The 144,179-nt window shown below is 39.3% G+C and overlaps 1 protein-coding gene across 2 annotated transcripts; it reads left to right on the forward strand.

The window, feature by feature from the left end:
- The first annotated feature begins 2,485 nt into the window (after window positions 1-2,485).
- On the forward strand, window positions 2,486-118,422 carry Ndp (norrin cystine knot growth factor NDP). 2 transcript variants are annotated; one of them, XM_042269279.2, is made up of 3 exons: window positions 2,486-2,717; window positions 108,618-108,992; window positions 117,175-118,422. In XM_042269279.2, exons 2-3 carry the CDS (start codon window positions 108,825-108,827, stop codon window positions 117,400-117,402), a joined length of 396 nt encoding a protein of 131 aa, XP_042125213.1. In that variant the 5' UTR covers window positions 2,486-2,717; window positions 108,618-108,824; the 3' UTR covers window positions 117,403-118,422. The 2 variants fall into 2 exon arrangements, with proteins under 2 accessions (XP_042125213.1, XP_015851260.1); XM_015995774.3 differs by lacking the exon at window positions 2,486-2,717 and adding an exon at window positions 93,233-93,363.
- Window positions 118,423-144,179: the final 25,757 nt, after the last annotated feature.

A 144,179-nucleotide genomic window follows, 5' to 3' on the forward strand; every position in this document is an offset into this window, starting at 1 on the left:
GTGTGACCCAAACAGCAAATAAAACATTTCCCATGGTTCTTTTAAACACAATCAAGGCAGGCAGACTAGAACTTTTTGGAATGCTTTGTATAATTCTAAGGAAAAACAAAAGGAAATAAACACAGATAGTGGCACAAGGTTCACAGACTTGTCCTTTGCCCTAGGGCTTGGCACCATGTTTCCTTAACGTTTAGCTTATATGCCTCGTCATGAAGTGTGCTGAGATCTGTGTCCTCAAGCTCCAGTAGGCATGATCCTGCCTGACTCTTTTATTTCTGTGCTCCTCACACCATCACAAAGCCTGCCACTAGAGTCTTGAGTAACTTGAGAGAGTTTGGAATTATATAAAGGTGTCTTCTCTGAGGCATATAGCCCTATGGGGTCTTCTGTTAGAGAGCAGACAGTAGCCTGATTGGAGCTTCTACTTCCTCCATTGACCTTGCACTCTGATATAGTGCATGGTTTGCTCAGTTGTATTTAAGAGTTCTGCCCTAGTGCTTTTAAAGATAGCTTAAACATTGTATAATAATGACCTTGCATACAAAAATCCCCTTGCAAGCCTAGGACTTTTGGTTTCAAGTCTGGTCTAAATAAAAGTTTATTCCCTAAGCAACAGCCATTAAAAATGACACCCAAGATTCCATATCTTTTAAAGACATTCTTACCAGTCAGTAATATGTCTTTATTCAACGTAGTATGCCTTTATACAATAGCTATGTATTTGAAATTATAAAGGGGTTATTCCTGGATGAGGAGGAATTGTAAAATCAAATTTAAAAGTTACCAGCTAAGAAAGAGTTGAACTGAGTTTGGACTTTGAAAGGGCGGGTCCCCTTTCAGCAATCTGGCTCTTTACATGAATAGCACTCATGGTGGCTTTGTCTGGAGGCCTTGTGTAGATTGCCACCCAAGTCTGGAAAAGTTCAGAACTACATTTTCTTCAGCAATGCAGATAAGCTTTGTGTCTTGGATTAACACACTCATTTTCAACAATTATACATCCTGCTATGCTCCCACTGTATTTGCCCTCCACACATGTCGAAGAGAACGCATTAGAAAAGCAAGGGGGTGGTCTGGAGAGATGGCTCAGTAGGCAAAGCACTTGCTGTACAAGCCTGATGAGCTGAGTTTAGAGCTCCAGAGCCCACGTAAAAGTCATAATTCCATTGCACCCCTTCTGGGAGATGAGGCTGTAAACACAGAGTTGCCAGAAGCCAGTCAGTTAGCCTGTGGTATGCAGCAGTAAACACACACACACAAAGTAAAAGGTTCATTCTTTGTAGAAAAACTCAGAAAAGCTGGCCCTTACATATGCATTTGTTGGTATATAGGTGGCTTTGAGGTGTTCCCTTACAGTTGAAAGAGACAAAAAGTGGCAAAGAAAGTTCCTGATATAAGCTATTAATCACATAAAGAATTCTCCATTTATAAAAAAGCTGTGCCCTATGGTCTTTTTACAACATGGTTGAGCTATAGTGTCAGCTTTTTGTCACTATGACAAATACTTAAAATCTGAAAGATTTATTTTGATTCTTGGATTCAGAGAGTTTGGCATGTGCTTGGTTGGTTCCATTACTTTGGGTGGGAGACAGGGTTGAACTTCATGGAGAATCCCATGTGGCAGGGGCTACCTACTTCATAGTGGCCAGAAAGTAAAAAGAGAAAAGAAAGGGAAAGGGATAGGATGTACCTTTCTAGGGCACACTCAAATGATTTACTTCCTCCCACAAGGCAATACTCACTATTTTTAGCACTTTGCGGCAATGACAGCATGTTAGGAACTCATCAAGGGTTCACTCTGTTGATTAGGTAAGAGCCTCAAAAGCCCACTGTCTAAAAGCCAGCAAAAGCTGGCAAACAAGCCCCCATTACATGAGTCTATGAAGTAATTTCATATTCAAATCATAACAGGTAGTCAGATTTCTAGGTTAGTCCACATCTATCTCCCATAACATGTTTTAGTTGGAGTTACGTTGGCATAGTTTTAGTGGACCTCTAATAGAGTATTTATTTTAACTCGTGGAGATGGGAGTGGGGTATGCATATAAGTGCAGCTGCCCTAGGAGGCCAGAAGCATCAGCTGGTTGTGAGTCACCTGGGTACTAGGAGTAGAACTTGGGTCTTCTGCAAGAGCAGTGTGCACTCTTAATTGCTGAGCCACCTCTCCATCTCCTTCAGTGGAATGTTATTGTGGGACTAGTATGAGAAGAAATAATACACTTAGTTGGAAACAAAGCCTTTGCAGAAGGAGCAATTAAAGAAACACTTTAGTTACATGTTTTGTTCTCTAATGATTTAGAATACCAGGGCTGGGGAAGCAGCACACTTGGAAGCATCCTGTAAAGGTAACTGGTGACTGGAGGCCTTCCAGGTTTGTTTAGAGGACTCTAGAGGTTAATTAGAGTGGTTTTCTAGTTTGCTTTAGTTCACCTTCTGTCTCCCTGGGGTCAGTGTGTGACTGTTGTGAAGAAGGTATTTGGAGCTCACAAAGGGAGGGAGAGAAAAGAAGAAGGATGGGGAATAAACCAAGATGAGGTGATGTCCCAGAAAGAGACAAGCAAAGAGGAACAAAGAGGAGGTGCAAGATGGCTGGAGGTGAAGTTAACCAAAATGTACATAATAATCTCTGAAAAGAGTACCATTGGGCAACGTCTTCACCTCCAGCAGCTGTGGTTACTCACCGGCGCAGCTGCCAGGGCAGTCAGGCAAAGGGCCAGGTAAGACATAACTCATTATTCATACACACATGACATTCTTGAATGGTGTGTTTATGGGTTGGAAGTTGTTTTTCTGAGTAAATAAATAACTTGCTAAAAAGAGAAAAGCAAATTATCAGTATTGGTGAACATTTATTAAATAGTAAGAGCCAAATGCCCAGGAAAATGCTGAACACATTGTTCCCCTTCTTGTATCAAATCCATTGGCTCCCTACTAATGATTCTCCTCATTGTGCAAGAGAAGAAATTAAATGACTTGTAATCAAAGTGGTAAGAGAAATTGAACACATTTCAAACTGCAACAGTGATTTTGTGACACCATCAACTGCTTCGCTGTGTTTCTCAGTAGAGGCAACTTGTGGGTGGTGATTTCAAGGTGTGTCTGGGGTTTCCCTTCCTCATTGCTTCAGTCAGCAAATGCATTAGGCTTATTAATTCCTGTTTTGTACTAGACATAATGTGACTCGCTCCTTGCTCTCATGAAGTTCCTAGAAAATTAAACAAACTTTGAAAATAGGATGTTAATTAGGCTGTATGTTAATCCATTTGATGTTGCCAATAAGTCATTACCACAGACTGGATGAATTAGAAAGAAAGGAGGTTTATTTTGGTGCATAAGTGTGGCGGTCTGAGGTCAATTTCCCATAGCATTCTTACTGTCAGAGTCCCAATGTGATGCAGGGTTTGACATGGTAAGAGACAGGTAATATTACTGCGTGTATGCATGCACATACACTTGTTCTCTAGTCTCTCTCTTATAATACCATTAGGATTAAATCATGAGGCTCCACCCTAATGACCTCATCTAATCCTAATCAGTCTCCAAGGCTCCACCTCTGGACACCACAGTTGGATTAAGTTTCTACCCTCTTAATACCTCACACTAGTGATTAAATTTCAATACGTGATCCCCAGAAGATATACTCAGGCCATACAAAAGCCTTAGGAAGTGGGATACCCAGAGCTGTAAGAGGGAAACCTTCCTAGTTTTGATTTGGTAGCTAAGGAACATTTGTATACTGATCTAAAGGATGAGCAAGGTATAGCTAGATGAGGGAAGTGTTTGACATAGTGTAAGCAAAACACAGACGAGTAACCTGGTCTAGGGAAAGAGAAATTAGTTTTCTCTCATTCAGAGGTATGTCCCATTGAAGTAGAACCACTAGAAAAAGGCCACACTCAGTTGGGTACTCCACTTTTCCATTTCTCTCAAAATCTGTGTTCAGTGAGGTCAGGTTGGTTGCTAGCGATTGACCATGGTGGGAGGGACATTCACACTACAGAAATTGGCAGCTGCCTGAGATCAGGCTTCTTCTTCCCTGGGGAGCTAGTTAAACATTTACCAACACACCAATGGACACTGATCCAAGAGACCATAGCAACACAACTATAGACCTGTGATGTAGCTTTAATTCTTTTTACCTACTTCTCCTGATGTTCTGTATCACCCACTGGCAGCTGCTCTTAAGCTGAAAGTGGGATGGAGATAAGCAGCAGGGTACCACTGCCAGCATTTCATCTCCCTGGTCTCCTTCGACTGTGAATCCTGCTATCTTCACACATGCCAACATCCTGTGAGTTTTCCCACATTGGCTGTTTTTCAAGTCGAAGTATGTTAAAAAATAAACTGGCACTGTTTTCCTCAGACATTAATGCTCATTAACACACACCTAGACTCTCACAGCTTCAGTTTCACACCTATAATTTGATTTACATGAATAACTAAATCTTTGCTTATGTCTACTTGAGGTTATTCAAAAGAAACTAGCATCTCTCTTCTAGAAGCATATTCACCCCATGCAAATATCAGAAACCTGCTTATAATACTACCAGAGATGGCCTGGGAGAGTCACTCAATGGTGGAGCATTTGCTGAGCATGTTGGAAGGTTCCAAGTTTCATTCCCGGCATAACAAACAGATTTATCAGAGATAAATCACAGTCTATCTTGCCATGGTAACCCAGTTTCCATGGCAAAGGTCATAAGCTATGGTCATATAGGAAATAAGAAATAGACCAGAGGTGAACTAGGTTTAACATATGATACTTCGTTGTTTTCAGTCATTTGAACTCCCTTTTATTCATCATTCCTTATTGATCCCACACAGATTTATGCTCAGAGCAGGCTGGGTCAGTTCTCTTCTGGCCTGTGGTTGATGTCTGTCTGTGTCCCTTTAAGGAAATTCAGACAAGAAAGAAAGCTATCTCCACATGGTGGGTGGAGGAAGTTGGGAGCATTCTGGCTCTATCTGAGAGGTAGATGAAAGAACTCAACCTAATGGCAGCATGCTGGGAGTTTATTTAGTTTTCACATTCAATACAAATTAGCATTTGCAATTTTGTCCATATGCTTTTTTTTAGCAAGAAGGGGGTTTTATTCTGGATTTTGTAGCCAATGTTTTGGAAGAATCGCATGAATCCATAAACCATTTTTCCCCTGTAGATTTTGATATGAAACCCTTGGTGCACAGATACTGAAATCACTTCGCAAAAGTAACTGACATGTGTAAAGTTCTTCTAAAAGCCACCAGGAATGACAAAAGGAAATAGAGAGAAGTGGAAGGAGACCCCTTTCTCTAAATCAACTCTCTTTACTCCTAATTAAATGTGTTTGGGCTGAGGGTGTAGCCGAGCGGTAGCTCGTGTTTAGCATGTGTGAATACCTGGGTTCCATTCCCAGTACTGGAGAGGAATAAAAGTTCTGGAACCAACAAGCCACTATCAAAACTAACAGAGTTGGTGTTAATATTCGTAAACAGGGTAATAGGATTTTTTCAAAATAAGATGTTTAAACCTTTACACAAATCAATTCTAAAAATGTCAATTACACCATTTCCCTGCCACTGCAGACATTTCTGTTTTCATTTCCATTTTGAAGTCATTGACAAAAGCATGAACTCAAGCTAAATGCCATACCTCATGGCTTTCTGAGCATGATGCCATGAGCATCCCATTGACCCTCACTGTGCCTCATGGGTCTTATTTGTAGACTCAAAGGAATTATGACTGTCACCCAGAATAACTGGAAACATTTAGGAAGAGAAAATATGTACAGATCTACGGTCCTACCTGTGACGATAGAGTTCAACTGTTTCCCGTGTACAGGCTTGAAGCTCTAATTTGTAGTGTGAAAAACTAAGAATCTTAACACAAGGCTGTGTATACATAGTTGGGAGACTAAAAGGGCAGTGGATGGTGAGTCGTCATGATAGATAGTTATGCTCCTGTTTCTGCTGTGATACACATTGGGGAGATGTGGCCATTTCTCTAGGGTTATATTTTGAAACATCTCTTGAAAATATTTTGTGTTTTAAACAACTCCTTCCTTTCTTTGTAAAGAACAAAAAATAATACAGCAAAAGTATTATTCTCTCAGTTACTTCCAGTTCTCTGTCTTACGACTTTTTCTGTTACAAATGAGAAGCACAGAAAGAAAAAAAACAATTTACAGAAATTTAAACCTGTCTTTTTTTATATTATCTACCCATTGCTGGACTTGATTGTATCATTGATCTCAATAGACACTAGACTAGATTGGCTTATGACTTGCAGGTTAGAGTCTACATTACATTATTCCTTACATGTTGGCAGAATCTTGTTTTGTGTGCAAGAGATTTTAAAGTAAAATCATCAATGTTTCCAAGTGGGAAACATTATCTGTACAAAGAAGTTCTCTAATCATCAGGCAACTGAATCTCACCACACATTCTTTGTCAAATAATATATATTATTAATTAAATTTTAAATGTATTTTACATAGTGACCACAGTATCCCCTTCCTCCTCTCCTCCATCCCCTCCTCCCATCTCCCCTCTACCCATCCCCCATCAAATAAAATTTAAAGTGACTTGAGATTTGAGAGCCAGATTGGCAAAGGGCCCAGTATCTTTTATTGTGTCAGCTGTCTCCCATGCTCTATCAATTGATGATGTCTGTCCACTTAGACACTTGAAAAATCTCTCATAATCAGACTGCTGCTGCATGGGTATCATGCCCCTCTGGACTCCTCATGGCTCCTAAGACCTCTAGACCCTTCCATCTTCCTGCCGTTGTTGGCCCAGCAATGCTATTCCAAGGCCACAGTGGCTTGCTGGAAAAGCACAATCCTCCAACCAGATAGAGTTCAGTCATCCATATCCTGTATCTCTATAAATGTCGCATCATTTTACACTTCCAGGCATTCTATCTCAGAGACAGGCACATCTTCTTTATCCCCTGAAACACAAAGATGTGGTTATTTTGCTTCTTCTACCTCCATACATTCTTTTGCTTTTACATGGAATGAGCCCAAGTCAGCAAGGGGCTCTTGGCTTTGAGTATGTGAGAAGACAATATTAACAGTTATATGTGTCTTTATTAATTAACTGGAAGAGAAAAGACCCTTCCTAGAATTGTGGACAGAACTAATGGAACCAGCAAGGTTGGTGATACGTCCCAGGGGACTAAGGTGAGCAGGTAGCCATCACTTCCCTCCCCAACTGTTTTAAAGGGGTTGAGGTAGGATTTTGTTGGTGCTAGGACCCAGAGAGAGACATTCATAACCGAGATAGAAGGGTTACTTTTGGCTTATAGATATGTGGGTGTGGGATATACTTCCTGGCTTCTATCCTACAATCCTTTGACCTCCTGCCAGGGCTTCACATTGCCCAACCCAACCAAAATCTAGACATGAAGTGAGCCCAAGTGCTAAGTACAATGGAGTTCAGCTTTGGGGCACAAAGAGGCAAGGAGAAAGGAGAAACAGGTATCCAGAAGAGCTAGTTGAGAAAATACCTTCTTACACAGGAGTTCTCAACCTTCCTAATACTGCAACCATTTAATACAATTCCTCATGTTATTGTGACCCTCAACCATAAAATTATTCTCATTGCTACTTCATAATTGGAATTTTCTATTATTGTGAATTGTAATGTAAATAGTTTTGGAGGTTTGTCAATGAAGTTGTGATCCACAGGTTGAGAACTGCTGTAACACAAAAGTGAATAGTAAATAGAGCTAGGAGCATAGCTTAGCATTAGAAGATTCTGATTCAATCCAGCACTATAAAAATACCAAATAGATGCAAAGACTGAGCATAAATACTTAGGGAAGTAAAGGCTGGGTCAAGTTAGGAATGAACTGAAGGATGAAGGATCTTCTTTTTTGGGCTGCTTCCTAGAGAGCAATCCTAGGAATTGAATCTAAATGATCCCCTCTTTTCATTATACTTCTATAAGAATAAACTTTTTTTCCAAATGAACTCACCTTTTATTCATAATTTAAAACAAGGCATCCAGTACTGGTCAAAACAATACACTGTAAGACTACCCATCCATTCATCCAACACCTGCAACCGGACAGTGAGTACTCTCAATGTAGACTACCAACTCCTCAGTTCTGTTTTGTTGTGCAGAGGGAAGGCTGTTCTCCTCAATCACATAGTAAGTCATCTCAGGACCTAGGACATGTAACTTGGCGGTAGAGCAGTTGGTCTTGCCCAACAAGTATAAGGTCATGATTTCCATCCTCAGTACTCCCATCAAAAATAAACAAGTCATTCCAAATTTAGTGTGAAAACAAAAATTAGTTAATTTCTTAGACTTTACTGAGTTGACAGGCTCCACTGGGCCACTTTCCCTGTATTGTCATGCATATGGATACATTCATTCAACTGAAGCTTGGTTGGGCCAGGAACAACATGTAGCTTTGTCTCTCTTTCTCTATAGTATAGCCTCTTTATTTAAAAAAAGTCATTACAACTACTGCTATTAGTGTGTGTGTGTGTGTGTGTGTGTGTGTGTGTGTGTGTGTTGCTAGTGCACGCACATATGCACACACATGTCCATGTGGATATGCAGGTGCCATAGAAGACATCTGGAAGTCCGAAGACAACTTGTAGGAATCAATTACTTCCTTTCTCCATTTGGATTCTGGACATCAAGCTCAGATTTAAAGGCTAAGATTTAAAACCTTTACTGGCTAAGCCATCTCACTATCCAAGGTATAGCTTCTTAAACTGTGAGTTGTAAGCCTATTAGGGTGGTATAACTGGATGTGGGGATCATGAAAAAATTGGCATCAGTAAAAGGTTTCTGAACATACAAGGACCAAAATAACCAACTGTCTAATGAGTCTCTGTGTTTCTGGAAGCACTCGCCCATGTCGCATCATGTCACTACATTATAGCCTTGCTTCTGAACACACAACCTACTACATACTTTGCACTGCTCATGCCCTCATGGCCCGCAATGCCAGTGAATGCTTCCTGAAACAACTCAACTCAGATTTGAGACTATTGCATACTATTGGCTAAATGGTTTTAACTGTACATGGAAAGCTTTCTGCTCTTCTAAAAATGTAATGGTTGAATTACAGAAAAAATATTTTTTAATATTTTCTTATCATCATTTGTAAGCACGTAGGTACCAAATTAGTGTGTTTTTTTTATTGTGTTAGAATGTTTGATTTTAACATTTGCTGTTTGAAATGCTGACTTGAGTTTCATTAAAACAGTTTAGCATTGGATTAGGACTGAATTTCCAAAGACTTCTTAAGTAGTCTGAAACAGACTTCTGTTGTTTCATACTATGTATTGAATTTGAAGCAGTGTTATCAACACTGACAAAAAAATCAAATTCTCAATCAACTCTAAAAAACTTTGAAGGTGCTCTATGTGAATACTCAGACAAGATTTAATGTGTGTGTGTGTGTGTGTGTGTGTGTGTGTGTGTGTGTGTGTGTGTGTGTATGCATGCACCATGAGTATGTGAAGGCTTCTGAATTTTGAGACAGGGTCTCTCATTGGGACCTGAGACTTACTGATTCAGCTAGGTCGGTTAGCATCTCTCTCTTTTCCTTTCCAATGTTAGGATTACAAGCCTGTACCACCATGCTTGGCTTTTTATATGAGTGCTGGGGATCAGGTCGTCAATAATCACTTTACCCACTGAACTATATCTCTAGCCCCAATATTTAATTCTTTATGTACAAATAAACAAACACATTCTTTCATTAGTATGTAGACTTGGTTTTATTGTTAGTAACTTGTAAAACTATATGTGTACATAATATATAAATATTATGTTTATTTATATATACTTTATAGACTTCTTTATGAATTATTTTCAGTAAACATTTTATTTGTATGCCTATTCTATTTACCTGCTGTGCCGGCTAGTTTTTTGTTTTGTTTTGTTTTGTTTTTCGTTTTTGACACAAGTTGGGTTCATCTGGGAAGAGGGAACCTCAATTGAGAAAATACCTCCATCAGATTGGCTTATCTGCCAGTCATTGGGGTATTTTCTTAAATAATGATTGATATGGGAGGGCCAGTCTGACTGTGGGTGGTGATACTCCTAGGCAGGTGTTCCTTGGGTATATATGAAAGCACTCTGAGCAAGCCATGAAGAGCAAACCAGTAAGCAGTGCTCCTCTACACTCTCTACTTCTGTTCCTTCCTCCAATTTCTGCTTGACTTTCTACCCTGATTTCTCTCCAAGACGGACTAAAACTGTAAGCTGAAATAAGCCTGTTCCTCTTTAAGTTGCTTTTGGTCATCATGTTTGTCAGCAATAAAAAGCAAACTAAGTCACCTCTATATCCAGGGCTGAATAACAATGTCGAGAGCAGAAAGGTGGTCCTGGATGGAAAAAAAAAGTTAACAGTATTCTAGTTTCATTTCTGTTACTGTGTGAAATATTCCAACAAAAAGAAACATATAAGAGAAACATACACATTTTGCTTAAAATTCAAGGCCACTATCCATTATTTTAGAAAGTCAAGACAAGAACTCAAGCAGGTAGTCATATCACATCTACAGTCAAGGGCAGAGAGAAAAGAATATGGTTTTTCAGTCTTCACTATTGAATGTCAGCCTCCTTACAACATGGCCATGAGCTTCCCATCAATTCTAGAAGAATATTCTCAATGGGAAGCATTTAAGTCTCTGCTTGCAATATGTTCTGGTTGAATCCTACTGGCCAAAGCAGGTCACATGATACAAGACTAACCTCTTAGTCTTTGTGGGATGGTGCTACATAAGGGCATAAGCATAGAGAGATATAGTTCATTAGAGGTCACCAATATGATGGTTTGGCACTAAGAAATGAAACTTTGGTTCATGAAGTGCAGAAGGGTTCACCCCCAAAGTGAAATGGTACAGAAAGTAATCTAGAAAGGACTTGCTAAGGAAAATGATCTTGTTGTTTTAGTTTCACAAAGGCAAATAAATACTCTTCTCAAAAGATTCTTGCCATGAGCATGGACAGTCCTGCTTTAATACTTCAAGACATTTTCTTCAATATGGAGCAATAGTACCACTCTCCATCCAGGGGAGTCATGATTAGAGGTATCAGGGTTAGCAGTTATACTCTTTAAGTTTGATGTATGGGGCTGGTGAGAAATGGCCAAAGGAATGGGAACATAGAGTTAAGGTCATTTAGCACCTATTGAGAGGTCAGTGAAGACCTAACACCCAAACTCTTCCCTAGAAGCCCTGGAGCCAGGGATATGGAACTTAATAGGAATTAAAGTTCTAGGAAAGGTTCTGTACCACTGAGCTATATCCTTACTGGTTGAGTATGTACGTACCATGCACAAAGCCCTAGTTTGATCCCCATGATTGCAAAAACAAACAAACAAGCAAATAAACTCCCCAAATAGAGTTACAGTTTTGTCCAGATATGATGACAAAGATATGGCTCAGACAGAAGGATCACCACAAGTTTGAGGCCAGTTTGGCATACATAGCAAAACTCTGTCTCAACATTATCAAGGAAAAAAGAAAGAAATCAGAGTTCTGCGGTTCAACTAGATCATGAATCGGAACCACTTATTTAACAACCAGGGAGCATTATGCTTACAAGTACTTCACGATCCTGAAGCCTGGGGAGGATGTGACTTTCAGAAGTACCCCTTCCTCCTCTAAGATGGAATTCTTTCTGCCCCTTTCCTCCCTATCAGATTAAGGTTAGTAGTTGGGAGTATTCTCAGATTTCTCTCAGCACTGAAGAGGTCTTAGGAGGCAGGTATGGCCTGCCTGCCTCATACAGATTCAACAGCAGATACAAAACAGGTCTTAGATGTACATAGAGATGATAATCCCAGTGCATGGTGCTGTCAAAGACCCTGTCTGTTCATGAGAGGTGTTTACACTATGTAGTCCACATTTGGAGGCGCTCTCCAGTATTCCCTTCTGCCTCAGTGTGGCGTATATTTTATATTTGCCCTGCAAATCATTTATAGAAGAAAGAGAGTAAACACATAAGTCATGGTGATGAAGGATGCAGGCTGAAACTTTCAGATGAATATCAGATTCTAAGTATCCAAATTAAAGTTAAATCAAAATAATCCTTTTCAGGCACTGCCTTCTAGGCCAATTTATGAACTATATAAAGAAATCAGTGTTTCTATTTCATGTTTACAAACGCTAAGATTAAAAGAAGCTTACCAACTGTGATTACTAATCTTACCTATCTGAATGGCTTGTAACTGTTTTTGTTATTCAAATTTACTTCCAATGAAATAAAAATAAGCCATAATTTTGAGTGCAGAGGAAGTTGAGGAGTACAAAGGATGTGTCACAGGCACTGAAAGTAACACAGAAAGAGAAAGTTTGTAATCTATTCTTTGAGAATTTAATACATGTATGTAATACATTTTGATCCCTCTTCTAATTCCTCCTGACACTCCCCAACTGCCACATTCCCCCTTCCAATTACATGCCCTCTCTCCTAGCCCACTGAATCCAATTGCTGTTGTCCTTATGTGCATTGGTGTAAGGCCAGAAGAATGTTTCAAAATGATTTGAGAACTAGTTTGAGTGAGGGCGAAATTGTTGGAATAGTTAGAAATTTAAAGTTGTCTAGTTCAATCGGAATATCATCTGTTTATGTTCCAAGTTCTAGTAGGTTTGTCTAAAGTATTATTTTCGCTACCTCAACATAAAATAAAATAAAACTATATTTTATTAAATGGCTAAGACATCTGTGTTGGCCAGCCTCTGAGATGCCCCACAGTGGTCCCTGCTTTGTAATATTCACTTCCTTGAGTAGGAAAGGATTTAGTGATGTTCCTCTAATGATCAGATTACAGCAAAGGTTGAGGAGACTTTATTTCTGAGGTTAGGTCACAAAAGACTGGCTTCCTGTTTATGTATGTTCTCCTATATACTCTCTCTCACTCTCTTGGAGTCTTTGTCATGGAAAAGCAAACTGCAGTGTTAGAAACTGCCCTCTGGAGCAGTCTATTTGGCAAAACACTAAAAGAGGATTGCAGCAAACAGCCAAAACTTACCAGAAACACTGGATCCAAGAACCTACGAGGATCCCAATTCTTCCAGTATCCATGTGAGAATGTACAATAAAGCCTCCACATGAAAGCACAGCTCAGACATCACTTTGATGGCAGCTTTGTGAAACACTCAAGTCAGAGGAGTCAACAAAACTTGCAAAGAGTTCTGATCCTCAGAAACTGGAAGCTAATGCATTCTGTTGTTTTAAGCCAGTTTTGCAGTTATTTGTTACACAGTAGTGGATAATTAATGTAGAATCACTGGTATGATATGATCAAAGAAGAAAACATTTTTTTGTATTGTTTTCTGCTTCAAATAACATTATTCTAATAAATCTTTACGAAGCTTAAGGTTTTTATGCAGTCAAGGATCCTAAGATGAGAACAAATAAATTCAAAGGGACTAACAAATCAGTAAGAATAATCCTTCCAGGACAATTTGGGTAGAATACAGTATGATGGTTACCCACAGAGCTCACTGTAGAATTACAGAATGTGAGAATTCATTCTTGAAATAATGGCTAAGTTTGTTTGTACACTTCTTGATTTTAATCTGCATTTCCTATTGAAAGAGAAAGGTATTTTTCACTTCTTTCACCCGCTAACATTAAAAAAAGGGTCTTCAACAGAATATATCAGAATGGCTTCCAGAAAAGATACTAATTAATGTAACTTCGTAAACAGAATCCTGTCTCTCTACAAGCCCTATTTCATGCTTGAGTGCCTTTCATATCCTTTGAAGATAGCCTCCTTTCCGGGCGGAGCTCTAAGCCTGATTCACTCTTGAGAGATGACCAGGTTGGCTGCTGGCCAGCGGTTTGTTTGTGGTAGCCCTTCCTCCCTATCTCTGGCTGCTCAGTTCATCTGACTGAAGCTGTCTGCTCTGACAGTGAGGCAGGCAGCTGAATGAAGTCGTAGATGCCGTTCAGCCTGGAAAAAGCCAATGATGGTTTCTCACAGTCTTGGTGAGTGACTGTACATGGGAGGGAAGTCTAGCCCTCTGAAGGAGGTATCTTTCTTGGGCTGAAGATTATAAGAAAAATACAAGTTGAGCTGCTTCTTCCCCTCCACCCCCTCTTTCACTAATGGCTCATAAAATAAACTGAGTTGTTAATGACAGAGTGATTTCCCTGCAGGTCTCAAGGTTGCCAAGAACACCCAATTTATAAACCCAAACCCAGTAAGTTTACATTATGTGTATATGTGTTGGCAGATTACATGTAAAAAAGTAAAAATCACAGACATGAGCCCCCCTGGTTCATGTCCCACAGCTTGGGTTCAGATGGTGCCAACATTTCCATTACAACCCACAATTCTAGAGGTCAAAATGAGAGCAGGGAAGAGATCCCAATAGGGGGCTAGGCAACTCTGAGGAAGGTAGCTTGGTGCTTTTCCTGACTCCAACTTGGATACACATCTTCACGGAAGTGAGAATTAATGTCATGTTTCAAGAGAATCTGAAAGATTTTGAGTGATAGAAGAAACTCACATTTTCTGTTAGTGTAAAGTCTGGTCACTTACATTTCTGGCAGTGAAAATCCCTGCCATGGCCCTTCTGGACATGTAACTGCAGCAAACTTCCACAGTTTTCTGTTGGATCCCTTATATGAGAACTTTGGAGAAGAGGTGAGAAATCTCTTCTACTGTAGAATCATTTGGGGCTACATCAGGTTGAATAAAGTGCCCCTGAAACCTGAAAACACCTCTTTTACTGTCCTGAATGTTGAGGGTATCTCCAAAAGTATGCATCTGACTTAAACTACTGATGCTAACTCAGGTTTGTCCTGGGTGGTTGGCCAATGGCAAGGAGTCCTTCTAGAGAACCAGTAGCTTCATCTCAAAGAGACAGAACTCTGCTTGGTTGGTAGACTTCATGGATAACATGTTGGTTAATGCTATATATGAGGGCAAGAAAGGCTACAAGGTTTAGACATCACAAGCTGAACCTCATAGTCGATGGGAGAATAGTTTGAACTACTTTTTGATTCCTTTCTTGTAATGGACTTAGGCATCCTCATTTTTTTCTCATGTATCTTTGCAGTGCATCTCAGGAGAGTCAGCAGATTATGAACTACTGACACGTTGACTTGCTTTTTTGGTCATAATGTTTGCTTTCACCAAGAGGATGTAGATATAAATAAAAAGGTGTCAGTATTGAGACCCTAAGGGGTCCTTCATTTTTCTACTCCCTTGTTTTTTTAATTTCTGTCAGCTGGGACAATAACAACATGTCAGAGTAACTGTTGGGCCAAGAATGAAAGAAAACAGAGTAAACCTGAACCCAATTTGAAGCTTGAAACTGAGACCCATTCTCAGATCACTGAGTTAGAAAGCAATACTAGTAGTCTGTATTGGTTGTTTTTTTTTTTCATTGCTGCTACAAAGTACTAGACAGAAGCAAGTTAGGGGAAAGAGTATTTTCACTCTCAGTTCCATGGTAGAAGAGGCTCTGGCTTTGGTGTCCAGACAGCTTGCAGCTGGTCACATTGGTAAATAAAGAACAGGGATAGTGTCTGCAGTGACCTGCTTCCTTCTGGTAGGCTTCTGAAAGGTTCTGCAGCCTCTCAAATGCTGGTTTGGGTCCAAGTGTTCAAATACATGAACCGAACCTATGAGGGACATTTCACATTCAAGCTATAACATTGTTGTAAGCCATCAAGCTCTGGAGTCATTACATAAGATTTTCCCTGCCCACCTTTCTGCAGTGTTATGGTTTAAACCCAGGGCTCCACATAGAAATCCCAGTCCCTGTTTTGGGACTAACTGCACAGTTATAAATAAATACATAGACTTACATTTTAGCAGAATCTTGACTAGTATAACTGGGATCTTCCATCCTCTCATGTTCAAACATTAGAGTTTTCATTCTAATTGAAGAGAACAGTAGCTATTTGTAGCGGGAAGTTTCTCCAGTCCCACCTAGCCCCGTGGTCCCAAAGCCGCTTATAATCACTTAGAGGCTTAATATTATTTACAAACTGTATGGCCTATGGCAGGCCTCTTGCTAGCTAGCTCATATCTTAAATTAACCCATTTCTATTAATCTATGTTTTGACATGTGTTCCATGGCTGCTTCCCCGGTCTGCTGGCATGTTGCTCCTTGGACAGCAGGCTGGCGTCTCTCCCTCCTCTCCTTTCCTCTCTCCGTATATTTGCTTAGATTTCCCACCTGCCTCTAAGCTGCCTTGCCATAGGCCAATGCAGCTTTATTTATCAACTAATCAGAGCAACACATATTCACAGCATACAGAAAGACATCCCACAGTAGCTATTATCTACCTCCACCCCCTCATAAGGGCAACAGAGCTCAAGTAGTAAGATGAGACATCCCTACAGACAGGTGACAAATCCCTGAAGTACAGGTAGGTGTCTCATGGCATAAATCAGGACAGGACTCCAGATCTCTAGATTCACACGTGGAATTAAAAAAAATCATTGCTTCTTCAAAATCATTACTTCTTCTAGAAAACCCATTTTTTCTAGTCAAGAGATCAGATGTGTGTTTGTATAAACATTGGATATACAGTTTAATAAAACCTATCCAACATAATCTACATACGGGAGCAAAGTAGCAACATAATAACTGTATACTAGTTTTAGAAATTCCTCCCAGGATATTTTCTCATCAGCCTAGACACAATATACATATTTTTAAATAGGAGGCAGGTGTCTAGTTCCTGAATTCCAATGCTGGATAGGCGAGACAGGAAGAAAAACATTCTCTTAGAGATTAAATGTTGATCTGGCCTATCCCAGAGTTACCACTTATACAGCCTCAGTTACAAAAATAGCAATTAACTCTTCATCTCTCTCTTTATGCAGACCTCTATAATAAGTCTTACAGACTACTATTTTACCATTTCCCTAAGGATCTTCTAGAGTGGGTAGAGTTTGATGTAATACACATAGTTCTATCTGAAGGTGATATGATTGCAAGATGATCTTTTTCAGTTCTTTATTGTGTTGTCAACCACCCATAACTCGAGTTCCAGGGAATCTAAGGCTCTTTTTCCTCTGAGGGCACCTGCACACACGTGGTGTACATAAACTTAAGAAAGCACAGGCGCATGTATACACTCACACACACATGGACAAATAATAAATAGATAGATAGATAGATAGATAGATAGATAGATAGATAGATAGATAGATAGATAGATAGATAGATACTTGAAAAGAAATTTAGGGGAAATGCTTCCAAAGAACACTTACTTTCCTAAAAGTAAAACTGGCTAAAGTGAATGTTTACAAGGACCTTAATGAACCAGGGACTTCACAAGCTCAGGCCATAGTTTCCTAAAAGGGGCATGCAGTATGAAATTTAATTCCATTTGCTTGGCTTAATATCTTATAGTTTCTCTTTGCATTCGGTAATCAATAAGGGCACCATGATGGATGCAGATTATAAATGATAAAAAAGTGACTAGTCCTCCCTGCTGCTCCCCACCAATACTCTCAAACTGTAACTGAGATCCCAGACTCCATGTTCATCTTGCAACTTAATTTGCCTCAATATTTACAGTCTTCTAGGTGTCCCTGAAAAATCCAGACAAGCTATTATGTGGATGTCTCAGGCAGGGTTCTAACAGGGAACAGCTGACACACTCAGAAGAGGATAACTGAGGAGGGATTTATTTGCAGAGTTGGCACAGGGGAATCACAAAAGAGTGTACAATAACGTGTAACTCCTAGCAGCTAAATTGTTCTTGCCTTAGCCTGAAGCACTGAGGAGAGAGAATGGGTCTCAGAATTGGAAAGGAGCTAGCGAGTTGCCACAGAGAGTTAGATACCTGGAAAGGGTGATCAGGAGATTTCCCCAGGCTGCAAAGAGGGAGCCAGTAGCATGATGACCTGCCTTTGCTCCCTCTGCTACAGAGCTTCTCTGGCTGTTTTCCATGGGTCAAACACAATTGGCAGTGAGAGACCATGGAGCCCTGTTGATGAAGTCCAAACCTACAGAGTCCTGGCAGAGAGCAGGGATGAGATAGGCAGAGTAGAGTGGAGAGGACAAAGCAAAGATACCTGCACTCACTTTTGACAGCCCATCCACAGATCTGTGAACACACTGAGCACAAAAAAATGCTTCTCAACTACACAAGCATAATTTGTATCTAGCAGTAAGGCTTTTTATCCTTTCACATGAAATATGCTACAGTAAGTCATGTGGATAATTCCAGCAGTCTTTGAAATATATTTGTATACAAATTTTCTCACTTCACTGCAGATATTTTATAGTAGAGGGAGGGTGAATATTGTGTGTTACGGGGTGAAACATGGCCATCCCTACTAGGACTGCCCTGGCGTTCTATAACTGATGGGCATGGCAGAGAGCTGTGCCATCTCTTGCCTGTATTGAAATGTTTGCTGACACTGCACGATATGTGTGTTTGTGCTGCTGAGCCCCAAGTAGCCATGCAAAATTCTCGGCAAGACTCTTTAATTTTATAGATTTGCTTCTGTATCTAGAAGCCAATATTCTGCACAGATAACAGCACAAAAACACATGTAGACATGACTGCTGCCTTCAATAATGGGTCTAATAAATGAGAAAGAAAAGAACCTGTGAATGTCTTTCAAAAATATCAAAGAAACAACAACTCCTGTTCTCTTCTGAGGCAAAAAGGAATAAAGCAGATGCCTAATTCTGCCCCCTTTAACTCCTGAATTATAATCATATGAAAATATCTGTGAATTATTCTTCAGAAAACCCAACAGGTGATAAGCAAACATTGCTGAGTTCATTATCTACAACGATAAATATGCTACTCCCTGGGGCTGTCTCTCCTCTCCATGATGTAAAGGTTCAATATTGCTAGGTGTTGACATCAGCAGAGGGAAATAACTATTTTGTTGGAAATTAGAGTTGGGGTGAGATTAAGTTAGATGAAGATAAACATGTGGTAATGTCATGTGGCATAGTCCTAAGGCTCTCTCTACCAGTGTAACATTCACAGAGCATGTCAGGTGTCACCTAGTAAGCGAAGGCTCCTGCTGATTGTGTATTTTGGTGATAAGGGAGTAATGTTACTTATTACTTGTTCTTTAGGCATGTATCAAATACCTTTGTCTCCAGCATCATGTTCTCTAACAATAGGAAATGTCAAAGAATGAGACTCCATGTTTGCTCTCTGGGGACAAGGCAGAGGTTGGTGGTCAGGAAATGTGCTCTCGAAATAGACAGAGCAAGGACAACACTACATGTGGGGAATGTACTAATTCCTACTTCAGAACCATAGTCAGCATGAGTGAACTAGGCCAAACACAGTGTTGGGAACAATGGATGTTTGTGAAAATGATGCACATGGATGGCAATCATTGGTGAGAAAATGTGTCTTTGGATGAATTAAATAAAGAATAGTAACTAATAGATGATGCTGAGAGCTACCATTCTTCTTCAGTATTTCCTTATAGTTCTTTCAAATAGGCAGAATTATACCCACACTCCTCATACAAAAGGAAATAATATAACAAAAGGATTAAGGGTTGAAAAAAATGTTTCCAGATAGCCATATTCTTTCCTTCATGAAAAACAAGGGAATATTTCTCAACAGTCTATGCCAACCACAAAATCCTAAATCTTCTTTCCTTCGAATGCAACTTTTAGAGAAAAGTCTGTGAGATATTACTAAGAATATCCTAACGGTGCCAGGCTGATGCTAACTGGTAGGACACATAGCTTTGGCTTCTGTGTATTTTAATGCCATGTGATAAGGCCTTCGGAGTAAGTGTGAAAACAGTTTACTAGCTGGACAAATAGGTGAAATGACAATACTGTTGAATAGTTTGGCAGCTGAAAATGGATGACTAATATGCACAAGTGTTGCTATATTAGTTATAAAACGTTGAATAAAAATAACTTTTGAAGAAATGTTACCCTTTTTTATATATAATATTGATGAATTCTGGCTCTGCCTTTAACCCACGTAGTCAGTCCAAGAGACTATAACTTTGGGATATAAGATTATCTTTGCTGAGTAAACAATCCAGGGAGGTATAACTGGATTCATGTGCAGTGTGTTTTGCTACTCCTGGGCATCACCCCACTGTTTAGGAGCATTTTCCTCTTAAAAGCACAGAACATCTTATCAGAGACCAGCAAGGAAAAACACTGTTTCCCTGAGGACTGCTACACAGAAACTACACAGAAACAAACTGGTAATTAAATACTTGTGCATTATTTGTACTTGTGTTGCTATAGTTCTCAGATGTGATGGAAATTTTGAGATGGTGCCTTAGTCCATCTGGTCTGTTCCAGCAAAGTATTACAGGCTTAGACAACAGGCATTTATTTATTTCTTACAGTTTTAGAGGTTTGGAAGTCTGACCTGGTGAGATCCCTCTTCTGGCTGTAGACAGCCATTTTTGGACCCTTTTGTGGCAGAATAGGAATTGAGAGCCTCTCCGGCCTCTCGCTGTAAAGGTAGTAATCTCAGTCATGAGAATTCCCCATTGTGACCTCACCCACTCTTAAATGTTCACTCCTACTACCATAGCATTGGAAATTGGGCCTTCAACATGTGAATCTGGGAAGAGGACACAGCATTCAATCCCTAGCAGATGGGAAAGAAAGTAGAAGAAACACAAATTAAATAATTCTGTTTAAGTGTACCTTGTGTATTATAAGCATAATCACTAAGAACTTGATGGCTTTTGTTGATTAGGATTTCTTAAATTATTAGGACAGAGTTTCTAAAGTTAACACAACAAATGAGTCCCTTGAGTGATCTTGAATGGGCATATGGACAGAGTTAGAGGTAGGTATGCATTCCCAAACAAACTTTGATAGGAAGCAGATAACACATTTTCTTCAACCAGAGGAGCACATTCCTAGGAGGAACTGGAGCAACACATCCCATCCACACCTCAGACAAACAGCTGGGATAATTGTGACTGAGCCTGGCTGAAATGCTCTCTTCATTGCACCAGAGCCTAGCAATTTACCTCTCTTAGGTGAAGGCTAGAAGCCATTATTATTTCAACACATGTGTCAGCTGGTTTCTTGTCCATAAGAACTATGGGTATCCCAGTGTGGTGGCTCTAGCCTATAATTCTAGCACTTAGAAGACTGAGGCCAGAGAATTGCACTGACTTTGGGGACAAGCTGGACTACATAGTGAGTTCTATGCCAGTCTGGGGTATAGAGTGAGACCTTCTCTCAAAAATAAATGAAAGAAAGAAAAAAATCATATGTATTTTAATTAGGTTTATATTGCTGTGAAAGAATGCCATTACCAAGAAATACTTGGAGAGGAAAAAAATTATTTCACCTTATAGCTTACAGTTCTTCAGGAAGAGAAGGCAGAGCAGTAACCTGGAGGCAAGAACTGAGCACAGACCCTGGAAAGAGTGCTACTTACTGAAGCTAGCAAGTTCCCCTGGCTTGCTCAGTTTGTTTTCTTATGTACAACAAGATCAACTGCCTGGGGGGTGGGGGTGGGCTGGGCCCTTCCACATCAATCATTAATCACGAAAAAGCCCCACAGGCTTGCCTGCAGGCCAATCTGATGGAAGCATTATCTCAAGTGAGGTTCCTTTCCCAAGATAACTAGCTTGTGTCAAGTTGACAAACCCCCCCCTCAATAAACCCACCCAGGACACTATGTATGACTTCAGATATTGATATTCGTTTCAATTTTAGCTTTAGATAGTTTGGTCCTACCCCACTCTAGAAAAATGAATCCCTAATAATGATTTGATGGGATTCAAAAACACAGCCAGACATTTTGTTAGGGAGAATGAAGATGAGTTCATTTGTACTAAAAGCCATGGAATGATAATATTTAGATCATTTATATACTACTTTGTGTTTCCATTTCTTATTATTTTAAAAAATGATTTATATTTTTAAGAATTATGAGTATGTTAGGACAAGCATGGTGGTGTAAGCCTTTAATTCCAGCATGTGGGAAGCAGAGGCATTTGGATCTTTGTGAGTTAGAGGCCTGTCTGGTCTACATAGTGAGTTTCAGGCCAATCCAGACTGCATACATGACCCCATCTCTCTCTCTCTCTCTCTCTCTCTCTCTCTCTCTCTCTCTCTCTCTCTCTCTCTCTCTCTGTATGTTTGTGTTTGTGGGTCTGTATGTATGTGCATATGTGAGTACATGTACCCCTGAAGACCAGAAGAGGGTATCAGATTCTGATTCTATGGAGCTGGTGTTACAATGGTTGTGAACTACCCATCATTGTGCTGAGACCTGAACTCCAGTCCTCTACAGGAGCAGTGTACACCTTTAAACATCGAGACATCCCTCTAGCACCCATGTTACTGCTTTAACGTGAATATTGAACTCAGAATTTTCAAATGATTATATGGGCTTCTTTGGGGTTTGTCCTATTGTAAACTTGAAGTTCTTGGTAGAAGTCCTTTTGAAAACTTGATTTTTCAAAAGATGTGCTTCAGATATTATACATGAGGAGTTTCTAAAAATTATCTGAGGCATACTAATCCTAAGACTTCTGTATTTTCCAAATTCATATTATTAGAGAAGGTGACCCTTTTATACCCAGGTCCCTTGACACATCTCCTGGAGTTGGTCATGGGATGTACATAGCCAGCCTCTGCCTATTCATTCTTTCCAGAATTGTGGAATTATTTGTAGCAAGGTAACATTTTTTTTAATGGATGAAGAACCACAAATTGTTTGTTTTCCTTAGTACTTTGCAAATCTGACTAATGTTAACTCAGGTAGAATATTATGAAGTTATTTATGCTGTGGATGATAATTACTTGCAAATGCATTTATGGTTAGAGTAAAGTGTCAACAAGTTCATACAATTTAATTATCCAGCCTTTGGGTAATGATTTCTTTCCCTTCCTTTAAGAAATGCTATTAATTATCCTTAGTTTACTGTTAGTGAAGACTTTTTCCCGAGTCTTACCTCTTCAGCTCATTACACAAATCATCAATGTGGAAAACAGAGACAAGAGTAGTTTATATTTCTTTTTAAAATGAAAATATGTTGAACACCAGTCTGTGTGTAGAATATATTGAACAGTACCATGTTTTGTAGGAAGGGAACAGGATGAGAATCATCTCCCCACCAAGCTCACACACCTGGACTTGCTGCTCACTTCGTATACTTCTAGGGAAAATTTTAAATCTGGTAATTCCTTATTTTAAAAACCCTGAAATTTCTAGAGGGATCAAAGGGCCTATATTTGATTCATGAAAATTTTAGTAGGTTCTTTGCCAGTGCATGGTAGATACATTTGAATGTTACACACTACTTTCAGCAAAGGTACATACATTTTAATCCCATATTTTTAAATGAGAGTACAATGTAATTGACTTTACTCTCAATAAACAGTAAATTGTGTTTCCCCACCCAAGGTTTTGGATTGTAGGACAAAATATTTTAATCCAATTGGTATCTCTAGTCACAGTTTCCACAGGAAACTATACCTGTGGTAAAATAGTTCACAGCACACATTTTTTTGTAAAGCACTACTCATCAATATTGATTTTCCTTTGACTCTACTCCTTACCCCAACAAAGAACTTGGATGTATGTCCTTAAGAAAATTACTTGGCAATGAGTGTGAGCAATCAAATCTGTAATATTTTTAATTTTTATGGACTCTGAATTCATAATGCAATACACAGAAGTTTTAGGGTATTCCCTCAGTATAAAACAAAAAGAAGTATAGTGTGTGTGGAGGGGTGGAGTGAATTCTTTGCTTTGCTTTGCTCAACCATATATTTTCTAAAGATAACCAAGAGGTTGTCTTACATATTGTTCTCTCTATATATGTATGTATATATATAATGTATATATATATGCAAATTCTCTACCATTAACCTTCATTCCCAACCTTGTAACAACATTTTGATATCCCTCCTATCATGATGTAGAGAACAATAGAGGTCAGAAAATTATAATACAAATTATGGCATGTTGGCGTGCTGAAGGGCTTTGAACATACTAACATTATCCTGCTCTCTTGTCCATTGCTCCTTTTCTCTATGGAGTGATAGGAAGGGCCTTTCTCTGAAGTCATCCATCCAAAGGCAGGATCCTCCAGAAGATTCACTTCCAGACATGAAGAATAGACTTGACCCTACACTCAGGGCTCAGGAGAACTTTGTCTCTGGTTACTGTTTATTCTGTGGGCCAACTTATCTTCCCTCCAATTATTTAATCTTCTTCTAAATCATCTATCTTCCCATTCCCTCTCAGCAGTGAAGAGGGTTTTTAAGCTTCTGAGTCTCAATGGATTATAGGAAACTAACTTCTTTTTGATGCTTCCAGCAGTCCACATTATGTCAGCCAAAGAAGTGACGCAAGAGGATATAGAAGGGGACCAGGACAGGGCTACCTCCATAGCACATGCTGGAGATAGGAGCTGTCCTAGCCCTCAGGAGGCTGAGACCTAGCTGTGTAAGTAAACGATTACATTAAGGAGAAATTTGCACTGGGGTATGTGCAACACATTTCATTAGCAACATCCCTAGACAGGTTGGATACAAGATGGTGGACCTGTATTCCATCCTGGCCCAACCAGGTGGCATGTATCCCTCCCTCCATTTCCCCTTTCTTTCTTCTGCTCTAGTCACTATTTAACAAAAACTATCAACCCTTCCTCTCTCTTGCTCTTTCTCCTTTTTCTTTTTTTCCTCCTTTAGCCACTAATTAGATTGCTTGTTCCAAACTATGGAGATCCCCTTTAGAATTGCCAGTAAATTTCTGAAATCTAATATAGTGTCTATGTCTAATGTTCAGACAATGGAGACAAATGAGGACCAAAATATATTTAGTGCAACAAACAGTCATTTCTCAGCTTGAAATAAACTCATGTCTGAAATATTTTTCTACCTCCTCCTTCCCCAGAGGCAGTTCCATTTCCTTGCACAGACAACAATAAATGGTTGTTGAGCTGAATTAAACCGAGGTGTAACTAGTGCATTCAGAGAATTCCGTGAATATGATTATGGAAATAAGATTAGAGCTCTCACAACTTGGCTTATACCAAAAGGAAAGGCAGCATATGTGATGAATGATACTGGGGAGTGTGGAAGAAAATAGGTTTTGAAAATTAAAACATACTCTGGATTTGGGGGTAAGAAAGTTAAATACAAATCAGGCCTTTCTGCATTAAACTTTGTTTACGCTGGGTAAAGTGCAACTTCCTGTTTTGAAGAAAAAGGTTTCAGTGGCTCAGAAGGTCTCCTGGGGACTCACTCATCTCCTACCAACATAACATTTGAACCATCTTAAATGTAAATGAGGGGAAATATGGATTGGATTTCATTTGCAACACAACTTAAATAAGAGAAAGAACAAAATAGGTTTGGAAATTATTGCAACCATTTGAGAGCTCCAGACTCTCGTCGATTTCCACATCCATTATCAGCAAGCTGGTCTGCCAGGCCCAACAGTTACACATCAATCCTCTATCAGGACAATAGGCATTAGTTTGGTCTCTTAGCATCACTGTAAGCAAACACCCAGTTATGGCTCTTCTCCCTTAATTCAGAGAGAATCTCTATGAATAGTAAGAGAACTCAAGAACAGAATGCTCAGCCAGACAATTCAATTGCCTTTGCATGTTGTTAAGAACAATCACACGTCTAAAAAAACAACTGTTTTCTTGCACAGCTTTCTCACACTTGAGCACTCATCAGAACCCCCTGGAGGGCTTATTAAAACACAGACAGCTGAGTCCCACCCCTGGAGGATTTAATTCAGTAGAGCCCAAGAATTAGCATCTTTAACACACTCCCAGGTGATGTGGACACAGTTGGTCCGAGGCCCATGCTGAGAAGCAACATCCTGGTGGGCAGACCCACTCCAGGGCCTTCTTTGAGGAGCAGACTTTATATTCATATATTCACTGATTTAACAAACTGAGCACACGGCTTTTTTGTACCTGCATAATGGGTTAGGTATGTCTAGTTTATAACAAATGAGCCAAGGTTTCTTAAAACAATTGTTTTTGCATATGCAAGATGAAAGTGCTTTCACTCATTCTCATTTACACAATAAAATCCTCAACACATTCTCTTTTCACAGAAAGGGTAAAAGTAACCACCAGCTGGACCTAGATTAAATCATGATGGATGAATGGACTTCATGTCAATCAGACATTGCTTTATTTCATGCATTAGTTTCATCCATTTAAATTTAATTATCTATCATGAGAACATGTTCCTAGTGTTGAATTCTACTTGCTAAATAATTTCTCTATCAATTCTTATTTACTTAGTTTCTATTAAAATGAAACTGAGGGTCTTTCTATGATTTGAATGAATATGTACTGTCTTCCACAGTATTAAATGTTGGAGTCTTGTCAGCTGATGGGCTTTGGGGAAATGATTGCATCCTTGGGGCTCTGATATAATCGATTATTTAAGCCCTTGATGGATTCAGAATATGACAGTATTATGGGAAGGTTGTAGAAAGTAGGAGGAAGTAGGGCCCCCAGGGCATGCCCTGGAATGACTTATCTGTCTCCTGTCCCTTCTCCTCCTGCTTCATGACTGACATGAGGTGAGGAATATCTGTGACATGCTGCCGCTGCCAGGATATTCTATCTCCTCTCAAGCTCAAAGTGATGTATCCAATTGACCTTGGGCTGAAACCACAAGCCAAAACACACCTTTTCTCCTTTGGGTTGTTTTTCTTAGGTATTTGTCAATGTTGAAAAAGTAACACAAGTCTGTTTTTCAAGAGATGAACAACAAACTAAGAACAAGTTATGTTGGGATCCCTCCTAAAAAATATACTTCTCTGAACATGGAGAAACACACTAGTTTTTATTAAATGCATGATTCTTCACTATCCACAGGAGATTAGATCCAAGACCTTGCTGCAAAATTCAGATCATCAAATTTTTATATAAAGGGGCACAGTTTTTACATGGTGCCTACATACATTCTCCTGCAGACTTTCAGTTGTCTCTTAGTGACTTCTAACACCTGATACAATGTTAACTCAATGGAAATAGTTATTGCACTGTACTGTTTAGGGAATAATGACAAAAAAAGAAGTCTGGCAAGGCAGTACAGATGAAGCCATTACCAGCCTAACTCCAGTTTCAAAACTGCAGTTTCTCAAAACCTTGGATATGAGACTTGCCTTTGGGGGGACAATTAGGCTGACTGCAAAACAACCACAGGGAATTTTAAGGATGAGAAGATTCCTCACTTATTCTCATCTTCTTAACTGGTGTAGAAACCTTCTCAGATCTGTATGTCTCCAAGTTGGTGTTTTGGAAAGGAGATCTCATATGACTTTCACGTCTCCTTTCATGGATTAAGAGCTGTGCTTGTTTTGTTCCATCTGTAAACACGAGTTGGTGAACAACTGGCTGCCATTCCCCTGATTAAGAGATTTGATATAGGTGCTTTTGAGGTCGTTGCAATCAGGGTTTATGTAAAGCAATAACACAGGAGCAAGTGGGTGAGAGGAGCCAAGAAGCCTAGGTTTGAATTGAACTGTTTCTCTGCATCAACTTCTTACTTTGTCACCTTTACAAACTAAAACAAAAATAGCAATGATAAGAGGGCTCATATTAAGCTTTAGGAAGAAATGTGAGCAAGTTATCAAATTATGAAAATATTATTTGATATTAGAATTATTTATAGGATTAATGAAGATGATACTTCTATTATTTTTATGTATATTGTTGAAGTAACCTGGCTATTTGCTTTACTCAAATAGCTCTCTTGATACCATTTTCAGTAGTTAATATTTGAGCCTGAAATAAGGTAAATATCATGAGGTTTGCATCTAGAAAGAAATTATTTATTCTGAACTCATTAACATCATGCTTACACTGTACAGCATTTCGGGTTATATTCAATAGACCTCAGAGAATATGCTGAAGCAATTTACTTTAAAACTGATGTAATCTATTGACCAGGATCTCTGTCTGTATGTGGTAGGTACCACACAACATGTAGATTAAGCAACAGAAACTTATTTTGACATAGTTCTAGAGAGGGGAAGTCTGAAATAAAGATATTTTATATCCACTTTCACATTTTAATAGCAGAACAAATTATAGGGGTGGTTGAATCCTTCTGAGGCCTCACTCATTAATTTGTAAGATGGCCACCTTTTCACTGTATGTTCTGTCTGTGCATATCTTATCCTAACCTCCTCTTCCTATAGGGACACCTATCATACTGGATTTGGACCTGGTATGGAATATTAGTTGAAGATGTTTTACATTCATTTGTGCTGAGGAATATTTGTTTAATGATGCAAAGATCTGTTGTATTCTTTTATATTACATATGTTTAACTCTGTGAAGCTATGTTACTTTGCCTGTCTAAACATCTGATTGGTCTAATAAATGGCTAGGCAGGAGAAGGATAGGTGGGGCTGCCAGGCAGAGAGAATAAATAGGAGAAAAAGAGAGAAAAGCAAGAAAAGGAGAGGAGGATGCCAGGGGCCAGTCACTCAGCGAAACAGCCATCTGCAGAGTAAGAAAAAAAGAAAGACATACAGAATAAAGAACGGTAAAAAGTGCAGAGGCAAAATATAGAAGAGACATTGGTTAATTTAAGTTAGAAAAACTGACTAGAAACAAGCCAAGCTAAGGCCGGGCATTTATAAGTAACAGTAAATCTCCATGTATTTATTTGAGAGCTGGGTGGCAGGCCCCCAAAGAGCAAAGCATAAAAAAAAAACTCCAAGGACCTCACCTCACTACTTTATTTTAAGTCAATTATCTCTTTAAAGGACCTATCTCCAAATAGTCAAACTCTGGTATACAAAGGATTAGGACTTTAACATATGAAAGTTAGAGGACACAATTTATCTCATAATGCTGTATGTAAGCTTATTACTTCTTGTTTATTTTGATGAAATGGAGATCATAATGTTCTCATATGAATTCTTATAACACTTAAATAAAGGTAATGTTTTGCATGTGTTCTAGAAGTTACTTTGACCACCAGAGGGCTCCTGTATTAATGCAATGAAGTATCATCAGAAGGACATGTTCAAAATTAAATATTAAAACTAGGACTACCTGGTGGTATACACCTCTAATTCCAGCACTTGGAAGACTAAGATAAGCAGATTTCCATGAGTTTGAGGCCAGCTTGGGCTACAGAACAAATATTGTCCATTTAAGGTTATATAGTGAGGACCTATTTAATATATATTTTTATATCTATATATTATACAATATATATTTGATCTGTATATTGATTGTGAGACTTAAATGTATGACATTTGTGCATCAGTGAATCAACCAATAAGCATCTTAGTTAATTTAATGATGTTGATGAAAATTGAATAGCAATCAGAGCCATCATTGTACCAGGAGCATTGTACATAGGATTCATCTGAATATTCTTGATTCCCCTCTTATTTCAGCATTTTTATGATATAAGTATTATAAATAAGGTATCTATGACTTGCAGAGATCAAATAAAATGCACAGCTAGCAAGTGGCTCAGGGGAAATAGTCCCTAGCACTGTCATCACCATTAGTAGCATCATACAGCCTTTAGATAACAGTTTCTACTGAGTTTCTAGAGGTTTGTAAATCTTCTAAAATACCATGGGAAAAAAGTATATGGCCGGGCGGTGGTGGCTCACGCCTTTAATCCCAGCACTCGGGGAGGCAGAGGCAGGCGGATCTCTGTGAGTTCGAGGCCAGCCTGGGCTACCAAGTGAGTTCCAGGAAAGGTGCAAAGCTACACAGAGAAACCCTGTCTTGAAAAAACAACAAAACAACAACAACAAAAAAAAAGTATATGAACAAATGTAAAGATGATAGATGCAAATTTGTTTTATTGAGAAGCTCAGCTCACAAAGAATTCTAATCTAGTTTTTTTTGTTTGTTTCAATTGCTTGGCTCATATTTCTCTGAAAATTTCTCTGGTGGATGTGTAATATGTTATGTCTGTTTTCCTTATGTTCTTATCAATTGCTTTGTCTGAGTGTTCTTACTTGAAATTTCCCTCCTTATCAGTCAGGTTACAAGTGACAGGAACACAACTCGTATTAGCTTCAGATACAAGGACATTGATGAAGCTGGCCACAGGGACACCTAAGAACAGAGAAGCCAATTCCAGTTGGACCACATTTCACCTTCTTTCTATGTTTCTGCCATTGTCATCTAGTAATGATGCTGGTTTTCATCGGAAGCCTGGCCATTTTAGGTTTATATTCGCAAGATCTTAGGACCAGGGAGGGGGAGGAAACTTCTCCATCTCAGATCTATTCACAAAAAAACAAGGAATGACCTGAGTCATCTCCGTGTACACAGGAAAGTATGTGTCCAGGCCCTGGCTTCTTACTTTTCTCTGAACAAATGGCTAGGATATGAAGGGAAGCCTCTCAAAACTCACATGGATAAAGTCATGAAGGAGCATCCCCCAAGAAGAAATAGCTACACTATTACCAGAAAGAGGAAGATGTAAGGTACTCACAAACACACCAAAAATCCATAATAGCAATGACAATAACCACTAGAGTGAGTCTGTTCCCCTCTCCGACCTGTCTCAGAAAAGACAGTACAACAGAACTGGGTGCCCTGCAAGAACTTGGATTTAGAATTACTTTCCAAGTTGACCCTGGCTCTTAAAGTCTCCGAACTATTGTCATGCCCAGTCAAAATTGAGCACTATTCATGAATTTTAGCTTTTTGTTTTAGCACTCCAGCGTTTATTTATTAATTACAGATATCCCTCAACTTATGACAAGGTTATGTCCCAATAAACCCACTCTAACTTGAAATATATTAAAAATGTATTGAATAAACCAGGCATGGTGACACATGCCTTTAATCCCAGCACTCAAGAGTCAAGAGTCAGGAGGATCTCTGTGTATTTGAGGCCAGCCTGCTCTACAAAGAGTTCTAGGCTAAACAGAACTAAAGTGATATTTTGTCTCAAAGAAAGAGAGGAGGGAGGGAAGGAGGGAGAAATGAGGAAGGAAGGAAGGAAGGAAGGAAGGAAGGAAGGAAGGAAGGAAGGAAGGAAGGAAGGAAGGAAGGAAGGAAGGAAGGACCCAATACACTTAATCTGCAACACACCACACTGTAGTTTCCCTTGTTATGTGCCCTGTCCCCCATAGTTATGGGACTGACTGAAAACTGCAGTCACTACCACTGCCTGACACCATGAGAGAGGATCAGGCTATATAGTGTCATTCCAAAAGATGATCTAAATTGAAAGCATAAAATGCAATTTATACAGAATACATATGACATTTACACCATTCCAAAGTTGAAGAATCGTAAGAGAAGCCATCATAAATCAGGGATCACTTGCATATAGAACAATTGTGCTCTATGATCACTATAAACATACTAACACCCAATGCTGACTGACACAAGTAATAGGTATGGATGGACTTAATTTGTCCTTGGGCATCTTTCTTTCGTTGCTGAGTGCTGTGTGCTACACATGTCTACCTAACTCCACCTGTCCAATTAGAACAGTTGTGGAGACCTTGCAATGAGACCCTAGACATTGACACTCTTTGGGAAAGAAGGCAGATGGTGAAGAGAAGACCTCAGTGTGGGAAGTTTTGTTCGTTGCTGTCTTCCTTCTCCCCTTCCTACACACACTGATATGTTTCTGATTTTTCATGTTACTTCTGGAAAGGCCTCCTGATCCACCAGGCCCTGTGTTAGGCTCTCTCCACTATATCTATGGGGACATGATGAATCTAGGAGAGGAAACTGCAAAGAAACTGCTAGATCTTTCAGCTTTAGTTCTGATTCTCATCCTATTGTTTGCCAAATGCCTTTTGGGGGACGACAAATTTCACTTAGTTTCTATAAGTATAAAATTAGGCAAATGATAAGACAAATTTTCTTCAAGGCTTATTCTAAGTATGTGTGAAACGATATTTGTGATTCTTTAGGCTATATGCATAAAAGGCTAGACAAATGCTAACTGGCAATTCATGTGGTGGTATAATAGCCACTTATTAAAAAGATATCATATCTCAGTGTTGCACTAAGCACTCTATATACATGATCTCACTTGAACCCCACTGTGACCCAACATCATCGTATGAGTCAGACTTTTCGTCATTGTGACTAAATAGCTTACAGAAACAACTGAAGGGCAGAAATGCTTTATTATGCTCATTGTTTCAGGAACTGCAGCTTTCAGTCCTTTAGCTCTACCTCTTTGGGCCTAAAGTGAGACAGAACATGATGGTGGCAGGAATACATGTCGGGAGATGTTCTCTTTGTGGTGGACAGGTCCATGAGGAAGGGGCCAGGTATAACCTTCAAATGCATGTCTCCAGTCACTTCCTTCTTTCTAAGCCCCCTCTTGTCTAACATTGGCCAGACCTCCCAAAAGAGTGCTCCCAGCCGAGAAGCAAACTGTAACAATCACTCAGCTAGTAAGTTGGCACAGCTAGGATCTAAACTTAAACCTCTTCCCTTCTAACACCTTAGCACATAGAAAACTATTAAAACTTCTAAATAAATTCAAGAACATCACAGCTCTGTTTTGAAGCACCCCGCTGTCTTCTTTATTTAGTAATTATTGCAATTTATTTGAGTGGGGCTTCTCTTCTGTAAATTTTGTGATATTTGGAGATATTTTCCACTGTAAGCCAGGAAGCCTGTTATGTGAGTTTTATTTTTCTCCCTTACAAGCATTAAAACCAGAATCTATTGTATTATTTAGTAACCCATCTTTTCTTCTGAAACTCTCCATAATACTTTCTTGGATGTGTGAGAAAACTAATTAAGTCCAGAAAGACTTCAAACTAGCTGTGTGTGTGTGTGTGTGTGTGTGTGTGTGTGTGTGTGTGTGTGTGTGTGTGTGTGTGCTTAATTTTTAGATGATTATTTTGAACTAGAGGTTGGATACATGGGTATAATATATCCAATGTGGTACACAGATGATTTTCTATGGGAAATAACTGAGTGTACCTAGTGCTTTCTCTACTCCACCCTAGCTGGTCCACACTCCCCTGACTGAGAGTTGTATCTCTTGTCCCTAAGATGGTGATCACACAGCCTTCTCTGCCTTATCCTTAGATCTCCAAAGCAAAAGGGCCAGAGATATTTGCTTTCTTTCTTTCCTTTTTCAATTTTCTTGTTATTTTTTTTAAACAAAAGTCTCACTCTGTTGCCTATCTGGTCCTAAGTGCATAGCAATTCTGCTTCAGCTGTGATGCTTAGATTATAGGCACGAAACACCATGCCCAAATTCTTACTACTTTTTAGATGTATCATTGAAACAGTTTTCATCACAATTCCAATCCTGTCTTTGCATTTCATTCACAATTTCTCTTTGTCTTAGTGGAAAGGCTTAAGTTAATTTCCCCCACCCCCATCCCCTTGTCATGGCGTTTAAGTTTGGGCTTCTAAAAACTTCAGACAAAACACACAGACAGGGTGGCATATTGTATGGCAAAATGAGCCACAGGTCATGCAGGCCAGGAGTCTGAGAAGGGGAAAAAAAACCAACGAAAACAAATGTGTTGGGCCAAATAATAAGAAATAAACAGAAATGAAGTAAAGTCTCAAACCAAGCCAGAAAAGAAACAGAAACCCCATAAGAAAACACACTTAAGGAAATCAACAAAATGTGTAGCCAAAGGAACATCAGGAAGGTCGTTCCCAGATGGCCATCTCTCCTGGGCAGTCATCCCTTGGGAATGGAAACTCTGGAGCAGACATTCAGACTCCAGGCCTTGGGCCCAAGGCAGAGAGAGCACTGCGTGCAAAAGGACTCAGCCTTGACCTTCGGTGGCTGTCAGTGAACAAAGTCTAAGGGGTTATTTCCTCAAAGTCCAGTCCTTCCTGAGGGGAGCTCAGTCCTGAGGCCTCAAAGTGTGGAGTTGAGGAAATAGGATATGAAAAGGAGGAAGGAGGTGTCTCCTCAATTCCCAGAATTAAAAAAATAATAATAATTGCTGATGCCACAAAGCAATTTGTGGCAACAACCTGAAACTTTGCAGTTTTACAAAACAAAATCTGATTCCTACCTCTTCACTCAGTCTGTAGTCTAGGAGAATTCATTTCCCCTCTCTATATTTCACTTTCTTCATTTAGTAAATGGGGAATGATAATGGAAATGATTTAACCATGTTATAGTATAAAGAAAGGAGTCCCTGTGTGGAAACCGTTCATGGTGCCATCTGATGTGATGTTAGTGAGTAGGTAGGGAGCAAGAAAGGAACAGAGATCAACCAGGGAATAGTAGAAGTTGTATAAGGCAGTGAGGATATAGTGTCTATGATAGCTAATCTTGATTTTCTACTTAATTGGGTTTTAACTAATCAACACATAGGAAATTAATGAAGCCTACTTTGCAGTCTGTCTGTGAGGACCTCTGTAAAGATGGTTAGAATGGTTTATAATGAATGGATTAATTCTTTGCTGGATCATAATGTGACATTATTACAATGTGATGAAAGGTAGGAGATAGGTCCTAATTGGAGATAGATGAGTGGAGACATGTCCTTGGGGCTATAGCTTGCTATGGCTCTTCTTATACTACCTTTTTCTGTTTCCTTGTTACCATGATGTGACCTGATCAATTCCTTCATGACCTCTTTGTAAAGATGGACTGGATCTCCTGGAATTGTGAGCTAAAGCTGGGTGTTGTGGTCGTATTTGGCATTTGGGAAGCTGAGATAGAAAGAGTATCATGAATTTAAGGCCATCTTGGGTTACAGGGTAAAAGATCATTTTAGGAGGAAGGAAGAAAAGAAGGAAGGAAGGAAGGAAGGAAGGAAGGAAGGAAGGAAGGAAGGAAGGAAGGAAGGAAGGAAGGAAGGAAGGAAGGAAGAACAGGTGGATAGGCTGGTGAGATAGTTCAGTGGTTAAGGTGCTTCCTGCTATTGTAGAAGAGCTGAGTCTGTTTCCTAGCACCCATATAATTCAAACTCCAAGGGAATCTGATGCCCTCTTTGTTATACATACATATACATAATTAGAAATACATTTTTAAAAAGACAAACTGTTATCCAAAATAAATCCCCTCTTTCTTGTTTCTGTCAGGTAATACGGTGCTGTTGTAAATATTTTGATCACAGTATTTAAAAAACAAACAAAACAGGATCTCACTATACAGCTCAGGATGACTTCACTTCTATATCTCCTCCTTCAGCCTCCAGAGTGCCAGGATCACCAGCATATGCCATCACATCTAGCCAAGTCACTCTGTTCTCATTTGGAATTTCTTTGAGTTCTAAGACTTCCTGGATAGTAAACCCTCTCTCCATCTACCCTCACCACATAAATACACCCAAGAGCCAATTTGTCATTCACAGATGCCTTCAGAATTGTTTGAAACAAATTCTCTATACAGACATCAGATGTGGTATGAGTTTTGCTGTGACTGAACCCAAAGATCCTGGCGTCTCTAAAAATTCCTGGGTGTTGGGAGTTGGGACCAGTGAATCAGCTACACTACATGGTGTACTGCAAAACACACATGCATTACGCAGAGAATGGAAAATAGCTACCACTTCTGTGGGCTTTCCCTGAGCTTATCTGAACCCTCATGGCCTCTAATGGCTGAATCAATACACAGCACATGGGTATAAGAAAAATAAAGATAAGGTAACAAAAATAAATACTAATTCTGCCCGTATTCAGCCAAACCATCCATTTCAATATGCATCTGCTTTAACTGTCTATTCATTGGGTGACTCCACTGTTGGTAGAATATCAGAAATTTTTTTCTTTTATTTTTCTTTCCCATTGCTTTATATGAACATGGCTGCTATCTTAGCCACGTTTAGTTTTTCATTATCAAGTAGGAGCATTACAATGGTGTTGGAGCTCAGAAATTGATATCTAAGGTGTGGGACTTTGATATGCTAAGATGAAAAAAAAACCAAAACCTCAGAATCAAAGTTTCTGGAACATTCCTTTGTTTCTCTCTGAAGTACTGGGAGAGGTCTTCTCTGAAGTTCCTTTATCTGACTGAGAAAGCTTCTTCCAAAAGAGATGCAATTGTCTTAAACTCCTACTCCAGGAAATCTTGTCAAATAACTAGGAAAGATTAACTGCAAGAGAAGACAGGAGACTAAAAGTGTCACCCCACCCTGACAGAATTTTATCTAGGCTCCCAAGGACAGCTCCAGAGATTACCTGGAGACTGCCTGAGTATTAAGACATCCTTTGTTTGCAGTGAAGTTCCTGAAGTTTTTACTATCCTCCAATTTCCATGTCCCCCATGAAAAGACGTCTAAGCTTTAGCCATCTGGCCCTTTCTATTTTACTTTTCATATTTTGTGCATCTCCTGTGCACATGTGCACACTAACATATTTGCTATACTTGCCTCTTGTTAACCTATACTTCTTTACTAGGGTGTCTACCATATCCTTTTGTGATGAGCAACACAGGGAACGCCTATTTTTCCATTTCCACACTTGGCTGTAGAGACAGTTTAAAGATTGCTTTTAAAGCTTTACATTGCAAATCCACCTCTTTTGTCTTAGAGATTATTAGGTGATGAAAAATTATTTCATACTCCACACAGTGAATATTTATCTTTTAACCATTGCATCCTTAGTAGCTCTTCATGAGAAAACTGTTAAGCAAATGAATTTTTCCTTGACATCCTTCCTATAACTTCTCTTTAGACATTCTTTACTCCTTGTTCAATGTTTTCTCTCTCCTACAGGCCCCCAAACAGAACTCTTTGTGTGTCTAGCTCAATCAATTTTTCCCTTATCTACTTCTCCATATATTCTATAATATGTCAATAAAAAATCCAGATCCTGAAACACTGTTCCTCAATATCAAGAGATCCATGTTTGACAAGGTTGCAAGTGACTAATCTGATAAGTTAATTCTTACCAATCCACATATAATCCTACTTGGAGTATATAGTTTAGTTTTTTTCAGGAGTTTCCTTAGGTATTAATGACTTGAATTATCCTAATGTAGAGGAAGGATATTAACACAGAATGTTCGAGAAGTGCGTGTCTTTTCAGGTTGGAGCTACTTTATTTGTACTGTCAGTTAATTGTGGGGTTGATTCTATGAGTGGGGCTTTGAGGTTCTTAACACATTTACTATTAGAACAGGAAAATATAATCCTATTACTAACACAAGCCAGTGTTTTGGTAGTGGGGGAGTCCTTTAACATATCTAGGCCTAGATTTCTTCATTTTTTATTTATAAAGCTGGATTAAATGATCCATAACATACAATAGGTCTAAGATGCATTGGTAAGGCTTCTAGGGTTGACTGTTCAAGCACTGAACATAGACATATTCTCCAGGGGTTACTTTAGGGTGATGTAGTGCTATCTCAGCAGGAACATTGTTCCTCTCTTAAGGTTGCTATTTTTCCACAGAGGATTCTTTTGCATTTCTCCAAATGCTGAGTTACAAACCAATAAACAGTCTCTTGAATGTTATACTTTCCAAAACTAACTTCTAGTTCACTATTTCTTCTTCATGTCTTCGGTGTACTTATTTTAGTTTCATTTGGCTCCATTCCAGTGTTCTTTGTTGTTGAGTCTGTCTTTTTTAAAATATAATTTATTTATTTTTATTTTATTGTATGTGCATTGTTGTTTTGCCTGTGTGTATGTCAGTGTGAGGGTGTCAGATCTTGGAGTTACAGACAGGTGTGAGCCACCATGAGGATGCTGGGAATTGAACCTGGGTCCGCTGGAAGAACAGTCAGTACTCTCAACCTCTGAGCCATTTCTCCAGCTTGTCTTTATGTTTATTTTAATTAATAACTGTGTCTTTCCAATTTAGAAGGCCACTTGTACAACAACTGCAAGGATACACATATACTTTTTTTCCAGGGTTGAGGACCAAACCCAGGGCCTTGTGCTTGCTAGGCAAGCACTCTACCACTGAGCTAAATCCCCAACCCTCACATATACTTCTTTAAAGCAAGTACTTCTACAGTCTTTCTCTTAGTTCTTTAGCTCTTAATAGGCTCCTGTCTTAGTTTCTTTTCCTATTACTGTGATAAAATACTCTAATAAAAGCAACTTAATGGAAAAAAAAGATTTGGATTGTCTCACAGTTCAAGGTACAGTCAATCAGAGTGGGAAAATCAAGGTGGTACCTGCTGGTCACATTGTATCCATCATTGAGAGGTAGAGAGTAATGTCTCTTTGCTTCTCAGGCCACCTTCCCTACTTATATAGTCTAGCATCCCCTACCCCAGGGAAAGGTCCTGCCCACAAGTAAGATGGGTCTTCTCATATCAATTAACATAATCAAGAAAATTTCTCATAGACAAGTGGTTATAGTCTTCCAGGTTATTCCAGATAGCATCAAGTTCATGATTAACAGTAACCATAACAACTCTACCAATCACATTACTTATAAGCATAATATTCTATCCCTGTCCCCACAGGCTCATGACCATATTATAACACAAAATGATCCAGTCCAAACTGAAAAGTCCTCATAGTCTTTAACAATTCTGATGTTTTAAATTCCAGAGTCTCTTGACTGTGTGTTCCTATTTTAAAAAGTTATATGTAAAGTAAACATTCCTGTTTTAAAAGGAAAAAACCAGGACATAGGGAGAAATGAGCAGACCAGAGCAAAACCAGAATCCATCAGAGAATACATTAAATCCTGCAGTTCCTTGTCCAATATCTGGGGCTCATAATATAATCAAATCAATTGAGGTAAAAAACAAACAAACCAACAAACAAAAAACACAACATAACAAAACAAAACAAATACAGCTTGAACAGGGCTGGAGAGATGGCTCAGCTGTTAAAGCCTAGGCTTACAAAGAAAATGACCAAAAAAAAAAAAAAAAAGCTTGAATGGCCCCACTCCTCCATCCCTGCCACCTAAAATATACACAGCTTCTAGCTTAGGCTGGGCACTCTGTGCCTATGGCTCTTTTTGGTGGAAATCCCATCTTCAATATCCCAGTGTTTCCACTGAAACGTAGGTTTCACCTTCACAGCGTCATGAAATTGCCTCTGATGGTCTCTTTGCCAAGATTCTAACCCTGCCACACATTGCCTGTCCTCAGATGTTTGTCATGGACTCCCTGTATCTTGCATCCTTGATGCCTACAAAACCAGTACCACATGGATAATGTTGCCAAGTTCTGCAGCTAACCACCTTGGAGCACTGCTGTATCAGCTTCTATGTGTTGACCCTGGGGGAAGACTTTCCTAGGCAGTTGCTTTCAAGAAGCAGGGAATCTCTTTGCTTTAGGCTTTCTTCTGTAAAACTAATCCAAGTCTTCCAAAGGTGGACCCTCTGAAGGGTAGAGTTTTCTGCTGCTGATTATGCTCATTGTTAATAACAAAGCCAATAGCTGGGCAGGAAGAAATTGAGTATTAGAGACAAACTAGGAGAATTCTGGGAAGAGGAATGGTAGAGTCAGGAGTCACCAGTCAGACACGGAGGAAGCAAGATGAAAATGTTATACTGAGAAAAGCTACCAAGTTACATGGCTAAACAAAGATAAGAATTATGGGTTAATTTAAGTGTAAGAGCTAGTTAGTAATAAGTCTGAGTTACTGGCCTATCATTTATAATTAACATAAGCTTCTGTGTGATAATTTGGGTAGCAGCTGCTGGATATTTGGGAGTTGCTGGCAGGACAGAAACTCCATTTACAGTTTTCTCTGAGAACACCGTCCCTATTGTCCCAGTACAGCACAGGAGGCTTCTCGTCAGTGCTGCTGCTCTCTTTAGCAGTCATAACTGCTTTCTCAGCACTAACAGGAATATTCTCCTGCTTTGAAATTTCCCCTGTCTGACAAATTAGTCCAGTATCTTTACATTTAATTTCATCCAGTACACAATATGAAAAAAGCCAGATTCTCGACTAAAACACCATGTGAATGGACCCTAGCCCAGTTTCTGAAAGAGACCTTATTCTACTCTGAAACTTAATGAGCTGGGCCTCCACTCTCTGCATTTCTCTCAGCTCCCAGAATGTCCAATTAAGCTCTGCTTCCACTATTCAATGGCTTTTGTAGCCCATCATAACAAACTCTGCCATATTCTAGCCACAAAACAGTTCCAAAGGCCTATAAACCACACGGTCAGGTTGATCACCACAAGAGCCTAACATCTTATACCATTTTATGTCATAGTTTCCTATCATACTGCTACAATAAAATACTCTGACCAAAACAACTTAAGAGGAAAAGAGCTCACAATTCAAGGGGAAAGCCATCACAGGAGGGAAGTCAAGATGGCAGGAATTTGAAGCCACTGGTCACACTCTCCATAGTCAGGAAGCAGAGAAGGATGAATGCACATTTGCTCCTCATCTCCTCTCCACTTACACAGTCCACTGATACTCCCCAGGAAATAGTTCCACCCACAAATGAGATTGGCCTTTCCACATCAGTTAACCTACTCAAGATAACCCTTCCTGGGCATTCCCAGAGGCTTGTTTCCAGGTGATTTTAGATTCTGTCAGGTTGGTAAAACTAGCCATGACAACTCCTGACACATCCAAATATCATGTTATCTATCAATGGATATGGATTAGTATGATTTAAAAGAATTATTTTCCCCAGCAATATCACTTCTGAGTATGTGTCCAAAAGAAACGAAAGCAAGATCTCAAAGACGTTCATAACAACAGAGTTTAGAATAGGCAAGATGTGAAGCACACACATCTATTGACAGATGACCATACAAAGTGCCTTATGCGCATGAGAAGGAAGGAAATTCTGACATTTGCTACAACAGGAATGAGCCTTGAAGACATTGTGCTATATGAAAAAGCCTATATCAAAAGGATAAATAATGCGCAGTTCTAAAGTAGACTCAGAAAACAGACAGTAGAATGGCCCTGGCCAGGAGCTGGAGGGGAAGAGAAAGTGGACAGAAAATGGAGGAAAAATGATCACAGAGCTTTGGTTTTGTAAGATGAAAAAGTTTTGGAGATCAGTTGCTCATCATTGTGAACTTACTTAACATTACTGAAGTGTACATTTACAAATAGTTAAATGGAAGTTTTTATTTTGGGGGGATTTACCACAATTAAAACCAAAATAAAACAAGCTAAAATCATTGTTTTCTGCCACTACAAATTGAATAATCCTTCTATTGGAAGGATTCACTAGTTTTCTGTTTAGAAACATTGCTAGAACTCACTTTGTATTCTCTGTAGTGTGTTTACAACAAACCTTCTGGGTATTATTTTCTGAATGTCAAATTGAGTCATAAGTTTGGCATTAAGTCTCAGCTACATAAATCCTGAATTTCCCCCCATATGTCAAGGGACTGTAATTTAGTGCCCCACATTGTATATATCCAAAAAGTGCTATATATCCTCTTACAACTGTTTCCATTGTGTTAGGAGATAAGCAACTCATACTTCCATTGGAAAAAAAATATAACAGATACCCCAACAGCAACTCTAAGACTTGATGCACGCCGGGCGGTGGTGGCGCACGCCTTTAATCCCAGCACTTGGGAGGCAGAGGCAGGCGGATCTCTGTGAGTTCGAGGCCAGCCTGGTCTACAAAGTGGGTTCCAGGAAAGGCGCAAAGCTACACAGAGAAACCCTGTCTCAAAAAAAAAGACTTGATGCACGGCACAACTCTTATTCTCTGATTCACCTTTTTGTCATAAATATCTGATGCTCAATGAATGCTGATGCACAAAAAGAAATGAATGATCCAAGCTGATTTAAGGGGTATACAATCTGTATAGACATCGAGTGGCTTATCCCATAGAAGGGTGCTGTACTTGAATCCATGCAAGATACCACTCTCTTGAAATTCTTAATAATTTTATCTTTGCACATGTTATGGTTTGGATATGAAGTTTCTGCCAAACAGACACATATTAAAGGTTAACCCCATTATCTGCTGGTGGCACTGAGTAGAGAGGTTCTGGAAACTTTAGGCAGTGAGGTTTAGCTGGGGAATGGATGTCTCTGGGGACAACCCTCCAGGATATGTCTTGTCCTAGGTGGTCTCTCTTTCACCCTCTGCCTCTCATTCACTATATTTAAACTGTTCTGCTCTGCTCCACTCCATCTAACACAATGGTCTGAAACTGTGAGCCAAAATATGCCCTTTCCTCCTGTTAGTAGTTTCCCAAGGCCAGTGAAATGGTTTGGTGAGTAAAATAATTGCTATGAAAGCCTGGCAACCAATTCCACAAAATTGTCTTCTGATCTCCACATGTACATGGTGCCACATGGGCACGACTCACACACATCATATATGCAAAAGAATAATGCTTTTTAAATTGGCAAAGTGGATTTCCATTTTCCAGGTATTTCGTCTACGGTGATGAGAAAACTGACTGCTTACTTGTGTTCCATTAGTGAAAGTTGGTAGGATAATGTGAGACAAGCAGGTGTGTCTGCTATGTATGTCTTTTGGTTCTTGCTGCCTCAACATTTGGCATTCATAATGCACACTGAACATAAAATCCCAGAGTACATACAGTGTATGAGAATTCATGGAACTCCCTCAAAAGCTGTTCCATTTTCTTTCTTTCTTTCTTTCTTTCTTTCTTTCTTTCTTTCTTTCTTTCTTTCTTTCTTTCTTTCTTTCTTTCTTTCTTTCTTTTTCCTTCTTTCTTTCTTTCTTTCTTTCTTTCTCTCTCTCTCTCTCTCTCTCTCTTTCTTTTTCTCTTTCTCTTTCTCTCTCTCTCTTTCTTTTTTTTTTTGATTTTTTTGAGACAGGGCTTCATGGCCCAGGCTGGCCTTGAACTCACAAGGATCCGCCTGGCTCTGCCTGCCAAGTGCTGGGATTAAAGGTGTGCGCCACCACCACCTGGCTAAAAGCTGTCCCATTTTGTCTGAGCCAGTACCTGCACCAACTTCAAGAAGAGCAATGATCTTTTAAGAAATGTGGAGGACTATGTGATTACTACTTCTGTATAGGAGCTACCTATGTTAAAAAACAATGACTAGCAGGAAAAAATACAATTGGGAAACCCATGGTTTCCTTTCCTTTCACTCCTTTCTTCGTCAGAAAGCCACAGATGCAGAGTGATGATAGAATGTGTGTCTATTAAGAAGTGAGATAAAAACAGTTGAATTAGCTTAGTGTAGCATTTCCACACTTCTGGGAAGGGCAAAATTCACATAAATGTATGAGATGTAAATTACATAATTTTGGTGTTTCCACAAATATTCTTATATTTGCATTCATAACTCACACCATGCTATGTAAGATGAGTGGAACATTCAATACTAATAATCTAAATTTTTAATTTTTCCCTACTGAGAATATAATTCAATATAATAGCACATGAGAACTACTACGAAGAGTCAAGAACGAAACTGCAGAAAAAAAGAAAAAGTCTTATCACCCCGGCCCCTATGGTACTTCATGACACACTTTCTGAACGAGGTGTCCTGTACTTTTCTTTCACACTGAGACCCACAAATGATCTAGCTGACTCTGCCATCTACCCTAGCTCTTACTCAGCATGATGTTCCAGGAGGTGGAGAGAATCATACAAGGATCTCCCTGTTTGGGAGGCCTTGAAATTAAATTCATGTCTCTGCTTGCAGGGCTAAGAAACCACGAGACAGCCCTTCAAATCTGTTTTTTTGTTTTTGCTCTTCACCCATGCTGGACATGTGATTATGCCAAAAGGATTTGAATGAGGTTCCATGACAATCAATTTGCTTCTGTGATACTAACCAACAGCACCTCTACTAATGCTTACATGTGAAAGGAAGTCAGGAACAGATGGGGTGCTAAGAGTAACTGTCACCAGTGATGGAAACCTGCCCTCTTTATATAGCCTCTGGTATAATTGTCTGCCCACACCCTGCCCACTTTTCAGGTTTAAATACAAGGCAACATTTGGTATGCATTTCCTGTAATAAAGAAGCATGTGATGATTATTCCCAAGATGTTATTTTTAAGACTATTGTGAACTGTGGTCTGTCTTTGGTTTCTCATTTAAGTAAAAAACAACTTGACTCAAAGCATCACTTGATTCAAGTTGGGTAACCACAGCTATTGTGACCAATTCCCTGAAGGAAAATGAATGGGGACAAATTTACCCCACACTTTGCAGACACCAATGTAGTATTCTGTGACTTGGTGACTTCTGGGACAGATCAAATCTTATAATAGTTGAGAGAGAGAGAGAGAGAGAGAGAGAGAGAGAGAGAGAGAGAGAGAGAGAGAGAGAGAGAGAGAGAGAGATACACACAAACACCATAAGAACACAACTAAGAATGCAAAGCTCTCTGTTTTTAAAACAGGCATGATTGTCTATTTATTTGAATATATAACCTTGTGAAGGTTGTGGATGGACAGGCTTTTTTTGTATGTGCATGTGTCTATATTTGCGATTATACACAACTTGAAAATCAGTCACATGGACAGATAATTACTTTTCTCTTAGCATGACCAAAGGAAATACAACTTAGGTTGAAGCCACTGATTAAAAAGATAATCCATGCATGTATTGAAATGGGGATCTTGTAATAAAAAAGTCTGTGGTAACAGAGTCAGTACATGGTCAAACCTGATTTGTGCTCAAATATTCTGTCCTGTGTCTCATGCTTTTCTGAAGAGGTTATTGACAAAGTAAGCAGTGGAAATATGTCAAATAAAGGCAGATTCACCCTAGGAAATTCCCTGAAGTCTCATTCCCAAAGTAGGAAAAAGGCATTAATAGTGAACTAGTTCATCAAAAGTGAAGAAAGACTTAGGTATGTTTGAACTTCCTGGAAATCTTTGAATCTACAAAAGTTATTAAGATTTATTTACATGGGTTCTGGACTGGATGATCCAAGATAAGTATATTTGAAATTGAGTGCAGTTTATTTAAGCAGCTATCTGACCCATGTTAAGATGCAGGACCTCTTTAACTCTATACTGGATCAATAAACTCCAGCCAGTGTTTATAATTAGTGTTAGATTGAAGCATATGAAAATGCTCATGAAGCTATCATATGGTTTAACTTAACAGTTAAATATTTATACTTGTTATTTTCATTAAAAGATGGCTTTTTAAAGCCATTTAAATAAGAATTTGTTTTATAAAATAAAATACTGAGAACTCTTGGGAGTTGGTTGAGTCTGACACATAGAATCCATATCAATTTTACTATGTCCATAGTCCCAGATGGGCTTATCAAATCCATTTCCTTCAGGAGGTGAGTGTGAAGCAGCTGATTAGACTGTCTCACCTCTTTAAAGATAGCTTTCTTTATACTGGGAAAGAAATACAATTAGACAGTATTCTTTATGCTCTCTTGAAAAAGGTTAATTGTGCATGGGTTAAGATGAGCCAGTAGACTTCTAGAATCTTCTCTAAGACTCTCATGAGAGAAGAGAGTCAGATGGAGAGTGAGGTTCAGAAGGTCCTGGACAAAACCCTACCCAGGATAAAAGGTTGGGAAAGATGAAAGGCTGTCCAACTAGAACCAGCTGCTGCTACTGGCACAGGCTGAGAGGCACTCCAGGCTGTCTGAGGGTGACCTGTGGCTCATCAAGATGCTGGTGAGACATTCAATGCATAGAGTTGTGTGTAGAAAGAATTACATGTAACACACAAAGCATGGATGGAAACGTCCTTTCTGTCCAGATGAGCAAAAAAAAAAAAATCCTATACTACATAAACAAGCCTAAATCCAAAGCCTCAGTCCACACAGCCAGGCCTTGGAGCTGCTTAAGTTTCTCTGGTCCACTTCCTCCCTTGAAAGTGTGTCATTATTTATAAGCTGTTTCTTTTTCTGCTGCAACTGTGTTCCTCTGCTCAATTCTTTGGAGACCAGAGAACCTAGAAGAACCCCAACCAGAGGGGTCCTTTGGATCTTGCTATTAGCCAAGACCAATATGATTCTGTGTTTTCCTTTTGGGCCATTCTGGTATATAGTGAGAAAACAGTTACTAAAGCCCTGAGTGAGGATTTTTTTCAAAACTTATTAAAAAGAAACACATGCAGAATCAGGGTTATGATTATAATAATGTTACTCTTAACCAATTACACAATCAAGCATATCCTGGGAATTATGTTCAAGAGAGCAGGTTACAAATGTGACCCTCATATGACAAGAATCACAGCAGAAAAATGGAAACAAATACTCAAACCCAGCAATATTCATTTAATAACAGGTCTATTGGATATAATGCTTACAAACTTGCTTCTCACATTTTTGGATTTCAAATGAAAATTGTCAGGGGGTGAGGCAAGATGTCTCAGTGCATAAAGGTGGTTGCTGCCAAGGCTGTGTGGAAAGGACAGAACCATGTCCTGGAAGTTGCTCTTTAATATCCACACATACATATAGACACACAATAATTAATAAATGTAATGAAATTAATATATATGCAAAAATAAAAAATGGGGAACAGGTATAAAATTTCTTCTTTGGAGGCTAGAGAACTGACTCAGCAGCTAAAAGTGCATCCTACTTTTCAAGAAGACCCGGGTTCAACTCCCAGCAGCCACATTGGGTGGCACAGCTGTTTGTAACTCCAACTCCAGGGTAACTAACATCTTCCTCTGGCCTTTATGAGTACCTTCACATACATCATGAACACACAAACACACACACACACACACACACACACAGAGAGAGAGAGAGAGAGAGAGAGAGAGAGAGAGAGAGAGAGACCGACAAAGACAGAGACACACATAGACAGAGAGCAGAGACAGAGAGATACACACAGAGAGACAGACACATAGACACAAAGACTCACAGACAGACACACAGAGATAACAAAAATAAAAATAAATCTTCAAAACATAAATCACTGCTTTGAAAAATTTGAAGCATAGCTATTAAAAACAAAACTACCATCTATTATCTCTACCATTTAAGAAAAAAAGAAAGCAAAAATGTTTTAGCTTTGATAAAAAGCATTCCATTATCTTCAGCTTTCTCATTTTGCTACTAATTGGGGAAATATATTAAGAACTAGTTTGGGTCCATCAGCCTTCACTGACTTAACAATCCATATCAACTATTGGATGTTTATGTAGTCTAAGCATTGTGCTAAGAAATATGTAAATCATAGTTTTGATATCACAGTTGGGAATGATTATTTTCATTTTATAGATAAGAAAACAAAGAGATTATGTAACACTTTAAAACCTGAACATGTAAAGTGAGGGCAAATTCTTATAACCTAAAGATATTTCTAGTTATATAACCAGTAACATGAATAATAGATCCAAGTGTAATTTCCAAAGCCTAGATTTTCCTTTTCTTTCTTTTCTGGCTGACCCAGAGCTAGAACCCAGGGCCTTATGCGTGCTAGTGCTAGGCAGAAGTTCTGCCAAAGGGCCACACACCTAGGCCTAAAGTGTAGGTTTTAGTGTTTTTAGGTTAGAGTTTGCAGAGCCACCAATCTATATGAGATCATGTAGAATTGCAGATAAAATTTTAGAATTGTCTGTGTTACCTGGGAAAGTCTCAGTCCTGAAGCAGATCTCACAGGAAGAGTTCTGTTTTACATTAACATTGGTGGTGAGTCTTTCTCTGTCCTACCAGCCAGCTTCCAAATAATGACACAGAGACTTCTTATTAATTATGAAAGCTTGGCTGATGGCTTAGTCTTGTGATTAGCTAGCTCTTATTACTTAAATTAACCCATTTCTATTAATCCATGTGCTGGCCCAAGTCTTGTTTACCACATCTACATACTATCTCTCTTGCTTTCCTGTTTCTCAAAGGCTGGCTGGTGACTCCTGCCCTCTCCTTCCCAGCATCTTGTGTGTCTGAAAATCCTGCCTAGCTAATTGCCATTACATTAAGCTTTGTATTGAACCTATCAGAATGACAATCCTTCACAGTGTACAAAAAGATTATTCCACAACATTCCCCCCTTTTTTGTCTAAATAAAAAGGAAAGGGTTAACTCTAACATATAAGTAAAGATATATATAATAAGAAGAATTATCAGGTAAGAATTACATTAACAATGTTTAGTCCATTTGTGTTTGGCAATTTTGGAGAAAATACTTTATTATTTATATTGATGAGTTCAAAGTTCTGTACCTAATTTATCTTCTATCATAACAAAGAAAAACTAGAAGTATAACTAGTCTTCAACTCCATCAAAACCCCAGAAAGATATAATATTACCTGAATAAACAAGAAGTGCAGTGTAAATCACTTCCAAAACTAAGAAACTACAGAAACGTCTAACTGCCCAGACAGTCACCCCAAGGTTCCTCTGCAACACTGGAGTATCCATCTTCAATCTACAAGCCTAGAATACCTGACAGACTTTTCTGTGATGCAGAAAATTTTTTTAGAACTGTCTTGCCTTGTCTCGACAAAGTTTGGCAGTCACTTTCTTTTGTGTCCTGACCTTTCAATTTGGACAGCATTCTGTCAGCAGTTGAGGCAAGGGCAGTTTCTTTGCCCAGTGACTAGATTTTACCACAAAGAAAGCAAACTCCATACAGAGGTTTTTCAACACCCATCATCCTTTTATGAAGTGGATTGATATTGCCAGGAGCAGACATGTCTCACTGTCGTGAAAAGCCTGAAGTTATTAAACATCTTAAATGACATATTGTAGGTCTTTAACGTGTTTTAAGACCATCTGTCTGTTTAAAATATATCTCTGTTTAACCTTAAAAACATATTTAACATGAATATAAGTTTGATTGTTATATATGACTATTAATCTGTATTTTTTAATATCCTAAATAACTTTTAAAGACTAAAACTTTATATAACCTTTTAAAATGAGTTACATAGTTACAGTACCTTAAACAAGAGGGGAAACATATGTAGAGTATAACAAAAATAACATTAAATTTGTATCACTATATAAAAATCCATACCAATTTAAAATATTTGAATTTGTAGTTGTTCAAAAGTAGATTTAATTATCCACCTTTTTCATCATTTCTATACTGTATCCCTCTTTTTCCCTTCAGAAAGAGATCCCTGATTCTAATCTCCTTTGTTCAGCTTTTTTTTCTGACCATAACCAATTACAACTTGTAACCAACAAACCCAAACAATGACAAACATCTATAACCCACCAAATGACCAAAAACTATCCACCCCACCTCTTGGGAATGTGGGTATCATATTCTCTAGATTGATTTCTGTTATCTTGGGGTGATGGTATCTTTAGGGGACCCTGAGAAAATTGAGATAATAGTTAAGTCCTCAGAGAGCTAGCTGTATTTTTTTTTGTTTAGTCTCTATGTGATGGGAAAGCGTAAAGCTTATGTGAAGTCTTGGCTGGATAGTACATGAGGTTGGACCATCTTAGATAGCAGCTTTGAAGTTGTTCTGGATGCAGACTTTTGAGAAAACTGAAACAGAGGCATTCTGAGAGGCTGGATCCCCAGGGCCACCCATTTTCATTTGTGTTTGGTTCCCTTGTTCTGAAAACACACCAACTTTCAAAGGTAACCTACATATCTGCATTAACACAAGTATGGACTGTGCATTGTACACATGCCAGCCAAAGATGATTTTTGTGTTTTAATTTTGAGCAGGTAAAATATATGTCACCTGTCTTGTAGTTATTCTAGGTTTATTTCTTTATATCTGTAGCCAGGGGGGTCTTCCTCAATCAAATCTGATCATTATTAACCTTGAATAAATCCACAGCATTTCATTTCCTGTGGAAACAAAAGCATAAACTTTTCCTCAAAGCAATACATTTTTTGACTTCCATTTTAAAGTTAAGGCATTCCTAAAGTATCTAGACTGCTTTATTTCAACAGTCCCTTCCATAATCCCAAGTCTCCCAGCAACTGTCATTTGCTTATCAGCAATCCAAAAATTCAAAGACAACACAATATCATATAGGGTTCAGACTCCTTGTGTATTTCCCATCTCTACACAGCTTATTCTTTTTTTAATATTACTTTACTTCTCGCTTTAAAGACTTTATTATTTATAAACTATTCACTTTTTTCTGACTGTCTGTATCCTTTTTCTTTTCTTTCTTAAGCCTAGTCACATTGTTAAAAACACTGTAGCCTGTTTAGAGATTTTTCCCACCTGAACCTGCTTTACTGCATACCTCTAACCTTTCCTGTCTACATAAGCTAAATCTTAAACTGCTGTGCAGCTTAGGTCATGTTGTGCTGCCTGCTGATAGATGCATCTCTGTACTACCACCTGCATTACAGACTAGGAAGACTAGGAGACTAGGAAGCCGTGTTTGGCTCTGCTTTTATGTGTTTGGAATGCTTTTAAAAGCTTTCTCAGGTCTTATGTGGCAATATATGCCCAGATGTTGGGTACCAAAGATCCCTGACCATTTTCTTCAGAAAATACTCCCAGAAGAAGCCTGTGGGGAAGCAGACAAAATAAGAGAGTGAAGGAAAAGAAGCAGGGTGAGGTAGGGTCTCACCTCAGAGAAGTTTCAACTCTGGGCCAGAGAGCCAGGCGTTTACATGTCATACCTGTCAGTCAGTAAGGGCTGTTCAGACTGAGCAAGAGATGGGCTGGGAGAAGTGTGAAGACTTACATATTTGGGCAAAGCCCTTACATAGCTGGAAAGCAGTCTTATGAAACAAGCCCAAGTATAGGCTGTTGGTGACAAAAGCCTAGCCCAGCCAAATGAGCACATGGGCGGACTAAAATGACACTGAGGGGATCAGAGTAGATTACCAACAGCACCTGATAGAGCTTGGAATTTAGAAGTTCAGCACAGAGGAAATGATAAAAAGCACTGCTCAGGGGATTATCTGACAATAACTAGGAGACCACTGAAGTGGAGGCTGTGCCGATCATGTCATCGCCAAAAGACAAGTGTCTGAAATTAATCCATTTCATATGGCTCTTATTGCTACCTCCTTAATCCAAGCTACTGTCTCCTTTGTGCTACAGCAAACCTGCTAAGTAGCTGCTTGGAATCTGCTCTTGCTCATTTATGCCCATATTCTATGCATGGTGAGTTTTACAAATTCAGTGAAGACAAAAGTAAAATGAATTAGAGACACTAATTCTCTGGCAATTACCATTAGCTCCACCCCATTGCTGTTCTTCCTTAGATGCTATGCACACTTTCTCATTTTTATGCTAAATTCTGTGTACCTTGTCAGCCTCCTGTGTCATCCAGTCCCTTGTACTTCCCCCTCCCCCAAGAACAAAATCCTTCCATACAGAAATTTTTGAACTATCCAACTGTGAATCTGGTCCTTTCCTTCACTCCCTATGTAAAAGTTCTCAAGGCCTCTCATCATACTTGGAGTACAATCAAGACTCCTTCCTGTGACTTCTGAGCCTCATCTCAGATAACTTCTGTTTCTTCAATGATCTTTATTCTCTTCTGCCAATGTACTTGTTAAGATTTGAATATCAAATGTCCTCTGAATGTTCTCCTCACTAATGACATTAATAAGATTTGATTGTCTCATGAGGGTACTACATGTATCAATGGACAAAATCATTCATAATATGTTATTAGAAGACATGATCTATACAGAGGAATTGGATTACTAGAGGACTGCCTTTGAAGGGTATATCTTGTTTTCTTTCTTTGTGTGTATGTGTTTCTTTATCTGTCTGCTTGTCTGTGTGCCTCTCTCTTTGTGCACACATGAACCTATTCCCTTCCTTCTCTCCTTCCCACCCTCCTGATCCTGTTTGGTTGTCACCCATTTATTGTACTAGATGTTCCCTGTCACAATGTTCTACTTCATCATCATGCCAATCTCAGAAGCAACAGAGCCAAGTGACCCTGGTAAATTTTTATTATTTTTTCATTTATTTTACATGCCGACCATAGTTTTCCCTCCTTCCTCTCCTCCTGTTCTCCCTCACTTTCCTTCTACTCCCCCATCCACTTCTCCTCAGTCTCCATTCAGAGAAGGGCAGATCTCCCATGAGAGTCAACACAGCATGTCACATCAAGTTGAGGCAGGACCAAGCTCCTCCCCCTGCATCAAGGCTGGGCAAAGCAACCCAGCTTGGGGATTGGATTCCCAAAAGCCAGCTTAAATGCCAGGGACAGATCCTAATCCCACTGCTAGGAACCCCACAAACAGACTAAGCTACATAACAGTCACACACATGTAGAAGGCTTAGGTCAGTCCCGGGCAGGCTCCCTAGCTATTGGTCCAGAGTTAGTGAGCTCCCATGAGCTCAGGTCAGCTGTCCCCTGTGAGTTCCCCTTGAATCCTCTAGCTCATATTCCTCTTTCAGCTAATAAACACCTTTGGTAATTTGTTTAAGTTAGAAAATTACGTCTATCCATCAACATTGATACAATTTAAAATTATAACTCACTGGTAACAAAGAAAGAAGTTGCTCAGTGTTTTCAGATCCTGATACATTACTCTGTGATACTCAGAAACAATAAATCAGTATTCTGGGTATTTTCAGTTTTCAAAATTATGATATTTTGAACATATTTCTAATAATCTTGCTCTCTATGACTTGAACAGCTAAAATTCTTGTTTAAAGTATAAAATATACTAAGTCTCCTAATACTTCCAAAGAACCACATCCTACAGCAGTGGTCAATGGAAAATATAATTTAAAATGTGGGCCTTCCAGTAAGATAACAGACTCTCATGGGATCATATGTGGCCTCTTCCCATTTAAGGACTTATGTTGTATTTAAAAAAATACATGGATGCAATAGCAATTAGTGAAGAGTGAGACAAGTATATGCGAGGGTTTGGAGGAAGAAAGGGGATCAAGAAAAGTTGTAATTAAATTGTAATCTCAAAAAGAAAAGGAAATGTGTTAGACTTTGAGAAAACCTACAAAGGACTTATATACAATATACTATATATGTAAACTCATTAGTAAACATTTCACCTCTTTGTATTGCTCTTTCTTTTTCTCCTTTCTAAACGTTACGGTATACTCACAAATACAGTTATTTACTTATATACATGTATACATTATAGGCTAAGATCTGCATATGAGGGAGGTAGTGTGGTGTTTTTCTTTCTGAGATTGGCTCACTTTGCTTAATATTATACATTCTAAGCACTCATTTTCCTACACATTTTGTGATTTTATTTTTCTTTAGAATTCAATTCCATTTTGTATACGTAACAGATTTTCATTATCTGTTCATGTTTTGATGAACAAATAGATTGGTTCCATTTCTTTGTTATAGTGAATAGAGCAACAATAGAAATGGAGATGTGGTAGGGCATGAAGTGAAATAACTGGAAGCATTGGTGAAAATATCTTGCAGTTGGAACAGTGAACATTAGCTAATCTCAACAGTCTATTAAGAAGTGATTGACCAGCCGGGCGGTGGTGGCGCACGCCTTTAATCCCAGCACTCGGGAGGCAGAGCCAGGCGGATCTCTGTGAGTTCGAGGCCAGCCTGGGCTACCAAGTGAGTTCCAGGAAAGGCGCAAAGCTACACAGAGAAACCCTGTCTCGAAAAACCAAAAAAAAAAAAAAAAAAAAAAAAAAAAAAAAAAAAAAAAAAAAAAAAAAAAAAAAAGAAGTGATTGACCAAAAGTTTTGTACTGCATAATGTATGGAATAAAATACTTTTAAGCATCTCAGTAATTTTGTTGCCTTTCCAAGCTACTTCCTACAGTAGTTTCCAATATATGATGTTGGCTGTGTAGCAGTGAGCATCCACACTAGTTGATCTCATTTGTTTAAGGCCTGTTGAAAAATCTGACAACTCTGTTGTATATATTATATAGAGTTTCTTATCAGAAAGTTCTATGCCCACATACACACATACAAAATTGTAGGTGGGGTTGTTTTTATCCTTGAATCTCCTTTGTGAATTCCACATTCATCAACTCCATAGTACATTAAAACACATAGAATAATATTCACCTTCTAACCAAGAAAATAAAGCAGGACTATATATGTCATATGGAACTGATTGATGATATATGCCAGTGCCTAGTTCTAGAGAAAGGAGGCTGCCACAGAGACACACCCATAGTCTTGCTCATATTTACTCAGTTCTTCCCAGAGAGGGGCAAGAATCATGTCAGTGTGATTCATCTTTCAGGAAGGAAGTGCAGTGTAAAACCACAATCTAGGCCACAGAGATGACTTGGCCCCAGAGTGCAGTAGAGGTCAGGGCTGTCCAAGGGCAGAGCAGAGCAGAGCAGTAGTTGTAAGCTGAGTAAGAACTGTGTCACCAGCCTTCAGATGGGCACAGCCGAATGGAGCCTTGACAATTATCCAGGCCAACTTATTCCACTACTTGGTCCCATCAGATGTAAACTATTCCAGAGTTACAGAGGACAATCAGTCTCTCCCCTGACCCCATTTACTCTCAACTCTAGGAAGAGCAATAGTTACTTTATTGGCCTTAATTAAAGTACAGGTGGTTGATGCCAAGTTTTTTCCTTCCTGTTTTGAATATAAGAGCACTAAGTCATTTGTAGTTGGTGCCTATAACTTTTTGATAAAAGCTGGGTGGGAATCTAGGCCTTCTAGTATTCTTCCCATGTTCTTAATAGCAAATAGCACTGCTCAAGACCTTGATGATACTTTTGCAGGTGAGCTAATTCTACTAAAATAATTTGGATATCAAAATATTTAAAAGAGATTTCCAATCTTTGCCTAATCTTCTTCTTATTTCTCTGTTCAGAAAAAGTAAATGATGCCTCAGATGTAACTTCAAAAGTCACCAATGATGTAAAGGCTTAACTTTTCCAAGCCTGGCATATAATTCTGAATGAGTTATTACATTTCTTAAGAGCTGCTTGTATCGTGCACTACATGTGTCAAATCCCAAATGAAGCAATTAGAAATTGCAATCAAGTATAGATATCTGTAAATGGCTAGTTAAGATTGTCTCCTCATTTTGCTATCTGAATCTTGACTCATTCAATTTAGAGTAACTTAAAAAGGGCAGGTGATTTTGTGCCCATGTAAGGTGATAATTGGTAGAAAGCATATTTCTTAAGTCCAATTCTTGAGTTGAATACTAATCTCATTTGGCAGTAGAACTGAGAGACAAGCCCAAGAGAAGTAAAGGAAACATAGCTGTGCTTCTTGCCACAATGGATTGAGAACAAAATGAGAGTTGTGACTAGTAGATTAATGGCCTCCCCCATAAAAGGTGTCCATGTCTTAATCCCCTGAATCTGTAAAAAAACGTTATGTCACATGGCAAATGGGAATTAAAGATGCATATAGAGTTAAGGCTAATAGTCATCTGATCTTAAAATAGGGAGATTATTCTGGGATATCTGGTTAGACCTAGGTATAATATTATTTTCCCTAGGAAGACAGGAACAAATATTTATTTACCCCAGGTAGGGCACCATCAGCAGACCATAGAATCTATTCCACTCAAATTCAACCTGGTGAAACAATGAATTTCTTGGTGGAGGGAGAGAGGAACTGCTTTTTATGTTATGAGTAAGCCTGAATAATTGAATGAGTGACTCAAAATAGCAGCATTACTGAAAAGCCCCTCTTCATTCATTATGGCTAATAACCTCACACCTCATGCTGTAGCAGGAATCTTAATTAGTCTTAATGATAAAAACCTGGAGCCAGATATGGGGTAAATGCTAAAAGATCAGAGAAGCAAAGCAGCCAGCTACTGGAGAGACTTCTTACCTCTACCGAATCCTTAGCCTGAAAGGGCCTAGCTCCTGTCTCCACCCTGCCTTATCACTTCCTCTCACCACCCAGCTTTATCACTTTCTGTTTCCTCCTCCTAAGTTCTGGGATTAAAGGTGTGTGCCACCACTGCCTGGCCTCTAGTGGCTAGCTCTGCACTCTGATTTCAAGGCAAACTTTATTTGTGAGAACACAAACAAAATATCACCATATCACACCTCACAGAAGTTTCATCATAGAGTCCTGCTTTCAACTAACCCACTTCCTATATAATATAGCACTGACTGCCACCCCTCGACCATCCTAGCTGGGAAGCTGGTTAAAAGGGTAGGTGGAATCTGATGATTTTCCCTCCCTCCTACTATGGAGTATTGGTGGTTCCATTGCCATTGCCACAGAAAGACTTAACTATCATCACCATGGCTCTCAGGCAAAGATTATCTCCACTCCATGATGGCCATCCTATGCTTGGAGTAAAAAGTATCTCACCAACATTAGGTGATCACAAAAGTTGCTCAAAGTACAAGAGGAGGACATAGAGGTGACTCTGGAAGCAATCAGAGTGAAGTTATTTGAGAACTTGAAGTGTTGTTAGCTGTGAAGGTGGAGAAAGGGGATTATGCACTACAAACACTGGTAGCTGTGTTTACAAACTGGGAAAGTGAAGAACCATTCTCCTCTGAACCCCACAGAATGGGCATCTGTGCACTTATATTTTAGCCTACTGGACTTTGACTAGTGAGACTGTGTCACACTTTTACTCTGTCCCACTGTCGTCATAAATTGGTGTTATTTAATCCACCTGGGTTTGTGTTTAATTTGTGACATCAGCAAAGAGAAAAAAGTGAGTAAAAGACTTTGTCCTATTTTAGGTCTTTGATAGGCTTTTGCCAGTGAGTGAGTGGAGCACACATGGGACAAAGGTCTCATGAAGCTGGAGAGCTGAAACTGAGTTTCCAGATGCCCCTAGATAGAGAGCAGTTCAAGGGAACTATTACAAGTCACCTTAAATCACCAGAGGACAGCTAAACTGAGTTAAGAAAAGCAGCAGATGTGAAGATTCATATATGTTGTTAATTCACACCTTTCTCTTCGATTAAGAATCAATGTGTAGGGTGCTCGGATACAGTTCATTAGTAGAGTGCTTCCTTAGTATGTTAAAGGCCTTTGAGTCCATCTCCAGTACAGAACTAATGCGTCAGATCAAAATCATTCTAATTGCAATATTCTCCTTCTTAAGAAGTAAACAAGAATGTTATACAAGTATAACACACATAAGTCAGCATCAATGAGAAATATCTGTTGTGTGGGATACAAGAGATAGAGAGTTGTGCCCTCACGTTTGTTTTCCTTTTCCTCCATCATAATAGAATTTTTAGGCTGTACAAGGCTACTCAACTGTGCTTGCTTGGAGCTGTGGATGTGATTAAGCTCTAGTCAACAGCTAAAGGGAAAAGTTAGATCAGTTGCTTTTCTTACTTTCCACTGGCTGGAATATGAATGTGGAATGAGCTGTTTTGGACTCTGCAATGAGGGCACTAGCCTGGATATGGTGAGGTAATGTAACAGTGTCTTAGAGACAATACTACATGGACTCATGTTTTTGTGACAGGGGAATAAAATTGTCTTTGGTTGTTTCTACTATTACTAAATGTCTCCATTTTGGTGAACTAAACAAATGCACTGACTATATCTGTAGATATGTTAAGTTGGGTTCTTTCAAATTAAAATAATAAAATAATAATAAATATAGCTCTGTCAACTGTCTTAGTTAATGTTCTATTGTTGTGATGACACATCATGACCAAGTCAGCTTATCAAAGAAAGCATTTAATTGGATGCTTGCTTATGGTTTCAGAGATTAATCCATGATCATCATGGTTGGGAGCATGTCAGCAGGCAGGTAGGCATGGGACTACAGCAGTAGCTGAGAACTTACATCCTGATCTTCATGCAGGAGACAGTGTGAGAGAGTAAGACTGGGCCTGGTATAAGCTTTTGAAAATTCAAAGCCCACCCCCATTGACACACCTTCTCCAACAAGGTCATACCTCTTAATCCTTCCTAAACAGTCAGCCAACTGGGAACCTGAATTCAAATATGAGCCTATGGGGGGGCATTCTCAATCAAACTTATCACAGTCAACTTTACCCTAAGGGTGACAGGCATTTTTTTCCTGACTTGATGTAATGATTAATTTTGATTGTTAACTTGATGGGATTTAAAATCACTTTGAAGACCAGGAATGATAATGTATGTATTTTGGGGAAATGGGAAGACTCAATTGAATGTGGGCATCCCATGCACTGAATCAAAAGAAGGAAGGAAGCCAAGAGCCAGCATTCATCTCTCTCCTACTTCGTGACTGTGGATGTAATGTGACCTCTCTCTCCTGGCCCTACTCCTAGAGTACTCTTGTTCTCACCACAGCTTCTCCACCATGGGGGACTTTATGTACCCTCACCTGGGGGTCAAATAAAAAATATCCCTTACTTTTTTAAGTTGCTTTTGTCAGGAATTTTGGCATGACAAAGTAACTGATATACCTGACAATAGCCTTTTCTTCATTGTATTCACTGGTCAATAACACACATTTGACTCCCTTGCAGTTATGTGGGTGAGAGATCCAGCACTGCTTTTGGTGGATTAGAATTAAGATGTTGGCAACCACAAAATGGACTCCATGTTTTTCTATGTGGTTTTTTGTTTTGTTTGGGCGTGTGTGTGTGTGTGTGTGTGTGTGTGTGTGTGTGTGTGTATCTTATGGATTTTCTTTTCTTTTTTTTAAAAATAGTTTGTCTGATTCGGGTTTTTTTTTTGCTGTTTTTCTTTCTTTTGAGAGAGAAAGAACATGAAGCTGGGTGAGTAGGGAGGCAGAGGGAAATCTGGGAAGAATGACAGAGGGGAAAGAATATATTCAAAATAGATTGTATAAAAAAAGTAAATAATTAAAAAAAAAAGATGTTGGCAAGGTTGTGTTCTTTCCTCAAGGATGCACCAGAAGGAAGTGCTTCCATCTGATTCCTTGCCTTTCTAGAAGCTACAGGTAATCAGTTTTTCTTGGTTCATGGGATCCTTCCTCCATTTCAAAAGGTAGCAGTGTTAGGCTAAGGCCTTTTCATACTGACACCTTACCTCTGCTTCCCTCTTCAACTTTCAAGAGCATTTGTGATTACAATGGCCCACCTGGATAATCCAAGATCATTTCTCCAATTTACAGCCACATGACTAGCAACTGAAATACAATTCAATTATGTGCTCAATTCCCCTTTGCCACGTGACCTAATATATTCACAGTCTCTGGGGGTTAAGGCATGGTTATCTTTAGAAAGCCATTTTTCTACCTATATCAGTCACATTTTTCCATTTTTCTTCTGAGGATTTTCTGTCCTGCAACAATTCTATTTATATGTGAACATGTATATTAATATATCCACTTCCTACCCTTTTCCAATGTGAGACCTAGAAGCTATGACATCCTCATAGCAATCTGGTACCTAGATTTTAGTTTCTATCTCCATAAAAGAAACATGTAGTCATTGGAGAAAAGGGTGATTCCAGAGCAGTGGCAGAGAAAGTTCAAGGTGAGCAGCCTGGATCAGCTCATTGAACCAGAAAGTCAGGAAGTACTCAAATAAGGGTACAAGGTTTTCAAGAGGATATAGGAGCTACCTTGACCACTAGTTAATCTGAGACAATCTAATTTGAAACTAAACAATGATAGTAATGGGTTGTAACCAAATGCATAAAATAAGAACCCTCAAGTCTATATATGTAAATAAGTAAATGCCAGACAAGAGAAATCATCTTCATACAATAGTTCACAACTAGAATTATAATGACAGAAACAGAAAATCACCATTTGACTTCACCATAACAATAACTGATTTAAGCAACAGTCATCAGTGGATTTCTAGAACCAGTCAATGATGTCCCATCCAGGGACATGGTAGAATACTTTTTAAAAAAAATTATTTTATAATTAATTTAATTTTACATATCAGCCATGGATTCCCCCATCCTCCCACCCCCCCTCATCCTTCCCCCTGAATGCACCCCCCATTCCCACCTCCTCCAAGGCAAGGTCTCCCCTGTGGAGTCAGCCCAGGCTGGTAGACTCAGCTTGAGGCAGGTCCAGTTCCCTCCTCCCTTTACCAAGGCTGAGCAAAGTGTCTCAGCATAGGCCCTAGGTTTCAAAAAGGCAGCTCACGCACCAAGGACAGGTCCCAGTTCCACTGCCTAGGGGCCTCCTAAACAGTTCAAGCTAATCGACTGTCTCACTTATCCAGAGGGCCTGCTTCAGTTCCATGGGGGCTTCTCAGCTATTGGCTCACAGTTCATGTGTTTCCACTAGTTTGGCTATTTGTCCCTGTGCTTTTTCCAATCATGGTCTCAATATCTCTCATACAATCCTTCCTCTCTCTCTCAACTTAATATGGAAAAACAAAAAACCCAGAATAGCCAAAAGAATCCTGTATAATAAAACAACCTCTGGAGGCATTACAATACCTGACTTCAAGCTCTACTATAGAGCTACAGTAATAAAAACATCTTGGTACTGGCATAAAAACAAACATGTGGACAAACAGTTCTTATAATGGCCTTGTTTTTCTAGTCCCTTTCCATGGTGACTTTAGAACACACTGTATGATTTCTTTTGTACTATAGCACATTGCCATACTCAAAATAGTCAAAAGCATAATAAACATCTTCACGCTGAGGTTTATCTGCTTAGAATGTTCTAAGATATCAACCAAGCTGCATGGAAGAAGCCTGACTATCTCAAGGTTATCATGTTGTCAGAAACCTGAAACTACATGGAGCATCCATGTGAGGAGGATTACGGTGTTCTGTTATATTAAGCAGAATACTGGCCTTCAAAGGATATCCACGTCCTAGTCTCTGAAACCTGTGAATATATGCTACATGTAACATTATATGTTGATTTTTGTGAACATTTTCACTGTTCTAGTTAAAATAAAAAGAAATATAAAACAGCGAATTACAAAACACGAGATAACTGTTACTACTGGTGATTCTTTAATGTAACTAAATGCTTATATATTTGTACTTGTGAACATTCATAGCAATAATTTAAAACTATGATTGGGAATGGACTTCAGTGGTAGAATGTGTGCAAATCTCTGAGTTCAATTCTTAATGTTGCAAAAATAAAAATAAGATATAAGATATATGACTGGAGAGACAACTCAGTGATTAAGAGAGTATCCTGCTCTTAAGAAGACCCTAGTTCAGTACCCAGCACCACAACTGGACTAGGATTATTGCATGTTTGTGATAATTTGTTACCTTATTATTAGAAAATTAACACAAATGGCAATAATCCTGGTCTAGTTCTGAGCTAAATGTAATTGACAACACAGAGATCAAAAAGCCTACCCAATCAATTCACAGAGTCTGTAGAATCAATATGTAATTGTCATCCTGGGGGCAATTCTCTGATGAAAATTAATGCATGTATGTCCAAGTCATAGATACTTTCATTGCAAATAGCAGAAGAATTCTTGCACTATTTTAGGACAAAACTAAGAATGTGTGTGAGAATATTTGTTAAAAAGATACAGATGTGTCTCAGAAACTAGGAAATGAGGTTAGACTATATGAGGGCCTTGAACCAAGGCCCAAAAAGCCATCAGAAACACAGCAGGGTATGGCTAGGCTTAGGAGCAGAGATTTTTTAAAAAGAGGTCACAGTCTCCATCTCTGCACAACGAAAGAGAATCATGGCTGCAGTACTTCTCTGTCTCTCTCGGGCCAGATGTTCTCTTCTAGGTAACCTGTTTAAATCTTCTATGTTCTCTCTTCTCCATTTCTCTCTCTCCTTTTATTCTTTAGGCTTTTATGATTACGTGACCACACAGTACATTCCCAGCCCAATCTTTCTCTAATTTGCAATCTTGCCTCATATCACATACACCAAAAGCATGTATGAACCTCATGAACCTCATTTCTAAGTTTCTTGAAGAAACAAATAGTTCAAGACCAGAGTGATTATACATACCTGTAATCCCAGCTGCTTGGAAGGCTGTGTTGAGTGGATCATGAGTTTGAAGCTAGTCTGGACAACAAAGTGAAAGCCTATCTCAAGGAAGGGAAGAAAAGAGACTGGGAAGGAGCGAGGGATCCAAGAGGGATAATGTAGCCCTGGTTCAATCAGTCATGGCCAGAAAGGCATGCCAGCTAGCATAAGCACAGTCAACGGGGGCCCTGTGATTGTGCCTGTCATGGACAAGAAACAGCACATGCTGGCATTTTGAGGCAGGCAGACATGCTAGTGGCATTTTTACAACCAAGTTCTTCTAGGTAACCTGTTTAGCCTTGATGATCTAACTGTGGAGAAATTTGAAAAGCAGGACAAGGGGTCCCAGATGCCAATGCCTGGAATTCTGGGAGTGCAGATCCAGATGCTTATCTTGAGTGAGCCTGGGTCATTTTAAGAGCTCCTGAGACGCTTCCCTGAAATGCTCACAAACTACTCACAGACAACAAGGCCTAAGATGCTGGGACATTTGGGGTCCAAAATTCAAGAAATGGATGTGTGCTGTGTGGGGAGATGGAATAGACAGCCTGTTGAGCTTAATCTGTATTTAACTTTTGGTGATTTTTCACCTTTTCTGGCACATGCCTCCATTTGAATAATTTAAACCCCCATGTTCTCCTACTTGTGATTCCTTCCTCAAAGTGAATGAACTATTGTGACTATAATCAAATGTGTAATTAATATATTTACCACTCATTTTGAACAAACATGCCTTCAGAAGAAGGAAATGCTCTGCCTCTACCCTTATTTTGTGTCACTTCTGGTTGAGAATCTCTGATTTCAGTCAGAAAATAGTAATCCGCTCTGTCTTTTCTTAATGGCATTAATTATTACTAAATCAACCTTTTTAGAATCTAAGAAATGACTTTCCAGTGATGAATCAGGATACATTAATTGCAATGAAGCAATAGCCCAGGGCCATTTTATTTTATTCAATTTCCTTTGTATCAGACAGCTCTATATTTGTTGTTTAAATGTCAGCTATTTTATATGTACCCACATACTGTGTCATGCATTCTGAAGTATGTAGAAAATACATTTGTACAAATGGCTGTAACTTCCAATTCCATGGCAAGCTGATCTATACATAGCTAGAATAATCAGTTTTCTGATTGTGGCACTCCTGCCTATAAACCTAGTGGTATTCAAAAGCTGCATTATATCTTTATGGCTCTCACATCCCACCATTAATTCAGAATTGGGTTTACTAAGGCCATATATCATTGTCTTGAGCATTATCAATAAAGCTCCTTAGAACTCATACTTCCCTTTAAAGACTGAGTTATTTTCAATATATATCCTGAGAAGGCTGCCATGTAAAAACCCTTTTCTTGGAACAGTTAAAATAAGAATGGATTAGGTATTTTATTTTTTGAAAAGGTCAAGAAGAATATTTTCCAGAATGTGTTCAGTGAGATGTCATCAGCTATCTTGTGGATGACCTATGATAAGACTCCTTGCTGAAATAAATATAAAGACCTTTATTGAAAGACCATTGTGTTAGGGGTCAGAGTTCTCCAAAGAAACATAACTAATGGGATACATAGAGAAAGAGAGGAAGGAGGGGAGACAATAGATGGTAATGGAGGCTGAGAAGGTCCACCACCTGACATTTGTAAGCTAGACACCTATTAGAGCTAGTGCTGTGATCCTAGTCTGAGACACATGACCTGAAACCAGAGGAAGCAAACATTTACATGCCAGTCTGAAAGCATAAGATCAGATGAGATGCCTCAGCTCATGCAGGGAAACAAAATTGGGGTAAATTTTTCCTTCTTCAGTCTTTTCTTCTATATAGTCCCTCAGGGAATTGGAAGATACCTACCCACATAGGAGAGAGCCATCTATTATGATGAGTTCCTGAATTCAAATGCTTACTGGCTCCCCAAATACCCTCATACACAAACTAAGAAACAAAGATTAATTTGGATACTCCATGACCCAGTAAAGATTTTATATATATATATATATATATATATATATATATATATATATATATATATTACACACACATATATATTACCACAGTTGCCACTCAGAGCTTTTAATACACTGATTCAGAGGTGTATACAAGAAAAAGATGTGAGCCGGGCAGTGGTGGCACATGCCTTTAATTCCAGCACTCGGAAGGCAGAGCCAGGTGGATCTCTATGAGTTTAAGGCCAGCCCTGTTTACAAAGTGAGATCCAGGACAGGCACCAAAACTACACAGAGAAACCCTGTCTTGAAAAACAAAAAACAAAAAAAATAGAAAAACAGAGAAAGGAAGAAAGGAAGAAAGGAAGGAAGGAAGGGAGGGAGGGAGGGAGGGAGGGAGGGAGGGAGAGAGAGAGAGAGAGAGAGAGAGAGAGAGAGAGAGAGAGAGAAAGAAAGAAAGAAAGAAAGAAAGAAAGAAAGAAAGAAAGAAAGAAAGAAAGAAAGAAAGAAAGAAAGAAAGAAAGAAAGAAAGAAAGAAAGAAAGAAAGAAGAAAAAATTGAGCACCGCTTCAAAATGAATTGGAGGTATGGGCATGGGAACACTTGCCTATAATTTCAGCAATCAGAAAGCTTACACAGAAAGATCTGCCTTTAGCTAATCTACACATAGCTGGTCAAGGCCAGTTTGTGCTCTAAAGCAAAATCCCATCTCAAAAGACCAAATCAAAACAAAGTGAATCCCAAAAGCACTTTGTTGAAGACCACACTGGAAGGTTATGATTTTGTACAGTGTATCTTTGAAGACCTTTACCATTACACATGATGTTTTTACTTCTTTCAATTCATTAAGATGAATTTTACATCATAAACCTAAAATATGTTAATCTGAATTACTTGGTGGTATTTAGCACATTTTTGATATTGTATTACCACTACCTACCTCTAGTTTTCAAACATGTTTAGCATCCTAAAATAAAACACTGTACCCACAAAGCAACTAGTCTCCATCCTGCCTCCCCCAAACCCCTGGCAGTTACCAATCTCTTTTTAGTCTCTGGATTTAATGTGTAGTTTACCAAAAAGAAAAAAGGACTATTTTTAGAGCAGTTTTAGGTTCACAGAAAAAGAATGGAAGCACAGAGTGGTCTCCTACCCTTATCCTCCCCCACATGCAAACCTCCTCCACTATCAACATCCAACATCACAGTAGTACATTTGTTACAAGCCTATGTTGGCTTTTTAATGGGACATTTTTAAAGGTTCTTCAAAGCCATGTTTTCATAACTGAGGCAGTTTATGGAGGCAGAGTATGCATGGCAAATGTCTACAAAAGTGTTCTATAATTCAACTTTTTAAAGGCCACTGTCCCCGGCCTCCCAAATGATGTCACTGAACTTTTCCCCTCTAGTTCTCTACTTCATAGCATTCTTCTTTATGACTTTAACACATGGCTGTTTGGGCACAATCCAGGTCTGAGTCCTTTATACTCTACCCTTTATGTGGAACATAAAACTTCAACTCATTGTTTTAATTTTGTTAGCCATTAATTTAAAATTTTGCATTAATTAATTGGTTAACCATTAGTCCATCCATGATTAGTATGAGAGATAATGTAAGTAAAATACATTATGTACTATATACATGGAGGGTAAAATTCCTTGAGCGTTAGCCCAACTACTCAAACTATTCAATTTACATTGATTTTCAACTATATTTTCCAAATGTTTTTCTATAGCTACTTATCTCTCTGACTATCCTTCAGTTAGTAAAAAATAAAAGCTGAATTCTAGTTAGCTTCAATAACTTTAGCCAACACAAGGCTTTCATAGTTATTTCAAAGGCTTTCCATCCTTTCTCTGGAGTGATAGCCATGTTCTTATGGAGTTATTACAAAGAAAGTTTCAGGAAACAGCATCAGCAAGGGAGCCATTATGGACCTGCTCCCACTGACTCCTACACAGCATTGGGACTTAGAGTGATTGGTATCTGCCCAGATATTTTTATCTGGTCTCTGATCCATGGTCTTTTCTCAGCATTCTGTTGTAACATCCGTATCTAAACTCAGATTACTCAAGTATTGTTCTCTTTGCTGTTCTTGTGCTTGGAACAACCTGGGCTTGCTTCTTTTGTAATGTGGAAGTGCACGGAGCTCCCTGGGTTCCTTTTTGGTCTTTTTGCCTGGATATTTCAAACACTCATGAGATATTTTTCACTGTCCCCCTTCTCTGAAAAAAAAAATGTAAGAATTATCCAAAATATAATCCTACATTATAAAATATGTCAGGGAGCAGTAGTTTTCTGTTAGATAACATGGTGGAAATACTGTGCAATCATTGGCAAATAAAATCAATATGTGATGGTTTCAGGACTTTTAGAGGAAATTGCATCGATTGCCTTACATCATGTAAATTGGTGGGGAAAAATTTGAATTTCACATTGAACCATGTAAGGGTATACAAGATAGAGCCATGGAGAGAATGGTTGTATTTTTAATTAATGGCTGTAGTAGCACACTGCTGCAGCAGCTGAGGAGAAAGAGATTTGGGGGAGAATGTGTTCAACTCTAATAAAAACAAGAGGGAATCGGGCTAGAGAGATGACTAAGTGGGTATGAGCACTTGCTGCACAAGTACAAGGACATAAGTTTGGGTCCCTGTGAAAAGCTGGGAATGACCATGCATGCACCTGTAACCCCAGCGCCGTGCAGTGTGCGGACAATATAATCTCTCAGTTTTGCTGTCTGATGCCTAGCCAATAAGTGGACAGTGAGCTGTCCTGTCTTAATGGAATAAAGCACAGAATAACTGACAAGACACACAACATTCTGCTCCAGTTTCCACACACACCTGCACTCCCAGGCACAGAGGGAGGGAGGGAGGGAGGGAGGGAGGGAGGGAGGAGAGAGAGAGAGAGAGAGAGAGAGAGAGAGAGAGAGAGAGAGAGAGAGAGAGAGAGAGAGAGAGAGAGAGAGAGAGAAAGAGAGATGTTTTCTTTTGGGGGGAGTAAAAAGTAAATAGCAATTGAGAAAAAAATATTGTGTTTCTTGGAAAGGTTGCACATATTTGTGTTTGTGTTAATTACGTTCCTGTTGCTGCTAGAAAACACCTTAACTGAGGCAAATTATATTTAAAAAATAGTTTATTTGGGCTTAATGTTCCAAAGAGATAGGAGACCATCATGGAAGGGAGCATGGCACCAAGCCATAGGCCCAGTGTCAGAATCAGGAAGCTGAGGGCTCACATCTTCAAATGCAAGCAGGAAGCCGAGAAAGAGAAGTGAAAGTGGCATACGGTTTTCCCTCCCAAAGCCCTCTCTCAGTGACATCCTTCCTTCAACAGGCCTCACCCCTAAAGCATCCCAAACAGTCCCCCAGTTGGAGACCAAGTGTTCAAATATTTGAGCCTAGGGGGGGGCATTCTCATTTAAACCACTCCAGCACTGTAGTTGCATCTTGAATGTTCCCTAAAGGCATATATTAAAGGTTTGAGTCCAGTGCAGGGTTCACAGGTGATTAACCAAGTCTACAGGTTAAGCCACTGATGAATTCCTAACTACCTAGATTCCGAAACTCAATAATGAACTATTGGAAACTTTGGGAGTTGGAACCTAGTTTCCCCATCCTCCTCTCTTCCTCTTTGCCTCCTGGCTGTCACAGGATGAATAACTTCCCTACGACTTGTGCTCTCTGCACACTCATAATATTTTAGGGCAGTTTTTTTCTGTTTAAAGAATTATGTTCTCACTTATTTGCAAAGAAAAAGAACTGAGACTGGTTATTTTAAAAATGAGATTTAGTTTAACTAAACTGAGCTTTGCCAAGCTATTTAATGCTCATCTTTGCACTACATAAAAAGCAAATATAGAAATATGCTCAAAATCTTGTGTTATAAAAATCTATAGCTTTAAAGAGAAAAATCTAATTTACTTTACTTGCTGAGTGATCAGTTTGACAGGTAAGAAAGAGACTCATAAATGAAGTCTATTTTGAAGTCACTGTATGGTGGACATTTGCTGTTCACAAATAAGCATTTCAGGGACTTGATGAGAGGGATACAACTTTTTTTTCTGTAACAGGTTGCTGTCACAGCTGAGCTAAGTGCCTGCCCATCTCAGAGTTGGATAACAGTTTTGTAGGATAATAAAAAGAGAACCCAATTTAAAATAAGGTAGAGAACCCTCAATGACAGAAAGAGGTAGCATGAATAGTGAAGTGTGTGAACTCAAGCCTGTTGATTAATGGATCATATTTATTTATTTATCTTTCTACTTATTTATTATGCTGAGGGCCTGACCCAGGGCTTTGTACAGGATAGACAATGGCTCTTTCACTACATGACTGACTTCAAAGAATGGCTATTTGTTTTTCAGAGAAGCTTCCAGGTACAAACTTCCATTCATATACAATCATGGGATCATCACAGTCTTTCTGCTTGCTTTCCTTAGGCTGAGAGCTGCTCTGGTAACACCCATGCCTTAACACATTCAACAGTACCAGGTAATAGTAGGACTTTTTAAAAATTCCTTAAAGTGGGAGCTCTTATGAAGGGAAAAAAGGAAAATCCAGAGAACAGGTGCTAAGAAACATATCTTACTAAAATTAAGAACGGGTTCTCCCGCTCCCCTCTGGAGTTGAACATATAATTTCATTCATGTCTGGCTCTACTATTGAGCTGTAAATAAAAAATAAATATTCCAATCAATAAATGGGCAAATGAACCTAACAGATACTTTGTTAACAGATGGACCATGTACATGGGCTGGAGAGGTGGTTTGGTGGTTAAGTGCATGTACTGCTCTTTCAGAGGACCCAAGTTCAGTTCCCATGATCCATCTGGCAACCACCTGTAACTTCAGGTCTAGGGGATCCAATGCCACCTTCTGGATTATAAGGGCACTTTCATTCATGTACAAATACATTTACACAAATACACACACAATTAAAAAAATAAAAATAAATCTTTTTAAAAGATGGAGTACAAGTGGCCAATAAATACATCAGCTGACTTCAGAGGTACCACTTAGGTTCATTTGTTCATTTACCTGTGACTGAACATATATATATATATATATATATATATATATATATATATATATATATATATATATATATATATATATGCAATGAGAGGGAGAAATCAAGTTGATGCTGAGTGATTGAGCCTACATGCTATACTAAGGACTCAGTACCATTAACTGCATCTGCATAATTTACAGAGGAGTCAGAATGGGTTTAGACATGTATCACCAATGTGACAACTTCAGAGGATCCCAGAGCATCTTCAGAGGTACCACTTAGGTTCATTTGACTCTTGGTTTCTAGAACTAGCTGGATTCTTCTTAACCCTGGATGTCCAAGCCTCTGATTATTGATTTTTTTTATGCTGTTCCAACTCATCCTTCAGGTTTCAACTTAAACTGTCTTCCGTGCCCAGAAACAAAAGTTTACAATTTTATATTTGTTTTTTTGCTTATTTGATCTTTATTCCACTAATGACAAGTCCATTAACATGCTCTGGCCACTACAACAAAATACCACAGATAATTTATTTGCTCACAGTTCTGAAAGCTAGAAGGTAGAGAGCAAAATATGAGGATTGGTTCCTTCCTAGGCTTGTCTTCTTGGCTTGTAAAAGTCCAACTTCTTCCTCCATCTTCATATTGTCTCTGAGTACCTGTTTCCAAGTCAAAATTTCTCCTTTTAATAAAGATACCAATCATATAGGATCAGGGCCTATCCTCATTTTCTCATTATAAGCTAATTATTATCCATATAAAGACCCTGTCTCTAAATACAGGAACATTCTGAAGTTCTGAGGTTTAGAATGTCAACATACAAATTTGAAAAGGGGACATAAGGAATTGTGTTATTTTCTCACTGCCCAGCTCAGCACCTACAATAGTGTCTGGCATATAACAACTTCTTAACAATTGTTAGTAAGATGAAAGAATTGATTCTTACCAAGTGATCCAGAACAGACCTTCTTTTGTGGTTCTTGCATGCTGAGAAATTCTTATTCTTCCACATTTATTCTCACATTTAACTCACAACTGGTCAAAGTGTGTTGTGAGTTTCTGCATTAACCACCATCTGCTGCTCAAAGAAACTTCTCCAATAGGTCTGAGAGCTGCACCAATAAACAGCTCCATACAAAGAGAATAGTTTATATTACTTTCATTTAGCAAAATAATAATTGTGGAAATACATATTACTTTGCACATATATCTTTAAATCCATATACTTCATACATTTACAGCCTTCCAAAGAAAGACAAGTTGACTTATAGGAACATAAAAAATACAAAATGACGGGGTTTCAAAATGGAACAGAGCAGGGGATGTGATGCCTCTGCCTGTGTGAGGCCATCTCCAGTGCTGAAGAAGATGGTGAAGGAAAAGAGGTAGGAAGAAAGGAAACAACTTAAAATTTGAAGGTTTTTTTTTAAATACAGATTACTAATTTTTCATATAAAATGTATACTCTAGCCAACTGCATTTAATAGTCCTAGGTGCTTGTACATTTACCAACACTTGGACAACCTCATTTAATTCTTGTCAGTTTGATACACAAAAGGTGAAAGACACTTCATCCTCATTTTCATCTATTATTACTAAAGAAGTTAAACTATATTAAAAAATTATAAATGTCACAATCTTATAAAGTATCTTTGGATGGTTTTTGCTAGTTTTCATTTTGTTATATATATTTAATATAATATTTTTATTAATTTTTGAGAATTTCATACATCTATATTATGTATTTTTATTGTATTTGCTACTCACTCTTCCCCTAACTCCTTCCAGATACACCTCCCATATCCTCCCACCTTCATGTCCTCTGTTTTTGTAATACAGTTAGCTGATTCCAATTTGTGCTGCTCATATTCCTGAGTGTGAGGCCATCCACGGGAGGATGGTAGACCTTGCAGGGGCCACACCTGGTTTTTCACTCCTCCAGAAGCCCTAAAATGCCAATAGCTCCTCAGCTAGGAGCCGATACTCATGAATACTTTCCCCTTCCATGCTAGAATGTTAACTGACTTGATCTTGTGCAGGCAACCACACTTGCTATGAGTTCACCAGCATAGTGGTCTTGTCGTGTCTAATAGATACTATTTCCCACTGATTATATCAGATGTCTGAATCTTAGAATCTTTCTGCTCCATCTTCTGTGAAGATTCCTGAGCTTTACAGGGAGGAGTTACAACATAGATGTCCCATTTTAAAGTTGAGCACTTCACATTTATACTCTGCATCTCAGTCAGCTGTAAATTTCTGTGTTAACTACCATCTACTACTCAAAACAACAAGAAGAACAAAAAAGAAAAACCAGAAAACTTCTCAGGTATATCTGAGAGCTATAGTAATCTGTGCTCACTTCAGCAGCACATGTACTAAAAAAAATGGAATGAGAGCTGCAGTAATCTATAGGTATAGAGATAAAAATTTAAAGGGCACTTTATTCTGTGTCCATTCATCAACATAATACTAAATTTATCTCAAAGACTTATGAGCTCCTCAACCATATAAATAAATCTTGTCCAGATTTATAGTACTAAGCATGTATTTCATTTCTATGGAGCAGGCATTAAACCTAATCTGAAAATAGTTGGTTACCCTTATAACATTTGTGCCACTACTCATGGACATATCCTGCTACCCTGGTCATTACTGTAGTTCCCAGGGTTCACAACTCTATAAGGCTGTTAATGACTGCCCCCCTCAGGAGCCTGTATAGCACCTTCCAGTTCTATGAAAATAGCCAGTAGGGAAGTAGATTCCTGGTCAGTACCATCTTGAATTCTCCATGTTCTGTGACCAAAATATATGTTGTCTTCAGCAATAGGATCTTACCATCAGGTTCTTGTGGACCGACAAGTATGATGTCAAAAGTCTGTATTATTTGGAGCAGGGTCTCCAGGATACTTTTGAGCAGTTGCAATTTATTCTGAGTATAATGGTGTCAACTTGACTTCTCCACAATCTTTTAGCCATATTATATAATAAATATGTTTTCTTCATTAAAGAGTGGGGCCTGAAATCACACTCCCTACCTATGCTGGGCTATTTTCTGGTTTGCTCTTAAACAGATGTTGTGCAGGTAACTACAGCTGCTGTAGGATATGTGTGTAGCAAGCCTTTCCATTCTCTGGCTCTTACCTCGTTCCTACCTCCTCTTCTATGATGTTCCCTTAGTCTTGTTGGTGGTGCTGGTGGTTGATGTAGATGCCCTGTTTGGGACTGAGCCTTTTGACTAGTTATGCATCTCTCCATTGAGTGCTTCCCACTACATAAAGAAACTTCTCTGACCAAGACTAAGAGCAACTCAGGTCTGTGGCTATAAATATAAATATTTAGAAGGTGCTTGACTGCTATAAGCATGGGTACATTTCCCATTCTCCAGTGGATGGCCCCACACCCCATGCACTTATAGGTAGCACTAACTAGCTAGATTTAACAGGTTGTCTCTCACACACACACATATATACACACCAAAAAAAAAAAAACAGAAATAAAGCCGTAAAATTGTATATTAGAAGTATATTAGAGAGGAAGGATATGAAGAAAGTTGGAGAGAGGTGAGAGGTAAATATGATCATATTTCATTGCATACATGTATGAAAATCTCAAAAATAAAAAAAAAACATAAGTAGGGTTTTAAATGCTACAACTATAATGCAGTAAATTCTCAAACATCAGCCGGGCAGTGGTGGCACACGCCTTTAATCCCAGCACTCGGGAGGCAGAGGCAGGCGGATCTCTGTGAGTTCGAGGCCAGCCTGGGCTACCAAGTGAGTTCCAGGAAAGGTGCAAAGCTACACAGAGAAACCCTGTCTTGAAAAACAAAACAAAACAAAACAAAACAAAACAAAACAAAACAAAATTCTCAAACATCCTTGTCACTAGAAAGTCTGTTCTGAACTTTTAATTTTTTTAATGATTTGTTTATCTAGTTCTGTATTGCTCATATTATTGGAGCTTTATGACATATTTTAGCACTTAGTTTCAAGCCCCTTCTCATTTTTCTTTCTAAAAATTTGTTTCTTCCTGTATGTTTATTCTTTCTGATAAACTTTAAAAGCATTTTAACAAGTTGAATAGTATTAATTTGGGATTAGATTAGATTACATTAGAAATATGCTACATTTATAAGGCATTAATATTTAATAAAGAATTAATAATCATAGTTTTTTTGTACCAAGAAATTTCTATGTCTACAAAATTTTTGTGCATTATTGCTCTTTTCTTAAGATCACTGGTAAATATGGTATTTTTGTTCATTTTGTGAATTAAATGATAATTGCTTTATTATGAGTACATATTAATTGTATAAAATAATATGATTCATTGTGATAGTCATATGCATACATATAAATTATTTTGGTCATTTTCGCCCCTTGTTAGCATTCTGTATTCCGCAGCCTCCATCCTCTTCTCCTCTTCTTCTTTTTCCCCAGTAATCCTCCCTTCCACTTTGATGTTTGTATTTTCCAGCTTCCATGTGTAAGAGTAATTGTCTTTCTGAACCTGGCTTACAGTTTAAAAGTGTGTGTGTGTGTGTGTGTGTGTGTGTGTGTGTGTGTGTGTGTGTAAACATTGTGCACACATGAAGGTCAAAGGACAAGTTTTTGGAACCATTAGTCTCCTTCCACCTTTATGTGGTGTGGTAGCTAATCTTGGTTGTCAATTTAACTGGTTCTAGAATCAACTAAAAATGCAATGTGCTGACCCTTTTCATGAAAGAATTTCTTTGTTTCAGACAGGATTTCACTATGTAGCACTGATTAGACAGGAACTTCCTAAGTAGACTGAGCTGGCCCTGAACTCACAGAAATCTACCTGCCTCCAGGTATTTTGGAATTTAATTGTGTATTTGAGCCTGTGTACATTAAGTGCAGGTACCTGCAGAGGTCAGAGGCATCATACCCTCTTTGGAGCTGGAGTTATAGGTAGTTGTAAGCCAACATGAGTTTTGGAAACTGAATTTAGATACTCTGCATGAGTGATACATGCTCTTAACTGCTGTATCTTAGGAACTTTCATGATCAGATTATTTGAAGTACAAAGATCTACCCTAAATATCTTTTTGCCTGCTTACGTTCAGTTTTGCTGGCAAATTCATGTATCCTGTTGTTACTGCATTCCTTCACTGATATCAGAACCAGCTTCTCTAGGGTTCCAGTGCAGACTGAATATCATCAGCTCTCTAGGAATCCTCCAGATCTTCAGGGACAGAATGGGACTGCCGAGATATTCATCCTGTTGGACTTTAAACTATAGGATGTTTTGCCTCTTCAGTAAAAGACAGACGTTGATGAAGTACCAACACCATATCCTACAAACCAATCTAACAAATACCCTTTTAATATTTGTATTCATTCTATAAGTTCTGTTTCTTTAGAGTCCTGCTTTATACACATGGCTTCCAGGGATCTACCTCAGGTGTTCAGGCTTGCACAGCAAGTGCTTCTACAAGGGTGGCAAAGCTTTCAAATGAATTAGTTTTAGCAGCATGATATGGAAATTCCCGCTTCTTTGGTCTTTTCGAAAAGAACCTTGATATACTTTATGTGAATCAGCTTTGTTTCTCATATTGTTCCGGTTCTGGATCCCATTACCTATGGTCAGACACCTTGCTCACCCTTGCCTCAAGGGGAGGGGCTTGGTCCTGCCTTAACTAAATGTACTTCCCTATGGGAGGACTTATCTTTTTGGAGGAGGGGATGAAGCTAGGTGGGGGTAGGAGGAGGTGGGCAGGGATGAGAGGGGCATCTGTGGTTGGTATATAAAATGAATAAAAAATTTTAAATGAAAAAAGGAAAACCCACTGCTGTATTATCACCCAGTGAGAGATTCTATGTTATTTGTAGAATTGGAAGCTATCTTGATTTATGAATTGCACTCAATACCTAAATTTGTTATAGCTTTGTCTTTTAAGAAGGATAAATTACACCTTGGGGTTTCTCCTGACTTGGGGCAAGGAACTGTGTTTTATTGTCCTGTATCCATCCACTATTGTCTAAAAATTGTGAAGTCTAGTTATATGGTAGAGATGAGCTTAACCCACTGGTATTTCCTGTTTCAATGCCTATGAGCAAAATGGCTCTTATGGCCTTTAGTCAGCTCTCCATAAGTCCTGCTTTATACAGTCTCCTTTAGTCAGCTGCAGAAGTTGGGGTGGGTTCATGCTGATAAAGGAGATCTAAGGGGTTCTGAGCAGAGCAATGATAGTACTCAAGGTAGATTCTCTAACTGTTAAGTCATCTTCTCTAATGGTGTTTATTTGGGTAGATACTAAATTAAAAAGAAAAACAAACAAACCAGGGTTCCAGAATTTTCAAAATTACTCTCTCTGATGACCTATAGCAATTAGTTCATCTATGCTGGAATACTTTGGTAGAAGATCAGTGACCTAGAGATAGGGTTGGCATCCTTTCTTGAAAAGCAAGAAGCCACCTAGAAAGGTGCATGCCTGGATACAAACAGCCATACCATCTCTGCTTTAAGTTGAAGCCTGGGAAAATGATGGGTAAAATTAAGTTTCTCTGAATATTATTTTTCATTCACATTGTATAAACACACAAGAGAATTACAAGAGAATTGAAAACCTGAAATTTTTCTTTACATAACAGATTCTGAATACCCTTTGCCTAGGAGTTTACAAGGTTTTGATTACTAAAACGAACTCACTAAAGGACCCAAAGTAAGTTATCTCCAACAATAACAGATAATGCAATAAAATGATATATGTGGATATTTTATATATATATATATATATATATATATATATATATATATATATATGTAATTTAAAGAAAGCCTCCCAAAACAAGGCTTAGTTCTAACAAAGCTTATTAATGCTTCCTGTTCCAATCAATTTTAACTAGAGCTTTAGTAATATGTTCAAAACATAATATACAGATATTCTAAAGTATTTTGTATTATCATCTCCATAGTAAGGGAGTATTCATTTGTCTTGTCCAAACAAAATATCATAACCTTAAGACGCAAATTATCCATTTATAATGTAGCAGATTGAAATTTTCAAAGATGACTGCATATATCGCCCCACCCTCTTTGAGACGAGGTCTTATGTAAGCCATGGTGGCCTTAAATGCTATGTAGCTGAGGATGAATTTGATTTTCTTTAAACCTCTTGCCTTCACCTCCCAAGTATTAGGAATATAGACATAAGGCAACATGTTCAACCTTCATGATTTTCCTGCAGTATGATGTTGACAGTTCTCCATTGAGAGGCAGCATCTGTTTCCTTCTCTTAAACCTAGGTGGACTTTTGTAACTGTCTTAATTGATAGAATATGCCTTAAGTGTTACTGTGTGACCTCTAAGGTCACAACTGGTTCCCTAGAACTCTCTCTCTTTTATTGTATTCATACTTAAAATTTATCCACCATGTTGTGAGGGTGTCAAGAATGTGTAAAAGCCACATAGGTATACTCCACTTGATGTTCCATGGAAGGGCTCACTAGCTGATATGTGAGTGGACAAGCCTTCAGAGAATTCCAGCCTCCAGCCTTTTTTCTGTCCTAGGTGAAACCTAGGTATCATTGCATGGATACCACCTGTTTATAGTGTGCTCTTTGTGAGTTCCTGACCCACAGAATCCACAAGATACACTAAATTATTGTTTTCATTTTGAACACTAGGTTAGTGGTTAACATTCTGAGACATGCACTCGTAATCCATCATTCCTTATTGATTTAAGAAATGATTGTCATACACTAGACTTTCAAATACACACAGGTCTATATATGAACCCATTTATATTTCATCAATCTGTTCAACAGTATCTATTGAGTAATGAATATTTGCACCTCCAAGATAACCAAAGATGGACCAAATATATGACAGTTGTTCCATAAAATAATATCAGATCATGACACTGTATCCATCATAGTTTGTTGTAATTACATGTTGCACAAAGAGAAAAATCACCTAATGAAACTGTTCCCATGATATACCTCCATGGTTAAGTACTCCGATACTCTGATACAGGGCCAGCATATAGTAAAAAAAGAAAATCCCAAGTCTCTATTGCTTTATGCAACAAGGACTTATTTCACATACACACCAGCTCCACTGTAGGTCACTCATCTCTCCAGATAATTATATTCCACATAGAGAGTCAATGGTTTAGGCTACTTCCATGTTGTGATGGCACAATCCTCATATATGGCCTCCAAATTACCGAAGTATGGTAAGAGACAGATAGAGAGTTTGTGCTTGGGATCTTACACAATTTCATCTGGAAGTGACACCCTTTCTGACCAATGACAAGAATTACTTATATTGTCTCATTAACAATGAAGTGACTGAGCAACATAGAAGAGCATATGGATACTTAGTGAGCAGCATTAATCTTTTTTTTCCAGAAATTTCATACATATTCTCATCCATATATTGCTCCTGACAGATTTTAGGATATCTGATATATTGAATTTTAGGGTTTTTTACTTTTATTTTAAAAAGACGGGAGTTTCGAATGGCCATGGTGGTGCATTTCTGTAAGCTTGGCACTTGAGAAATGGAGGCAGGAGGATTAGGAGTTCAACGTCATCATGATCTACAGAGGGAGTTGAGCCAACCTGAGATACGTGAGGCTTTATCTCTAAAATCAAATCAAAACAAACTCAGAGTATTTTTGTTGGTACAGGGGCAGGAAATAAGCTAAAACATGGAGGGACCTAAATGGTTCCCTACTTAATTAAATTATTTACTTTCTCTATTTATTTATTTTGGAGCCTGGGCCTTGCACGTAGTAAGAATGAGCTCTACCACTCAGGGAATCCTACTGATGAGAGAGAAGAATGATTGTAGGAGCCAGAGAGGTCAAGGACATCACAAGAAAACCCACAGAAACAACTAACCTGGGCTCATAGGAGCTCACAGAGTCTGGACCAACAATTAGAGAGCGTGTATGGGACCAACCTAGACCCTCTACATATGAGTGATAGTTGTGGAGCTTGGTCTGCGTGCAGGACTCCTAACAGTGGGGACAGCACCTTTCCATAGTGCTTTGGCTGGATTTTGGGAACCTCTTCCTTATACTTGATTGCTTTGCCCAACCTTAATACAAGGGAGGAGCTTAGTCCCACTGCAACTTGATATGCCATGCTTTGTTGATATCCGTGGGAGGCCTGCTCCTTTCTGAACAGAAACAGAGGAGGAGTGGATGAGGGGGCAGAGGGGAAGTGGGGAGGAGGAGGAGGAGGAGGAGAAGAGGGAGGGGAAACTGTAGTCAGGATGTAAAATAAATCAATAAATTAAAAATAAATGAACTCTACCACTGAGCTGTTCCTCCAAGGCCCAAGCTTCTATTTTATACAGTTAGAAGTTTTTATTTGTTGTGTTGTGATTCCCTTTGATCAATAATTTGTAGTTCTTGATAAAGTATCATGAATCATTATTTAATATTTGCTTCATTTAGCTTAGGCTATAATCAATTCCTAGAGCTATACCCCAAAACTAATGGTGTTTTCAAATGTCCTTAAGGTATCTCCTCTCACAGTCTTTGCTCTCCCATTGAAGTACTAGTCAGAGAAACTTTGATTTGAAGATGAAAATAGAGCACACAATGAGAAATTCTCAATAATTTAAGAGTTCTTTGGCTTTAGAGAGTAAAAGATAGCTCTCTGAAAGATAAGATAAAAGGCTACATTAAATAAGGAACTTCATTCAAACAAGCTTTGGAATGATTACATACTTTTATTCAGAATGTCTAAACAGTAAGCAAAGTATGGACTTCTGTCAATATCTTGTTGAGTAGGCATACCATTCTCCTTGGTGGAGGTGGGGGAGAAAATTTGTGCTTTTTTTTTTTTTTTTTTTTGGTTTTTTCGAGACAGGGTTTCTCTGTGTAGCTTTGCGCCTTTCTTGGAACTCACTTGGTAGCCCAGGCTGGCCTCGAACTCACAAAGATCCACCTGGCTCTGCCTCCCGAGTGCTGGGATTAAAGGTGTGCACCACCACCGCCCGGCTTGTGCTTTTAATATTTATGTACTCATTATCACTGATATATGAAAGAGTAGAAATATTCCACCATTGCCTTGGTACACGGCCCTTTATTCTTTTGTAGGCTTGCCTCATTCAGTAAATCATTGGCATTATTGTGAGGTTACATAGTGCTTTCACGTTTCTTTTTTTCTGCCTGGAATGGATGTACACCCTAGGGCTGCTCAAGACTTTTAAATATTAACTGACACAATCTGGATGGGAGCCAATTTGTGTCCCCTTTCTCTTTTACAATTGCTCTTGAAATGATCTCCTTTCATAGCTCCTACACAGATTGGCAGCCTAATCTTTCCCCTGAACCCTTGAGTTCCATCCACTCCTCTACTTGTGTATGTGGTTGACATTTTCCAATTAGAATTCTTTTTGTTTTCTGTTTAAGTTACGTCTTCTATGTAGTCTATGCTGGTCTTGAACTTACTACCCATGCTGCATAGACCAGGTTGTCTGTGAATTTGTAGTTCTCCTGCCTCCACCTCCCAATTGTTGGGATTACAGGTATACACTACAATGCCTGTCCTAACACAATTCTTGATTTCAGCTCTACTCCTATGACAAACGTCTTTACTTTTTCTTATTTCTCTAGATAAAAATGTGATACAGTTGGCTGTTTAGGATAAAAACTTCTAAATTCTTGATTCCCCCTTTACTCCTCATATATCACAAAGCTAACCCATTTGCAAGTTCTTCAGGAAATCTTCATTCAGAGTCTTTCCAGACTCCAACAACATTTCACCACTCCACCACTACTAGCCTAATCCAAGATTTCACTAAGAGGTAAGTGTTAATTTGTCCATGAATTATCCCATGCAGAGATGGAATTGGCCTCCTGCTAATCTCCATAGAAACTGGCCCAGGCCAGTACTTAAGGCAATCAATCTTGGTCAACCCTGAGGCTTGGATCCCAGCCTTCCAAGCACAGCAGCTGGGATAGGGGTTGGTGCTTCTCCAGTGGTAATCACTGATGTGGTCAATCCTGCTGTCATCTCCTCTCCTCTGTTGTCTTGGGGTTCTGATATATCATATAAGATTCTGATACATAGTAGCATTATTATATTCAACTCCCTAATTAAACCAGAGGAGAGATTGGCAAAATAGGAATGGAATCTGGTATCACTGAATCATATTTCTTATTTTTTCCTGTAATTTTGGAAATGGAACCTAGTACCTCAGGGTATGCTGTGCAGACATTCTGCCACTGAGTTATACTCCTTGCTCTCTCAGTCAAAATCCTCTAATATCCTGGCCCCTTATCATATCAGGAAAGATCCCTGGGTTTCTCCTAATGGTATTCAGCACAGAAGCCCCATATCACCAAACTTCCGATCCTCTTTCACATCTGACATCTGATGTAAAACTTCCTCCAGGTGTGAGGAACAATGGAGAGCTTATGGATGCTGTGAACACCGTCTCAGCAGATATGATCTATATCTATTAGCATTCTGAAAATCTGTCTTCGTTGTATAACAGATGTTCTATTATGTCTAAATCAGACCTCCTGGCTTTGCCTCCTACATTAAATTCATTGTACTCATATTCTAATTATTCCTATTTTGATTTAATGGAAATACTACTAGTTCATATTAAAAAGCTAACTGCCATCTCCACTATCTTTTTCCAAACTGTTAATTCAATCTACCAGAAATTTCTACAAGGATCCCTCTTTCAAAATATAGCCAGAATTCTACCACATTTCATTGCATTGGCCTTCAAAGCGTAGTGCCTATTTACACAATGGGCCTAAGGTGATTGTCGATATGAATCATGTCATCCTCTAGTTTGCTTATCCCCAAGAGTTTCCACTCACACGGCAATATACTCTAATTACCCAAATGACCAAAGGTTTATCTGACCCTTGACACTTTTTTTCTCTTGCTTTTGTTCACTTTGCTTTATCTACGGTAGTCTGCACTCTTGCTCTTGAATCCTCTAAGCTTCCTGGCCTTCTAAGATAGTGTCCTCTCTCTGGAATGGTCTCCTAGCCATTCCAAGACCTCTTTTGTGTCACCCATGTCTTTCTGTAGATGTAACCAATCGTATTATTAAAATAAGAAACACAGAGCCAAGGTAAAAGAGAAAAGCCGAGAGGTCAGAGCTCAGAGATAAAATCTTACCTCCTGCAGTGCTCCTAGCTTCCCCGAGAGAGGGAGGTACTTCCTGTGTCCCTGTTTAAATAATCTTTCTGTTCTGCCTTCTCATTGGTTGTAAACCCAACCACATGACTGCCTCATCACTGCCTGTAAGTACCGCCCTCCAGGTCTTAAAGGCGTATGTCTCCAATACTGGCTGTATCCCTGAACACACAGAAATCTACCTAGCTCTTCTAACCACCACGCTCTCACTATGGCTCTAATAGCTCTGACCCCAGGGCAACTTTATTTATTAACATAAAATTAAAATAACATTTCAGTACAAATAAAATATCACCACATCTTTCTTCATTCAAATACTGCTTCCTTCTGGCCAATTGCATATACAGACCATTTCATCTGAAATAACACTCCGCTTTGCTTTGTATACTCTTGGCCCTTTTTATTTTTCTTTCCTTGCACTTACTGTCATGTGGAAGCACAGGGCATAATGTTTGCGGGTGTGTGATATGTCCCTCCAGTGGGACAGCAGTGTCATGAAAGCAGGTGCCTTGTTTGTCTTACTTGTAACTCTATCACATCTAAGGTCTAAAACAGAGCTTGACACTGCTCAAAAGTTATTTCTTGAAAAACTGAATAAAAAATGTTAAAAAAAAAGTTGGAAAGACATTCCTCAGATACCAGGAAAAATCAGGAGCATATAGTAAAATATAACTATCTATTAATTCAATAATTAGTAGATTCTTAATGATTCTAATTGAGTAGATAAATGTATGCATAAATTAAAACTGCCTTTCTATACCACATCGATGAACTACAGAATGTCTTTATACCTAGTGCTTTTCTTTACTAAAGTGACCAATTTTTAAAAGATTTTTAATTGAAAAATAATGTTTGGGGCAGAGAAACTTCAATATATGAAATTTTTCTTTAGGAAAAGTAAGGAAGTGTCAAATAAGAAGAATGTTATCTTTTTATTCTTTTGCTGAGGGAAGGTCAAGAAATAAAATGTTTATTTGAATACTCAATGACTAGTCATCATTTCAAAAGTGTATATTAGTTATAAGCTGTCAGGATAAATCCTAAGAATAATTTGTCTATGTGAGATGGGTCATACTGACCTTATGAATTTGCTGAGTTTCTAGTATTGTAGTGTTCTTGAGATACAAAAGTTAATTAAAATATGTTTTTAATTGAATGTCACATTTTATGCTAAAAGAAGTGAATAGTCCTTAATATTTTGAGAATTAAGGATTGAAAGTGGACTCTATTATTTTAAATAAACAGGCTACGTGGGCTAGCATATGCCTGTAAACACAGCACTTAGGAAACGGGAGCAGGAGGATCAGAAGAGCAAAGACTTGGCTATATAGTCAGTGTGAGACCAACCCTGTCCCACAAAACAAAGAAGCAAAAAAAAAAAAAAAAAAAAAGAATGATACTGGGTGAAACTTCAAATTTGAGTGTAATAGCTTTGTGTGTCTTGTTCTATGGAGAATACCATTCTTCCCCAGCCTTATGGGCATCAGAGCCCTTGAGTTAAGCACAGAGCAATACCACATGAGATCTAAAGCTTTGGCAGCTCCGTGTCTCAAGTAGCCTGCATACCAACTTCTTAAATCAATTTTTTGTATCCATAAAACATTCTGGAATAAGTTATCTTTTCCAAAATTCTAGGGCGCCATTGGCATTCTTAATCTGGAGCAATTTTGGTGTGGCTGAATTAAGGATGCAGTATTTGAAGCCCTGTGAGAGAAGCAGATAATCAGTTCAATTTGATACACCAGTGGAAGGTACCAATAGGACATATAAATGGAGATTTCTTGAGAATAAGTAAAAATTATTGTTATGAACTTCCATTGAGTAGAATAATATTTGAAACACAAACTAGAACAATTACTCATTTGAATATTAGTAAAGAAGAGAACTAAGGTGCTGAAAAAAATGAGATTCCAGGATCAGAATGGATCCTTATAAGGACATACTAAGAGAAGAAAGGATTTTATAGACTAGCTCATACATGCCAGATATTATTGAGAAATTTCATAGGTTGAGGAATAGCACCATTGAAATAAAATGGACACAGCAGTTTTAGATGCTCACATGGAATCCCTCAGCAGTAGAGCAGAATACTATGCTGTGTCATTATTTCTCATGTAAAAAAATCAGGACTAATTTTAGAATTGTAATAGAGTGTTGGAGGACCTGCTTCCTTCTAAAATATGTCTTTTTTTCCCCTCAAATGTTCTTTGGACTGCCTTGAATCCTAACATTTTAGTTCTCGGTATAAAGTTATTTATTATCTTTTGGGAATATTTCTCAGTGAATCTGTTTAGAAAAAGAAAGACTAGATAAAAATCTTGATTTTTCTATTATGCCAACAACGTTGCTCTTTAGCAATTTCTACAAAGGTCAAAAGGTGCGTAAATTTAGAGCCCAGAGTCGTTTTCCTTTCAGTGTCTTTTTTATCAAAATACTGATTTATGTCTTTGATGAGATGTGCAGTATGTTGAAAGAAAAAATGTCTTCTCGGGACTTTGAAGCAGCTCATAAAATAGTAGAGAAAATGCCAAGAAAGATTATTCATTAAAATTCATGCATACCTAGTAATTTCTTAGCTCAAATGAGTGCTCTGAAGTTGTTTACTGAATTGATGGACTGAGTACATTTATATGGCTAATGCCCGCTCTTTGGAACAATCTGAATTGCTGTTTTGTTTTCTTGAGGCAAACTCCATAGCCAAGTAACCTTAGGAGAGATGGGAGATGTGCATGCTTTGGGGTTATTGTTATTGTTTTTCATAGGGATTTTTTAAAATAGTTTTAGATTTACAGAAAAATTAAGTGGCAAATAAAGAGAATTCTCATATGCTATCCACAATCAGTATTATTGTGACACATTAGTTACAAATGATGACCCAACAGTGATATATTATCACCTAGAGTCCACAGTTTACATTGGGATTTGTTCTTGATATTGTTCATCCTGCTGGGTTAGACAAATATGCTCACTATTTGTGTTTAATGATGGATATCTATCTCTATAGTATCACACAGAGTAGGTTCCCTAATCTGAATCTCCTCGGCACTCCATCTATTCACTCCTCCCTCCCTACAACCCCTGGAAGCCACAGTTCTTTTTATTGTCTCTAGAGTTTTGTCTTTTCTAGAATGGCATGGGACTAGAAGTACACACTGTGTAGCTTTCCAGATACCTTTCATGTAGTAAGATGCATTTGAGGTTTTGCATGTCTTTCAAGTTTTGATGGCTATCATGGTGAACTACCATGTGTGATCCTGTTCCTGATACCTAGATACAGTTTTAACCTCAAACATTGTATTTCCCCAGAGGGGGCTAAAAAATGTTTTATTCTATGATTAAAAAGTCAAGCGAAACGAAAATAGTTCCTGGATTAATTGGTTTGCTGTAAGACATGAGAGGGAACAACCAAAAGATAAACATGAGTATACAGGCAAAAGCATATACATGAAAAGCGCACACATGCAGGGAGTACTAGTTGATGAATCAAACACCATGAAGGCATGGAAGCAACTGTCCATGGTCCAATTTAAGGCAATACTATGATGTATGCTAATTGATAACACCAGCTAACTAAAGGACTTCTTCATTCCCACAGAGGCTCTAGTGGCCAATGCCAATCAGAGCCAATACTCAGACAAGTGAGAAGTATTCAAAAGACACTGGGATTTGTATTCCCAGAAAGTGTATTAACCAAGCTTCTAGATGTCAGTTTTGCTACCAACAATCTCATTTTCACATTGGTAAAGAGTTCTCAATGGGTTGTCAGCTAACTGTCAAGGTGACTCTCAGCCAGTCACTTGACTAGGTTACAACTTGTTTCACAAAGAAAAACTTAGAATGGAGTGCTATTAAAGAAGAATCATATTAGTTCTGATTAAAGTACCAACTTACTTAGATTTGCTACAACATGGGAAAAGACACCTTACAACAATTGCTTATTTTCTTTTAGTGCTGACAAATAGCATATGGAGATACTATAGCTTATCCAATTAATCATTGTAGAATATTTGATTACATTCTTTTTGACAATTACAAATAAAGCTGTTGTGAACATCCGTGCATAGGTTTTGTGTCCTAAGTTTTTAATTCATTTGATGAATATCAATCAAGGAGTATGACTGTTGGGCCACTCAGTAAAACTATGTTTAGTTTTGTATGAAATTACCAGACTGTCTTCAAAAGATCTGTACCAATGAATGAGAGCCCATGTTGCTCCACATCTGCTTTAGTTTTGGGGGTTGCATTGCTGTCAATGACTTATATTTTTGGTCATTTAGTAACGTGTGTAGTAGTATCTTATTATTGCTGTGTCTTTCTTTTTGTCTTTTTCTTTTCCTTCCTTTCTATGTGGTGACAGGTATATAACTTGGAACTTTTGGCTTACCAGGCAACTGTTCCACCACTGAGCTGTATTCCCTAGCCCTCTGGTTGCCATTATCATTGGGAATTCTCTAACAACATATGATGTAGATCATTTTCTATTATTATTTGACATCTATGTATGTGCTTTGCTGTAATGTCTATTCAGGTAGTTAGCTAATTTCTAATACCAAGTTATTACTCATTTTTGTTGCTTAATTTAAGTGTTATATACATATATCAGATGTGTCTCTTACAAATATTTCTTCCCAGTGTATGGCTTTTCTTCTCAATTCTCTTAATATAGTCTTTCTTTAAGTAGAGATTTTCAATTTTAATGAAGTCCAACTTATTAGTATTAAGTTGTCATGCTATTAGTATTATGAGAGGAGTTTAAAAAACACATACTGCTGGCACTGTTGTATATGCCTGTAATCCCAATGCTATGGAGGTTTGTCATGAGTTAGAGACCAGCCTATGTTATGTATATGACTCTGTCTCAAAAAAAAAAAAATAGAGTAAGGGGGAGTGTTAATTTTAGCCAAACATAAGGATATATGAAAAACCTATATAGAAACTCATTCATTTATAAGCTAGCTAAAAATATAATTAGAAAGAAAGAAAGAAAGAGAGAGAGAGAGAGAGAGAGAGAGAGAGAGAGAAAGAAAGAAAGAAAGAAAGAAAGAAAGAAAGAAAGAAAGAAAGAAAGAAAGAAAGAAAGAAAGAAAGAAAGAAAGAAAGAAAGAAAGAAATCCAGTTCCTACCCTCTACAAACTGTTTTAATTATCCTGGATGAAGTCTGAACATCAGCGTTGTCAATTCTATTCAACTCTGAAGTTACGAAGCACAGATCTAAATTCACAGAATCTCCTGGACAGTTTTAGACAACAGCATTTTAAGATTAAAAAACAAACTCAGCCCTGGAGAGGTGGCTCAGCAGTTAAGAGTGCATGCTGCTCTTGCAGAGGACTTGAATTCGATCCCAAGCATACACTTCCGGCGGCTCACAGCCACCTGTAACTCTGGCTGTAGGTCATTTGACATCCTTTTCTGGACTCCACATCTGTACTCAGTTACACACACACACACACACACACACACACACACACACACACACATCAAAACTCACTTTTCTGGGGAAGACTTATCCCTTTCATTCTCCTTATATCTCTTTGATGTCTTCCTTTCAGTCTCAGAATGGTGCTCCAGCACTCTCTCGAGATCCCCACCCTTCCCCTTGGTGGGATCCTTTTCCTTATCAAGGTGACCTCCATCAGCCACATTGCTTTAAATGTCTTTTCTAGGTTTATAGGCTGCGAATGCATAGCTCCAGCTCTGAAGTAGTTCCTGAAAAATCAGTCTTGGATATCAAACCATCCTCTCCACATTTTAATTTCCATGTCCTTGAAAATTGTCAGCCTGAGCCTTTTCTGAACTGAATAATGATTTCAATTCTATACTCACTAACTCTGTACTTCTTTCACTACACTATGAGACATGAATCACCCTTGAAGTTTCTTTTTTAAAAAAATCACTCAAAGATCCAAATCAGAAACTAGCTTTCTGCACTCTACTCCCAAAACATATCTGAAATCTGACCACTTCACCCTGTCTTCAATACTTCAGCTTTAATGAGAGCTACTACCTTACTTTTACTGGGAGACTTCAATGGCCTTGCCCCTGTCACTCCTTCTCCCTCCCTACCATTCTATCTGCCCATGATTCATCTCCATCCAGGAGATATATTGAGTTTCTGGAGATAGCAATCATTGTTTTCAGCCCACAAAAGAATACCCCTCCAATTGCAAACAAACAAACAAAAACATATTCATTACTTAGGACTTCTATTTCAAAGTACCCCCAAATGTGTAGGTTTCAATCAACACAAGTGGAATGTCTTGTAGTCTGGAGGCTAGAAGTCTGAAGTCATTGTACCAGCAGAGCCATGTTGACTTTGGCAAATCTATGGAAGATCCTCCCTAGTCGATTCCCGTTTCTGATGGTTGCTGGCAATCTTTGGCAATCCTTGGCTTGTGGATACATCACCCCACTTATATGACCATGCAGTCCCTATGTGTCTTCATGTAATCTCCCCCTGTGCATTTCTGTCTCTTGATCCAATGGTTTCTTCTTTTTTTATATAATAAAAACATTATCCATAAAGTACCAATACTTCATTTTAATTTGATTACCTTTATAAATTCTCTATTTTCAAGTAAGGTCACACTCTGAGATGGCAGGGTAAGACTTCAGCATGTCTTCTTGTGGGGAAGCACAGCCCATGAGAAAACCCTAAACTATTTTGTCTTGTGCTGCTTTATATTGGCCTACCTATGAACAGCTTCCACATCCATGAATTCAATTAACCCTGGATTGAAGACATTTGAAAAAATAAACTTAGCATCCATACTGAATATGTGTAGTCTATTTTTATCTTACCTTTATTTCCAAAACAATATAGTATAACAGTTATCTATATAACATTACATTTTATGGGGTATTACAAATAATGTAGAGATTGTTTAAAGATTATAAGGATATGCCATTTTATGTAAGGGATTTTAGTTAGCACCAATTGATTTTGCTATCCTGTGTTTACTGAAGTTCCATTATATATAGCTCCTGCCTTCATCTCTGCCATTGTCCAATCAATTGCTCCCTTCATTCTGTTCAGCTGCGCTGGCATTTCTGCTAACCCAGCTTGCTTTTAGCATTGAAATACAGATGTCACTTTCACACAGAGACCCACTCAGATCATCCTATTAACTCACCCCTGTTAGTCTCTATCTCATTACTGCTTCATTTTTCTAATTAGAATTTGCCACAATCTGAAGTCACCCTGTGCACATATTATCATGCCCACTGTGGCAGATGCTACTAGTTATCTGCCCAGCTGTCATTTATTCTATCTTACGGCTAAGAATCTGACTACATACCCCCAAGCCATGGACTGTGATGGGATCAGACCAGTGATGACAACTGTGTTTACCTTTGCAGAAATTGTTGCTAGACTGGGTCAAGTCCAGGTCAAAGGGATGCAAAAGAAAGACTGATGCTTCTGGAAAGTTCTCCTTCTTAAAGCATGCAAAGAACAAAATATTGTGTTTCCCCCTTGACATCTACATTTCAACTTGATTTCTAGAGTCCTAGCAATCATCTTGTGCCCATGAATTGACCTGCCAAGGGAAAACAGAAGTCACCAATATTATGATGGGAGAGTGAAGATCCTGGGTTTTTGAGGAGCCTTCTAACCTCAATAAAACTTCACGCTTCCTGATAAAGCATTCTGCTGGATAGTTTTAGGTTAACTTGACACACAATATAGTCATGTGAGAAGAGGGAACCTCACTTGAGAATATACCTCTATAAGATCTGACTGTGGGCAGGCCTGTAGAGCATTTTTTAATTAGTGATTAATGGGACAGTGCCCAGTGCAGTGTGGGTGGTACCATCTCTGGGCTTGTGGTCCTGGGTTCTATCTACACAGAAGTAGGCTGAACAAGCCATGTACAGCAAGCCAGTAAGAAGCACCCCCTCCAATGGCCTCTGCAAAAGCTTTTACCTCTAGGTTCCTTCATGTGGAAGCATAAGCCAAATAAACCCTTTCCTCCTCAAGCTGCTTTTGGTCATGTTTCATCACAGCAATAGTAACCCTAAGATAAGCATCAAAAATGTCCTTATATTTTAATCCATGAATACTTGACATGATTGTCATTTACCTTTAGTATTTCCTTCTGAACATACTGTTCCACCATGACTGTGGGTACTTTATCTTTGCCAACAATGAAACCCTGGGGTGAGAACACATGTATCTAGGAAGCACTAAGAGAATTATTCTCTAGATTTCAAAGTTTATTTCCACTTACTAGGTATTGTTTGGGACAGGGATCATGTTTTTTGGAAATCAGTTCTCTTCATAAAAGAATAGTTGAATTTAGGTTAGATGTGCAGCCCTGTAATCCTAGCTACTCAGAATGTTGAGGCAGGATTCAGGGGAGACTGAACTGCATAGGGAGACTCTGTTTCAAAATAAGAAGAAAGTAAAAGACTGAAAACATATTGTTAAAGGGCTTGATGAGCAAATAAAGTCATGGATTTTATCCTCTATACCAGACAAACCTCCCCGCCTCACAAACAATGGTGTTGAGCGAATGCAAGAATGAATGAACGCACCTGTTCAGTCTGCACTCCTGTTGGCTGCTTAATCTCCGTTCCTCTGCCTCACTTCTTTTATTTATATCATCTCTTCTTTGTCTCAGATTGGCTTTTCAATCTACCTTCTCCTTTTGTTATGTTTGCTTTTCTGTTTGTTTCTCGGTGTTGGAAATTGATAACCAGACCTTGTACATGGACAGCAAGAACTCTGGTACCTAGCTTTACTGCAGCTGTTCTGTTCTCCTGTTGAACTCCAACTGGCCTCAGCTTCTTAGCTTGGCTCTATGTTGTTTATCACATTTTCCTGGCTCACTGTGGCATAAATTTAGGTCAAGCAAAAATGACTGTGTATTACTCCACAAGCATATCTTGCTCCTCTGCTTCCCACTGTGTGCCTTAAAACCTCAGACCCAATGGAGAATGCACAGCCACTGGATGTACCACCTTTTTTGCTTTTCTCATGGCCCTGATCACATTATACTAGGCAGTATCTTCATAAGCAAGCATTTCTCTTTTCCATATCATTTCATAAACACCTTAAGTACTGGATCCACATCTTCCCTTTATTTATTTATTTCTTCCACTAATAGCAAGGCTGCTCAGGGAACACTTGTTGCATGGGAGCAACATGGCAGAGTAAGTGACTGTGCATCAGCCTTTGAAAACAGGAAAGCTAGGAATTATTATACCTGCCATCTGCTTGCCGTGCCAACTACAGGCAAATCACCTGACCTCTTAGAGCCTTGTTTTCTTCATTAGTAAAATAGAGACAGCAATGTGTACATAGAGTTGAGTATCATTCAGAAAGAAAGACTACTTATGGAACATTTGGCACATAGATTAGCAGAGAGTGAGTCAGCACCCTTTAGGTGATTGCTATTGTTATTAACAGATTTTTAAAAAATCAATGAATGAAAATTATGTCTAGGAGGGCAAGAAAGATTAGCACTCTCACAGATAAATAGAAACTGTGCCTAATACATTGTGTTGGTGGATTGAGATCACACACACACACACACACACACACACACACACACACACACACACAGGAATATACACACCATGCACCTTGTTATATATCCATATAAAAAATTGTGTCTACAATATCATAGCAGAAACTATAACAGAGCTGTCAGTGAGTCTGAATCTATTTTTTGTTTCTGAAAATTAACTAGGAAGATGTGGTATATACACATTTCTATGTGTATATTAATGATTGTAGTTTCTGTACATTTGGAAAAATAACATTAAGGACAGGACTTCTGTTTACCAACCTCCAAAACTGATTCTAGCTAATTAAATCAGAAAGGAATTTATTTGCAAGATCATGGAAAGGCCAGGCTTGGGTTGTAGTTCATGGAGTCTTCAGGAAAGCTCTCCAATTTTCAGGTTCATAAATTGTGGTGAACACAGATACAGTAAAAAAATCAAATTGCTAAGATCATCCACCCATACCCATGGCCTTTGTGTCCCCAAGGCCACCCACTGTCACATTAATGGGCTCTGTTTTCCCTAACACTGGGCTGCTGCAGCCTCCAGGTTTTCCATTCCAGTGTGATCACAGAGAATAATTTCTGAATGTCTGTATGTACTGTTCATTCTTCCTTATCCTGTCTACTGAACCAGACATGATCACACTGGGTTCCTTCATCTGCTCTGACGAAGAGAGAGAGGAATAGCCTGATCTTTAGGTCTGCAGTGAGGTGGTAGGTTCTGTCTCCCATTTGTCTTGGGCTTAGTCATCCATTTGCAGTGTTCAGATGATGGGCAACTCTTCTCACTGTCCACTAAAACTCTTAGAAACAAGTAGAGATGAGGAACAGAAACAAAAGACTCAGAGGTCCCTTGGAGCTGAGGTGTAGTTCAGTAGCAGAATGCTTTCCTAGCATGTGTGACTTCCTCTGCTTCATCCCCAGAACTGGAGTAGGGATGCCTTTGAAGATTATCCCCTGTGCATCTATCTTCTTCTATAAATGTTTCACACTCCAAATACGTATGAAATAGCAGAAAAAGAACCTCCATTCTTTTGCATAGATGGAAATTTGAAGAAAACCCTTCTTTCTCAACAACGTTTATCATGGCTAGAAAAGTAACTGCCTGGCATACTGACATTTATAAAAAGCACGGTGATGTGCTAAAAACAGTTTATGTTGCCAGATACCTATTGGCAGGCTTAGAAACAGGTCCCCTGGAGCCTGATGGGCAGAGGCAAAGCCTCCCTTTTGAAAGGAGCAGCAGATGGTAGTCTTTGCCATCCCTGACAGGGGAAAGCAGGAGGAAGCCGTGGGGCTCCATCTGGGAAAGTGCCTGTCTTCTGAGGCCAAGCAGTCAATGTGTTTGCAGTCTTTACACTTTCTGTGGTGCTCTTTCAGAAGGGCACATTGTAGAAAGCTGGAGAAGCCATCCAGGAAGAAGCACACTGTTTCATGTGGCTTCAGAGCAGATAGGGCAACCCTGAGAACCCCCAGGCAAAAGATGGCAAGACGGAGCAGTAAGAATGTCCTGCAAAGCCACTAACTGTCTCTTAGGAAAATGAAGAGGTGAGTGGCTGTCAAACTGATACTTGAAAATGGTGGTGATTTAAGACTTTATTCCCCCTTTGAATCTGCTCCACCCCAGCTAAGCCAGACAATGCATTCATGACTATTTCCATGCCTCTTCCTCGGGGACAAGTCATATCCCCTTGAAAACTATCCCCATTTTTAAGGTCCATTTCCCATTTGCTTGTTGAGCTTCTGCTTTCAAGACATTTAGCCAAATCCCTTTCCTTCAAGGCTTTGAACTTGTCATTTATCCTTAACCCTTGGAAGTAAATTCTGTGACTGATCCAAGGTAAACAGGGCTTTCCTGGTAGAGCAAAAGAAAAGTAATTCTTATTAAAAGATTGAAGCAAAGCTGAACAAATTTACATGCCTTTCATAAAACACCAATGGCTGTTTGAAGTAGTGGTTCTGTGGGGGAAAAATCAAAATTTGGTTATCAACTTATTGATAAAAAATAAATGATCATATGTAGCATAATATGATGGTTTGGGCATCAGCAGTTGGCTGGCTGCAGCTCTCAAGAGAAATTTTTTCTTAAGGTTTATGATATAGTAACATTTTAATAAAATACCTTAGAGTTTGTTTTATTTCCTTGGTTTAAGTTTTCATCAGTATTAGTAAAATAAATTATTGTTGTTATTATTATTTTAAATCATTTAATAAAATAAATTATGTCTGAATCTACCTCACATAAAAACAATTATAAATGGTTCTTTATATTGTCCTCATTTTTCCAAAATTGCTGACAATTTTGTCTTTAAGCATTTTAAGGGCAAGATTTTTTTAAATGTTTCCGGGTTTGGTCCCAAAGCTCATAACAGGGTATTACTCAGCAACAGGTGCTTAACCCCCACACATCCTTTGCCTTTGTTACTTTTCTACTAAATGTGATGTGGTGGGTTGGCCTTACCTGTTAGCCACACCCTCACATGTCTCAGGGAATCATGGACCAAACGCTTTGCTCTTTGTTTCAAAATCTATTACAAAGTTTTGTTCCAAATGATGTCAGTGAAGGCACTTATTAAAGTGCCACTGGGAGCTGAGTCGCATTTGTGCTGCTAAAAATCATTTAATGGATGAACAACTTGGAAAAAAAGAACTCTCACCACCCACGCACATCATGCTAAAACAGGGTAGCGTTTTTGCACTTGCTTTCCTGCTTAGCCTGAGAAAGATTGCTGATGTCCATCTTTCCCTCCCTTAGCATTTCAGCTTCATCCTGGCCAGCTGCTGAATCGTTAAGCAGAATGCCGCCCTGTCTTTGTAGTTCCAAAACCATGTGTCTCTATTGCCAACTGCACATCTTTATGGCAGCCACATGCTTGCAAAAGAATTAAACTCAGAATATTCATTTAGCCTCTTACTATTGCACAAATGCAAAAACAAAATGGGGAGAGGGGAAAAGAAAACTTCCGTGTTCTATGCTGTTGTTCTCATCGTAAGATGCTCCATGGAAAGGAGCCGAGCAGTGGGCAGAGGCTGTGAGTCCCCGATAACGAGCGCCTAACATTTCCGTGGTATTCCCATTTGTTAGTGTGCTGCTGTGGCCACACGCCTGATTGATATATGCCTGCAATGGCACTTTTCCATTTGACACTCTCCCTCTCTCTCTCCCTCTCCCTCTCTCTCTCTCTCTCTCTCTCTCTCTCTCCCTCTCTCTCTCTCTCCCTCTCTCTCCCTGGGTCGCTTAAACAACAGTCCTAACTTTTGTGTGTTGCAAATATAAAAGGCAAGCCATGTGACAGAGGGACAGAAGAACAAAAGCATTTGGAAGTAACAGGACCTCTTTCTAGCTCTCAGAAAAGTCTGAGAAGAAAGGAGCCCTGCGTTTCCCCCAAGGTAAGCAGGAAAACAAGCGCTGCCGGCTTGCCTAGGAAGTTACTTCTTTCCAAACTCAGCCTTTCATCCTTGTTGCAGACAAAGAGACAACCTTTAAATGCCACTTAAATTTGCATCACTTTAATTTGCATTAATCTGTAGCATGTTAGCTTTGTGGGTTTTTTGTTTGTTTGTTTGTTTTAAATGAACGGGTGTTTGAAGTCTGTGACAGAGCAGGAAGCGTCCCAGAGAAGCTCGAAAATATCTTTGAGATTGATTTCTTTTCAAACTCTGCGTAGTTAGATGTAACTTTGAAATGATTCTTCTATGTGACACCATGAAGGGGGATAGAGAACAGCAGTTGCCGACTTGAATTTGTGGAGTCCCGTATCTTCCCCACCGCCTTCATCCCACTTACAATGGGGGCACTATTAACGCAGGCGAGTCTGCGAGGTTAAACGTGCACTGTTTACTTTTATTACTCCTTATGTATGCGGCTGATCTGCTGCCAGGGCTGTGCCGGAGTGCTCAGAATGACTTCAAACAATAGGCAACATTTATGCCTAGCTTTCAGTGTCACACTGCTCCTTTGCACTCTTCTCCCATCCCGCCTTGGGATTTTGCTTCCATGGATACATTCAAGAGTGTCGGGAGAGACGAGGATGGGTTTGCTGTATGATTTTGATTGGGCAAAACGTCTGAGGAAATGCATGCTGTTTGCCTTGGCCTTATTGCAAGGGGTTATTTTTAGTAGTCGGTTTGTCCCTGCAGCACGACCAACGATCCAATGTGTCCAAGAAGTAACCAGGAAAGGATGCTCCTGACAGCACAGGGACCAGGACCTGGAGGAATGACTCCCACAGACACCTGAGGAATATTCAGAGGGTTCTTTCCCATTCCTGAATGCAAGTTCTCTCATTAAATGAACAATTGAGCTGTAGGAGGCCCGGGCATAACTCTCTTGAGGGACGGGAAGTTTGATTGTGTACAGAATGTTAATGACTCAGAAAGCACAGTAACTGAGGCTCATTGTAATGGACAAGCCCAGATAAGCCTCTGTGAAAGAGCACCCCCTCCTCCCTCCCTCCCTCCCTCCCTCCCTTTCTCTCTCTCTCTCTCTCTCTCTCTCTCTCTCTCTCTCTCTCTCTCTCTCTCTCTCTCTCTCTCTCTCTCTCTCTCTCTCTCTCCTCCCTGCCCCATCCGCTGAGATTCAGGTGGGAAGAGCAATCATTTGGCAAGATGAGAATTCCTTATACTTTGTAACTGTCATTCTTAGCAGATATGGTTGTTGCAAAGCATGCTTCTCTACTTTTCTAATATTAGTGCGTTTTAACTAAGAAATACAACATGGCAAATTGCTTCAACACAACATTAGCTACCAGGTGCATGTGGAAACACAGAGATGCTGCAAATGTACTGTTGACAGTGGGTGTCAGCTAACTACATCGGGACCTGTAGACAGTCTCAAAATGGCATTTAGACTTCATGCAAGTATCTGCTCACTTTCTTTTCATTAATTTTACTCCTGAAAGTGAACTTCAGGGTTCTGTTGGCCAGCTCTCATTGTGGAACAGGGAACACAATTTATGGAGATTTTTCACAAATAACTAGCATTGTTGAATAAAAATCAGACATTTAAAGAAGTGAATTCACAATTGGTTCACTAATCAAGAAAGGCTGTAAAAAAATAATATGGATTGGATTGGATTGTTGTAATATTTTATGACAATTTAAAAAAACTACTGCTGTTAGCAAAGCATTTAAGTGGCTGAAAACAATTTTCTTAAACCGTTATTCAGACCATTATATAAGAGTTTTTGAACACAAATACAATGCCGTGCATCATTTCTTTTAAAATACATTTGGTTCAGGTAATGGGAGAACTGGCTGAGGCCTTCTTATTATCACTGTGTATCAAGCAGCTGACACCCACAGATGGAAATATGCCCGTGGAGTTCTCAATCTTAATTTGAGTCCCAGTGATAGTGTCAAGGGAAAAATAAATCATTTTTCAATACATTTAACAATTTCCAACTCATTTATTTTCCTGGGCCCTTGAAAAATGACTTTCTCAGAATTTATAACCACCAATGGTGGCCAGAGACTGTTCCTGTCTTGAGAACTCACAATTTCAGTACCATTGTTCTTCCTGGGTAATAATTCATTCCATCATCTTTTTAATACATATTTATTAAGCATTTGCAGTGTGCCTGACACTGTCCTTATCCTGATGGATACAAAAGTGAATGGGACATTGTCCCACACTTTTATTTTTGATCTGTATGCTCTTCTCCCATTGGGTAATTGGACAAGAACTTTCTGCTTCTTAGGAATCATGTCAAATAGCTGCTAGCGTTCTCGATTACTTGAAATGCTTATCAACAGGTTTTCTATTTCTAATCAAGGGTTCTCCTCCCTTTTGGCTGTTTGCTCCAGATCCTGAGTGTATCACACTGGCACAGCTAATATGGTCTGGATTTTTCTTAGGGTGGGGCTAGAAAGAAGCAGTCTAGAAAAAGAGTACAATGCCCTTCCTCAGTTCTCCTGAGTACCCTCAGGAAGGGAACTGTAAGCTACTTCTGTCAGGAGATGGCTGTGAGTCACCTCCCCAGCAGCTACTTGATGAATCACTGTATTGGAAACATGCACGGAGGAAGATACGATCACTCTCTCCCATCACTTACTTGTCCCATTCCCTAGACTGAGGAAATGAGTGAGTGACCACTGGGCTTGGCCAAAATTTAAGAGGGTCCTGGGCTAAGTTGTCCCCTAGACCTAGGTCTCTGTCTGAGCCACACACAGTGCTGCTTTCAAATAAGCTAGTCTAGTGTTTCATCACATGTTAGGTTCCTGGCGGGGGGGAACCATCCTGAAGACAGCATCTACAGTGTCCTTGATTTTGGTGCTTATTAGCAGAAAATGTATGGTGGTTGGATGACCTCTGACCCTCTGCGGTGCCTGACTCATCCTAGGAAAGCCACATATTCTTAGCCATTGGCCTTTGTGCCCATGTTCATTTTTTCCCCCGACTATCAGTTAATAACACTCTCCTGCCCGGCCAGCAGGAACAGAGGGCATGGAGAGGCAGGAAGAAGGACTAAGAAGTGTGAACACTGAACAATGAGAGGGAAGAAGGGTCATGGGAGGGTGGGTGAGCTCCTGCCCCAAAGTTGCTGTGGTCTGCCCTGGCTGTCATCAGCTGTCATTTCCTCTTCGTGTATGACACTGTGGGACATATTAAAATTTCTCTGGGATGGTATGTTTGGAATTCCTCTGATGCCCCACCTCACCAACTTACCCGGACAATAAAAGCGAGGTTGTAAGCCATTGAACAGCTGGCTGGCTATATATTTCCCCTCTTTCTTTCCCATAATCTAATACAGAAAAGAATCCTGTTAGACTGGCAGTGCCATGTCTGGGTACTTGTTTCCTGCAAGTACTTCCTCCACCACCTCCTCCTGTACACCGTGGAATCTTCCTGGGTGGCAAGTGGCTTCTTTTCTTTTGTTCACCGCTGCTCTCAGCCCGCCCCCTTTCCCTATGCCTGATCTTCCATTGTGAGCTGCTGTTTGCTCCGTCTGTTTTCCAGACAGCCTGGGTCCTGTTCCATCTGGGGAGAACAGCCCATGAGGTCTCCTCATCTCCATAGTATTCCCAGGATGTCATTCTTGGCACAGGTTCTGCTGGGCCGATAGGATATGGGGGCTTTTTGTAGCCCTGAGCCTGAACCCACTCACAGAGAGGAGCAGCCACGTGGCTCGCCAAGAGTGGGGCTGGAGTGACCCGGGTTGGCAGAGACAAGCATACCATCACAGTGACCCGGACATCTCTGGCGAAGGCCTGGGGGTGGGAGTGCTATGGGAATGCCTGGATGCACTTCGGCCCACATTAAGAGAAATGTGGTTATTCTGTTTCAGACTGAAAGACAAGTGACTTGGAACAAAGATCCCTAGATCTTTTGGGCCCTGCCCTGCTTCCGGGTTCTTCAAGTTTCTCCCCTGTCTCCCCTCCCCAGACAGAAAGAAGGAGAAACAGGACTTTTAATTTGGCCAGCATAGGCTTGATGCCTCGTTAAACCCATTGCTGAAAGGGAGAACTGAGAAATCCCTCCTGAGTTGAGTGCATTGAAAATGCTTGGGGCTTGAGGTGAGAAAGGAGCTCTTCCTTCCTTCCTTCCTTCCTTCCTTCCTTCCTTCCTTCCTTCCTTCCTTCCTTCCTTCCTTCCTTCCTCGCCCCCTCCTCTCCTTTCTCTTTAACTCGGAAGAGCAGTTTGATTCATGAGTTTCAAGCATAAGGAACTGGACTTTTCAGTTAGAGATTCCCATTTAAAACCTTCATTGTGCAATACCAAAAAGATGCTGCTAATGTACGTGGGAGCAAGAGGTATTAAAGAGAACCACAAGGCAGTTTCCTATTCATTTTTTATTTCCTGGAAGCTTCATGCATCTTTTCCCAATTAACTAAAAATTCATTAAAAGACTCAAAAGAAAAAAAAACTAACATAGCTGAATTAAAATGAGCCTTTTCCTGTTAGCTTGACAAGGAGAGAGAGAGAGAGAGAGAGAGAGAGAGAGAGAGAGAGAGAGAGAGAGAGAGAGAGAGAGAGAGAGAGAACCAGAGACCCATCTACCCTTCACTGTCAGTTCTTGGGTTTTAATATGAATTATTCCATACAAGTCCCTAGGCTGGAGGATCTATTTAAAGAAGCCTGGCAGCATGAAGAGAGAGGGTAAAAATACAAGCACTCTTTTGTCCCATCAAAGGTTTTCTTTGGGAGGACATTAAGAGCATTTCTGTTTTCCTGTCTGCCCCTGCCAGTGGCAGCATTCCAGCTGGTAGTACCCACTCCTCACCCATCAGGTCAACAACAGGAACTTTTCTGATTCCAGGAGAAAGCAAAGTCTGCCGAATTCTTTAGCAACTCCTATGTGTGGGCAACATGCAGGGGAAGCTGGGACTAGACTGAGTACATGCTGGCAAGGCTGTACAGATTGTCTGGTGAAAATCTTCCCCCTCCACACACGCATTTTCAGTCTTGGAGGAAGACTGTGCCATTGTGCAGGTGCCACTGTGTGCCCTCACATTTGCAAAGCTGCCTTCTCAGGTCACTGGCAATACTTTGCTTGGGGCTATTCACCCTCTCTCCTTCATCAGAGTTTCTATGAGCCTAGTACTTAGGTATATATTACTAAGTGTCCCACTCCCTAGACCATTTTTAGCTGTTAGAACCTAGCAGCCTAGAAGAAGTTGACAATCTGGAACAAAGACTTTCCTGTTAGAAAGAGTGCTGACTCAGAAGATTCAAAGAATGGGCTAGTTCAGTTGGCAAGACATCCTGAGTACTTATAATCAGGATTTCATCCAATTGAGGTCCATTTCATCCTCGTGTCAAAATCTGGACATGAATGCTGACTGGTAGTGTGGTATAAGATTTTCTTTTTTCCCCAAAAGCTGAGACTTATTCAGACAATTTGCTCTCTTCCAAGGTCTGGCTTTATCCCAACTTTTTCTTTTAAGCCATGATCCAACCGATTGCAGTATTCTTTAAAAATGAGAGGGCAACAAGTTAGGACCAACAGTGGACCAACTGTCAGAAAAAACACTAAAGAGTGAGCTTTCTTTAGCACAGTAAAGCTACAATAGGCCAGAACCTGGAGTCTCCTTCCATTCATAGGGAATAAAAATAAGAAGTAACAAAAGAAAGTGGAAAAGATTATTTTTGATGTTAAACTTAGCCACTGTCCTTTCAGTTCTTTCAAATAGCTCAGTTTCAGAAAGGGAAAGTTTCATTTCTCCCACTCTCCCAGAAATAGGTTTGAAATTGCCTTCCTTCCTTACTTGAAAAATAGTCAAACACCCAGGTAAAAACTATTGTCAAGCTTAACTTTACGTAAAAATGTGGGTACACACAGTCCTGACACTGACGTGATGAATCAAAGAAACCCAATTTTTAATCAATTTCCAACTTATCTTTAAAACTCAAGGGGATACATTAGGACTTGATACCTTTCTGTGATCCCTTCCTCTGCCTCAATTCTGAAAATGAACTCCTTTTTGAAAATTAAGTGTTTCTTTTGAGATTTGGGGTGCAAAGGAAGCAGAGACGAATTTTGACAGGAGAACTGGCAGTGCTGAATCCCAACAAAAGACAACGAGAAAACCCACAGCCCAACAACTGCAGGATGGTTAGCAGCACAGGGGTCCATGGTTTTCACAAGATGCTTGTGCTAGGTAGCCTTGCCCCTTTTCATGCAGGCCTGCATCCAGGAGTGTTCCGATTTGAATTTTGTATTCAATTCCATCATGGAGCAGGAAAGGCAAACTGCTTGAGCAAAAAGACTAAGGGGCTCTTATCATTTGGGTGCCATTCCTTACTGAGGACCCTCCAGCTGTTAGGTGAGATCACTTTCCACCATTCCAGAACGTGCTTTCCGGGCGAGGAGATTGCAGTGCAGCTTTCAGAACACTTTACTAGACACTTTGAAGAATAGCCAAGACACTCAGTTGACTTCAGGGTGAAAAGGAACTGGGACTGAGTTAGGACTGGTCATCGCCTTTCTCCTAATACCATGCCACAGCAGTCAGGGAATGGCAAGTATTACATTATATCAGCACATGGGTCCCAGAACACCTGATCTTTTCTACAGGAAGAGTGCATCATTAGCAAGACTATGTCCTCTGGGTTGGGTTTCTCAAAAGTCTGGATCTTAGCAAGGTGAGTAGTAGCTTGTATCTCACTACTCGCGTGTATTCTGGTTTGGATCTCACTTCTTTAGGAGGGAATAGGTAAAATAAAGTGAAACCTTCCCTTATTGAAAAAATTGAAAAAGCTGTGGCAGATTTGGGGCATCCAGAATCATTTTTCCTGTTCTTCTGTTACTGCTGAGGAGTCAATGCTGCTTTTTGTTGTTTCTTTTTAAAGCAGGATGTAGCCCAGGATGGTCTTGAACTCACTATGTAGCTGAGGATAATTTTAACTTCTCATCCTCTTGCCCCTGCCTCCTGAGTGCTGGGATCCTAGACATGCACCACTATGCCCAGTTTATATGGTCCCCAGGGCTTATATTAACACTACCAAATGAGCTACATAGCCAGACCAACCCCACTCTTCTTATTTTTATTCTGTGTGAATGAAAGAATAGAACAGAGCTTGGAGTTCAGAGCCACTAGTGATTTGTGACACCATAGTAAGACTACCGTTGAGCATTTTTTGACAGCTCATCACCATATCAGTCACAGTTCATAGTCTGGTGTCTAAATTTGCATAAATAATCCTAACCCCCAGGGAAAAAGATTTCAACATAAATGTGCTTCCCAATACTCTGGTAATCATTTCCAACTTGTGGGGAATTTATAGTCTAGAAGTCAATTAGTTACATCAACTGTTAAGAACTCAAAATTAGTCTTTTCATGGAAACTATAAAAGTTTACAAATGCCTAGTAGAGGATCCCACAGCCATACTCAATGGTCAATTCTTTTAAATTCAAGTCTCAGCCCAGGACTTCAGGATTGCCCCTCCCTTAGGATAGAGGTTCTGTAGATACCTTACCAAACAGAGGGACCTATTCTTGATCTCCCAAGACCTTATTAATTCACGTCTTCAAGATGACTTTGCAGACTCAACCTTCTCTCCTTTCCTCTCCTGGGCCAGAGCCCTGCACATGGCCATTAGTAGCCCAACCTGCAGCCCAATGTGGGACATTCTAAGAAAGTAACTGGCAGGTAGAATTCAGCCTATATCATCACCGTCCTCAAATGGAAGAAGTTTAATTCTAGAGTGGGTGACTGTCTTTAACTGTTCTCTTCTCATAGATGCGTTGGGTGACACTGCAACAAAATAGTACAGATTTTAAGGGAATTTTAAGAAAAATAGAAACTGGTTAACTACACTCATCAAGTGCTTCTTGTTATTAACAAGGCATGGGCTTGGTGTGGTGGTACATAACTATAAGCTTAGAATTCTGGGGGCTGGGTAAGGAGTCTTACCCAAGAATTCAATGTCAGCTTAGTCTACATAGTGAATTTCATTCCAGCTATCTGGGGCTACATAGCAAGACACTGTATAAAAAAAGCAAAACAAAAACAAATAAAACCAGGATATTAATAATTTATGAACTACACTTAGTAAATCACAAGCGCCGAATCAATTGGATATTGGAGGCTATTTTTATTTCAGGCCACCCAAATGGCCTCATGGAAGAGAACATCCTAATAGCTTGGCCTCCTGTTGGCTCAGGCACGTCATTAGAATGTTCTTGGAATCTTGAGTGATCATTAACTCCTTGAAGAAGAAAAGAAGTCTTGCTGTAAGATTTCTTGGGGGAGTATCTAGTCCCAGAGCAGTGCTATATAGTCTGAGAAGCTTGGGAAGAGACAGACATGACTGAAAACGGACAAAGCTGTGAACTAGTACAACCAGTTCAGTTATTTTATATATAAGGAAACTGAGTCCTAGAGAAAACAAATGACTTGATAAAGCTCTCATAGTCAGTCATGGGAAGGCATGATGCAATTTGAGAATCTTCAGATCAGCCTGCCTTCTACTGGGTCAGAAAACAGCAAAGTGTTCTATAGGTTTCAGAATGCAAAGAAATAGTTACTTAGTATTTCAGACAAGTGAATGTATAATCTGGAGACACAGAACACTAATAACGTAGGTTAGCAAAGGCCTGGGGAAGGAAGCATGATGTTTCAGGTAAGTGGGATACTAGATAACAATGAAAGCTTTCTTTCCTCACAAATGTCTCAAAGGTCAGGAGTTTTATTTACAGTCAAGCTCAAGGTCAAGTCCTCCCACTCAATTCCTCCATAGGTGGTAAAACTATTCAAATCAAAGACACACACACACACACACACACACACACACACACAGAGAGAGAGAGAGAGAGAGAGAGAGAGAGAGAGAGAGAGAGAGAGAGAGAGAGAGAGAGAGAGAGAAACGGAAGCATGCAAGTGCACACACATATGGTGGTACTTTATTTGTACATGGTTGGTTACATCTACACACGCATTCATGCACGCATACACACATGAGCAGGTGGGGCCCATTTGACAGTTAACTCATTGCTGTCTCACACCAAGTAATAGCTATTCCCAGGCCTTTATTTGAGCACCCTTAGCTACAGGGGTTATGATGTACTGCTTCTTCCCCTAGCTCTATTCCTCCTCTACTGTTGCTTTCCCTTTCCTCTTCTTCCATCACTTCCTCCCCTTACACAATTACCTGCTGCTGTAGAGCTCTGCCACAGATGGCTAGTCACACCGTGGGAAGAACACAATGTCCTATAATAGAATGGAGGACTATTACTTAGCTGCAAAGATATTATCTTCTTTCACCTAAGGTAGCACTATGGAGGTGGCCACTGCCTCCTACTATAGAACAGACACGCTGAGATGAAGGGAGCAAGAGCCGCACTCTTTCCCCATTGACCTTTTGGCTACATCCTTAGAGATTCCCAGGAACCTAGCATCTTTTCCATCAAGTACCACTGCTTCAGGGTCAGCCCAGGCTTGGCTTCTTGGCTGCTTCTCCTGTGCAGCCAGATAGAAATAATTTCAAACCATTTATAAACATGCCGTTTACAGTTTATAAATGAAGGGTCTTGGGAAGAAGTGTCTGACTTATTCTCCAGGGCAACTCATTGGCTAGATCCTATTGGAATTTTTTGGGTTCCTGTTGAAGGGGCTCCTTAGCACTTTGCACCTTGAATAAGACTCAGAATTTGTTTTTCCAATCCTTGTATGAAGTATTGTCTAGTAGCAAGCTTTCTTCCACCTTTACAGTTTTAATTCTCCTTTATTATTTTTTTTTATAATTTCTATGCTTCCCTGTATTGCAGTCTTTACCTTATTCCTGACTCAGAAGATTTTTTTTTTAATTACAACAAATAACTGGGAGTGGTGTTTCACACTTTTAACCCCAGTGCCCTGGAGACAGATGCAGGTGGATCTCTGTGAGCTCAAGGCCAGCCGGGTCTACAGAAAGAGTTCCAGGACAACCAGGGCTACATATAGAGACCTGGTCTCAAAAAAAAAACCAAAAATACAATAAATAATAAATATTTCTGTGTGATACACTGAGTCTATTTCAAAGTCATTATATTTTATTCACTTCACTAAATCTTCTCAGAGATGATGCTGTGCATGCTGGATGTAAATTAGTTAGTAAATGGGATATATCAATGGGACCCCAAAAGTAAACAGGAAAACACCAGCTCCTTACTTACAAAACAACTCATAAAAGAAAACATCTCTTTACTTATAAATGCAGTGAACCTATTTTTTCCTCCCATCTTTATCTTTTTTACATGCTTTTCGTGCTGGGAATTTAACCCTGTGACTTGGAGTGTGAGCCACACCCCTGACCCCCTAACCCTTCCATTTTATCTGCTGGAGTAAAAGGAGGCCCATGGTAGGTGCTCAGTGAATGAATATGTATGTTGAATAAATAAATGTTTGTTGAAAGAAACCAGGAAAAGAACACCTGCCTATTTTGGTACTGAAAACAGCTCAGGGGGAACATAGATATGGAAACACTGCCCTCCTTTGCCTCAGAAGTAGGACAGAACCAAGGCCGCTCTTGGCACATGACCCTTGTCTTATCCTGTTGCTGGAGTCACTTGTGCAAAGGCAGTGCTTTGCTCTCTGCCAGGCAGAAGGTCACCCCAAGAGTGAGCTGCTCCGTGGCACAGCACCATCTCTCACCCAGAGGCTGATCTGCTATTTCAACGAGGCTGACAGGTGGGAATCTGGGCACCAGTTGTTCTTTTCCACTGGGAGCTTTGGGAAGGAAGCTCCGAAGTCGGCCGTGCTGGCCTACGTGCTTCTCCTGCTGCAAAGGCTCTGCACTGCAGTCAGGAGGACATGGGCCAAATCTGTCCTCTGGCCAAACTCAGGTCTCAGAGACTGCACCAAAGCACATAACACGAAGAGGACACAGGACTACTGAGCTCTGTTGTTCAACTCATCATGACTTGGCTGGCTGAGGTCCTAAATCCTGATAATCACCATTTGAGTTTGTTACATATGACTTAAAATAAAAAGGACAAATGAATTAATTTAGTTTCAAGAAAATTCGAGAAGCTCCCATAAAGCTGAGCTATCCTAGTCTGGCAGAAAAAGGAATCTTGTAGTGGTACAAATTTTCTTTTTTTTTTAAATTACACTCATGATATTCATTAATTACACTCATGATATTCATTAATTATACTCATGATATTCATTAATTACACTCATGATATTAATCACATTTGTGGTATTCATAGATTACATTCGAAGTATTCAGTTATATATATATATATATATATATATATATATATATATATATATTTAAATTTTAAATGCCGAATGTCATTTCTTGAAGGGGGTAGGAGGTCTTAAATACAGGCTTCCAGCACAATGGGAGGACCCCGGAAGGCAGAAGTTTGATACAGATGTTTTACAATCTTGCATCTAAGCTGTTAACGCCCATTATTCAGGATACACAGACAAGCAACTTCCCTTAAGCATTCAGGAGGGTGGAACCTGGCAGGGAATTAGCATAGGGAGGATATCAAGGTCAAGGTCTGCAAGCAAGGCAACAGTTACCCAAAAATGGGGGCCAGGGACCTACAGGTGCCCCTTTTATTAAAAAATGCACTTCTGACTTGGGTTGTGTGGGACATCAGCAGGTAACCTTACCTGTCATGGAGACGCCTGCCCAGGCAACACAAGTGCTCTGTCTTAGGTTGGTGAGTGCCCCCTTGCATTACCCATCTCTGAATATTCATTATCATACAGACTCAATCATGTGTGAGCTGCAGAGTTAACTGCTGCCAAAGATCTCAAAGTGGCACTGGGCTTGCAATCTGTGTGTTCGATACAGAAAAGACCAACAGAGGTCCTATCTCACCCATAGCCAGTAGACTAAAGGCAACTGAGCCATTCCCTTCCTTAATGAGCCATACTGGTGGTACAAATTTTCTTAATTCCCCATATTCCTCCTTGTAAGTCCGTGTTCACACTGAAGATCCTGGTCTTGACTCAGTAGTTCTTCGTTCTTGAGCTTTATTTTCATAAACTCTTCTTCAGCACAGCAGTGCTGGCTCATTTGTACAGTTAAAGCAAAACAAAATGCAACAGGAATCTCAGCCTGTATTGTGGTACAGGCCTGCAATTTCAGGATACCTTGAAATCTCAAGAGGTCTACACAGTGAGAGTCTGTATCAAAACAAACAAATAAACAAAAAAACCAAATTGTAGAACTGGAGAGATGATTCAGTTATTACGAACATTTGTTCTTGCAGAGGACCTAGATTCCATTCCCAGCACTCACATCATGGCTCTCAATAATAAATAACTTCAGTTCTAAAGCATTTGATGATGTCTTCTGACCATCTCCTGCATGGGACATGCACTTAATATACGTATGTGCATGTAGGCAAAATATTTATATACATAAAATAAACTAAAAATAAATAAATCTAAAAGACTTCTACCAATAATAATAATAATAATAAGCCAAATATTAGTTTTCCACTGTAAAGATTTTACCCTTGCATTTTGAAGGTTTGATGAATTCTATTTATTATCATTGCTTGCAATGTTATTTCAGTGTTAATAGAAAAACTAAACAAAAAATGTCATAACTATTATGAATGCACTGAAAGCAAAAATCCTCCTACTAGAAGTAAAGCCACATTTCCTTTGTTATTTTTCTGTCATTTTTAATTTTTCTATTTTTTTATTTTATGTGTCTGGGTATTTTGCCTGATTGTGTGTCTGTGCATCAGTTGTGTGCCTGGTGCCCAAGGAGGGCAGAAGAGAGCATCAGATTCACTGAGACTGTAGCTACAGAAGGTTGTAAACCCCCACCCCCCACCCCATGGGTGCCCGAAGTGGAACCTGGATCCTCGGGAAGAGCAACTGGTGTTTCTAACTGCTGAGCCATCTCTCCAGCCCTCTTTTGTCCTTTATAACTACTTTTGGGTTCAGTTTATCACTTCAAGAAAACAAACCAGTTCTCAGGGCTGAAGATATATGCTTCAGTCAGTAGAGTATCTGCTGCTCAAACGTGAGCACCCCGGTGAGTATAGACCCCAGGACTCATATGAAAGTTCCTGTCTGTCCCCAGCACAGGTGGTTCCCTGGTGCTCAGCACTGGCACATAGACACAGCCCACATCTCTAACGCAGAAGCTATCTCCAGTTGATAACCTTCAAATAAAAAAATGTGTTTTCTCTAAAGGAGTCTCACTGGGTATACAAACCACACTTAGTTGCAGGCCCCAGCAGTAGATGGCCAGCACAAAATGAACTCAGTGGCATTTTTTGAAGTATGTTTTGTCTCACAATGCTTTGAGCTTTTTTTTTACCATTATGATTTTTAGGTTTGTGTTTTTATGAGATCTCTGTGCATGCAAATGTGTATGTCTGCGTTCTTGTGCCTTTTCTTTGGCTCTTTCCCCTCTTTGTTTGTTTTGTCCTATTCTGTTTTGTTTGTTTTTATTTCATCATTATTTTTTAGATGCTTGTTTGTTTTCTAATGAGAACAAGAAAGGGTGTGGTTTTGGGTGGGTGAGAAGGTGGCCAAGATCTGGGAGGAGTTGGAGGAGGGGAGATTGCAATCAGAATATGTTGTATGAAAAAAATCTATTTTCAGTAAGAAAAAAAAGTTTTTCTGCAGCCTTGACCCATTGAGATATTTGAGCATAGGTTTGATCCATTTTAAAGAGAGGTCACCATGAACATGTACAAAAAGGAAAGAGATGCAAGGCTATCTGAAGGCTCTTCCCATCTTTAGGAATATCCTCTGCATATTGAAATGGTGGTAGCCAAATCCATTACTATTCAATTCTGGCATTTTAAAGCAGGAGGGAACTGCGTATACGCCGTTGCTCTCAACTCACCTATAGGTGAGAAAATGGACTGGAAGAATTTAAGTGAGCTGTGCAAGATGCCACAGCTGATTAATGGTTGTGTCATGACTTACTCCAGGTGGTTCCTCTCATTATTGGTCCATGTCTTTCCTGCAATTACAGAACTTCCTAGAGACACGGGCTCTTAGCCTTTGCTATTGCCAGGGATGCTCTGCTCTGAGATGGTCCTGTTGCCACACCCCTTTCCACTCAGAATGCCCCACCTCACACTTGCAAGTTGTCTAATTGCAGTTAAGTGGGTCTGAGCCCACACTCTATTACGTCAAATGAATTGACTCATAGCACCTTGAACTTCTTACCTTGATCACATCAACACTTTACCCTGTTTATTCAGACTGTTCATGAAGAACATGCTTGCACTCTGAACTGATCAAACTTTGATCTAAAATATCTTTGAAAGTTTTTCTGAAGCTTTAATTACTCCATTCCTTTGGTTTGGTATGTACAGTCAGGTTCTCTCAATTTCCTCAAATGTTTGAAAATATTTTTGATATTCTGTGTCTTCTTGTATAATGAAAAGCATCAGTGAGGTAATTTTAGTAGATTGCTGAACTCCGGTCCCTTGACCAGGAGGTATGGCTAAAAGAACAAAGCAAATTTTAGGAAAATCAGTCCAACATAATCTCACTTTAATGGTAAGTCTCTGCTCCAATGACCATTTTTCAAATTACGCTGTGGGCTTCAGCTACAAAGGTTGTGCAGAAATGTGTGACTCCATTGGGAAATACACATGTATTGCCTTAGCCACGCTGGAGGCCAGTGATCATAATGTGGGTTTCAGACGCAGTTGGCCACTGATGCTGGGTGGCAAGAACTTAAAACAAAAACAGGATGAGCCCAGAGTACAGCAATGGAAAATTAGGTGGGTGGGTATAGAATGGAAAATGTCCTCCCTCGGGCCATGGCCTGTGTTCATTAGCACTGACCTTCCTCCTCCCTAGTCCTGTAAGCTGATGTTAATACCAAAGCTTTGAGAGAATCTGAATAAACCCTCCTGCCCTGCCAGCCAAGGACAAAGATGAGACCACCCAATTTAGTTATGCTGTGGCCAGAACCATGTATTTTTAATCTATATCATGGGCTCAAACTATTCTTGCTCTTAGGCACATAGACTATCAATTAAAGTCAACATATGCTTCCACTCAACCGTCATGTCCATTTCCAAATGGTCATAAATATGTAGCATAAACACTAAGGTCAGGGGCTATGAAATGGATGACAGCATTAACTAATAAGGCTCCAGAAACCAATACCCTTCACCCCAATTGACATGGAAATGTTTGACTTCATATCTCTTGTGTTGCATCCATATTTCTGGGGAAATATTTCTGGGGAAAATAATTTCTTCTCTCATTCCAGCTGTGCGGCAGATACTGTGGCAATCCGTTACAAGTGAAAGGAGCAAGACAGAACTCCAGCTTACAAAGGACAATGACAACCAGAAAGCGACAGCCCCATCCTGCCCTGGCCTCGAAAGGAACTGGATCCTAGGTGGTGACAGCATTTCCAATCTATTGTCCTCTGTCTCCCTCTGCTGTTCTTCTGGAGAAGTTTCCCCTTACAACAATGAGAAGTCATGTACTAGCTGCATCCATTTCTATGCTCTCCCTGCTGGCCATAATGGGAGATACAGATACCAAAACAGACAGCTCCTTCCTGATGGACTCTCAACGCTGCATGAGACACCATTATGTCGATTCTATCAGTCACCCATTGTACAAGTGTAGCTCAAAGGTAAGGTCAAGATCACTCCAAAGTCATTGAGAGGATACCCCTCCCCTCATTTTCAGAAAAGAAGCTATATTTCCTTGTCAGGTGATGGAGCCAGAGCCCAAACTGTAGTTCTGTGACATGCCTGCAAAACTCATAAGGGAATCTTTCTTTAGAGTTTTCCCAGTATGCTTTGCATTTCTATGTCTGTCCGTAGAACATGTGCATGCTTATCCTATTGTTGGGGTGTCTTGTGTCCCTGAGTGGGAAATTTATGAGCAAAAATGTTCATTTTCAATAAAGAAAAACAGGGGCTGGGAATGGGGTTCAGTGGGTAAAGTGAGGACCTGAGTTTGGATCCCCAGCACCCATGTAGAAGAGCCTGGCATGGTGGTACACATCTCTAATCCCAAGGCTGAGGAAGCAAAGACAAGAGAACCAATGGGGCAGGCTGGCTAGCCCAGCAAATGAGCTTCAGGTTCAGAAAGAGATTCTGTCTTTAAAAGTAAAGGAACAATTGAAGACCAAACCCTCCATCAATCTCCGACCACCACAATCACCTTCGTACATATATACACATGTACAGAAACATGCACACACTCATCACACATCTCACATACATGTGCAAAAAGAAGCAAGAAAAATGGAGCCTCCAAGTTACCATAATTTCTTCTACCTGCATTAACAACAAAAAGAAGGGGAAGAAGTTGAATATGATTTAACAGTAGAACACATTCTTGGAGGCTCTTCAAACAGTTTTCTGAACTACCCAAGAACAAATTGTGTGGTCTAAACCTTCCTCCATGTGCCACATTTATGCTAAAATGACTCCAGAACTGAGGACGACAATACGATTGTTTATAATTTTTCCTTTGCTTAGCAGTTTTTTCTTATTGTGGTGGGTGGAGTGCTTCTTACACAGGTCATCTATGTCTCAGTGCTGAGAAGAGGTGTGCAAAGTCATACCACACTGAAAGACCACCAAGAGTGGCTGCCACATAGACCACCCAGAAGGGAGGCACAGTGTAGGATGGAATGGATTCCAAATGAAAATTCTCATGACTATCATTCTCCAGTCACATGCACTAAATGTGTCCACACTTAGTAAACAAGACTCTGTTTAGCTCAACCTCAAAGGATTTTCACTTTAGTCCTGAGACTAAAACAACAACAAAACACATTTAAACATTCTCATATGTTAAGTATTTTTAAAATTACCCGTATAATTAAGAATTTTCAAAATAATATAAACCACTAGAATTAAGGTCATAGAAATCAAGCTCTCCACCCTCCATTTCAAAACATGTCTGCTTTTACATTTTCCATAACTTATGTGGTTGTAGCCCAAGGAAGATTCCTTATTTCAGTTTGAGGGGATCAAAATTTGAGTTAAATCAATTTCACCATTATATTAATAAGACCTTGGACTGTAGCAAAAGAAATAGAGACATTTTTCCACTTGAGAAAATATCCTGGATCTTGTTTATACTTGAGGAACAAAACTGAAGAGAAACAATTAGGTGGCGAGCATACAGTTTGCTAAGATTTCTTCTTGAAAACTGAGAGAGAGTGGGAGCTGGTGGAGCAGGTCGGGCTTGAGGGGACACACTTGCTTAGAGGTCATTTCAGCACCACAGAGGCACAAAAAGTAGCAACGACAACTTGAAAAAAACTGTGAGGAAAAGAGATGAGAAAAATTTTTATAGCCACAATTGCTCAGAAATTGCTTCAGAATAGACAGCACTGATATTTCGTGTTTGTTAGTTCATGGATGATTTCTTCCTTTGTTGAGCTGTCCTTTATAATCATGTTTCTTTAAAAAAAAGAGAGAGAGAGAAAGAATTCAAATTTAAGAAAGTGTCATTGTGGTGAAAGGAAGGATTATAGAAAATAGTAGCATCTATAAAAACATTGAAAGTGGGCTGGGGTGGAATTCAACGGTAGAGTACTTGCCTAGCATGTGTGGGGCCTTTGGTTCCATCTCTAAAACCAAAAGAAAAATTGAAGATAATCTAGAAAGATTGGACAAAATGATGGAAGACTGTCTTAACATGGTAACCTAAGAGGGCAAGAGTCAAGGAAGAAATGCCGTTAACTCAAACTCACAGGATTTGAGCAGGACTCTTAGAAGCTACTTTTAGCTGATTGTTCCCCTTTGCTTCTTCCAGAATGCCACAGTGAACAACAGTGTAAAATTGTGATAATAGAAGAAAGGTTTGCCATTTCATGGGAACAATCTGTTTTCAAACATCCCAAATGACCCCAAATACAGCAATGGTTTTATGTAAATGCTGCTTGTAATTATTAACCTTCCTTCCTTGGCCACAAAAATATGCCTGGCAGAGTTTCAGCTACCAGACCATTTCTGGATTAAATTTTCTTTATGCACTGAGGAAGAAAATTATTTTCATTTGAAAATATTCTATAGTTCTTAACTTTTACAGACTCAGGCTGATATTCCCTCTAATGGGTCTCATCTGATGAGCTTTTTCCTTCAGAGACTTGGGATAAAAAACATTCAGCCTATGTCTGGAAAGAAGGGACTGGGGCAGATTTTATATCTCTACAAATATTTTTAAGAGCCCTGTTTTCTGGACACATGACCACTCTTTGCCTACCAGTTAATGCTCTTGACTTAGATAAATACAGTGTGTCTGCCCTGCAGAATCTACCTGTGGCCCAAGGAAGGGAAGATACTGGCTTGAACACCTAACCTGTGTCAGTCCTCTCTCTCTCTCTCTCTCTCTCTCTCTCTCTCTCTCTCTCTATATATATATATATATATATATATATATATATATATATATATTCTTCACATTTCTTCTTGCATTTCTATATATATACAAATAGATAGACAGATATAGATATAAATATAGATAGATATAGATATAGATAGATATAAATATATACTAATCATTGCCAAGACACCTGCCATGTAGATGTTATCATTCCCATGCTACAATAAAGGAAACTCACAACCCAGAAGAAAAGAAAGATTAGGCTTCTTGATGTCACATTGCCTGGGAATGGCAGTATCTTCTTTGGAGATTTCATTTTTCTACTACCTGGCTTCTCACTGAAGAAATGCAAGAAGAATGTAAGAGTTATCATCTAGAATCCAGGTCTAGCTGCCTGCAGTAATGATTCATATCTTGCAATTTTTTCTAGAAAAATGAGAAATAGTAGATAAAGCTTTCTTTTCTGGACACCTTTAGTGGGAAGCTTTGTCCACCATGGCCCTCAACTTACATTTGGCCAGTTTTAGATTCCTGTCACTTTTCTAGCAATTCAGGGAAGAACTAAGATAGACTCAGGCAGAAAAGACTGACCTACCAAGAAAGGCAGAGTGGTCACTGTTTAGATTATACCTGGTGACTTTGTTAGTGATGGTGTCTCATGGGGTTGGGTCCAAAGGACCTGAGAGTGGCAGGTTCATTTTCCCTCTTCCCAAGAAATCACATTTTTCTAAAATTCTTCATAAAGGCCCATAAAGCAAACAAGCTGAAGGTCTGCAGCTGGGGGTGATGGGATGTCTGGAAAATGTTGAAGGACACTAAAGCATCCCAGGTCTCAAGGCAGCAGAGATCTGGTTTCCAATTCTCTATTAACAGCTTTCCAAATGGGTGATTTCAGGAAAGCCAAATCATTGTTTGGTGCCTCAGTTTCCTCCTCTGCAAAAGGAGTTGTTTGGCCAAGGGCATGGATATGTATGGCCACATTTGTAAATCAGCTAACATATTGTCTGCCATATAACAGACATTTAATAAATGCTATTATGATCCTGGTGATGAAGTTGTAAGCTAGGCAGGTGTGTCAAGCCACTTTTCTATTTCAGTCACTACTAAGACTTCAATAACTGCTGGGATCCCTGCAGCCTTAAAGGATTAGGGGAGTGAACCTCCCCATGGCTCTGCTGGACGTGGGAGGGGTGGGGAAGAGCAAAGTAAATGTAAGCCTCTGTGCTGGGTGCTAAGAGCGAGGCTAAAACAGGAGCAGACTATAGGTGAGTGGAGGAGGTGTAGGGATGAGTTCTGACTCCTGACCAGGCTTGGATTTTCAGGAACCTGGCTTGGCAACATGAACTGGCTCCATGGGTGTTTAAAGTCCAAGTTGTTGAGAAGTAGGAGATGGTGGTCCAAGGTAAGGGAGTAGAACCAGCTTCTAAGGGTGGGGTGAAGGGCAACTACTATGGGAAAGATGAGACAGCAGGTTATGAGGAAAGGAGGTAGGCTGAGGAGACAAAGGCTGTAAAAATTCCCAGAGAGAAGGTTTCCAGTGTCAAGGACCAAGCTGCTGGATTGGGAAAGAACTGTCAGAATCCCCAAGTCATCTTCTGCTGCTTCCCAAGAAGCTCATAGGAAAAAATATGGGAGTTAAGATATAGAGTTTATAACATAATTGATCACTTGAGAGATGTGGCTTGATTTTTAAAATAAGAACAAATTTATATTGATGCCTACTATGGGCAGGCATCATAAAAGTTGCTAGAGACAAAAATAAAATGGGAAGAAGACAAAGAAATTTTTACCCCTCACCTCATAATGCTTTAACAGTATATAGGAAAAGGAAGTGTCTGTATGCAAATACCTCTTCATATCTGTTTGATTTATGGCTTGTGTGACAGTAACAGACAGCAAATCTCACCACCCCTATGCTACTTTGTTCCCCTGGGTGTCAGTTTGTTGTTGACCTCAGCCTGGCACAGACCCTTTGAATATTGACCTGGGTTCCTATAAATGAGCTGAACAGTCACATCTTGACCTTGCTGGTGAGAGAAGGTGTGGATGGGTCTTGTTCCTGGTATATATGCTGAAGGTCATCTGGAAGAAAGACATACCCAGCTCAAAGTCATAAAACATTATTTAGAAGGTTAAAATAGTAGAAAGGAATGTTTCTGGGGTTGTTAAGTTCTCATTATAAAGGTAGATTTACTCTCTCTCTCTCTCTCTCTCTCTCTCTCTCTCTCTCTCTCTCTCTCTCTCTCTCTCTCTCTCTGGTGTGTGTGTACTGAGAATATCAAAATCTATTAATTGACTCAGCGTTTGGAGGAGGAGGCCCACAGACAAGATATAGAAAGGATTTCATTAGACAGAACCAAGTGAAAATGACTTTACTGGGAGAGTAAAAACATACACAGAGGCAGGAGGCAGGAGAACTGAGGGCAGTTCCATGGACTCTTAAATAGTTAAGCTTGACTTTGACGGGAGCAGGAGTGGATGATGAGAACACTTAAAAGACTGGAAGTATTTGACATCTGGGACAGCCATAGTAGGTGCTGACTACACATATCTGTTCATTTTTCTTGTGCAGAAACAGTACTTGAGAAACAGGGGCCAGGCCCACTGGAGTTGGACTTAGGTACTTCCATCCTAGAGATCTTGTCCTTCACTGTGGACTGGACATGGAACTTGATATCCTGAAAACTTTTAGTAAAATCACAATTAAGTAAGCGTGTCTTCAAGTTGCCCTCTATTGCAGACTTGACTATTTTATGGACAGCTAATATCCTGATCATTTAGGGCTATTTTTGGCTCACGTGTATGTCTTACTGGGATAGCCCATGCTGTCCTTGACTCTTCTTAATTGGTCCTGTTGGCATAGGTTTGTTTTGTCCATGTGGATCTCTAAAGACTACATTTTGGAAAGTGGCCGAATGGTATTGCTTCAATCTACAATAGATAACCTGGATTAGGGAGCAGCAAATTTTACACTGTTCCAATATGTGAATCACCTTTTCCCATGTAGTGGCAGACACAAGGGAAGGAACTGGGGATGTTCTTGGACTCTCTTCTTAGAGAAATGGGGGTAGACACCAGAGATGGGCCAGGTGGTACTTATCTACAACATAATCCTCTCAAACCTGTTTGGGATGATGTTTATGTTGCCTATCACTTTGAAGAACAGACAGAATAGCATTAAATGCTTTAATAGAATCAAAACAGCTTACAGCAGCCATTTTCTCTCTGCCTTTGTGACCTTGCAAAGAAAGTAATGTTAGACCAATTCTACTTATTCCTCCCTCAGTCCTGCTAAGTTTTTCTGCTAGTATTTTACATTTCCTTCATGTGTGTGAATTAATTGTTGAAATTTCCCTCAGTATTTCCTACAATAATGATGTTAGTAATCTTTAACTATCAGGAGTTATCTTTGCCCAATTTTGGAAAGATGTGCCAGCCATTATCCCTTTATCTGTGGATGTTTAATTTTGCCCCATAGGATGATGTCAGAGATCATCTCTAGTGAGTATTTAATGTTAAATGCTAATTATCAAAATATTATAAGCTTATATGTCACCAGGAATCAAGCTGCCTTGCCCCACCTCACTCATGCCTTCCACCCCTAGGATTCCAGGATCTTTGAATGATGTGAGCTGCCCTTTATCTTTGTGGGGCTAACTCCTGTCTTAACATACATTCAAAATATCTTTTCTTTGGGTTTAACTCAAACTTTTTTGGAAAACAGAGCAAGTGAGTCCACCTGCCCACTGTTATAATTCAAACTAACCATGGCCAGAAGAGTTCTTGCTCATCACTTTATCTCCTTGAACATGCAATTGATGGCTTTGACCTGGGCATGCCAAGGGATGTGTTCAGCATCTTTCCTTCTTGAACTATGACCTTAAACCAGACATGTTTGGGAATCTCTTCCTTATGCTCAGTGTGTTCAGGAATATACCCACATCTAAAGTGCTTTCCAGTGTGAATACATTTAGGCTCCCATAGGAAACCACCAGGCTTCCTTTTTAGGGGAAGGGTATTACTTTGGAAATAGCCCCCTGAGTTCCTTACCTCTAGTCTTAAAAAAATAATAATCAAAGGAGCCTTTTGCCCATCTCCTTAAGCTGTATGCAAAATGTTTGGTATGTACATTTTTCTGAGGATAATTTTAATACTTTTTAGCAGATTCATTTTTAGATTTATTTATTTTTATTTTATGTGTATGTGTGTGCCTGCTTATCTATATGTGCACCACATAGGTGCAGGTGTCTAAGAAGACCAGGTGTTGGACCTCCCTGGAACTGCAGTTACAAGCTGTGGGGAACTGTGTGATGTAGGTTCTGGGAACAAATCCAGGTCCTCTTTAAGACCAGCAAGTGGTCTTAACCACGGAATCATCTTTCCAGCCCCTTAATTAGAGGCCTAATAGAGTATTACTATAACGAACATGAAAGCTCTGACACAGCAGCCCATCCCTTTGGAAATGGAGAGAGTCAGGGTGAATTTGCTCTAAATAACTCTGAAGATGCTGACATAAATTGTATAAATGACTGGTACCTCTTTAAGGTATAAGCCCAGGTATATACTCTCAGGCCCGTGAATGTACCCGTCTCTACTTCCCTTTCTTCTAAGTTGCACCTAGAATATTTCTTCCAAAGCAACACTTAGTTTATTCCCTTTTCTTCTACAGAGACCATATTTCTTCTGTTTAGCGATTTCCCACTGGACCCCCCATCCCATCAATCTCTGCTTGCTCCTAGATTTCAATCTGAGGTGACTTTCTGCTTGTTGTTGGTAGAACTGCAATACATTTGGGTAGACCTCCATCCATCAGGAGCAACTCATTTTGTACTCAGATGTTTATTTTGTTTTGGTTTTGAAGGCAAGGTGGTAACCCAAGCTAGTTTTGAACACACTGTGTAAGTGAGGATGACCTTCAACTCCGGATCCTTTCTGCCTCTATTAAGTGCTGAGATTATAGGGGTGTGTCACCATCCACAGTTTATATGGTCCTAGAGACTGACCCAGACATGTGGTTGCACTAGGCAAGCACCCTACCACCTGAAGTTTATCACTAGGTTTGTTTCTGGATCTTTTTATTCAGACCATAGTGGTACATCTTGTTGACTGATTCTAAGCCCTCACTGTACTTCATAGTCACCTAAAGAATTCTAAACATCATGAAAGCCTGGGGGCCTTATTAAAGGAGTTTGATTCAAAATAGTTTCAGATGAGGTAGTGTTGAATGGATTCCTACCAATCTCCAGGTACTGTGGATTTATCCTAGAGCCTTGTCCATGCTAAACAAGTCCTCTACGGCTGAGCCACAATGCCTTAAACACAATAGATTCTGATGTGTAACCAAAGTTGCAGCCACTGGTCTGACCCAGCAGGAATTGGTAAGGAGTGTTGGGTTCTTTCAAAGGATGCTGTGGTAACCTGAGGTTTTGACAACTACACAGAGTAATCACCTCCCCTTATTTTTCCAGATGGTGCTCCTGGCCAGATGTGAGGGGCACTGCAGCCAGGCATCACGCTCTGAGCCATTGGTGTCCTTCAGCACTGTCCTCAAGCAACCTTTCCGTTCGTCCTGTCACTGCTGTCGACCTCAGACCTCCAAACTGAAGGCTTTGCGTCTGCGCTGCTCAGGGGGCATGCGACTCACCGCCACTTACCGGTACATCCTCTCCTGTCACTGCGAGGAATGCAGCTCCTGAGGCTTGCTGCTGAGTGGCTTTCTGGCTGGGACAACCACAGGAGCAGTTCAACCAGCCAGAGAAGGACTGGCAAGAAAAGAGTTAAGGCAGAGAAAGATGGAGCGAGTCCCACAGGATTGTGCATATTCTAGTCCTAAAGACTCAAAGTGCTTTCAACAGAAAGTGACTCTGGGAACTCGTTTTCCATTCCCATCTCCTTTCCCTGAAAGAATTTCTTTTGGTTACTTTTCAAATTCAGGCATTTCCCCTGTTGGCTCCGAATGTGGTTTGGGTTTCTGACTCTTTATTAGTGGGAAAATGTGGGGCCCTGTGCAAGAGTGGGTCAGGCTGTCCCTATTTGGTGCATATTAGGGAAAAATTTGCCCAACTTTTCTTAGGAGATCCTCAGTTGTTGTTTCACCTTGTTGTTTTGGTCTAAGATTTGCCTCGAAAGGTTACCGGTTTCAAGTTCTGGTTACTGGTTTCAAGTTCCGGACACATGGATATGTTTAGTGAGGTTTACTCACAGCTAGCTGATACTAAAATAACTAACACACGGGTTCTTTGATGTGACTGTGGAACTCCTGACAGCTATAGTCATTCATTAAATGACCTTGAAGTTATAAATATTGCATAAGGAATTTATAAACTGAAGGCTTTTGCAGGTAATGAAGCAAAACTTTTATGAGGAAGTAGTAGGCTTTCAAAGACACACACACACACACACACACACACACACACACACACACACAGATGGATACTCTGCTGACTCTGGAGAAGGCATAAATTACTAGTGGCATGGACACTGTGCCATACTTATAACAGAATTAGTCAAGCAAGTAGGAATCTATTTGTGGGTGCACAATAGCTTCAGCCACGTCTCGAGCATCATTCTCTAATGTCCACCTGTCTATGTGAGACTTGTTGCCATAGTGGTGGCCCGGCTTATCCTCTGAAAATTTTGTTCCAATATATTTTTGGTCATTGAGGCTCAAATTTTGAATTCTCCCCATCTGAAATAAAAATAGAGTACCTCCAAAATTTTGGCTATATAAGTATTGTTATTTTTTCTTTCTCTTCCTCTTATTCCTCTCTTCTTTAATATCTTTCTTCAGTGTGTATATATGATCCATGTAGCTACTGTTTGAATATTTTCAAGAATATGAAGAAGTAAGGGCAATCAAAAGGAAATTGATTTCCAGAATGTGTGATAGAAACTTAAGAAAAAAAATCAATAGACTGTGGGGGTGGACTTGGCTGTTGGCCTCAAATTTTAGTGCAAAATCTGATGTGTTATGGCTTCCTTGGGCACTATGGTGTGAAATAGAGATGACACATCCCTTTTAATCTCTTCATTTTTCTCATAAAAGAATCAGTATCCATAAGTCAGGTCAACAGAGCCAGCAGGACAGCGTTCACAAACAACAGTTTCTGGGCCACTGGCAGTCTGTGCCCCAACCCTAAGGATACTACTGTGATCTTCCTCCGCACTGCAGGAAGTGTGACATTGGCATAGCATTCTGTACACTACAGGCACCTCAATGTGAACTCCAACATGGAAATTCAGTTTCCAGGGCAACCTTGGTACCACACTGTCCTGACTAACCAGAAATGACAGCACTCCCCACTGTTAACACAGCTAAGCCGTGAATTATTTTTCCTGCAGAGATGATGGTTTTCTACTCTCTCTGGTGCTACTTCCACACAATTTTACGAGAGCCAGCAGTGTTAAATTTGTATTCATGGCTTTGAAACAGAATTTTTAAAAAATCCTTGAACTTGATTTTAACCTTCGTGGTGATGGAGCCAGCCAGTTCACTGAATTGGAAGATTGAAAGCAAATTTAAATTGGCAATTTGGACCACTACATGAAGAGAAAAACTGTCACATTAAGGACTAAATTTAACACTGATATTTATGTGGCTATACAACGCCCTCCCTTTGTTTGAGATATGGTCTTGCTATGTTTCCCAGGCTGGCCTAGAATTCTGAACCCTCCTGTTTCAGCCTCCGGGGTTCACCACCACACCCAGCTAAATGGTTATAATTTCTACCAAATAATGAAAGGATTCCTTGTTGGCCAGATTTATGGATTTCTTTCATGTTGGTAATCAAAAGTATAAAGAGGCCTGGAGAGAAGGCTCAGCGATTATTGCTCTTTCAGAGGACTAGCCTTTGGATCTCAGTACACACATCAGGTGGCTCACAAGTGTCTGTAACTCAAACTCCGAGGGATTCAATTCCCCTTCTAGTTTCCATGGGCATCCACAAACACACAGACAGACAAATAAAAATAAAATAAATAATTTTTAAGTAGAAATGATACTTCTAACCTTAAAATGTCTTTTCTTGGCTTTGAAATGTCATTTGCCTTGGAGAGTCTATAATACAAACCCTCAAAGTCCAGTCTTTATTTGCTTCTTAAGTATGTATGACAGTAGCAGGAAGGTGTTAAATAATTCATATCTTTTAAAACATCTAGACACTATGGAAAAGGGCCAATTAATGTCCCATTTCATGATCTACCATGAAATCTTTCTGCATAATAACCAGAAACTTAGAGCGTTTGAGGGCCTTTAATAAGAAGCCAGCATCCTCTTTAATTATATGGACAAAAAGATGTTGCCAAAGTCCAGGGACTTGGATTTGGACCTGGAGAGCACACTTCATGCTCATCACAGCCACAGGTGCTTCCCTTCCCTTCAGAGGCAACATCGTCCTGCTCTTGTTAGGTCTTGCATGCTGAGGAGAATGGAGAATCTGGAAGAGTATGGGGAGACTGGGTGAAGTTTAATGGCAACATACCAAAGCTGAGAAAGACGGGGGAAAAAAGAATTATATTTTCCCCTAAAGACTTTAAAATAGCCCTGGGAACCCAGAGAATTAAGATGTTATTGGATATTAAGTTACTATGGAATTTGTACTAAATCTTTAAAAAATTAAACATATTTAGCTCTGTTTTAGTGTTTACCCCTAAGGATGGAGAAAGAAGCAAATGAAAACATTTGATCACTTAGAAACATTATTCCTGGAATGCCCAAGGAATGCTTGCTTCCCTTCTCCATTTACTATGCATGAAAAAAGGAAATTGAAATGTGTTACAATTTTTGCAGCTTACATCTTTGAAATCTGTATGTTAAGTAATAATAGTGGAGGAAACAATTCCTGTAAATTGATCCAATTCTCATCATTTATGAGCACTTAATAATAAAGAAATGGCCTTATGAACTTATATGATTTTCCTCACATCCTGGCTTCCCAGACCTATATCTTATGTCTTATATGTAGAGTAAGCTCTTTAACATTCTCCAGAAGTTTAGAATGAAGGACAAGCCAACCTTTCTTTGTTCTGATGAAATGATTGTTTAAGCTCTCTTAAACTCAAGTGCTTACTAATCTACCCAGTACATTATTTATCGTTAGATAGAGCAGGTTGTGTGTGCATTTGGGTCAGGGGACTCTTAGAGTAAGTATATTTCTTCACTATGATCTAGGAGGGATTAAAATGTGAATTTGCTTTTGGTTACTTCCTCAGGTTACTTCCCCATTGAGACATGACTTTTGAGCATGTGAGCTTCCTACTACAGAAGGCCAAGTGTGTTGGCTCCAGAAGACATGAAAATGCTGAAGAATTAGGTCAGAGAAGGAAACATATCCTGCTACCTGTGTCCCCTTCCTGGTTCCAGAGTAAAATGCATCCTGGTGGACAGACACACATGCTCCTTTTAGGATTAGAACAGTGGAGCACCTTGGGCTTTGGAAGAATTTTGCATGCAACCATATGGAAACACCTGAAGAAGAGCTTTTTGTTTATTAATTCCTGTGTCCATACTACAAGCAGATACCCAGCCACACTTAGTGAAAGAGGGCATTTCATAAAAAGATAACATCACATGCCAAAATGTCTATGTTACCCCTGTCTTTCTCTAAGTCATATTACATGAGTAAAATGTTTAGTCTACTCTATTGTAAGTATACAAGAGCTCAGGTATTTTCTTTTATCCCATGGCAAATATGATTGCCATGGAATATTCTTTTATACTGTGTAAATATAATCACTGTGGTTGGTTTAATAAAGAAGCTGACTGGCCAATAACTGAACATAATAAGGCTAGGGAAGAGAGCCAGACTAGGAGAATGCTGGGAGGAAGAAGGGCAGAGCTGGAGTTGCCAGCCAGATGCAGAGTGAGCAGAAGATGAACATGCCATATTAATAAAGGTACTGCCACATGGCAGGGCGTAAATAAGGAATATGGGTAAACTTAAAATGTAAGAGCTAGTTAGTAACAGGCCTGAGCTATTGGTCGAGCACTTATCATTAATGTAAGCCCAGTGTGTTTATTTGAGAGCAACTGCCTACATATGATTTGAAATTCCTTTCTAAGATCATTCCATATTCTCAAATATCAATTCTAACTTTCTAGGTGGGAAACAGAACATTTGAAATTGAATAACTATAGTAAACATGGAAATGCACTAGCTAGGTTAACATTCAAGGAAGGGTTAGTCACCTCATTTGTCAACTTCTCAGGGGCCTCCTCATCTTCAGAGACACTTTACCAAAGGGTATGCTCTTGAAAAGGAATAAGTTCACAACCAATGCCTAACAAAGGCCTGTATCTCTTGGTCCAGTGAAGGACAACTTTTGTGAATAGTCCTGGCTCCAGACCTTTCCACAGGGATCTCTTTGTAACTATGTGTCATTCTCTGTACAGGAGTGCTTATCCTAATAAGTAGCAGCACCACAAACTCCTCCAGTGACTATTTTTACCTATAATTGAATCTAACCCATCTAGTCTCATTTGGTGGCTCATAATATTCAAATCAGTATTTTGAGCTGAATGTTGTGCCACACACAAAATCCCAGGACTTTGAAGGTTGAGGTGGGAAGATTTTGAGTTGGAGGCTAATATGAACCATATAACAAGTTCAAAGCTAGCCAGGGCTACATAGCAAGACCTTGTCTAAAAAAAAAAAAAAACACAGTCTTCTGGTATCCTTTAAATGCAAGATTTAAAAGTGTGTGCCAATACCTATGTCAGCAAGAATTCTAAATGCTGGAGATATTGAGGCGAGAAAGTCACAGTCTTTCTATTCTTTAAAAAGATTAAAATTACATGTATGCATATGTGTCTGCAAATGTGGGTGCAATTGCCCACAGGGACCAGAAGAAGATATCAAATGCCCTGGAGCTGTAGTTACAGGGGGTTGTAAGCCACAAGATATGACTGCTGGAAACTGAACTGAATCTCAGAAGTGTTCATTCTGTTCAAAATGATCACCAGAAATAATATGATCATCATTACCCCAAAGTGTAGATAAGGTGTCTGTGCATGCATATGTGTTCTCAAAATAAATTTAAAGTGAGAAGTTCTATCCTCATATGAGAGCTCACAAACCCTATTTGTGGTTTTGAATAACCAATTTTTTAGAGATGTATTGTCTTCAGTATTTTATGTACTTTAAGTATGTGTTCTCCCCTCCCCCTTAGTCCTGCTATATTCGATTTTCCCTCCTTTTTGTTGGGGGCATTTCCTGTTCTTTCCCTTATTAGAATCTACAACTACACGTCGTGACTCTTTAGACAGCCATTATTGGGAGAAACTATGAAAAAGCACGACCCCAGTATAGACTCCAGTTTGAGCAAAAACAGAAAGCATATAGTCCAATGCTCATTTCTATAAGGTTTTAGATCCTCTGTCTTTTGACCTTCTAACATGTGCTCACATCACTATGCTGTCGATTCTTTCTCAAGAATCAAGATGGACAATTAAATGAACACTTAAATGAATGTTACCATCTTGGGAAACAATATAGTATGAATTTCTCTGCTTCTTTGTTCATTCACCTCTCAGCTCAAAGTGGTCATCATTGAATATGAAGAGTATAAACTCTAGGCCCAGCTTGCCTCTGATCTGCTGTTAATCACATGGCCTAGAGCAAGTTCCTAGCCCTTGGGGTGTGTTGCCTTCCACATCTTTAAGACAGAGATGAAGAAAATATGAATAAGTTTTCTGACATTATTTTGAGGATTAAAGATGCCAATACATCATGTGTACGACATAAAACCATACTTGACACCCAGTGAGCACTCCTGAATAAACATTAGCAATGATTACTATTCATATACTCACATTTTAATAAGCTATTGTTTCTCAATTATAGCTTTGGTCAAGCTGAATGTTATTATTAGTGAATTTTTCCAGCAAAAATTTATTATATATTAAGTTTTTTATTGTGTTATTTCTTAAACTTCTTATTCTCTTACTGAACTGAAAGGAAAAATTAGAGCTCATTGTTCTTTCATAGACTATTTTTATCTTGTATACTCTATCTTCAAGTTACAGTCATACAATGACAGAAAATGTCCGAGATCATTTTATGTGCCCACCTGCATGCGGAACCACAACTCAAACAATGAAATATGCAAATTTCTTAATTCTTCTTCTGGGAAACGTTCTTATTATTAAATAAATTCATGACCTTCATTTCTTCCCATTATACAACTATTCTCCAAAGTTGCCCTCACCCCTTAATGAGTTCTCTTAAAGATGGGAGTTAGTGAGCCTATTCAGAAGTTTGTTTTGCAAATGATTTAATGGAAGAACTTCATAAAAGAAAATTTCATTTTCTTCTGTTTTTTTTTTTTTTTTTTGTTTTGTTTTCAAAGTGCTGGGGATGGAATACACATCACATTCCTTGCACATCCTAGGAAGGTGTTCTATCCATGAACCACACTCCTCGCCTCAATTTTAGGTTTAAGACTACAGAAAGTCAGAGAGGATGTGTTCCATTCCAAGGCAGGGAGGATTATAGTAAATGTCACACATTTATACATGTGACCTTTCTATTCATTTCTGGTCAGGTTTTTTTTTTCAAAATAGTATAACTTTTGATTGGTATCACTTAAGCACGTTCTAAAAACCAGCTCAATTACAAATTGCCATGCATTAGTACCTCTTAGCCATGTATCTCTTTCCTTAATGTCCATTTCTCCCAAACATTAGTCATTTTTCCAAAGCTAGAAACTTTGACAGCAAGTCTTCCATTTATAGAAACTGTAGAGTATAAAATTAAAATAGAAAAAATACACTTTAATATTATGTAAGTCACTGCTGCTTATTAGAAATATATACTGAGCTACATATATAATTTTATATTTTCTTAGTTGTCTTATTTTTATAAATAAAAACAAGGTCTTAACACTTGTACTACCAGGGTTCTGTTCAGAAAGTTCTTTCTTGTGCCTATAAAGTTCAAGGGCATTCCCTTACTTTCTTTTCTGTCAGATTCAGGATATCAGGTCTTGTGTGTTGAGGTCCTTGATTCGTTTGGAGTTGAGGGATCTATCTGATACAATAATGGCAGGAATATAATGAGAATAGATAACTACTTTCTGGTTGGATTTAAGGACTGCTACATGAGATGAAGTCATACCTGGCATGATTAAAAGGGCTCAGGGATTGTTGTGAAAGAGGAGGGATGGAATGGATGTAAGAGCAAGGGTGCTCGATAGCATCAAGGAAACAGTGTTTCCCAGAGACGACCAGGCAGTTGCACAAATGAATTTTCAGTGATTATGACAGCATGCACAAGAAATGCACAAATCCAAGCCAGACAAACTCTCAGCCTAGAGGGGAGAAAGTGGGCATGAAATTTCATTACTAGCTGGGGAACTATTGGTTTTTGATAGCTGCCTAGAGAGAGAGTCAGTTTTCTTCAATGACATGATCCCTGATAGGTAGAGTACATGCCAGGGAAGGCCTCACTTCTAAGACTAGTTGGGCTACATAAACTGGAATCAATGGGAACAAAAAAGAAGAAAAGGAGGAGAAAGGAAACTTAAAGTTGGGTGGGGAGGGGAGAGGGGAGAGAGGGTGTTTGTGAGAGGAATTAGAGGAAGGTAAATATGATCAAAGTATATTGTATGAAATTCTTAAAAACACGATATATAAAGTGAAAACAAAGGAAGGTATGATGATGCAGTGTTGCAATCTCAGCACTGAGGTGGCTGAAGCTTAAGATACATAGTGAGCTCCTGGCCATCTTGGGCTACACAAAAAAGATCTGCCTCAAAAACTAAAACAACTAGTATCCTCCTATGAGTGAGTACATACCATATTTGTCTTTCTGAGTCTGGCTGGGTTACCTCACTCAGGATGATTTTTCTAGATCCATCCATTTGCCTGCAAACCTCATGATGTCATTGTTTTTCTCTGCTGAGTAGTATACTATTGTGTATATGTGCCACAATTTATTTATCCATTCTTCAGTTGAAGGGCATCTAGGTTGTTTCCAGGTTTTGGCTATTACAAACAATGCTGATATGAACATAGCTGAGCAAGTGCTCTTGTGGTATGATTGAGCATTTCTTGGGTATACTAGATGTGGAACAAGGATGACTGGACTGCTACTCACATCACCAGTGAGGATACCTGAAAAACAGGACCCCAAGAAAGACACGGGGATCACCCAATGACGGAGAAATAGATGAGATCTACATGAACAGCCTGGACATGAGTGTGAGCAATGAACGGCGAGGGTCGAGGGAAAGAGAGTGGTAGATCCCACCTGGATCAAGAACAGAGAGGGAGAACAAGGAATAGGAGACCATGGTAAATGAAGACCACATGAGAAAAGGAAGAAACAAAGTGCTAAAGAGTCCCACAGAAATCCACAAAGATACCCCCACAAAAGACTGCTGGCAATGGTCGAGAGACAGCCGGGACTGACCTACTCTGGTGATGGGATGGCCAAACACCCTAATAGTTGTGCCAGAAACCCCATCCAAGGACTGAGGAATCTGGATGCAGACATCCATGGCTAGAACCCGGGTGGAGCGCCAGGAGTCTAATTAGCGAGAAAGAGGAGGATTTATATGAGCGAGAATTGTTGAAACCAAGGTTGGATAAAGCACAGGGACAAATAGTCAAACGAATGGAAACACATGAACTATGAACCAAAGGCTGAGGGGCCCCCAACTGGATCAGGCCCTCTGAATAGGTGAGACAGTTGATTGGCTTGATCTGTTTGGGAGGCATCTAGGCAGTGGTACCAGGTCCTGAGCTCGCTGCATGAGATAGCTGTTTGAAACCTGGGACTTATACAGGGACGCTTGGCTCAATCTGGGAGGAGGGGACTGGACCTGCCTGGACTGAGTCTATCAGGTCGATCTCAGTCCTCAGGGGTGGCCTTGATCAGGAGGTGGTGGGAATGGGGGGTGGGCTGGGGGGAAGGGGAGGGGGGCAGGAAGGGGGAGAACAAGGGAATCTGTGGCTGTTATGTAGAACTGAATAGTATTGTAAAATAAAATAAATAAATAAATAAATAAATAAATAAATAAAAACTAAAACAAACAAACAAAAACCAAGCACAAAAACAAACAACAAAAAAACAAGCAGGTAAAATTAATATTAATGTTAACACATAGTTCATTCAGTCCAACATCTCAAATATTAACAGTTCAATATGTAATCAATATGAAACATAGTAATGAAACATTGTATATTTTTATACCAACTCTCTGAAGTCTGATATGTATTTTACAATCATAGGAACTGTCACTAGCAAAATTTGTGAGATTTCATGGATACACTGAAATCATTGGGGGAAAAGGAGCAGATAAGGCAGACAAGATAAAGATCAAGAGCAAAACCGTAATTTGCCATAGCCCTTACCAATAAAATAATTCTTTAGAATTTCACAGATTATTGCCAATGCCTAGGAGTCTTCACAAAGTCAGAAAACTAGCTGGCACTACCACTAAACAACTGTTATCCCAAGTGAATCACTTAGACTTCCTATTAAAATTACTTTAGACCAGATTTCAAAGGTATCTTCTTACACACACACACACACACACACACACACACAAAAAAAAAAAAAAAAAAAAAAAACCCGCATGCCTCCATTAATATCTGTTCTCAAGTTAATAGTACTTTAATAAAAGAGACTCTGTTCCTGTTTGATTTTCACCACTAAAAAAGTATGATACTTTTTACTGTTTGAATTTCTCCAAAGGTCTTTTTTATTCCAAGTGTTGTACACGGGGCCAGGCTGTAGCTCAATGAGATGTGTGAGGGCCTGTATTAACCGCCCCCCACACCAGCATTGCAGAAAAGAACAAAACTAAAGAAATCAGGTAAAGAGCTGCATAAAAGATGTGTTACATGCATGATTAAAAATTGGAGTAATCAAGTTCCTATCCTGAAACATCATTATGCCAGCCTGATATTCCTTCTTCCTGAGGCAGGGGGACTGCAAGTGGCAGTTGCTAGGCAACACCAGCTGCTCTTCAGCTTTTCATCAGCTCTGTGAACATTGCTTGCATCCCCAGCACAATAATTGGGCACTGTCTTAATTAATTTATACCCCAAAAGAAGATTTTTAAAAATGATTGTAATCTAGTAATTTAATTAAAATAATACTTTAAAGCAGGGCCCAGTGGCACAGGCCTGGAATCCTAGCTGTTTGGGAGACTGAGACAGGACAATCAAGTACAAGACCTGCCTGGACAACTTAGTAACACTGTGTCTGAAAACAAAAAGCAAAAAGTGGCCTGGGATGTAACTTAGTGGTGAATTACTTGCCTGCTATGCCTGAGGCCTGAGGTTCAAGCACCAAAACTACAAAAATGTACCTAAATGTATCGGTGTTGCCTTAACCCAATGTCAGAACATAGTTAAGTTTGTTATGTTACATAGGGTAGAATTCCTGGCAGTGAATGTATCACTCCTTCTGAGAAAAGAATATTTTTAGTGCTGAGCATGAGAACTTTGTCTTCCTCAGCACCTTCAGTATTTTTTTTTTAATGGAAAAAGTGTCGCATTTGTCTTTTTGTTTCTCCCACCTTAGTCTTCCTCCCCTTTTCCTTTTCAAAGGGCCCAAGCAAGGAAAGGGAGGGGGCATGGGCTAGGGGGAGCTCAGCAGTAGGTGGGTCAGTCATCCCTTTGTTTTTGTCCACTGAATACCTGGAAACATGCCAAGGTGTTTGAGGAAGAAAAAAAGAGAGATACAGGCTTTTAGGTTGAGTGCTCACCCATAATTGAGTTACTTAGCAGTAGGGCATCAAAGGAAAACTGCCAATACCCTGATAGCAAAACCCCCCAGGTGCTGAAAATGAAGTCAGGATCCTGCAGGGTCCATGACAGGAAGCAGTGAGGAGGGAAGACATTTGGAAAGACAGAGGTGAGACCTGGTCTAACTGTCAGAGGAATCTGGCCATCCTGTTGTCTATGCCTGGGATTTAGAATCAATCTGGACACCCTGTGCTCATAAATAAGAGCCTTTAATCTCAAGCAGGAGACTCTGGTTTTAAGGTAAGAAGCCTACGACCTCACTCACAGCATCTTTACTCTGCATAAAGTATGGTACTACATACAGTAGAAATGATAGTGAATTTAATCTTCTCAATAACTCTCTTGCTAACCACATATACAGACACAGAATACAGGGCTTTAGAGAAATGGCATAATTTGTCCAGAGGCTAAGGACCAGTAAGGGGCAGAAGGCAGCTTTGGGCACAGATCTCTGTCTCTGTATATTCATTTTTCTTTTCTGCTCCACCCACCTTCCATTTCTGTTTCCCCTGATTTGACCCTCAAACAGAGTACATTTCAATAGTTGTCTACATTGGGAGAAGGGCTTGGGTCAGGATCAATTTGTTTTAAAATCTCCTACCATTGAAGTCTTTCATAAGATGAGCCTTATTTCTAAATGGTCCTTGGGAGCACTCCAATTTCTAGAACTTCAGGGACCATACAGAACCACTCGGGCCCCTGTAAACTTCCCAAGGAAATTTTAAGTCAAAATTTCGTTGGCTTTGACTCCAAAGGATTAGGGTGAAACTTGGCCAGGCTTAGGAATTTCACAGAGACTGCCCCGGAGTGTTTCACGCCATTCTCTGCAAGGACATGGACTAGAAGTAAGAGGTAAATCACCTTCCCAGACCACACTGATGTCAGAACAATAGGAGACCCCAGTGACATTCCACTAAATGACCTTGTACTCCAGATGAAAAGCTCTGAGAGGTTCCGGTCACAAACCTAGCACACAGCAAAGCAGTTCAAACTGGATCCCGAAACTCTCAGACCCGGGGTAATGGCTCTTGGGTGCCTGCCCCACTATTAATGGTCAGTTTCTGGCTAGACCCACTGGCAGAGTGAATTTCCCAAGCTGAAAAATAATAGGGCCAACACAGCTATTGATATACAAAGTCCATTGTTTGACCTCTTTTTAAAAGCAAGCATTACAGGAAAGCATTACAGATAACATTCACTTTTGCCAGGAGCAGAACCATCTCAGGCACAGAGCATGGCACGGCAGTCTTCTGCTGTACTTCAGGCAAGGGATAGTTTTCAGAGTCCTGTTCCTCCAAAGAATCCTATAATCACAGCAAAGAATGTTTTGAGCAGTGTTCACTCTTGCAAGTCATTTGGTATGCTGCCTTTAGATGGTGCTAATGTTCTACTGTAATCAAGAGTCTGAGTGTGCCTGGTGCTCAGAATCAAGGAGGTAGATTAGACCTCAAGGAGCTAGCTATCTTTTAATCCTTTGTGTCACTCCCAGAGAACACATTCACAGACAAATCTAGAGGCATCTCATCACAAATAAAGTTCTGGCACTTTGGTTGCCCTAACTAGGTTTTGATAATGTTGAATGACCCTTCTAGGGAGGGATCATGCAATCCACATCACAGATCAACACACAAAAAACACACAACAACCCTTGCCATTTGGATTTGTGTTGTGTCTGGCTCAGGTGGGGACCCCGGTTTATAATGTCCAATTGTGTCACCAGATTGTGTGATGGAACTATTCACCCTGTGAGACAGTCTGCAGGGAAAGCTATCCACTCACTTCAGAAAGAACTAATGAAGTGGAACATCTTTCTTTTTTTTTTTTAATCTGGCTATGAAAAGGGGGCCAGGGAAGAACACATCACATTATAAAACCCTTTCTGCACCAGTATTTTAAGTCTTATTTCTTCTTTTTCTGTAATGTGATATCCTGATGCTCTATCAGTCACACAGTCTTGACAGAAGAGTAACAAATGTTTTACTACCCACCTTCCCACCTTTTCTGTCAGTACCTTGAGTGGACCAGGTTAGGTCACAATCCTGGTTTTTTGCTTTTTGTTTTTTGTTTTAATGCAGGAAAGAAACTTAAGTCCATGTCCATTCCTACGGATGACTCTGTGCATGTGGAAGCTGGCAAGGGTCCCTCACCCCAGATGTCATACTTAGAACAGATGTGTGGTGTTTATGGTGCTGTATACGTGTGTGTGTGTGTGTGTGTGTGTGTGTGTGTGTGTGTGTGTGTGTGTGTGTGTGTGTGTGTGTATAACTGCCTGGTTACAAGGCAAAGACTTGGGAATGGGAACTGCATCTATCAGGCCAGGTTCTCATTCAAGGGGGATGACGAGGAAAAAGAAAGAACCATGGTACCATTTCTTAAATTCTGTTTTTAGCAGAAAAATTGTCCAGAAAGATCATTTCAGAGACAGAATGGGAGGCAAAGAGATATAAATCTTTAAAAAGACATTTCAATGTAATTCCAACTATATTTTTACAGCTTAAAATTTTTAAATAATTTCTGAGTACAAAAGAACTTCAGGAAAAATACAAAGAATGTCCAAATGCTGCTCATATAGATTGCCCAATTTTTAATTTTGTTCCATTAACTTTGTCTTGATATAAATATGTGTACATATATATTCATTACTGAACCACTTGAAAGTAGATGGTATTATAATGTCCTTTCATTCGGATGAGTCCCTACTCTTACATAATCAAGCTAAAATTACACACTTCATGCTCAAAGCAATCTAATTTCATCAATTATCTCAATAGCACTCTTTAATCAATGTATTTCCTCTGATCCATGACTCACTGGGATTTATTGATAATAAATACAAAATGTTTTAAAATTGGGGATTTTTCAGAAATGAAAGAATATATCAATGATCAAATTTCAATTATCATTTTGATAAAGATATCATGTGTGGAATATCCATTTGTGCTGTGTGGCAGAATAAATGACCCAACAAAGTTAAATAACCAAAGGCTGGGGTCTTCGTCGTTAGTGTGTGTGTGTGTGTGTGTGTGTGTGTGTGTGTGTGTGTGTGTGTGTGTGTGTTCTTTGTAAGAAAGTTTGTTTTGGAACATAACCCAGGCATTGATGTAGCTCTCTGGACAGCTGCCTGTTTTTGTAAATAAAATTTTATTGAGAGACAGACAAGGTCATTTGTTTAGTACCATATATAACTGTTAGGAAAATCTGAGTTGTTGTAACAGAGACTGTGTAGCTCACAAATCCTAGACTATCCCCTGACTGGCCCTGAACAGAGCAAGTTTGCTGATCCTTGCCTTAGACACATGAGTAATTCTACCCAGTACTAGCAGAAGAGCATCTTTCGCTGATTCCACCCTGAATCTCCAAGCCACAAAATCCTGATCTAACACACAGTTGTTTTTACCAACTTAATTTTTGAGTCATTTGTTACATAGTGAAAATTAATTGGTACAGTCTCACAAAGGCTTCATAAAGAACTGTGAGTATATTACACAGAAGAAAGCTACATGGAGCTCTAGAAGTCAGATGAAGATTACAAAATAACAAGCACAATATTTTTGTCTTGAGCCTCTGACAATTCTTTGTCAGAGAGAACTGATTTATTTTCATATAACTCTGCACACATTCACGAACTGAACAAAGCAATTTGTCATGAGTCATATATACAGCTCTACAGCTATCAACCTGTCAACATCTATCAATATACCCTATCTTTTTCATTGGAGGAGATTGTGGCCACATTATAAACAGATGGTATATCCATAAGAGATAGCAGAGAATTTACAAATAGAGATCCTTGGATATTAAATCTTGATAAAACTTCTATTAAAATCAACGAAACTCTGCTTTTCTTGATAACAAGGAATATTGACAGTGCCATTAAATTGTCTGTCTCTCATCAGAATGCACTCAGCCCATAATTAAATAAAGAATTTGTTTTGCAGTGCTGGCCTGTATATACCCTAGAGATATTTGGTGGGCTTTTAAACCTGTGATAAGAAAAAGTATAGATTTTTTAAAATTTTAACTCCTAAATAATATGCATTATTTCTGTTTGAGCAAATAGAATTAATGTTCTAGAAAGCGGAACTTTTTTTTTCAGTCTCCTAATTACAGGCCCCTAAATTCTAGAGAATAGAATGAAGCTGTGGAGATAAGATCACTTGATTAGGTTTGCACACAGCTGCTTATTTTCAATCATTGTGTCTGTTTTTAAAATGTTTGTCTAATATCAGAAAGCTGGGCCCAAGCTGTAACTCGGGTAGGACACTTGCTTGGCATGGGCAAGGCCCTCAGTTCAGTCTTCAGTGTGTCAAAAAGAAAGCCCCAAATAACTAAAGTTTGTTATTGGTAAATTCACTTGTGTGGGAGTCCAGCTCCCACCTGTCAAAGGGTTCTTGGAAGGAGGAGAGAGGAATGAGGAAATATTAGATAGAAATATATATATGGAGTTGATGAGAATAACAGAGATACAGGATAGCTTCAGGAGTGCCCTGGATCAATACCCAGCTGTCCAGAGCTTTATTCTAGTGGGATTTTTATGCACTACCAAGGGTAAAGGCAAAAGACTTCCCCCTTTCAAGATCAAAGCACAACATACAGTCAAGTGTAGACCGTTCAAAACACCTGGTAAACACACCCCTGGCCAAATCATCCTATTATGCAGCCCTGCTGGGTAAAGCAAGCTCAGATTCTCTGACCTTGAGTAAGGTCTTACTATGGAGCTTCTGTGGACCCCCACACACTTGCTAAACCAAACCCTATTAAGATTTATGTGAGGATTTCCACATATGATTTGTGATGAATTCCAGTGTGTGAAGAAACTAAAACCATATTATAGAATGTGTGGAGCACAGAATTTTCTGGCATTCAGGCCTCATAGAAATGGCAACTCCTTACTGTCTCATAAAAATTCCAAAAGTTAAAATTGCAAAAATATTAAGCCACAGATTTCTATGCACCCTTTTCTCATGAAAATATATGATTCATATGATCATCATAACCTTTTGCTCTTTAATTAAACTGCAGATTAAATTTGCTTTTCTTCATCTACTAGGTACAACCTTGTTCAATTTCTGATAAATTATCAGCCAGTGTTTTGCTGTTCTAATGAACTCAGGGTATTTGAAATCACAAGACGATATTTCACATACTGTTTTTTCAGCTGTGATTTAATTTAAATGGTCTCCAAGAAAAAGCCAGAAATATAATATTTTGGCCTTAAGAGACTTATCCCAGATTTTTTTTCCTATCTGAAGAGGAAAAATAATCTTCATAATTATATAATCAGTCCTTGAAGAGTTATCAGTTAGGAAGAAATGATTTAGCAACAAAGTGTGAATGCTAATTTAAAACCTTAAAAAACATACAATTATCCATACCATCATGTAAATCCACCTTGCTCCTGCAGGTCCCCGGTATTACTTTCCAGAATACTGTTAAACAGCAATGAATATCTATAGATTATTTTTTTTCTCAGAGACTCGGGTGTGTTTGCATGAAGATACTTTATGCTTAAAAAGAATATTCTAATGCTGAGTGCAGAGAGTAAGAGACAGTAGAGTACTCAGCCCTAAATGGGAAATCTGTATCACACCTCTTCCTTCAAGGCTCAGGGACTATCACAAAAGAGGGAGTAGGAAGATGGTTGTAGTCAGAAGTCTAGGAAGAATGAGATGAAGCAAGGTATTCTAGATATGCTGTCATTGCACCTAAGAACTCATAAGGACTGTAACTGAATGCTCAAGACCTGGACAAGATCAAGACAGTCACATTTGCAGCATGAATGTGGGAGGAGGCTCACAAAATCCACTCATAGTTGAGGATATACTGGCAGCTGATGGCTGATGGCCGGGAGTCCATTTTCTTTATGGAAACAGGCCCTGGTAGGCTTCCCATGTCCCAGTAAACAGTCCTACACCCAAGTACATTCTGGCAGCACTAAATGCATTCAGTGGATTTTAAAAAGAGTACATGAAATTGGGAAGGAGAAATGGTGGTTGGGGTAATGGGAAGAGTTATAGGGGAGAAGTAGAGGTGGATTTTGATAAAACACATGGTATACATATAGAGAATTCACAGACAATAAAAAAAGAGCATCCAATTTGTAAATTATTTTCATGCCAAATAACAAGTACCTAGTTGAGTACATACTCTTTCCTTTTTTTCCCCAACATTGTCTTTGTGAAAAAGGGTAAATAAAAAAAGCAATAAATAAGTTAAAATAAACATCAACATCTGAAAAACCTGTCTTGACTTGATTCTGAAACATGAGTCTTCTTGAGGTAAGTCTGAAGTGAAGACTGCTCGAAGTAAAACGGAGCTGTCAGATGGTGGTCCACTTTCACAATGGCAAAGTGAAGCTGAGTGTACAAAAGTGAAAAGTTTTAGTATTCGATGTGGCATATCATTATAGATTAAAGAAAAAACATCTTTCTATATTGCAGTTGATGGGATTTATTATGTACAGAATTTGATTTGGATTTTTTGCAAATACATGTTCAGTTTTTTCCTTCCATTTGCAAAGTCAGCATAAAGTGCATAGCCATCACATAATTCAATTCAGGGGTTATAAAGATAGGGTGATGAAAATACTTAAACACGGGAGAAACATGTAGTCCAGCACTGAAATCTTTGTGAGCAATACAAAGCTTCTGTAAGCCCAAGAAAAATCTCAGTCACAATACTGATAATGTCCCTTTATGTTTCCTCTCCATTTGTTAAACAATTAGCTCATCTCATCTCCTGGGAATGGATTATTCCTCTGTTGACTCCTCTTTCCAACTTTCCTTTCCTCCTATTCCTTCACTACTACTACTGCTGCTGCTGCTGCTGCTGCTGCTGCTACTACTACTACTAGAATAATAATAATGTTCTACTAAAATAAAAATAATGTTCACAAGAGAAAGACACAAGTGGGTCAGGATAACTTTAATCAATAAAAAGAATAAGTGTAGATAAGTGTCCAGTTCCATACATAAAATAAATTAAATACCTTGCACATTAGTTTGCAAGAGATGCTTTAACAAAATACCTCAAACTGGATGGCTTAAACAACAGAAAATTATTTTCCCACAGTTCTTTATGCTAGGAGTCTAAGATCCAGGTGTCAACAAAGTTAGTTCTTACTGAGCCCTTGATCAATTTTCTTAAGATTTCCCATAGATATCATTGCCCCAGACAGCATGAAGTAATTTTAAGAACACAACACCCACATTCCCAAGAGGTAGAGTGAAGGGTATTTGGTCATTTGGTGGGTTACAGATGCTTGTCATCATTTGGGAGGGGTTAACCGTTTATTAATTGTTACTGGTATTAGTAAGAGAGGAAACTATACAAAGGAGATTAGATTCAGGGATCTCATTCAAAAACAGAGAGGGGGATATAGGAATAATAAGATGAAAGGGTAAATTATTGAATCTACTTTAAATAAAAGGGTATATTATTGAATCTACTTTAAACTAAAAAACAACTATAAATCTCAAATATTTTGTATTGATGTGGAGTTTTGTATATGGATACAAATTTAAAGTCATTTCTGTTATAACATACTGCATATGTTTCTACACTTGTTTAAAGGACTTTTGTATATTAATACAAATTTAAGGTCATTTTTGTTATAACACACTGAATATATGTTTCTACTCTTGTTTAAAGGATTTTTCTATATTGATACAAATTTAAGGTTATTTTTTACACTGTATATATGTTTCTACTCTTGCTAAATATATTGTACCTGTACAATTCATTTAAAAATATAAGGTAAAGTTCTAGTTTTTGAAAGCTATTATAAATTATTTAGGATAATCAAAAAAACGTAGGTTAATAGTTAGTCATCATTAACAATCAAATTTGTAAATATGTTAGGCATGTTTTCAAGATTATACAGAGATATATTTTAGATAGATAAATGGTCTTCAAATACTTCACATAAGGATGATGGGCGTCCAAGAAACTCCATAGGAGTTTGCTTTCCTTGTGGCAATGTTAGCCATTTGGGCAAGAAACTGCTTTTGTCTTGACTGCTTGACAGTATGCTATATAAAGTAGACATTCAGGACCCATAGGAAAGTGACTACAGAACTTTGCCAAAACAAGGTGGGGTGGTCCTTCAGGGTTCCTGCTTCATGAAAGAGTCTGCCAGACATTCTGCAGGACACAGAGGAAAGTGACTGACGAACTTTGCCAATACAAGGTAGAACAGTCCTTTACATTTCCTGCTTCATTGGAAAGTCTGCCAGATACTCTAGGCCTGTAGGCTAAAGATGGATGCCCCAACGTTGCAAAGGAACTTTGGGTGACTGTCCAGGCAGTCAGGTGCCTCTGTCATTTCTAGAGTCTAGGAAGGTGCTTGCATTGCACTTCCTGTTTACTCAGGTAATATTAGATCCTTCTAGGTTTTTGAAGACAAGACAGCTATAGTTGTAGTTTTTCTTAGTTATGATAGAAAGTGAATTAGGTAAAAAACAAAAAATAAAAGAAAAAAACAACTTTGGATTCACTAAGATAGACTAGATTGTGTACTATAATAATAAATTTTAAAATAAAATTTAAATTTGCCACCCAAATGAACTGGACATTGTGAATGTAATCCTTACTTGGTAATTGTTCTTATTGTATATAGTCTTACTATTTTTAAGTTAAAACCGTTTCTTTTTATTTAGACAAATACTGTGGAATATTAATTTAAGATGTATTACATTCATTTATGCTGTGGAATGTTTGTTTAATGATACAAAGACATGTTACATTTGTTTGATTAAATAAAATTAATCTGTGGTCAGGAGGCCGAGTCGGCAGCTAGCTGACAGGAAGTGGTAGGGAGGAACCATGTATAACTAGAGTTCTTCATTGGGGGCTGAGCAGAAGGATGCCCTGTTTGGGGAGGCAGACACGAGCTAGGAGGGAAGGTTAGCTATTTGCTATTCAGCCTCTCTGAGTGAGCAGAATTTCACCTCAACCTTTGAATCCCGAGTTCTATAGAGAGATGGAGGTCTAGACAAAGTTCCCTTTAGCAGCCATGACAGAGCCCGTGCCTGAGGGAACAGAATTCCTGCCTGGCCGTGGCCAGTGACGCTTCTGGCAGCTTCGGAGCGGCAGCTGCCGATGAAGACAGCAATTGCTTAAGGCGAAGCTACTGAATTTCATGAAAAACAACAGCCATGCGGGGTGGGACACGCATGTAATTCCAGAACTTGGGAGGCTAAGGCAGAAAGATTAGGAATGTAAAGCCAGTCCTGTCTGTATAGCAAATTCTGGGCCAGCCTGGGATACATGAGGCTTGGGGTCATGAAACTAGGAATAGACTATTAAACAAGATATGGGGCCATGAGAGGAGAGCAAGAGCTATTGAGAGAAATGGGGGTGGGAGATCCCATGTGACAATCAAAAGGAAAGATGGCCACTGAGGTGAAAGGCGTACAGAGAAGGAGGAGGATAGAGAAGAATGAAGTCAGAGAGACAGCAAAAGCAAGTTTTGTTTGAAAAGTGTCATGAAGAAACATGTCTCTGTTGGCTAAGAAATAAAATTGAAAAAGAAAAAACACTACATGTAAGTATTGTGGCCTTCTGAGGTACATGCAAAGCTTGAGTGCCTGTTCGGGAGGTTGAGGTGGCCCTTGTCAGAATGAGGTGCAGAACAGACTTCATACATGCAGCATTTCTTCTTCAGCAGTGGTACTGGGTCACTCTTTTCCTGCTTCCTCTCTTCCATTCTACTTCCTCTTCCCCTCTTTATCATGAAGTCTATCATTAAAGCCTATCAACCTGTGAACCAAGAGGCCTGATCTAGCTTTTAGCCTTATTTTTAATATTACCTAACTTAGGGAATTCCTTTTAGATCACTGGGTCTCATTTTCCCTTTCTCTAAAGTGGCTGATTGAGTGTCGACAGAAAAAGGCATTCAAAATCTCATCAAATCCTGAAATTCTATGATTTTAATGTTGCACTTATAGGCAAGATCACAGGTTATTCCAGTGATTTGCTACTCCAAATTCACTCCCTAGATCCCATGTTACAACAATAAACTATAGACTTAGAAATTCATTCTTAGCTCCAGCAGCTGGGGAGGCTGAGGCAGGAATATTCCCTGAACCCAGGAGTTCCAGGCTTGCATGGGAAATACTGTAAGATGAGAGTAATCACCTTGCTTAAAATGTTGCTTGTGGAAGGAGCAAGTGTGCAAATAATAATACCCAACCATTTTTCCAAAGAATTTAGTTGATTCTATAATTTCTACCAGCTATAATTTATAAAATACTAAATGATAGCTTTTCATAGTTACATTGTATAACACTTAGCAATGCCAGGAAGTTGATTTTATTATCTGTTTTTCCGGGTAAAAATCCCTACACTTGGAGTTTATTAGATTTTCCAGATGTTTGCAGCTAATCCACCCAAGTCATGATCTACAAGGTAGCACTTCCCTAAAGCTGCATCCCTTCAGTATAGATGCTGACAAAGCTCATAGTGTTAGGAATTTTGCAGACTGAGACAAGTAGATGACACACAGAAATACAAATCACCCAGGGCATGATGAGGGCCATGAAGAAGGAACTCTTGTCTCCTTAAATGAGAATATTTCTGCAGTATTTTATCATCAACTCCAGAAGATACTGGAAACATGACAGTTTCTAGACCAGAACTTTACCTTGAACACTGAGCAGCGGCTTGGAAACATGAGGTCAAGTGGTGTGCAGCTATAATCCCAACAGTCAAGAGGCTGAGGCTGGATGACCGTTGCTGGGCCACACAGCAAGACTCTGCCTTAAAAAGAGAAAAAGGATTTGGAGCTTGAGGGATAGCTTAGCAGTTAAGAGTGCTGACTACTCTTCCAAAGGATCTGGGTTCAAATCCTAGCATGTACATAATGATTCACAACCATCTATAACTCCAGCCCCCAAAGGATCCAATGTCCTTCTCTGCCTTCCTTGGGCACCAGGTACAGACATCCATATAGACAAAACACCCCAAAACATAAAATAAAACTTAAAATTTAAGATCTCATAAAAGGCTTTAATATTTTCTTCTTTTTGTCTTTCAAAGACTTTAACGTCCATTTTTTATAATCACATCTATAGCAATAAACAAAAATGATGTGATAGAGTGGATCATGATGGCATATACCTGTAATCTCAGCACACAGGAAGGCAGAGGCAGGAGTATCATGAGGCCACTCTGGGCTATTTAGAAAGATCCCATTTCAATTTAAAGACAGTAATCAAGCTTGAAGAAAGGACCTTGAAGCTTTCACTATAAAATTAGCTAGTGCTTGAGAAGATGTCTGTATATAACTGGATTTAAACATTATGCAATGCACACATGTATAAAAACATGATACTCCATATAAGTAGACATTTTACTTTTTATTTTTATTTTTATTAAGTAAATAGATAAATGAAAATTTCTAAAGGTTTCAGCATCTTTAAGGTATCATGGAAAGGCCATTCTCTTCTGGGCAAACTTCTTTTTCTTTCTCTCTGTCTGAAGCCTGTTTTTACAGTATTTATTTATTCATCATCTTATTCTATATGTAGGAATATTTTGTCTGCATGTATGTATATGTACCAAAAGAGTGCCTGGTGCCTGTGGAAGTCATAAGAGGGTGTTGGATCCTCTGGAACTGGAATTACAAATAGTTGTAAGACACTATGTGGGTGCTGGGGATTGAACCCTGGTCCTCTGCAGGAGCAGAAAGTGCTCTTAACCACTAATCAATCTCTCTAGCTCCATCTCAAACATCGTAACAAGGAACCTTTTATCTTGCACTCATAATCTTTTGTAAAAACTGCCTGTTTCTCCCCGATTTCAAATACTTCACATTTGACATCTCTTTATCTTTGTTTTAGTTCTGTTTCTGGCATAACAAATAAATGCAACCATAGTTATTAAAGACAAGTTCAGTCACCATCATTCTGAAAGACAAAATTGTAAAACTATCCAAAACAGGTATGGGTGAGAGTTTGGGTATGGACCATTCTGGAACAAAACTGTCTCCATCTGTAAACTTGAGAAACCAGGGAATATACTTCTTTTAGATATGCTTCTAAAACACAGTCCATGTAGGCAATGTTTCTACTGATCTGAAAATTTGAAAGGGGCTGAAGTACCCCCCCCCACACACACACAGAATGAATACTATTGCTACTTCAATTTTTATTTACCTGGAGGTTGTTGTGCCCCAAGGAAAGATAAAAGGAAAATAGAAACAAAAATATGAAATAAAGAATTGAAGATGCTTTTGAAGATGACATGATTACCTAGTTGTGTGATGTTGCATTTAGAACCCAGGGTCTTATGCATATGAGGAAATGCTCTATCATTCAGACATAGCCCCAATTTGACATTGTACTCTATTTGCGCAAAACATCACCACCAGGCAAAACACAAGACTTCCTTGTGCATTAAAGAAAAAAACCTGTTTGTAAAGATATAATTAACTTAAAATAAAAAGATTATTTTAAGGTGTATTATTTTAAATTATGTGTATGTGTAGGGGTATGCACACATGAGTACAGGTCCCTTCAGTGGTAGAGGCATAAAATCTCCTGGAACCAGAGTTACAGGGGGTTTGTGAATGAACCATCCAAACTGGAGCTCGACACAGAGCAGTACATACTCTAAACATGTGGTCCATCTCTCCAGACTCAAAAGGTCAATTTTGCTTTCTTTAAAAAAAAAAAAAAAGGCCGAGTCTTACTGTAGGCTGGCCTGGAACATCCTATATGGAATAGTCTAAAGAGACCTGCCTGCCTTTGTCTCCCAAGTGCTGGGATTAAATGTGTGCACCACAAAAACAAGTTAAAACTTTTTCAAAAGCCTATAATATAGGATCCTCTTTAGATATTTAAGGTAATTTGACAAGGCTGTCTAATGGAATCATAACATGTGACACACATTAAAAAAAAATCATGTTCCCTAATATCCACATTAAAAACCTAAAATGAAATAGGTGCAATTCACAGTCCATTTGACTTATTTCTGAGCTTGAAATGTCATTGTTTCGATATATAAATAATCAATGTAAACAGTTGTCAGTAATAAATTCTATGTTCTTTTGGTTGACGTTTTGTGCTTATGGCACATCTGAGCAAGAACCAGCCAGATTTCAAGTGTTCAATAGCTGCATATTACTCACTCCTGTTCCTCAGTCTAGAAACCCCCAGATCCCACTGGGCTCCTTGTCAGCACGATCAGTCTGAAGTACAAATATTTCTCTACCTTAAAGTTACTTCATTTAATTATTATTGACTATTTAAATTATCCCTAATTTTATGTTGATTATTTAAGACTCTTGCATTTTTCTTTGACAAATGTATACTATATACTGTGATCACACTTACTCCACCTCTCCTCTACCCCCACTCTCTCTGAACCTCCTCTTCCCAACTAGTTCCCTCTTACTTTCATGTGGTTCTTGTTGTTGTTGTTTTTAGTGGACTATTGCGTATCTCTAGGGTTGCTTCCATGAATATGAATGTTGAGTTATTACTGAAGCATGGGCAATTTACTAGTTGCTATGCCACTGAAGAAAGTAACACCTCCACCACCAGAAGTGATTAACTGTCAGGATCAGTATGTATTATACTAATATTAGAATGATTTCCTTTATGTTCAGGATATGTTTTAAATACTTTCCCCCTAATATCCATGCTTCAACATGATTGTCTTTCCTCTACATTGCCACCCATCATATTCCTCAGGCTTCTTCTCTATTGGAGCCATTGAGACATCCTGGATGTTGAAGTGTGTTGAGCCACTATACCCTTCTCACAGAATGTTGCTGCTTCTGCAAATGCTCTTCCTTCATGTAGCAAACCCCTACTTATTTAAAACGAAGTTTTAACTGGAACATCTTCCTAATTATGACATAAACTTTGTTATTGGCAGTGCTGTGGATTGAACCCAGAGTTTTGTGAATGCTAGGCAAGCATTCTATCATTCATTTATATCTCAGCTCTTCATTTTCTTTTCAAGGTACTATCTTGCTTGTCATGGCAGTACATTTTTGTAATTTCAGCACTTGAGACTTGAAGGCAGGAAGATTAGGAGCACAAGATTGCCTAGCGAGTTCAAGGCAAGCCTAAGCTACAACTCTCTATGCTTCAAAAAACATACAGTGGTGCTAAGTTGCTGTCTTTGTTAGGGTTTCTTTTGCTGCGACAAAATACCATGACCATAAAGCTGGTAAGGCCTACCTTTGGTAGTAAACACAGGCTGGCATACCAAGTTGGGGCAGGACTAAGCACCTCCCCCCTGCGTCAAGGATGAGTAAGGCATCCTTGACCATAGGGAATGGGCTCTAAAAAGGCAGTTCATGTACCTGGGATAAGTCCTGGTCCCATTGCCAGGGGCCCCACACACAGATCAAGCCACACAACTGTCACCCACATTCAGAGGGCCTAGTTCGGTCCCATGAAGGTCCCCCAACTGTCGTCCAGAGTCCTTGAGCTCCCACTAGCTCAGGTCCGCTGTCTCTATGGGTTTTCCCATTATGATCTTGACCCTCTTTGCTCCTATAGCCCCTCCTCCCTCTTTTGAACTGAACTGCAGGAGCTCGGCCCAGTGCTTGACTGTGGATCTCTGCATTTCCTTCCATCAGTTACTGAATGTAGGTTCTATGATGACAATTAGGGTAGTCACCAATCTGAGTACAGTAGAGAGGCTAGTTCAGGCACCCTCTCCACTATTGCTAGGAGTCTTAGCAGGGAACATCCTTGTGGGTTCCTGGGGATTTCCCTAGCACCAGGATTCTTCTTAACCCCACACTGGCTCATTTTGTCAAGATATCTTTCACTGCTCTCCTACTCTATCCTTTCCCAAATTCAGCAATCTCGATCCCTCATGTTCCCACCCCTATCTCCTCCCCTCTATCCCCCCAGTTTACCCAATAGATTTTAACCCTTTCCCCTTCCTGGGACAATCTTTGCATGTCCCTCTTAGGGTCCTCCTCTTTACCTAGCATCTCTGGGCTTGTGGATTGTACCCTGGTTATCCTTCATGTTGCATCTAATATCCACTTATGAGTGAGTACATACCATGTTTGTCTTTTTGGTCTGGGTTACCTCACTCAGGATGATTTTTCTAGTTCATCCATCTGCCTAAAATGACATCACTGGTTTTTACTGCTGCGTAATACTCCATTGTGTAAATGTACCATATTTTCTTTATCCATTCTTCCATAGAGGGTCATCTAGGTTGTTTTCAGGTTCTGGCTATTATGAATAATGCTGCTATGAACATAGTTGAACAAATATCCTTGTGGTATGATTGTGCATTCTTCGGGTATATGACCAAGAGTGGTATTGCTAGGTCTTGAGGTAGATTTATTCCCAATTTTCTGAGAAACCGCCATACTGATTTCCAAAGTGGCTGTACAAGTTTGCACTCCCACCAACAGTGGAGAAGTATTCCTCTTACTCCACATCCTTTCCAGCATAAGATGTCATCAGTGTTTTTGATCTTAGCCATTCTGACAGGCATAAGATGGTATTTCAGAGTCATTTTGATTTGCATTTCCCTAATGGCTAAGGATGTTGAGCAGTTCCTTAAATGTCTTTCAGCTGTTTGAGATTCTTCTGTTGAGAATTCTCTGTTTAGATCTGCATCCCATTTTTAATTGGATTATTTGGTATTCTGATGTCTAGTTTCTTGAGTTCTTTACATATTTTGGAGATCAGCCCTCTCTCAGATGTGGGGTTGGTAAAGATCTTTTCCCATTCTGTATAG

This window comes from Peromyscus maniculatus, chromosome X (genome assembly GCF_049852395.1).
Source record: "Peromyscus maniculatus bairdii isolate BWxNUB_F1_BW_parent chromosome X, HU_Pman_BW_mat_3.1, whole genome shotgun sequence".
NCBI lineage: Eukaryota > Metazoa > Chordata > Mammalia > Rodentia > Cricetidae > Peromyscus > Peromyscus maniculatus.

Bases quoted from the DNA above. Each gene is read 5' to 3' on its own strand.
- Ndp (XM_042269279.2), top strand. From the start codon at position 108,825: ATGAGAAGTCATGTACTAGCTGCATCCATTTCTATGCTCTCCCTGCTG. The intron at 108,993-117,174 runs GTAAGGTCAAGA...TTATTTTTCCAG, and splicing joins TGTACAAGTGTAGCTCAAAG to ATGGTGCTCCTGGCCAGATG.